The 140707-nt window shown below is 48.8% G+C and overlaps 5 protein-coding genes and 1 long non-coding RNA gene across 13 annotated transcripts; 2 read left to right on the top strand and 4 right to left on the bottom strand.

Moving 5' to 3' along the window:
* Nucleotides 1-10322: 10322 nt before the first annotated feature.
* Nucleotides 10323-79918, top strand: SPRY3 (sprouty RTK signaling antagonist 3). Of its 3 annotated transcripts, none has more exons than XM_065729610.1 (2): nucleotides 10323-10332; nucleotides 76827-79918. In XM_065729610.1, exon 2 carries the CDS (start codon nucleotides 76874-76876, stop codon nucleotides 77792-77794), a length of 921 nt encoding a protein of 306 aa, XP_065585682.1. In that variant the 5' UTR covers nucleotides 10323-10332; nucleotides 76827-76873; the 3' UTR covers nucleotides 77795-79918. The 3 variants fall into 3 exon arrangements, with proteins under 3 accessions (XP_065585682.1, XP_065585679.1, XP_065585680.1); XM_065729607.1 differs by lacking the exon at nucleotides 10323-10332 and adding an exon at nucleotides 73506-73929; XM_065729608.1 differs by lacking the exon at nucleotides 10323-10332 and adding an exon at nucleotides 73506-73649.
* On the bottom strand, nucleotides 13966-26496 carry LOC136044330 (SLAM family member 8-like). 3 transcript variants are annotated; one of them, XM_065729595.1, is made up of 13 exons: nucleotides 26467-26496; nucleotides 25446-25680; nucleotides 21743-21797; nucleotides 20754-20866; nucleotides 19458-19799; nucleotides 17591-17860; nucleotides 17387-17503; nucleotides 16182-16283; nucleotides 15911-16033; nucleotides 15612-15704; nucleotides 15204-15293; nucleotides 14743-14795; nucleotides 13966-14200 (listed from the first exon to the last, which is right to left on the bottom strand). In XM_065729595.1, the coding sequence occupies exons 4-13, from the start codon at nucleotides 20767-20769 to the stop codon at nucleotides 14123-14125; spliced, it is 1284 nt and encodes a 427-aa protein (XP_065585667.1). In that variant the 5' UTR covers nucleotides 20770-20866; nucleotides 21743-21797; nucleotides 25446-25680; nucleotides 26467-26496; the 3' UTR covers nucleotides 13966-14122. The 3 variants fall into 3 exon arrangements, with proteins under 3 accessions (XP_065585667.1, XP_065585670.1, XP_065585669.1); XM_065729598.1 differs by lacking the exon at nucleotides 14743-14795; XM_065729597.1 differs by lacking the exon at nucleotides 25446-25680 and having other exon boundaries at nucleotides 26467-26495.
* Nucleotides 29178-36050, bottom strand: LOC136044329 (natural killer cell receptor 2B4-like). Of its 3 annotated transcripts, XM_065729592.1 has the most exons (10): nucleotides 35511-36050; nucleotides 33527-33865; nucleotides 32384-32653; nucleotides 31824-31940; nucleotides 31216-31317; nucleotides 30633-30755; nucleotides 30380-30472; nucleotides 30078-30170; nucleotides 29869-29926; nucleotides 29178-29317 (listed from the first exon to the last, which is right to left on the bottom strand). In XM_065729592.1, the coding sequence occupies exons 1-10, from the start codon at nucleotides 35554-35556 to the stop codon at nucleotides 29266-29268; spliced, it is 1293 nt and encodes a 430-aa protein (XP_065585664.1). In that variant the 5' UTR covers nucleotides 35557-36050; the 3' UTR covers nucleotides 29178-29265. The 3 variants fall into 3 exon arrangements, with proteins under 3 accessions (XP_065585664.1, XP_065585665.1, XP_065585666.1); XM_065729593.1 differs by lacking the exon at nucleotides 31216-31317; XM_065729594.1 differs by lacking the exons at nucleotides 29178-29317; nucleotides 29869-29926 and having other exon boundaries at nucleotides 30087-30202.
* On the bottom strand, nucleotides 40340-42591 carry LOC136044347 (uncharacterized). Its single transcript, XR_010621803.1, has 3 exons — nucleotides 42142-42591; nucleotides 41433-41470; nucleotides 40340-40836 (listed from the first exon to the last, which is right to left on the bottom strand). It is a non-coding gene; the product is annotated as an uncharacterized LOC136044347 (long non-coding RNA).
* TMLHE (trimethyllysine hydroxylase, epsilon) lies at nucleotides 49215-60386 on the bottom strand. Of its 2 annotated transcripts, XM_065729600.1 has the most exons (8): nucleotides 59779-60386; nucleotides 59172-59344; nucleotides 57836-58012; nucleotides 56803-57082; nucleotides 55733-55852; nucleotides 52707-52943; nucleotides 51490-51628; nucleotides 49215-50603 (listed from the first exon to the last, which is right to left on the bottom strand). In XM_065729600.1, exons 2-8 carry the CDS (start codon nucleotides 59341-59343, stop codon nucleotides 50472-50474), a joined length of 1257 nt encoding a protein of 418 aa, XP_065585672.1. In that variant the 5' UTR covers nucleotide 59344; nucleotides 59779-60386; the 3' UTR covers nucleotides 49215-50471. The 2 variants fall into 2 exon arrangements, with proteins under 2 accessions (XP_065585672.1, XP_065585671.1); XM_065729599.1 differs by lacking the exon at nucleotides 59779-60386 and having other exon boundaries at nucleotides 59172-59358.
* Nucleotides 79919-132242: 52324 nt separating the features above from the next.
* On the top strand, nucleotides 132243-133634 carry LOC136044453 (brain-specific homeobox/POU domain protein 3). The gene is made up of 2 exons (XM_065729780.1): nucleotides 132243-132362; nucleotides 132729-133634. The coding sequence occupies exons 1-2, from the start codon at nucleotides 132243-132245 to the stop codon at nucleotides 133632-133634; spliced, it is 1026 nt and encodes a 341-aa protein (XP_065585852.1).
* Nucleotides 133635-140707: the final 7073 nt, after the last annotated feature.

The raw sequence follows: 140707 nt of genomic DNA on the forward strand, positions 1-140707 counted from the left end.
CTGCTTGGAAGTCTGCTGACCCTGGGGGAGGTTTCTCTGGCCCAGCCTCACTCCAGGCCCTGACTGCCCCACAGCCCATGGATATTGCTCTGGCCCATGCAATACTGGCCCCTTATGCCAGGGAATTTTCTCCTGTCCAGATTTTGTGGGTTCTCTCCACCCAAAGAAACTTAGCTCCAGAGAAAGACAGGCTGGAAAAATTTTTCCTCTTCTAGAGGAGTGAAGACAAATAAAATGAAGGGCGCCAGGTGCATGAATGCAGCAGCAGTTATCTCTGCCTCACGCAATAGTCATGTTTCCCATTAATGAGATAAGTCGGGTCCTTGAGGCCAGGCTGGATGCAGCCCAGCCCAGCCCAGGGCCAGAGAGGACGGCAGTCAGGATGAGGCCATGCCTTTGGGAAGCACAGCCAGGCAGGCCAGGGTGCAGGGTCAGCCCCACAGCTCGTCACCTGTACAGCAGGAGCAGGGTGGGCATGGAGGAGTGAGATCATGTGAGGGGACATGAGCAGGAGGGGTGGGATGATGCACAGACAGCAGAGTGGCCTGCCTTGCAGGATGGCAGGAGCCCCTCACTGCAGGGCTGGGTGCTGGTGACTAATGCTCTGTTGTAAGGACAGAATTTCACCTCTTCCTCCAGAGGGTGCAACAAATGAAGAAGGAGACAGTGAAGGAAGGCCCTTATCGTCAGAGGAGATAGTGGTGCTATAAATGCCCAGTACACAAACCTGCAGCTGCACCTGGGCTGGGGACTGAGACCTGGAGGGACAGTTAGAAAAATATGTTTCAGTTACACCAACCCCTCCTGACCCCTGGATCTGAGGATCTGGGTGTGCTGGTCGACACTTGGCTGAATGTGAGGTAGCAGTGTGCCTAAGCAGCCAAAAAGGCCAATGGCATCCTGGTTTGTACCAGAAATAGTGCAGCCAGAAGGAGCAGGAGGTGATTATCTCAGCACCAAGTCCAGCTGCTACCACTGCCTCCAATGAGCACAGAGATCTCTCCATCTTCTCTGGACATCCCACAGAAAAAGGGGCAGTCCTAGTTGGATCTCACAGCTCAACGTTGGCCTCCAGGCAAGCGGAGGTTAGTTAGCCCTCTGTCATCCCACATCTTGTTCCCACCTAGGTTCTGAAGCAGCAAATAATTCATGCAGACTCTTTGAACAGCATTAGGCCCGGGTGATAAGAGAGGCCATCCCTGTGCAACCTGGGGAAGCACTCATATAGGAGGGGAGGGAGGGGAAGAAAATTCAGGCCAAGTTCCTGATGGGCTGAGGCCCTTGGAAGCAGCCTCTGCATTCCTCTGCCTTCCTTCCTCCCATGGCATGCCTCAGCACAGCATGAACACAACTCTTTCTCTGACATCAATGGCACCCACTCCTCACTTCCAAAGGCTTCATGCCCTCCCCAAGCCATGGGGATCACCCTGCTGGTGCCCAGCTCTTCTGGTTTTAATTGAACACTTTACAGTGCTGGTGAGGGTTATCAAGAAACCAGCTCTTCCTCTGTAAACACCTTAATTTGGAAGAAAAGTCTGCCTGCAACCTCATGGCTTTCCATCCTTCTTCTGGAAGTGGGCTGTTTAAGGGAGCTTTAAAGGATCTTTTGATTGTTAAAGAAAAACGTGGGAGAAATATTGCGGAACAAACTCTATGACACAATGACACTGAGGGGAAATAGACCTTTGGGTGCACCTGGGGAGATTGCTAGAAAGCACCTTCCTGGCTGGGGTTGAACAGCAGTTCAGGAAAGTATCAGGTAAGCTATAAAACTTGTTTACCTTGGAAAATTACATGCTATATCCATTAAGAGGACACAGATATTTGATCTTCAAGGCATTACATTAATATCACAATTACATTTTTCCACAATTTAAGTCTAATCTATACAGAAACACCAAATTAACAACTTCAGCAAACCCAGCACACTCACAACTGCAGTAGCAAGAACATTATCACCAGAGCCTACATCAAGTGAGCCAGCAAATAAAGCGTTATCAGCAAGAAACGTTTGTACAGAAGTCTAAACAGAAGCTATACCAGGGAACTTTACAGAACTTTTGGTGAAAGCACATGTCCTGACAAAATCTCTCCTGCAGAGCTGGGAAATGCCTAGAGAGTTGAGCAGAAGTTGTACTGCACTCTGGGCAGCCCTGCTGCTGAGCTCTGGTTAATTGGCAGTTTGCTGCAACGAGGAGATCAGGGCCTAAAAGTCCCAAACACCTTTACATGAATGAACTGAATTGTGATCATGTAAAGCAGTTTACAGAGTTGTTATAAGCAAGCCTGTTGTCTCCACGCTCACGATACATGAAACACTTGAGAGCTGCAGTCCAGGGATACCAACGCTTTGGCAGCTGTGACCTGGGTTTGTGCTTAGAAGATGCTCACCCTGAGACACAAGTGACCCTTCTTGGCTCTCAGCCGTGCTGTGTGACCTTGGAAGCACACAACCCAGGGAGGCTTCACTGGCCGTGGAGCTGCCTCCTGTCTCTGTTCAGGATTTCAAAGGAAGGGTGTCAAAGTGCCTTTGACAGAACTTACAATAGCCTTAATTTCTGGGCTGTCCAGCTTGCTAAAAAAGGCTAAAAGCAGGACATGGAACCTGCTTCTCAAGAAAACTTCTCTCTAGGTTCCTCAGGTCATCAGAGCAAAGTCCCACAACACCAGCTGCACCTGGCTGACACTCCCAAGATTGCTCTGACAGATTTATTTTCATTACCCAATTTTTTAGATATTTCCTTTTAGGAGGAAAAAAGTCATAGAGACACCCAAGGCATTACAGAGCTAAGGCTCCACAACCTTGATGCTCTCATACCCTTTGAGCTATCCCAGTATGGTTTTACCGGAAAGACCGTGGTGCCCTTCACCTTTGGATTTTCCACTGGCTGCAGCGTAGGCCACGCATCAAATCTGACAGAGCAGGGGAAAAACAGAGCAATTAATCTCTAATCAGCCCTATTTTCCCTGCTTTCAAGGACTTCCTCATTGGCCATCTGATGTTTTGAACTCACCTCATTGTAATGATGTTGCCAGATTGGAAAGCTGCTCTCTCCATCTGCATGCTAGCAGAGGCATCAGGCCTGTATCCCACCCTGGAGAGGAAGCTGCAGATAAGACACAGCAGGAGGCAGAAGCAAATTAACTCCTTGTTTTCAAGGTGAGGAGCACTGTGGGACCTGGGGGTTCCTCAACACAGGTAACATCCCAGGGCATGCTTGCATACAAAGGTCCTGCTGTGAGTTTCAGCATGTTCCCAAAAACTGAACTAGCCCCTCTCCCAGGTGTGCTACAGGGACTGGCATCCCATATATTCTTGCTTATAAGTCTGCAGGTGAAAATAGGTTAGTATTACTGCACAGGTCACCAACTTAGTGTCATAGAATCATTTCAGTTGGAAACCAGAACATGGTATGGGACTCCCAGCTGACTGGTGGGATGAAGCCAGCCGTACCACTCACAGCCAAGGGGAAACAGAGCACTGTCTTTCCTGGCTCCTTGCATCTGCATGGGTCCCACTCAGGGCTGGAAGCAAGGGCAAGCCAGGCTGGGTATCCCCACCAAGTCTTTCAGGGCTGTCTGCAGCCTTACGGCTTCACAGCATGGTACTGGCAGGGAGGACCTGCAGAGCTCTGGGAGCTGGAAGCTCTGCCAAAGGGCGTTATCTTTTAAGATGCTTTACTGATCTCCTCGCCTGCAATAAGTATTTACCTTCACTACACAACTTAATTCCCCCAAATGACTATGGCTTTTGGCACAGGCACTATTCACTGTGCTTTGAAAGATGCCTGAGGGAAGTGCCAAGTTTCAGAACCAGGTACTTTGATAGCAGCTTATCTACTAAGAAAAATAAACAGCTCTACTGTTTGCCAAGTTGTATTCATTTAGGAAACGCTCCATCATGAAGTTATTTTCTGTGTTATTTCTTTACACTGAGCAAAAAAAACCCCAAAAAACAGACAAAAACACATCAGCTCAAGAAATGTCACAGACCCACGTACTGCTGTAGGGAGTACATATTTTGCCTTGCTGGCAATGTGAGACACAGAGAGGCGAGAGTATGACACCTGCTAACAGTTCGCAAGCTGTTAAACATTTCTGCAGGCTCACAGATCCCCGCTGATCAATGCTTGCATCAAAGCTGCCCTTTACTCACCACCTCCTCATTCAGAAAAGCTCATTCCTATTGCTAACACCCAAGTGTCTGCTTTCTGTACGTCATGACTGCACGGCACCCATTCCCTGAGGGGTAGGAATGAAACAGGAGCAGCTTTGAGTTGTGTGGGCTCTCAATGCAGCCAGGTTCCTGGGATCGAGGTGCAGCTGCTCGTGATGTAACAAACATCAGGGATGCTTGAAAATAATCTTATAAAGAAATAAGGTCGAGTAGTATTAGGGAGAAAGTTCAGATCCCAGAGCTAGATATAATGGGATGGAATAAAAAAATGTGCAAAGAGCAGCAGCCACTAAGATTACTAGCTAACACATGTGGAGACCAAGCATAAAGAACGTGTGGACGCTGCCTGCTTCAGCAGCAGCTTTGGAGAAGAAAATAAAGCTCTGTCTGATGCCATACCCAGGGCAGATGCTTAAAGGATGATGGGCTTATGGGATAGAATTTCCTAGCACGGCCAATATCGTAGCTGCTCCCTGAGGCTCTGTCTGTGCAAAACCATATTTCATGCAACTGCAAAATTTATGCAAGTGTCTAACACTGTGAAAGGAAACTTTGATTCATTGAGATATCCTGGTGCAAATTTGATGTCCTGAACAGCTCTATTGAAAATGAAATGCCATGAGAGTACTGTCTTATGGTTTAAGGATCAGCTGACAAGATTTTAAAAGGAACAAGAAAAAAATAAAAAGAGAGAAAAACAAACAAACATAAATGGACATAATAAATGCTACCTTCAAACCATGAGTGGAGGGAGATATGGGAGCTACCTTCAAAGTCCAGTGTTACCACCCACAGTACTAACCTGAAAACATAGTAGGCAGCACAAGCTGAAAACGTCAAGAGAGCTCGCAGAAGCAGATCTGAGATCTGGAAACATGAGCTAGAAACAAACCAGGACTCAGCCAGAAAGATGAGAAATCAAAAACTGTAGAAGCAGGCACAGTGCCTACAGACTGTAGGAAATAAAACACACTTGCATACACATGTCCTTTCTATCTGCACTAGTAACAGTGAAGGTAAGCAGTGCAGGAATGCACGCAAGTCCAGCCACAGGGGAAAAGGACGCAGCAAAGTGCTTACCATGCACGATGAGACACACTCTATCCACATAGCCATGTTGCTCAACCCTGACTTTCGGGCAACATATACAGCACAACCGGTGACACCATCTAAGCCAGCGGTTTCTATCACGTGGTCTGGTGACTTTGCAGGATAAATGAAGTGTTGAAGTCAAGTCAAAAGAGCAGTGCTGTGCTGGCCACCCACACCCTTGTCCTTCCACACCCTGGGAATGTGCTTCAAGAAGAACAGTGAATTCAACTTGTCCTCATTAGTTTTTTCCCATGAGCCATGTTGGAGACAGGGCAGGGAGATACAGCGGCCCTACAGCCACGTGTGGCCTCTGGCTGCTCTCAGAATCCCATGTTTTTCTATATTCCCTGGGTCAAAAGTGTAGTTATGCTGCTGACTATAAAAGAACCTAAGAAAGGACTGGAGAAAGGAGAAGCTCCCACGCAGGATAGCATCTGTGGAAAGATGCTGGGCTTAGCCACACTAGCCCAGAGCCTTGCAACAGATCTGACTGCAAGCCCCAACGTCACCATGCCACCAACTGTTCCCATAGCTACATGGGAAGATAAATTTAGTTCAAGGAACCTTGTATTGCTACATTATTTAACAAACAGATGCACTCAAGAGGAAAACGCAGGCAGGGACCCAGTTTAGCTGCTGCGTGGGCTCCTCGGGCTCTGGACTCAAGGCTGCTTCCCAGGCTGAAAAGTCCCAAATCCTGAATCTCACACCACACTCCTCAAGCAGTGTTACAGTGTGCTCTCCTGGGATACTTCTTACAACCTTCTTCAAGCTTTCCCTGCCAGGCATGCCAGCCCTGTTAGATGAGGGGAAGGTAAGGAGGACCTAACCTCACTGTCCCACCAGAATGATGGCCCAGAGCACAAGTGAAGAAAGAGGAGATTTGTTAATAATACTGTACAAAAGGCACAGTGGCAGGAGAAAGATGGCTGTGACAACTTGTGTTTTCCCCAGTACAAGATTTCATCCCCATGATCTGACTCAAAGTCAATATGCTGGAGCTCCAAGTTGGAGACGATGAATGAGAGAAAGCCAGCTCACATTCATACACAGCTTCTAAAGTTTCTCCCTAATGCTGTGGGTAAGGGGAGAAAGGTAAAGAGAAGAGTCAGAGCTGAAAGTCTGGATTTGATCCCCCCATCCCATACACAGCTGCTGCCCTCACTGCCAGGAGTACCACGTGCACTGAGGTTTCTTGTATCCCATTCTAATCTCCAGTGCAGACCCAACACTTTGCAAAGAATGTGCCACAGTGTAGGACTGACCCAGTGTAGACAAGCACTTTTCTATAGGGCATCTTTGAAGCCTGATCAAGCAATTTGGATTCATTTGCTGCTTCCACCCTTTTACAACAGCAGAGGCCCTCGGTTAAAATCTCACTGTCTACACAGCAGAGAGATGGATACGAGGGATGCAGTATCCTATGGAAGTGGCAGCCCATGGTTACTCTGGTGCTCTCCCTCAATTTTAAGGACATGGGAACTGCCAATTAGCCAGTTCACAGTTCTGACCTCTTCACATCTCCTTCCTCTGAGCTCCTGTAAGAAATCTCTGCCTTCCAGAGCATCTCTAAGTGCATCTTTGTACCTTTGAGTATCTCCATCAGTTCAGCCATTTCCTCTGTGGACTTCACCAGCTTTGCTTTCAGCTCCTGCAGCTTAGTTTGGCAGTGAACTACACAGATTTTTGCTCTAGTAAAAGCCTTCCACCTTCCGAGCTCTGAGCAATGCCAGTTCCTGTTGGCTTTTCAATAACTCTGTTTTCAGGCAACATTTCTCATTTTCAGTTTCCTCCACATGAAATACAAGGAGGACGCATGCACAGGAATGGTATAAACCAGCAAGATACAATGAGTTTCACAGGCCTGAAGGAGCAGTGAAAATTAACACAGATCAAGGAAGAAGCCCACTACAGTCTTCATAGAGATGTCATCCCTCCTCCTCATTCTACTTTGATCCACCCTCTCCAAATCCTTCCTGACTAGTAAGGATGCACAGACACATATTTGTTACCTTGCACTGCAGCAAATTGCACTCTGCAGAAATATTCTTCGTTTTCACATCTCCTGTTCTTCCGTCCCATTACATCTTCCTCAGAGACACTCAAGGTTATGCTGAATGAAGCTCTGAGCATCTAATTGAGCTGTAGGTGTCCCTTGTTCATTGCAGGGGAGTTGGACTAGATGGTCTTTAAGATTCCCTTCCAACTCAAAAGTTTCTATGATTTGATGATTCTATGATCCTGCTCCTGCATGTTGAGGACCTGCACTTCTTTTCTTTTTCTCTCCATCACTGAAGCATGGAGATTTCTCCACCTTTCATCTGTGAAGTCTTGTCTTCCATCTGAGAGTGCAGAGCTGAATGGGTGCTTCACCACTTGCAGCAGCTTTCAAAACAATAACAGCTGCCAAAAAGGGTCTCTTGTCTATGCATGTGTTTACACAAACTCTCATGTCTGTAGCCCATCTTTCTGTTTCTAATTTTGGCCTTTGCTCTTCCAGTGCTTCCCTGCCCTCCAGACCACAACAATCTCCTTCTAATCTCTTGCTGACCTACTAGCATCTCTGCCTCAAGGTAGCATCCCTCCCTGCATGATAAACTGTTAGCAGGGCTGGTGCCCAGTTGCTCTTTCAGAAGAGAAGTGTGCAAGATGCCACATACATTCATATCCTCCTGTTTTATGTGCAGAGATCTTTTTCCTTTTCTCAGTAAGGTACTAAGGGTGAAACCACCACTATGTTCTCATCCCTCTCCAGTACTTCTGCTCTTATGGTCGACTTGGGCCCACTGGGAGAAAAAAGAAGGAAGAAGAAGGTGAGGGCAAGCAGGAGCACCTCCCATTCACCACACAGCTGACCTTTTATCTCAGTAGCTGCAGCTGTAGCAAACTAACAAGCTCTTGTCTGTGAGGATCAGTCTTCCTCCTGGTCAGGTGCTTGATGCCCAGCACAAGGCATTGCCACTGAAAAAAAATCATGACAGCAGTTTTGTATCATGTGATTGCTCACACTCCCTCTCTAAACTTACAACCAGCAGTGGTAGGTGGTTGGGGTGGTTGGACTAAGTGACCTCTTTTCCAATCTTTACAATTCTGTGGTGACAGAGTAAGGAATGGGGACCCAAGGAGGAGCACAGAAAAAAGCAGAAAGGAGGGTAATAGTTGTGTTAGCACAAAGATGGATTGCAAAGATGTTGGTGGAGCTTGTTGGAGGTGCTCTGGAGAGCTTGCTTGGAAAAAGCAGTTCAATATCACAGCAGTGGAGAGATGCGTGGGGCCCAGGTGGGAGCTGAAGAATGGGGAACAGGAACAGCAGGAGGCAGCTTTGAGAGTTACTCTTCTGAGTCAGCTAGTGATGAGCAGAACTATTATCAAGCAGTGTTTCCAAACATGAGCTTCTCCCTCCCCAGGATCCTGCACAGAAGAGCAGATCAACCCGCTCTGCCATACACTAGCCAGGCGCAGAGGATCCCACAGAAAGAGGAAGAAATGCAATGGTCCACTCGACTGCACCACATCCCTTCTCTGACAGCCACCCAGCAGCACAGCTTCAAAGCGTTCGGGTCCTGCCAGCACAACCGGTGTGCAGGGAAAAGAGGCGAGTGCGGGACACATGCGGCGGCCCCTCCGTGTCACGCAGGGCAGAGGTGGGCTGGGGGTGCCACCGTGTGGGGGAAGCCCGCATTGCTCGCTCTGGTCTATTCGCAGACGGACTTCTCTGACTGTGGCCGTGGAAAGGCGGTCAGCTGCCGTCCAAGACTGACTGGATGATTCTGTAGCAGTTTCTGTTTTGTTTTGTTTTGTTTTTTGCAGTTGAATCCAAAGGTAATCTTTACCATTTTGCTCAGAAGGAAAACATGTCAAAGAAAAAATAAGCAAGCTCTAGAGGAGGAGTGGGGGAGATGCACAAGCTCCATGGGAAGGAGTGAAGCACGCATCAAGCATCCCACACTGCATTCCTCAACACAACACCTTTCTTCTTCAGCAGGAAAACAGCACTCAGTCTTGGCCTACTAACAACCCTATGCATGCAGCCAAGAATCAGACAAGAACAAGCGAAACGGATTGAAGGTGAGCTGGTACAGCTGTGCTGAATGGGGCCACTTTGTTACTGCCAAGTAAAAAATCTGCCTTCGTCATAGTTTTAATAAAAACTCTGATACTTATTTATATTACCCTGATATCACAAACAAGATGGCCAGTAATTTTACTTGTGATGAAAAGATGGTTATGAAACCAAAGCAAGGACATTCAATCAGGGCTGGAGAAGTCATAACAACTGGTCAGGTTGAATATCAGGAAAAACTTAGTCTCCAAAAGAGTGGTCCAGCACTGGAAACATGTAGTTGTAGTACTCAGGGATGTGGTTTAGTGGGCAGTACTGGTGGAAGGTGCCTAGTTGGACTAAATGATCTCAGAGGGCTTTTCCAACCTTAATAATTCTATGATTCTCTGATTCTAATAAAGCTAAGGTCCATCGAAGTCACCTTCAGTAGACCACAGGTACATTAATTCATTTCCAGATAAACTTCTCTTTGATAGGGAAATGTGGTGTTAGGATTAAAGAATAAATAAATAACCACATTTTGTCTAAACGCATTTTAATTCACTTATTTCTTAAAGTCAGAGTTCAGTCTTTGCGAAGTACAAAGTCATAATGTGATTTTCAGTACAGTACCACTTTATCTGTACGCAACAGATGTTAGACTCCCAGTCTTAAGGCTCTGTTATTTCATGCATACTGGGTATGAAAGGATTACGCATCCTCGTAAGGAAGTGGAACCATTATGTGTTCCCATCCTGTAGGCACACGGGAGTAGGAGGTATAAAATATATTTAGCGGCAGTCCAAAGCAGGTGATGCAGAGTTCTTTCTGGAAGGTACTTGAAGAGCAGATTTTTCTTTGCGCTTGGCTTTGGGATGGTATTTTTCAGTCCGTGAGCACTGCTCTCAGAGCCACCTGCCAACAGCTACGCCAACGGCGCTCTCCGGACCTCCGCTCCGCCAGGTGGCGCTATGCGGGAAGGTGGCGCTATGCGGGAAGGTGGCGCTACGCCGCCACTTCCGTCCATTTCCGCCTCGCACCGGAAGCGGCGCCGCTCCCCGCCGCTTCCTGTGTGCCGTGCCCGCCGTGGCACCGGGCACTCGGAGGCAGCCGAGCGACCCCGGGACAGGCTTCGGTACCCCACGGCTGTTACTGCCAGCGCGCAAACACCACGGCGGCACAACAGGGGTGAAATGGGCGCTTATATCCGCGAGGACAGTAGCAGAACACCTAAGCAGGGCGCGGCTTTGTCCAAGGTGCTGCCATGCCCATGCACATCCTGACGCCCTGCATCTCCGGCCCTGAGTGACAGCGACGCGACGGACACCGGGCAGCCGCTGCCCGCTGCACTCCCTCCGGCGCTTCGGCACCGCGCGGCTGGAAGATGCCCGTCCTGGACGAGGACTGGAGCGCAAGAACAAAATCTCAATGAAGCTGCGACTTTTTGTTGCTGTTGTTTGGTGTTTGCTTGCATTACTGAAGGCTGTGGTCTTCGTGTCTGGGAGATAGCCCCTAAGGGCTACCGAGCCTGGGCAGGGTAGGGGTGTGCAAGCTAGAAAATGAAGGGGAAAATGAGGTCTGTGCTCAAAAAGCATACCTGTACACACCATGAATTAGAAATTCTTATTCTCTTCAACTTTGAAGCCAAGCACATAATTCGTGAAGAAAAAAATATCTGTGCTTACCTCTGAGTGATTTGGAAGCCCTCCTTCCAGTCCAGCATGCACGCAGTACGTGCGATGCTATCAACTTGGCTGTTTCAGAGGCACATTAAATGGAAATGTTCTGAGTGATCTAGCGAGACAAAGAAAATATTTCACCTCTTAGGGAAGAAAGAGCTTAAGAAGGCAAAAGGCATCCTGTTCACAAACATGCCTACGTGGAGTTTGTCAAACAAAAGCACCCACGTTTCAGTAATGGGTTAGGACCACGGTGTGTAACTGCTCTGATTTCCTATGAAAGTGAACATCCCTGTAGTTTCAAGTTGAAATAAATTGGTGTTGGACTCTCGAGCTGCGACAATCACTTCAACTTCTGCAGCCAATACCAAACTACATGCATTGGGAGTACTGCAGAGTACTTATATTTACCCGAAATTCTGGAAGTTAAACCAGAAATCATGAAAGAAAGTCACAGAACAGGTGATCAGGACTGTTCTCTATCAAGGCACTCCTGGGCAGGTACATTCCTGAGCACTCCAGGCAGCAGTATATCACAGCTCTCACACAGCTATAAGAAAAATAAAACCTTCCTTTGTGCTTCATCCAAGTTTGGAGCAAGCTAAAGCATAACTAAATGATTGCTATTGCTGTTGGAGTAGGGGAACCATTTCTTATGAATACAGACATAGGAAACGTCAACATTGCTTTGCACGGTGGCCACTAAGACGCAAGGTTTGTCTGGGTTTATAAACCTTCCAATGTGGGGCTATCATTCAGATGTATGGCAGGCAGCAGCTCCTTTCTAATAAAAATGGCTCATTACAGAGCAGCAGGCCTTTATCCTGTCAGATGTAAAATAACAAAATTCTGCTCAAAAATTAATCCACTTGTTATCCTGCAAAGTGAGTAACTGCTGCATGGCGCAGGTAGTTTTGCAGGACTTTGCTTGAAGGAAAGATGTTTACAGTGCTCTTCTCCTCGCTGCCACAGGGCTGTGCCATTGCAGTGTCTGAATCCCGGCTCTAAGACCTGCTTTGGCCACCGAGAGGCGTCTGACCACTGGGACAGAGGCTTTCCGTGCTCTGGGGATGGGATTTGCGGCGACCCCGAACATCGGTGAGACGTAGCTTGGATGTTTAAGGTTCCTTCTCAGCCCCTGGACTCCAACAATGTACTGCAGAGCTTTCTGGGGTAGGATCCAACCCCAGAGCTGGGTCCCAAAGAGCATGGGGCTCCCTCTGCACAACAGGGACACAGCCAGGAGCATCCATATGGGATAAGTTTATTGTGGCAGCTGTAGCAAAATGAAGGAAGCTGTGACCTACGCAGGCTTCCCATTTTTTCCCCTCATGAAAGAACACGTTAGTGAGTTGTTGTGCAACCTTTTGCCCACACTGAGCAAAGAGGCGTTGCTTTGAGCTGCATATACATAGCTCACTCCAAAAGTAATGCTTTGTATATATTTGCATGGAAACTCCAACTGATAAAGAGCACAAACACAAATATTTGATAGATCAAATTACCAGTTAGAAAGCATTATTTTTCTACATAGTCACCACCATTAGCTATGTTTTCTCACCAGCAGCAAACAAGAAAACGCACACCACACTTGTCAAAATGTGCACCAGTGAAGGTGTCCCACTGTCACAACGCTGCAGTGCACCACCCACCTCCTCACTGTGCTCACATACACTGTTTGGTTTCCATAAGTGTTCACTGGGTGTTGAACAACAACAGGTACAATTTTTTTCTACATGAAAAGATTCAGCTCCACATCTTTAGTCACATGCCCTTCCATATCAGGCACCATTTGGTCAGACTGCCCCTGCGCTGCCATCTGTCACACAGCAACAAAACGTAACAGAATAGCAGTGGGAAGGTTCAGTTTCTTCTACTATCCCACAAACATCTGCTTCTAACATCCTGGGCCATCATAAACGTGGCATTATTTTCAGAGTAGTCCTCACAGTATATAATATAGCTAGTGTATACAACAAACAATATTTATTTTAACATTTTAAAATTAAGGCATTTTAAAAAAGTGAGCAATAAAACCATAAAACTAGAGAATATATGGCCTTGATTTTGTGAAAGTGATGCATCAGGCAGGTACAGTGGCAGTGGCTGCAATTTTTAGTGAGTTCTCAAGGTGTTAATCAGAGACCTTTGATGAAGTTTTACTCCTCCCTTGCATGGAAGTACACTCTTCTCGACAATATTTTTTCACAAATGCACACATGGCCAAAAAGCACTGACACAAACAAGGCATGGCTACAAAGTGAGGGCTACTTCTCCCTGTAATCACTGAATTGTAGAGGGTGGAAGGGACCTCTAGAGATCACCTAGAGGGCTTACTCTAGAAGAGTAAGAGTGCTTCCTTAAAGTCTGGTCAAAAGACTTGATCAGATTTTTTTAGTTGAATGCCTGGTTGCAACTCAATACATCCCATTTGAAAACTCACTTGTAAGGAATTTACGTCAACTGAAAACAATGTCAAACAAACAAACTCTTGAAACCTATACTCAAATTTCTTTTCCAAAAAGAGAAAGCAAAGCTGCATATTTTTCACCATTCACAGGGCTGGCTTTAGCTAACGCAACAAAACACACACAATTATTTGCCATAACATGAGTCAGCCCTACACTGCACCCTCCCCTTGTCCCGGTGTCAGCCCAGGCAGAGCCCATTTCACACTGACAGTTGGCAGGACAAGGCTGGGTCAGCGGAATGGAAATCAGCTCATGGCATTTGAGGTCAGGGATGCTTTAAAAGCCTTATCAACAGTCCTACCCCTAAGGCACACAGGACAGCGCACAATGGCTGTAGCTATAAGGCACCACACAAGGGGACAGCAAGAAAGCAGCTCAGGAAGTGGAAATTCTCAGAAGCTGTGCTGAAAGCAGAACAGATCAGGAATCTTTTGTCACCAAAAAGCACTGACTGGGTCAGCACTGCTCTTATGCTGACAAACAGTAGCAATACATCATAGCTGGAGAGAGCTTCTCAAAACCGCCCACAGTTAAGTCTGTCATGTGTATCTTTCCTTTTTTTTCTTTTAAAGATTCAGACTGAATTTTTACCCCATGCTCTGCTGGAGAGCAGAAAAAGCTTGCAGATGCCTTACTGCCTTTTTTTTTCCCAGCGTGGCTCCTATGCAACATCATCTCCAGGATGCTGAAGGGACAGCTTGCTCTCCTTGTCTCGGTTCTGATCTCGGTCTTCTTTCACCTGCAAAAACACGGGGCTGAGCCTTTGGTGGGCCATAAGCCCCCATGGCACTCAGATCTCTTTGTGAGGTGGGACAGGGCTGCCCCAAAGCCCTGCGACTCAGCTGCAGGGCAGGGAATGGGTACCAGCTCCCAGAGCCCACTAGTATCTCCAAAACATAGAGGCAGGATCTGAGGCATGGCACTAAACACTGAAGGGTACAACACGAGGGCATGCAGACGTAATGCTGATGCTGTGGGGCCCCATGGTTTCCCTCACTCACAGAGCTGTGTCTTGGAAGAGGTGTGGTATAGAAGCACGTTTGTGCCCAAATTGACACACACATTTTGCATGAGAGCTCCCCACATCATGCTTGTGGGAGCAATTACACAATGGCCAGAGCAGGCTCATGGTGCCCCTCCAGAGTAGTGACAAAGGCCATGTCACCCTGCAGGAAGGCAGGTGAGTGCTTTCTGCTGAGCAATGCATATTCCTCATTAAATACTGAGAACTTCTGAAAGCAATAGCAGGGGAAGAAGACACCGAGACAGGCAGTGAGTTACACGGATACTTGTGGTCTGTGTGCTGTGCATGGCATCCATCTTCTTCTTGTGATCTGGAAATGAAGGAGAGAGATTCAGCTGCTGGGTTCCCAGCACCGTGCTTCATGGGGCATGGGAAGAAAATGGGGCTGCACGGAGCAATGGGTGTGAGAGGCTTTCACTCAGCAGAACATCTCTGTTTTTCAGACCACAAGACCTCTGCTTCAGATGGAGAACAAGAAGGCAGCACAGAGATGAACACCCAACTTGCTTGCAAGCCCCGCAGCTTTAACCTGCCACCTGCTGGCTTTATGCTTTGCCATATTCCCTCTGTTCTGGGCTGTGAAATGCTCTCCATATCCTGGCAAAGTGTGGAGAAAGGATTCCCCTTTCCTTAGGAGCTGCTGCCAGGGTGTGAGAGCAAAACCCAGTATTTTAGTGATCAAGCAGCTATTTAGGATGAGAACCCACTGGATACTTACACCAGAAGGAGAACAGCAGCAGCAAGAGAGCTACGAGTACAGCAAGGATGCAGCTGGCAATCACATCAACAGGCTTTGAGCAGCCACGCTCTGCCAGGGAGACAGTAAGAAGTGTCAATAGTTGCTCTTGCATCCCCCTTAACCATCTCCAGATCTGTAATGTCACACAGATGAAGATGGAGAGGAACACCCTTGGATTTCACACATTTGAGCTCCAGGGGCAAACGTTGGCCTGCTGTTCCCTCCCTGCTCAGCACATAGCTTGCCATGGCTGCACCAAGTGCAGATCCCCTTCCTGAAGCACCAGCCTACAAAGACACCCAGGAAGTCGCTCTACCCAACCCCACAAACACCTCAGCCCTCCCCACCAGGAAGGGCACATACAGTACAAACCCAGATAGCCCTTACTGTGAAGCTGATGGAAGTTGTGGAGCAAGAAGCAGGAGAATGACAAGTTGACTGCCACTGTCATGGCTTTAGTGCACAGGTTGGCATGGTCACCTGGAAAGAGGAGAATTTCTGATGCATGGGAAGGCAATGGGTGAGGAGGAGTTGGTACAGGGAGGAGATGGGCATCAGTAGGGAGCAGGGCATGGCTGTGCCCCACAGCAGGATTCATCTCTCTTGCAGTGATAACCTCAGAGGTTGCTCCAGGGCTCCTATAGGACTTTGAACACCAAGGGTTTGGGTCCCCACCAGCAACTCACAGATCTGAGTTGGGCAGCAGGCGAGTGCTCCTGGTTTGCACTGCGAGATCACCGCCATCAGCACCATGGTCATAACTGCAGCAAGAAAGCAGAGCCCGTGCAGGATGAAGGCAGCAGAAGGACCTATGGGAAAAAGAATTAAACAAGGAGTTGGGATGGAAAGCTTCTCCTGGCTCAGGCAGGGACTACAAAGCAGCAAACCCTAACATTGATTTCTACCGATCAGCTACAAGGACATCAGGCAAGGAGGCACTGGTTCAGTGAATCTTACCTTCTTCCTGCATCCAGATGACAGAGGTAACAAACAGGAGGAGACACGAGATGCTCAGCAGCCCTGTGATGGATGGAGTTAGCCATGCCTGTACTTCTTTTCCTGAGGAAAAAAAGGCAAACAGACTCAATTTGGAGCTCAGGACCTCACCAATGACGTGCAGCCTGTGAAGGGAAATGAATGCAAGCACAGATTTTCTTTGTAAAGAGCCAAATCCCGAAGGTTTTTAACTTCCAATGACAAAACCTGCTGGACTTCAAAGGGTTTTGGTGAGCTTACAAGGACTTTGTTTGATTTCAGGAGAGACAATGAGATTCCAGCAAGGTCTGGGGTTTGATCTGAACAAGACACCAATTTCATCTGGTTTGGTACCTCAATATGCTTCTGCTCAGGTTTTCACCTCTTATAGTAACCTGACAAGCACTGGATTTCTTCTGGAGATCCAGTTCACAAAGAACCTAGATGGCATAAGCTCTCACCACAAGCATCACACGTGTAGAGCTCCTCAGGAAAGACTACTCCAAAAACAGGACCTAATTCATGACTCCATTGTTAATACTGGGAGACAAATTAGCCTAGGGCAATCTTTCCAAGTACTGTAGGGCTTCACCTCTGTTCCTCAGAGGGTCTCCCTTATGCTGAGGATTGTTTTTGTTGGGTAAAAGATACAAGAACACTACAAAGATTGTGGGAAGTCTTTCTTTTGGCTAGGTCTTATGGTTTGCTTTCTGCTAACCAAAATATTGCTTGTAATTGAAGCACCCACATGAGCCTGTAGGCTTGGGTATGGATGCATCACAGGGTCCTGACCCAAACATCAGTGAGCTTGGTCATCAAACCAGTGCCACCCAGTATGGGGTCAGCTTTCAGCACCCTCACACAGGAAGCTCTGTGTCTTGCCCACCTTATTGCAAGCCAGGGATGCTCAAGAAACGGGAAAGACTAGTATGCTTCATACCATGATACGCATTGTATACATACTGTGAGTAGCCCAATTTCTCCCAAAGCCATGTGAGGTTAATGGCTGCTAGGATGCTTTATTTCCCATGCAATATACAGATGCATAAGTGCATGAACTCCACGAACACTGAGCAAGGTTCCTCCAACTATAAAGTGAGTTAGTAGAGTAGTTAATTACTGGAAACCTCCGTCCTCTCCATGTCACAGAGAGAGGGCACAGTTTGGGGATTTGTGTGGGCACTCACCAAGTCTGTGCTTCCCTGGCTGCAGGAGCCAGATAACAAAGCTGACGGCAGCAAAGACAGCGAGCACCAGTGAAGCCACAGTTATCTTCAATGCAGCACGGAAAGGAGGCAAGAGACCTGCAAAATGAGGCATGGGGAGCGAACACTGAGGACAATTCTGAGCCACGTGGCACAGCACTGGCCCCTCTGCTGGCTGATGCTCACCTGCTACTGTCAGGTTGAAGGTTGCCTCTTCCCAGCTTACAGCATTGCTGACATTGCAGGAGTAGGAGCCACAGTCAGACTTCTCTCCCTTTCTTATCCACAAGATGGTGGGGTCATGAAGGAGCTGATGATGATTTCTGGGGAGAAGGGGATGTCCATCTTTCTTCCAGGAGACAGCAGCTGTGGTTCCATTGGGCAGCAGGCAGGTCAGCTTGATGAGAAAACCATCCAGGTCTGAGCTGTTCAGTAGCTTAGGCTGGGGCACAGGCTCTGGAAAAGAGAAAGTGACATGGCAGCACTCCCTTGGAATGCCCCTGTAAGAGGTATTTCTGACAACTGGTAACAATTGGGCTTCCACAGAGGGCTGCCTATTGGGCAGGCAGTCTCAATCCCCTTAGAGAGGGGAGGCCCTCTTGCCATTACTGAGACTGTCAATCAATTAGTAGAAAGTGTTCAAAAGGCTGCTTGTCTCCAAATGATGCATGACAGAAAGCATCAGCCACACCACAAATCATCCATAATAATGCCTGTTGATCCCAAGAGAATGACTCCTTTAATTAGGGGGATTCCAGAGTCATTGAAACCTGTAGGTATACAACTGCAAGGAAAAATACAGTTTATGTCTCAAGAAGAGAGAATCCAGGCAGCGTTAGGAGGACCTGTAACCCCTAACCATTAACAGCTGGAGTACAAAGTGTGGATGGGGGGGGGGGGTTGCCCAATACTTAATTAACCACAGGCAAAAACATGGACCCTGACTGAATGCAGACAGGCAGACAGTTGATCTTAATGGTTTACATGACATTCATCATAAAATGGGTTATGAGCTAGGAAAACACATCAATTATAAATGGGGGTGGTATAATTATTTGGGAATGGATGAAGGGTTTCCTTATTTTTGATCCTCCAAAAAAAGCACCCTGTTTTCCAAAGCTGGAGGCATGCATTGTGCCTGAAAACCCCATGATAGGGCTTGAAGCTGTAAGTGGTGCAGAAATTAAAGTGATACTGGTAAAGGTTGAAACTGTTATGTGGCATGACATCCTTTTGGACCTCTGAACACCACATACTTCCAAGCTAAATAAACCTGTCTTTCCTATCACTCACCTTCCCCATCACTCTAATTTGTAATTAATCATCAGCCTTTTCCCATCACTTTAATTTATAATAAATCAGTCAGACAACATTTGTCCTGGCTTGTGTCTCAATCTCAGCCTGGGTATATCAAAGAATCTCGCCTCTGCTCTGATAATCCCTCCCCAAAGTCAACTGTGGTTGAGATGGAAGAACTGTGAGCCTCATGGGGAGAGCAACACCTTCCTGTTTTGCAGCTCTGCCTTGGATCAGCTTAGAAGGGCAAGAGATACTGCAGGAGCAAGGCAACACCCACAAAATTCAACAGCTGCTGCCATCAAACCACTGTGCCATCCTAAGGATGGGTAGCACTGACTCTTAGAGAGCAGGCATGGCACCCTTGGGTCAGGGAGAGCAGCCTGAAGGAGGTACTAGGTGGGGTTATCAGGGACATGATGACAAGGACCTTCTGGACACTTTCATCCAAGAGAAAAGGGCTGCTCACACATAGCAGTGGTGTGGGGAAAGGATGGGGCATAAGAAAGACCATCAAATTTAGCCAAAAAGCAGCTTGGTCTAGTGGAAGTGGAAGGGCAGGTGTTGCAGCCTCAAAATATCATCTACAACTCTCCAGCCATCCTTTTACTGTCTCCCGTCCATGTCCTTCAAGGCAGTGATGAAAGCAGAAAGTCCTCCAGTCCGGTGAGGAGGATGCATACCTGTGGTTCTATCTGCCACACTGCAGGCAAATCTTTGTCATAGCGAAACGTCCTTTCAACCTATTTCGACTCACCTATCACTTCGAGGATGGTTGTCCTAGCTTTGTCCTCCATCAGGTCAACTGTTGCTTTATAGACACCGCTGTCCGCCTTCCGCAGCTGCTGCAGGAGAAGGGAGCCATTCGTTTGGTAGAAAACCACTCTGCCTTCATAAGCGGAGTAAACGACCGGATCCTGCAAGTTGGCATAGTGCTGCAAGATGAATTTGGGCGTGGTGCCCTCTATGTATTCCCACTCAGTGATGTTCACGTTGCTGATGGCTGGTGCATGCATCAGGACAGAAGAGCCTTCTGCTGCAAGTTTTCTTTCTGTGATTTCCACGCCAAGAGAGGACCTCAGCGAAAGCAGCAGCAGGTCTGGAAACCAGATTGATGCACGGTGGGTTAGTTTAAAATAAAGGACAAAACACAACTTGATTCTATCATAGACCTTTTGATTCCTCAGCCCGTTATGCCACACATCTGATTTACTTTCTCCCTTTTTCTTTGTAAGATAAAAACATGTAATGGCCTATGGAAGTGATATAAGTGTTTCTTAGAAAGCCCAGACAGTTCTTTGCCTTTGGAATGGGAACGACAGGACTCTAGACTCCTTGGGTGTAATGCAACAGAAAGCACAACAGCAAGATCCCAGGCTGCACTGAGCAAGGATTTGATCAAACGCAACAGCCATAAGCACAGAAATAAAGAAGCTGCTTACCTTCGGAAGGTCTCAGGTAGGCAGTAGACCTCCAGCAAAACATCCTTGCCTCCACTGCCAACCCTTAAATGAGGTCTGAGATGGGGTGGATCCTGGCTGCACTCCTTCTGATCACTCAGTACATTGCATGCACCTGAGCTCCCCTGCGTTGGCCCTGCCTTCCCACCAGGTGCTCAATCACTGCTTCAAGCCATGACTTCTGCTACACTGGGTATTACTGCTCAGTGGGACCATGCTCAGCACAGCTTCACCCCCAGAAATCATGCTGTCCCAGCAACAGGACCCTGTGGGTTCCTAGGCAAGGCAATGCTGCAGCACCTGCAAGGATGCTCATTCTCTGACCAAGACAGAGGTGCAAGGAAGCATGGAAATGCTTCAGGACCTGCAAGTATATCATAGAGCCATAGAATGGCCTGGGTTGAAAAGAACCTCAAAGATCGTCTAGTTTCAATCCCCCTGCCAAGAGCAGGGTTGCCAATCACTAGACCAGGCTGCCCAGAGCCACATCCAGCCTTGCCTTGAATACCTCCAGGGATGAGGCATCCACAAGCTCTCTAGACAACCTGTTTCATTGCAATGTATGCACAGCTGACTTCACCTCTCATACTCACAGTGCACGATGGACATGGCCAAGACCTGTGGGTGCCTTCAGGCCTTCACTAGGTTTGAGCTCCTCCTGCTGTGATGTGCTCCTGGTGGGGTTCTCTAGGAATGGTGTCCCCACCTGCAAATGACACCATACAAAGCATCGTCAGCACCTCTCCTGCTAGCACCTGTCATTGAGACCAGCACAGGATATGCAGTGCTTTTGTTTCCTGCATCCCTTCCTATGCACTGCAGATTTTCAGTGCTGTAGCTTCACCTTGTCCCTTCAGTATCCATTTATAGAGCTGCTGGCCACTATGGTCATGTTCTGTGCATTTACTGAAGCATATTTCCTCAGTGTAAACACATTCCCTCATGTCCTTGAGATGACTGAGCTCTCAAGTGGTTGCAAGCACTGCATCTGCCTTATCCACCACTGTAATGACTTGTAAAACCTCAATCCCACCTCCTTCCCAGCCAGTTCTCTCCAAAGCAAATGCTCCTTGCCTGTTTGAGCTCTGTTTCATTTTTCATTATTTTTTTAGCTTTTCCTCTCTGGACTTTCTGTATTTTTAGGATACTTTCTTTCTTTCTAGAAACTCCAGTATGCAAAGTGCTGATCTGTTTGCATGAGAGATCTCAAGCAAAAACTGCCTGTGCTCAGTGTGTTTTGCAATGAGGTGCAACCATGCTCAAAGCTGCCTTGCAGAGCCCAGACACAAACATTGGCATCTGGACAACAGGGTCTGCATTTACTGCTGGGATTTGCAAAGCTCTAGAACAAAGGTGATGGTGGAGGAACTCATATTTTTGGTGAAGGGATTTCACCATCCTGAAATTAAAGACTCAGTTGGGACCCAAAGAAGTCAAGATGGTCTGTATTTGGGACATGTTTAGAGACTTGGCTAGGGGCATGGTCTGGTTTAGAAACAATGTGAGCCTGGTGGGAAAGGAAGCTCTGTTGCAGCGATGAGGCCCTGTGCTGAAAGCTGAGCCCACTTCAGGGACACATTACCTCCTGGCAACATCCAGTTGGCTTCCATGGGCCCCAGTGTACTTCAGAGAAGCATCTGAAGGGAGAAAAAAGTCATTTCAGTTACAGAACTGCCCCTGGAGCGTGTTATGGAGCTACTCTGAGCCCATGCTCAGCCCAGCATCCTAACCCTGAAAGTAGCCAAAACCTGAGGGGAGAAGGATACAGCCAGGGCACATATTGTTCAAGCCTGTGATAGAGACCTCCAGTCCTGGCTGTCCCCACCACCCAAGGTGGGTGATTCCCTGGCTTCTGCTCTGATCAAAGGACTTCAGGAAATGTGCTTTTAGAGGAAATCACCTGAACGTCTGTGCACTGCATTACCTGAGGCAGAGCAGATGCTGCAGGCCACAGAGGTGGCAGAGCTTGTATCTGAATGCATACACTCAGGGCTGCTGGCAGAGCTTCATGGGCTCCAAGAAAGCCCTGTGTGAACTCTGAAGTGGAGAAGAAGTGTGAAATGAGGTCTTCTTTCCCTCTGCAAAATGTCTGTGATCTTGGAGGACAGCATGGGGCAAAAGGCTGTGGGGGTGCTGATGCAAAAATCAGCCACTTTCCTCATGATTTCTCTGGCATTTTCTTGCTGTCTGAGATATGGGCAAGAAACAATTGAAGCTTTTAAAAGGGAAACAAGAAAAATGTTCTTTACTGGTATATGCAGCTATTTTAAGGATGTAGGAGCAAGGGTTGTGGAGGAGGAAGGCACCGTTTAGAGATGAAGAATTTCCATTTTCCAAGCAAATCCCAGCTGGCATACTCTATTTCCCAGTCAGCGCAACTGGGTCCTAGAATTCCTCCCAGATCTCCCCACGCACACAGGAAGGGACTGAGGTTCCCTCAGTAAAGAATAAAGCAAGTTTGCAAGAAAGGCTCCTCTGGAGGAAGGATGGTGGTTTGGAGGGGCTTTCTTCTGTGACTCAGGAGAAAGAACAGAAATCTCCAGCTCAGGAAGGCTGCAAAAATCTGCAGCTCTCAGAAAAGAAGTGGAGTGTTCCAGTCAGTGTCATCCAGGGGCCCAGGCAGTATCGCTTCACTGCCAGGCAAGTTTGCAAGCAGGCAAGCAGTGCGCTTCCTTTGCAAATTGCTGCTGCCCCTTTAAAAAATTAATCCCTCCTCCATCTTCTCAGGTTGTGATATAGAGAAATGCGGCCCCCATAAGGGCCCTTGGGAGAAGGAATTCATGTCTACATCAGACAGTTTGTCATGACCAGGCTGTTGCTCCTGAGGAAGTCTGTATCAGGAACCAAAAACCGCCTCCTCCCACGGATGTTTGCTGTAGCGTGGGATTGGCAGCAAATGCTAAAACTTTCCACAGAGGCAGTTGTTAGAAGTTTTAGCTGAAAGAAGGAGGGGGAGGACAGGCCCACAAAAACAGTTAACAGTTTGTTAAAAGGCAGTGAGGTCTGCTGCTAGGAGCCAGGAGCCAAGATATGGGATGCTGCCAAGAGAGTTCAGTGACTTGTCAAGAGCATGGACCACTGTCTGCTGCTGCTCTTCTGCGTGGGCAAGAATGAGAAGAATATAAAGCCCTGGGAGTGCAAGTGGGAAACACTTGTGCACAAGTTATCTTCTCCATTTTGCCAGCTGGAGCAGTAGTCCACACAGATTTACTGAGGGGAAATCCTGCTTGACCATCATGGTAGCTTCCTGTGATGTCATGACTGGCTGGGTAAGTGAGGGGATATCAGTGATTGTTGTCCACCCTGACTTCAACAAAGCTTTTGACCCTGTCCCCCATAACATCCTCGTAGGTAAGCAGAGGAAGTGTGGGACAGATGGGAGGACAGGAAGGTGGACTGAGAACTGGCTGAAGAGCACAGCTCAGTGTTGTGATCAGCAGCGCAGAGTCTATCTGGAGACCTCTAACTAGTAGCACGCCCCAGGGGTTGGTACTGGGTCTGGTCTTGCTTGACATCTTCATCAACAAACTGTATGAAGGGGTAGAGTATATCCTCACAAAGCCAGGAGGAGTGGCTGACACACTTGAACCCGGACAGCCTGAGAGCTGGGTAGAGAGGAACCTGATGAGGTTCAGTGAGGTCAAGTATAGAGACCTACACCTGGAGAGGAATAACTGAGTAGATCGTACCAGTTATGGGCTGACCTGCTGGAAAGGAGCTCTGCAGAGAAGGACCTGGGTGTCCTGGTGTCTGACAGCATGGCCACGAGCCAGCAGCACGCCACTGTGTCCAAGAAGCCCAATTATATCCTGCTGTGCATGACAGTGAGCGTGGTCACATAGGGTGAATAACCCAAAAAAATAGTATTCACAGGAAATAACAAGGTGGATGGTATATTTTGCTTAGCTTATCTGGATGGTAAACAGACAACTGGTAAATAAAGAGAGGCTCACCTTTTGCAGATGGTTGAGGCTCACCAATAACTCCACAGGAGAGGGATCTCCAACAAGAGAGCCTTCCCCAGCGGTGGTCAGCCCTTAAATGGGGTCTGGGAGAGGTGCAGCCAGACTCCATCCCTTCTGGTCACACAGTGCATTGCCTTCACCTGTGCTCCTGCAGCTGACTCAGTGCTCACCTCAGGTGATCCATCAATGGTTCAGGCCGTGATTCAACAGTTACCATGCAGGCCAGCAGGATGAGGGCAGTGGTCTTCCCACTCTACTCTGCCCAGGTGAGGCTGCATCTGGAGCACTGTGTTCAGTTCTGGGCTCCTCAGTTCAAGAAAGAAAAGGAACTTCTAGAGGGCCACAAAGATGACGAGAGGCCTGGTGCATCTCTTTTATGAGTAAAGGCTGAGAGATCTGGGGCTGTTCAGCATGGAGAAAACTGAGAGGGGATCTTTTTGAAGCTTAGAAATGTCTAAAGGGTAGTGCTGTGGTTTAGCCCAGCAACAGCTCGGCACCACCCATCATTCATCCACCCCACCTCATCCCAGAGGGATGGGGGAGATAATAATAATTAAAAAAAAAAGTAGAAAGTGTGGGTTGAGATAAAAATTATGTATTAAGAAAGAAAAGGAAGAGAAAAAACTGTAATGATATATGTGCATGCAAAACAAGTGATACACAAGGCAATTGAACTCCACTTGCCAGGCAATGCCCATCAGTTCCCCAGCAGCAGCTGCTCAGCCAATTCCTCGCTATGTTTCAGTTTTTCTTCATGATGTCATGTATTATGGAATACTTCTGTGGTCATTTGAGGCCAGCTGTCCTGGTTCCATCCCCTCCCAAATTCCAACAGCCATTTGAGCGAAGGGAGAGCAAGACCCACAGAATCCTCTCTGACCTATTAATGAATTATTCCAAATCTCAAGCTGCACTTATGCAGCAGCAGGGCCATGCCTCGACCACAACGTTAGAGAAGGCCTGCTGACCACAAAAGGTCTCTGACTTATTTACAGCAGCTGTCAGAAGCCTTTCTTGGGGGCATTGGTGGGGGGAAGCACATAGGAGGGAGAAGAGTGGCAGTTCAAGTGTGCATCCAGCACTGGAGCAATGTCCCTAACTACACAGCATCACTGGATCCAAGGGTGGTGATGTCTCTCCATCTTTCTCACTCTTTTCAAGTCGTGCCATATCATCGTGGCTTACCACCAGTAATGAATCTATATATCAATCTAAGTATTGTAGTGGGCTATCAGTAAATATTTAATCCATTCTTTGGTGCCATTTCACCTGAATTTACTCTTAAGGGATCTCAGACCTTGCTATACCCATACCCATTACCTTTGTAGCTCAGAATAGGGTTGTGATGCATGGCACGCTGAAGCACTGTGCACACAGTGCCTCTGAGACTGGCAGATCTTCAGTGCACTCAGAAGCACGTGGTACCAGCGTGTATGATGGGTACAGATACAGATGGAGCTGACTGATATATGTCAGGCAAATATTTCTTCTTGTTTGCAGCCTGCCTGTTTGTATTTAAGGCCTTTGCTGCAGAAACTGTTATCTATGGACTCCCCTGAAAGAACAAATGCAAATCAGCTTCGGAAGGTTAAATACGTTATCAAACAGGAAACCTCACTGTGAGAAATGTTTCGCTCAGCCATTTCCATCTCACTGAACAAAAGAAGTGACAAAAGCAGGGGAAAACATGGAAAATGCTGCTGGCTGGTGGAGTTACACAGCAGGAAAAAACAACATTCATCCTCTGTAAGAGCAGGACAGCTCAGCAAAGCTACTGCAGCCTGCAGCAACTGCTTTTTGAGTTCTTCATTTCATGCTCTAACGGAAGTAACTAAAAAAGGGAAAAAAATGAACCCTCTAAAAAAGTGATTTATGCAGAATTGCAGCCCTAAGCCCAGGGATGAGCACCTCTGTGTGCGAGGGGTTCCTCGCAGCCTCACAGCTAGTGCTGGAGATACGGGTGATGCCAGCAAATGGTGATCGGGTGCTTGGGCGTATTCCCTTTCCTTGCAGGCAGCTGAAGCCACAGGAGCGCTGGGCAAGAGCCAAGTGCATTGTTTTTCTAGCTGTACAATGGCTTTGGAAGGGCTTATTTGGTATTTCTAGGGCTCAAGAATAGGGAAGAGCTGAGCAGGAGGAGCAGAACCTGGTTCCCTGTAGGGGAGAGTGGGAGTGCCATGTGGGAAGCACTACAGGGTCCCCCCATCCCCATGGCTTCAATCCCACGGTTCCATTGCCCTCATTCTGTCCCTGTCCCTTTTGCTCTGCCCCTGTCCCCCTCCCTAGCTCTCCTCCCCTCCCCCACCCCAGCTCGGCCAGCTCAGTCCATGTGGGCACTCACCTCCTCTTGCAGCTTCTCTTGAAAAAAGCTCACATTTTCTGTGCCGTTTTTTCAGTGGGTGGAGCATCCAGAGCCAGTCCCTCTGAGTGATGTAAACCAGTGCGTGTCCAGAAGCACTGGATTCACAACAGAACACTTTCTTTTACCTCGGAAGGCAGCACGCTCCTCGGGTTCCTTGTGTATTGCTTTAAAAAGTGGCTCACTGTGGCCTAATAAGCAACGGAAATATTCTAAATTGGGGAGAAGTGGATGAAAGTGAGTCAAAGATCTCAGTGATGGAGCTGATGGTGAGAAATGGGGAAGCATATATTAATGGATCCTTGAAAAAGCATGAATATGTATGTAAACGTGCTCCATATGTACATCTTAACTGTTTAAACCTGGAACCTGAACTCTGACAGAGTTTGCTTGCCAAGTCACTCAATATGTAACGTGAGGAATAGAGGAATACTACTTTCTAACACCACATTGGAGTTAGAGAGTTTTCTTCCTAGATTTTGGATGACAGCTCCTCCAGAGGATAAGGCATTCTGCCTTGATGGAATTGATTTGGACTTAGCAGTGAAAGTTTTATCACTGTTATGCAGCTATTGCCATGCACAGCTCTGGGTGCGTGGGGATAAACCTCCTATCACACACGGCTTACGCAAAGGATCTCCACTTTACATGTATAACTTCTGTTGTTTATGCACAAGTTTTCCCAGAAGTATGTTAGGTATTCAGTGACCCATTCCAAGCAGGACCTCCTGTTTCTTTGGTACCAACACTCAGCAGAACTTCCAGGGCTTTGCTCACACCCATGCAATCCACACTACTGAACCCCTGCCCTGTAAACCCAGTGCACCAGCATTATCTTCCTGTTAGAGGTCCTGAAAGCTCTGGACCTTCTCCATCCGTCTGTTTGTCAGCATTGCATTGGGCAGGCTGGACTTCTGTCCACCCCATAAGCATGCTGATAAAGTAGATAGGTGGGCCCTGGGTGGTCAGCAGAGGGCTGATAACCAGCAGAACAGCAGGGTTATGGGCAGCAGCACAAAGTCCCAACAGCACTGGGTCGCAGGGGTCAGTGCTGTGGCCAACATTGCCCAGCATCTTCAGCAGTGCCACCTCACTGGGATGAGTGGCACCAAGGGTGATGCTGGCACCCTGGGGTTACTGGGCAGGCTGGAGACACGGGCTGAGGGACCTTGTGGGGCTCAGCATGTGGAAATATAAAGCACTGCCCTGGGGAGGGACAGCCCCACACTGGGGCACTCTGTGCTGGGACAAGCAACTCCTTCCCATAGTCTGATCATTGCATCCCACAGCCTGCTAGATTAAATTTTAAGCTTAATGGTCTTGCAGAGAAACCAAGGACTGCTATCACAACTAAGCAAAGACAAAAAGTCAATAGATAATTTCATGTACCATCAGGTACCAGGGAACAGGAAAGCGGTACAGAGGCGGGCAAATAGACAAATATGGCCTATGCCCCTTGGAGGGGATGCTGCCACCTGTAGCCAGGCAGCGTTCCTCATTGCACTGATTGTTGCAGGGAGAGTGTTTCCCTTACAAAGGGCAGAAAAGTCCCATCACAGGCTCGATTTGTTTGCTTCCCCTTGGGCCAGCCCCAAGGATCCCACCTGCAGAACTGTAAGCGCTCAGCAACTGCTGCTTGGGCTGAACTGAAGGAGAGACTTTACAGAGCTGCAGAAGTGAGTGAATTCTTAACCCTCAACCCTAAAACAGCTGCAATCCAGAAAATGCTCTCTGATACTGTCAAAAAGCTGAATATCATATTGGCATCGTGATGGGATGGGGGCATCTTGCCCAAAAGCCAATTAGTTGCTAGGTCCACACATTGCTTGCTTTGTGCAACGAGGTGCTGCTGAAGGCTGTAACAAGCAGTGTTAAACTGGAAGTGCACAGTGGTTAAATTTGCTGAGCTCTGAAACACAGCTCCTGCTGAAGTCAGTGGAAGAGGAAGCCAATGGGTATGGAAGGTGAAGTGAGAGTTGGATGTGACGTCAGAATTCCAGGCAGGAAAAAACAAAGAAAAGGAGCAGGGAAATGAATTCAACAAGCATCTAGATTGCAAGCCTGGAGCCAAGCCTCCCCCAGGCTGCAGTATGGGGCAGGAAATCTGCACAAGCAACACCCTCATCTTGGCCTACACACCACAACCTAAAACACCTCCCAAACACCCCGTATTTTCCTTCCTGCACAGAACTGCAGCAGCGAACAGGGGAGCTGTTGGCAACAGCCAGCAGCAGGTGCAGTGCTCCTGCAGAGCAATTTGCATTGAAACAAATAGTTTTAAAACACACGAAGGCTGCAGGCATGGATGCTGCTGGATGAGAACAGCAGTCAGGGAGATGCCAGCTCACTTGTAAAGGTCTTCTTGGGGGCACTCAGAGCTGTGGATAAGGGAGAAAAGAGCCTGAACCAAAGCACTGTGAAGTCACCTGCATGTAGAGAGGAGGCAGTAGAGTGTGGCCTCAGGCAGCAGCAGGAAAAAGCTGGGGTGGGCATGGTGGTTACCTACACACTCACAAACATACACAGCCTCATTAATGCCATAAACTAGTGAGGGAGATGCTTGTAGCAAGTATTAGAGGCATTTCTCTAACCCAGAGACTGATTTTAAAGAGGAAAATAAATGGGAAAATGTGTGTTTGAACTCTCTAGTGCTGTGTTTAATAATAAAAAAAAAGACACGTTAATTTCATTGCTGTTTATCTCCAAGGTACCATAGGCTCAGACCTTTGAAACAGAGCCATTAACATGTTGAGTCAGCCACGCAGAAAACATCCCCAGTGTCTAGCAGGTTAAATCAGAATCCTTGCTGATGGGCAGGGACATCTCAAAGGAGCTGGAGGAAAGAAATATCTCACAGTGAGGGTGCCGTGTCACAGAGCAGGCTGCTCCAAGAAACTGCGAGTACTCCATCATTTGATGTGTATAATTTAGGTCGGATGGGGCTTTGAGTAGCTTGATGTGTTAATAGATGTGTTGGACCAAATGACCCTCAAGTTCCCTCCCAGTCCAAACCGTTCTGTGACTCCATGTGCTGACAATCAGAGGAGCCACAAGTGGCGACCCTCCCCCATACCTGAAGCCCCAAACACCAGCAAGACCCCATGCACAGCTGTGATGCTCCTTTCTTCAGCTCAGGATAGTTTTGGCTGAGGCACAAAGAAGATGTCTGAGGCTGTGCATTGGATTTGCCCTGGATGTGGACCTCTCCAGAGCATCCCATCCCAAACCAGGGTGAAATCAGGAACTGTGAGGTGAGAGCTGGTCTGTGCCTTTCTTGGGGTCTAAACCTTGGAACAAGGCATGTGTTGGTTTACATATCCCACTCTTTTCACTCCAAGATGATATGTTTGCATTTAACTTGGGAAAAGGCAAAGAAGGCTGTACCTTTCCTTGTGTGTACAACCAGAGTCACATTCCTGCAGCCATCCCTGTGTTGTATGATCTGTGAAAAAACACATTTACATCCAGACATCATTGAAGAGGTTAGGAGAGGTTAGGAGGACTTCTCATAAGCAGAAAAAAAACAACTTTTGAACAACTCACATTGGAGCTTGATGCCATACGGGGTCAGGGAAATAAGGAGGAGCACTTACAGCAGAGGAAGATGGCGAGGAGTGGCAGGGCCAACACCGCTGCTGTGCTGACCACAAGGGTGGTGACATCCACAAATGCTGTGCAGCCTTCTTCTGTGGTCAGACAAGGAAAAAGGAGAAGACAACTCAGAACGAAAAGACGAGAGAATAGCAGCATGCCATTATGAAAACATGCTTAAGTACACTTAGGAAAACAAACAAATTTTCTGAGGAAAAAAAAAGAAAAAACAATTTGATGGATTTTTTGGATCAGTCCCAACCAAGTGGTTGATCAGAAGAGCTATGGCAGACACGTTTCTCACCATGGCGCTGGTGGATGTTCTTCATGTGGAAGCTGCTTGTCAGCACCACCAAGAGCACCCCTCCTGGAGCAGCATAGCCCAGCGTGCGCTGTGCTGTCCACAGAAAGGACAAGAAAGAAGTGTTAATGCTTGCCCCCAGAAGTGGGCAGGGGCTGCCAGCATGAACTGCCACATGAGCAATGAGAGCTGTGGCAAAACAAAACTCCCTTATCATTTGGTTTATCTCCATTCTTGCCATTCATGATCAGCTCACCTGTTGTGCTTTTGAGCTGGGTGAGTTTTGTAGGCTGGAATGCCACAGTAGAGGCCACTAGGAAGGTGATCACAATCACATACAAAAGGAAAATCTCCGGCAGTATGACAGCAATGGATGGGCCTGGAAGAGAACAGCACAGAGCTGAGCATCACTTCTTCCATTTGCCTGCCACTTTCAGGATTTTATGAATCTCCATTGTGTTCTTTCTCACCCTCCTGGCCTTCCCAGTCACTCCCCACCCCCACAGGGTGCAGCTCCATTCCTCGGTCATTCTAAGTGCCCCTCTGCAGTTACCCACTGGGAAAAGTCTTTGTGGAAAAAAAGGTTTTGTGTATATTAGTGGTATAAGCGAGTGTCTAATCCATATGATCATCCACAGCAAGCTGAGATCACACGTGGAGGAACCACATGTTGTCCCTGGTGGGTTCATTCAGTCTACGGAGCACCCTTCTCTCCAGCCAACACATGGATGTTCATCTGCCATAAGGCCCCCACCCCAGTGATTACTCTTGCATGTTGTACACTTTATGAGGGAAAGGACTGAGATCTGCACTGCAACACTCCCAAAAATGCCCTTTACCTTCTTCTCGCATCCAGAGGAGCCCAGCGGTGCCAGTCAGGATGGAGGAGATGCACACCAGCCCGCAGGTGTAGGCACTGAGCCACCTCCACAGCTCTCCCCCTAGACACCCAGAGCAGAGTGGAGTGATGTTTATTCCCCCCAGGCTGTCCCACACCAGTCCCCAGCCCTCCTTTTGGGATGCAGCAGTGAGGGATCCCTGTCCAGGGTATAGTAGAGTTGACTCACTTTAAAGAAGGGATAGCAACCATTGCACAGTGTATATAAAACAATTAAAAATTGAGTCTTAGAATGAAGATGCTCTGAGATGCCTCATTTTCTACTGAAATGCCTCTCAGTCATTTCAACACTCCAAGAAAAATTATGTAAGGGTATGCCAGGGCATAACCTGAAAACAGAACAAAATCAGATTTCTCCATTAAAATAAACAAAAAACAACAACCAAGGAGAGTTAACTCTTTAGAAGACCCTCCAGATGAGAAGGAAAGATGTTTAGTCATCAGGAAGGGAGCATGAGTTGGTTACTATCTCTTCCCACAGCATTACTCCTCACTCAGCACCACTGGAGGAGGAAATTGGGTGTTCAGCTGTCCCCAGTGCAGACTCACTTATTCTTAGCTTTTCAGACTGGCAGACAGGAAAAATTATGCCCCATCCTGAAACAGCAGCGAAGACCACCGCGACCACTGAAATCCTCAGCACATCCTGCAAGGGAGGGGAGAGACCTGGAGAAAAAAAAACAAACAACAATTTGTGAAGCAGAGTGAGGTCACAACAGGATGAGCATGGAGGGCTCTGGAGCCATGGGGTTCCACCCTCTGACCGTGTCCTACCCTACACTGCCTTGGCCAAGGGTTGACCCAGGCTTAGGGGACCTTCTCTAAGAAGGAAAGGATGTATTCTTCTGCCCATCCCACCCACCAAGATCTGTGGCTTGGCGCCGGCTAGAGGTGGGACGGAAAACTGCAGATTGCTGCCCGATCATCCTACAGCAGCGAGCACTGGCTCACAGCACATGGCATCCTGGATGGCAAGACCTTGGGAATGGAGGAAGAATGGAGTGAATTAACTCAAGGATGCCGAGGACGGTTGGAGCAAAGGAAGATTGTGGGGTTCTGGGGAGCAGCACATGGGAAGCTCATTTTTTTGCCACTGACTTAGTGATCACCTGCAACAGTGATGTTCAGGGAGGTCTCCTGCCAGCTTATCCCATTGCTGGCATTGCAGGAATAGGAGCCACAGTCCGACTTCTTTGCCATCCTCAGATACAAAACACTGATACTTTCAGAGAGGCGGTAACTTCTGTCTGGGGGAAGCCTCTGCCCATCCTTCTTCCAGGTGAACGTGTCTGCCCTGCCCTCCGCCACCTCACACAGTACCTCACCACTGGCCTTGGCCACCAGGCCACTGCTCCAGAGCTGAGGGTGAGACACGGGCTCTGGAAAGGAAACAGAAACACCAGCACTTCTCTCAGACCTAAGCAGGACCTTCCACAGTGGGGATCAGGGTGGTAGTGTTAAGGCATCCTTGAATCTGCGTGGATGAAATCACAGGTGACTTCTGCTGGAAAGTCTTGCACTGCACAAGGTAGCTGGGCTTTCTGGTATCTATTTTGTTTCCCTACTTGAGTCATTGGTTTTTAAATCATATTTGGGTTAACACAGGGCATTTAATATATAAGGGGAAAAAAAAAAGTAAGTAAATTTCACTGCAACAGAGAAGTGCAGTAACATCATGGCAGCAGTGTTATTAGATTGAAAACAACCAGATCAAATTAAGAGAATTGGCAAGAGCAACATTGAGAAGGGACTTGTGTGTTATTTAAAGCATGCTCTTATCTCTGAAACAGCAGTTTGTGCCTGTAAATAGCAAACAGCCTCACACAGCTTGGTGTGTGGGTGAGGATTTTGGTGGCTTCTCCTTAAAGGCCACTGTGGTGGGCTTCACTCCATCAGTGCTATTAGCTTCGCCTTGGAAATGATATGGCATGGGTAACACTGGCCACAGCACCGCCAACCTCTCCATCACTTCTCAGAGAGCAGAAAAGAAGGGCTGGAAGGAACCTTCTGGTATGGGGTCAAGCCTTTTCTCACATCCAGATGCTGAAGAAGCATCACCAGATCTAGTGGTCTCCTAGAGTTCTCTGGGAAGGTCTCTATCCATGGCTGGTTCAAGTTCCCCATGTCTGGCCTGTTAGACTTCACCCAGATCTCTTCCCCCAAACCCCTTCTCCTGACTGATAACCCATACATATTCAAAAATACTGCCTGCATCTATCATCTCACTCCTCTCTCTCATGGCCACCACTTACTGAGGACATCCAGCAAGATCATCAAGCTCGCCCTTTCTTCCTGATTGACAGTCACTCTGTAGATGCCTCTGTCACTTTCCCGGAGGTCCTCCAGGAGAAGAGATCCATTGGATGCATGCAGGTGGACTCGTGCAGCATAAGGCACGTGGACAGTCAGGTTGTGCCTCTCATACTGCAGGATGGTGTGGAAAGTGGTGCCGTTGAGGTGCTCCCATTGCACAGAGTGGATGTGTGTGATGTTAAGTGGCCCCAAAAGCAGCACTGAGGAACCCACCACGGCCACTCTTCTCTCCAGGACTCCTTCCACTTTTGCAGCCTGTTTCAAAGGCACCAGCAGCCCTGGATGGTAGAAGATTGAGAGAAGACAAGCCAGGGAGATGGAGCAACCCTTGGGAGGGACCGTGGTACTTACTGTGCCAAGGTCACGCAGGAGGCATCTGGACAGCTTGGTCATTATTTCTCACAAACTATTGCCATTAGGCAGCGTGACATTCCATCGAGCTTATATTGGATGCTCTGAGAAACCTGGCTGCAGGGCTAAGGCCTTTTCTACTCAAGTTTTATGTGTAAGGGTGGCCTTCCCTACCAGCCTGTGCCCAGAAGGCACTTCCCAATCATCTCATTCCCAGTTCCTGGTCTAGTTTGGAGCTGAAAGCTCTCACCTGAGTGAGATAGAGCTACTGCCCTGAAATGCATGGCAAACTGTGTTTTTTTTTCCATGAGCCTGAGGACTTCAAGGGGTCACAGCTCCCAGACCAAATGGAATAAAAGGTTTTCAGGGAAAGACAGCTACAGTCCTGGCTTGTAAAGCAGAGTCCTTACAAACAAATGAAGATGAGGGTAAATAGTTTAGAGGAAGGAGTCACCTTAGGCAGAGGAAATTAGAGGAATGGCATTTGTTTACCTAGAAACAATGACAGTCACGTAAGAAAAGGTCTTCATTAGACAGGCACAACAATGAATTGCCAGTGGCTCTCCTTGCACTACAAACACACCTGTGCCTCTACTGATGGAAACTCCAGGGTTTCTGTTTGAGGTCCTCCTTCCCTCAGCAGGACAGCCAGGCTGACCCTGAGGAGATGGCCTGAGGTGGGGAGGAGCAGTAGCAGAGACACAGCGGGCAGCGCAGGCTGTGCTTCCTCCTCTCCCTCCACCACATCTCAGTTCCTGCCCTGATGAAAGCTGTTGCTGTGCAGTCACACTGCAAACCTTCCTGAAAATCATCCTGCCTGGGCAAATTTGCTATTTCTCCTAGGAAATTTGCAGGGCAGGATAGAAATCAGCCATAACAAGGCAAACAAAACGAGCCCAGCTGATGGTTTTTCCAATTCTCATGATGGTAACCAATAGAAACAGCCACCAGGTTTTATTCTCATGCCTTCATCACCTGAGAAATGCATGCAAGGAGAATAATTGAGTATAACAGAAAGTCCCCTTGTTCTAGAAGAACACTCTTCACACAGTATCAACAACATGAAATAAGAGAAAAAACTTCATTATGAGCACCTTTTTACAACTGCAGCATCCCAAGCTCATCCTGTACACACTCAGCACTCACTAACTCCATGACACCTGAGCAACTGCATATACCTTAACAGGTTTTTTTTTTCCCCATTTTAGATGCTCAGCCTGAAAAACCTTTGTACATTTGTTCTTCAAACCAGCCAGTGCACATGTAGCAATCTCACCTCAGTGAGATAAATGTTGAGTTGTCACATAGATTGACCTTGGTACAAACTTACCTGCAGAAAACTTTTAGCCTCAGTGCCACGCTCCTGAGCTGCTTCTAGCTCCTCTGCCTTAGGATAGCAGAACAGAAATGCTCTTCCTTAGGGGACGAGCATCTAGCCCCATTTAAAAAAGCCTGACCCGTATAGACCAGTGATCCCCATGCATAATTACACAACTGCTTAAGCCTGTGCTGATGTGCCTCAGGTGAGGATTCAGACTCGAGCCCACTGGGTGGCATTAAACCCCCATTTACCTGCCAGGAGCATCCCCAGCAGCTCCACGGGGCGGTGCAGCAGCATCCGTCGAGGGGAAAAGGCTCAAAATTGCTGTACTAAAAAAAACTACTAACTCCTAATTTCGAGTCAGGTTGTTGCTTGCGAGGCTGGATGGCTGATGCTCTGCTCCGCAGGGCAGCGCCGAGGCTGGGCTGGCTCCAGGCTCACGTCTCCCCGTTGGTTGCTCCTCTCTGCCCCTGCTGCCGCTTCTCCTCCTTCCTGGGAGGTTTCTGCCGGCAGCAGCCACACCCGCCCCAGCGTTGTGATGCCCATCCCGATCCCGTACCCACACGGCATCTCGTCCCAGGGTGCCAGGCCGTGCCCCAGAAGTGGCCCCACAAGAAATGCAGCTCTTGGTGGCCACGACGGCCCAGGGAGAAGAACCCACCCGACTCCAATCCGAGGAGGGGTTCCCATTTCCATTCTGAAAGTTATATAAATTCCGGGTGAGGTCAGGAGATCCATCTCCATCTCTTCCACGCGTCTTCCTCCAGAGAGCATCCCAGTTCCCTGAGGCAGTTTCTCCCCCCCTAACCTGTTTCTAGCAGTGTCAGGGGCTTTGTTTCACTTCCAGTGGTGTTTTCCTCCACCAAGGCAGATGCAGAATGGGATCACCCATGTGGCATAAGCTCTCTGCAAGAGGAATTTCATTTTAAGGAAGTGTGCACTGAAGGAGCACCTGGGGACCATGTTGAATGGTCAGAGAGATGAGAAGTTTGGGGAAGCTGGAGCTTGGGGCCAGAGCTCCGGAGAAAGATTTCTTGCCCTGCTGAGCATGGCCAGCTCCATCTGATTCCTTTGGGCCATCAAAACCAGAGTGAGATGGAAGCTGGGACCAGGCTGCACAGCCTTAGGAAGTGATGGGAGGATGTTATGAAGCCCAAAGTAAGCACCACCAACATGGTGACATCTGGCTGCTCTGTCACCCCTATCCACGCTCCATCTGAGCCAGGGAAACTCATCTGAACCACCTGATGACATCAAGCCTTTTGTGACCCATGTTTGGTGTTTGTATTTGCTGTCTTCTTTCCAATTTCTTGACACTTCCTTTCTCTGCCCCAATCTCTTTCCAAATTAATAAGCCCATACTTACTTCCCCCTTTTGTTCCTCATTTTGCTACACAAAATCATAGAAGCACTGGGTGGTTTGGGCTGGAAGATCCTCTGGTCCAATCTCTTTCCATGGGACATCTCTCACTACATCAGGTTGCACCCAGCTCTGTCCAACCTGCCTTTCACCACCTCCATAACACTTCTCTAGGCAACCTGCTCCAGTGCCTCACCACCCAAATTTAGTATCTGGAGTAGATCCACCCCTAAATTTAGTATTTCTGACACCACTGCATAGGCTGTCAGCTTTCTCTGGCACTTTTGGTTTGGTTATCTCAGCAATTTTGGCCACGTGTGAAACCCATGCATACCTTGCAGATCCATCTCTGAGTTTTTATGATTCTCACATTGATTTGTCACAGCCAGTGATTTCCCTCTTAGTCTTCCTTTTATTTTTTTTCTTTTTTTTTTCTTTTTGCTAAAGCAGAGGCTGTTCCAGTTTGGATCTCTTCATGCTGTTTTTTTGCCAACAGTGCATTTTCATTTTTAATAAAACTTCTCTATTTCCCTGTGCCCAGCAAAGCGCATGCTCTCTATTCCTATCTCCTTGGTTCCTCAGTGCAGGGTCATGTCACCATACATTCATATTCAATCATAGCAAAGCATGATCATAGCACCCAGGGTGCTCAGGACAGCTGCAAAACTAAAAGAAATAAAAAGCAGTGTGAAGATGATGGTCTTTAGCTGCAGCAGAAAAATTCACTTTGTCACTAGGAGCAGCAGCTCCTTCCCCTCCTTGGAGGAGATGCTCCCACCATGTTCCCAGCATCCATACTCACCTCTCCAAAGAGACATGCTTACCAATCAGGATACTCTACCATGTTATACCTTCCACAATCCACAACTCCATGGAAGAACATTTTAAAGTCATGTTCTACCCTTAATCTTAAATGAACAACATGAAAAATGAGGCAAACTCCTTTCATATGTACTTCAGAAGCTTTTCTGGCACTTGTGTTGCACCCTGCACCTTTTAAAGGGCTGGGAGAGATCAAATAGCAAACACAGCAGCACGAACCTGTGAATATTGGCTGCAAGGAAGAGTTGCTGATATACTACTTTGGATCAGGGCACCGTCTTGCAGTTGGAGAGAGATAACAGCAGCTGACCATCAGCAAATGTGTACACAATGTCAAAGCCTGTCCAAAGGCACAACCTCAGGCATCACTTTCCAGCCCCACACTGCTGTAACTCATCTTGTCATGAAAGGACAATCATTGGTATCTACCAGAAAGTGTCTGGATGAAGAAGAAAATTGCATTCCTTGGTTGATCTCAGCATTCCTGTTGCAGGCAGTTTGAAGCACCCTGGCCTTCACCAGGAGGTGCTTGGCTGAAGGGTTTTCCACATAGTGTTAAAAGAGAGGAAAAAACAAACAAACAGTAATGTGACTTCTCCACCAGATCAGTTCTGGTGAAGCCCTGTGACACTTTTTCACTCTGGGTGGATAGGATGGCAGAGCAGCAGAGGCCTGCAGGCACTTTTTCTAGTCCAGCAGCTTGCTCACATAGGGTCTCTTAGAGATGGTCACCAGGACCATGTTCAGTTTGGTTTTGAATGTCTTGGCCTGGTTCTTCAGCCCCATCTGCTTGATAAATTCACTTATCCAACCCACGCTTTGTCAGCTTCTCTATGAGGATGTTTAGGGAGATAGCATCAAAAGCCTCACTAAAGTTGAGGTAAGCATCTGCCCTCATCTACCACCCAACCACTTCAATGCAGAAGGTTTTCAGTTTGGTTAAGTGGCATTTCTCATCCATAAATCCATGCTGACTCTTACCAATCACTTCCTTGCCTGTCACATGTTGGGAAGTGGCTTCCCACACCTACCCAAGGATTCGAGGGGAGGCTGACCATCCTGGAGCTCCTCCAGATCCTCCTTCCTGCCCCTTTCTGAAGGCAGGAGTGATGTTTGCCCTCTACTTACCTTCACGAACCTCTCCCAGTTATCACAGCCTCCCACAGACAACCAAGAGCAACCTTGCCACGACATCAGCCACTCTCAGAGGTCATATGTGCATCCCATCAGCCCCATGTGCCTACATACATTCAATTGGCTTGCGTACTCCCTAACCTGCTCCCCTCCCACCAAGGGAGACTGGTCTTACTGATGAAGACCAAGGTGAAGAAAGCATCAGGTATGTTGACAGTTTCCGTGCCCTTTGGCACCCCTGCCCCACTCAGAGCAGGTCACACTCAGCAGAAGATGATTTTCAGCCACATGGGATGGATTAAAACATGGAAGAAGAAGCTAGGACAAGCAGCAGGGCTGCTGAGAGGAACAGTGCACTAGGTGAGCCTTTAAAATCAAAGGCTGCAAGTATCTGACAGAGGAAGCTGCTCTGAGATGCAGCGAGCAGTGTCTGAGGGGGAGGCCTGCAAGCACCAAGCCATCTGCAGCCACAAAGAAAGCCACACTGACCTTTAAAAGCTACAAAGAGCAGTCAGAGAAGGGGCCAGAGAGGCAGAGCCCTGTGAAAAAGCTGCTCAGAGGAGGAAATGGAAAGGCAGAGGCAGCTGGTGAGGCTGCAGCACAAGACATAAGTGGAGATGGGGACAAAATGTCGCAAGTAGAGCATGAAGCAAGAAGGGGAGCAGAACATCAGGGCAGGGGGAGGGAAGAGGGCAGGAACAAGGCAGGAAGCAAACCTTAGAAAGAAAATGCAGCCAACCATTCCTCCCCTCTCTTTTAGGTTGTGCTCTACTGGTTTCTGCAGTTTGCTGTGTTTTACACATAGCATGGGATGCAAGCAGAGCCATGGGCTTGCTGTGGGGAATCTACGATCGACTGGGACTAGATGATCTTACAGGTCTTCTCCAATCTTTCTAATTCTATGGCTCTATGCCTCCCCCCAATTCCCAGCTGCATGAGGACCTGATTTCCCATCCCCTGGGCTCCTCTTGCAGTCTACCAAAGAAGTGTAGAGTTTCAACCACACCATGCCACAAGTGCAGCTATCCCATCTGTGTATGACCCAGGATGGAGGGCAGGACTTGGCAAGCACAAAACTGCAGAGATCTGGTGTCAATGTCACTCACCAACAGACACTGGCCTCTCTGTAGAGATGCGTGGACCAAATACTTCCCAACTCTCCCAGAATTGGGCACTGTATCACCCAAATCCTGCAGCTCTCTTTACGTGGCACCTGTTAGGTAGAAAGAAGAAGTCCCGTGCCCAAGATTGAGGATGGCAGAAAGAGAATTTTAGCTCCAAACCAAGTGAGCTGCCAAAAAGTGAAGATTTTTTCTATGAGCATGATTAAGTAAAAGCTGCAGTATGGACTGTACAGGAATCTGCTGTAATTGCCCTTTGTTTTGGGATGGGCTCGCTCAGATCATGCTGCTTTCTTCCTCTTCCCATCACCAGCTTCTAACTCACCCCAGCCATGACACAACAGCCACTCCTTCAAGTTGACAATAAACAACAATGCATTTCAATGCTGACAAAGGACAGAAATATCAGGCAATCTAGAGAACCCAAAGAAGAACAAAATTAATCTATTCTCTCATTGCATTTTGCAGATATCCTAAAGTGCTGTTGCCATGGGACCCCAAGATTGAGCAAAGTTTATCGCAAAGGAAAGGTCTGCTTAATTATTACTTGGCATGCTCATAAAAACAAGGACACCAGGTCCAAAGATCTTCATACATGCTATGCTTTTAATGTGACAGGGCAATTGGTAAGTGACCCTGGGACACAAGACTGAAATCCATTCAACATTCCCCACTACCCCTCAAGTTAAAGGTGTGTTTATAAAACTGAGCTTCCCATGGGTGAACTGTTGTTTTGCCTTTGCTTTAGGCATCTTTCTCTTGTGTTCAGTATCTTTGTGCTCTCAGGAAGCGCTCTCAAGACGAAACAAAAAACAGCTCATCCCTCAAATTCAAGAGAAACTATGGTTTGAGGCAAACTAATTCATTTCCAGTTGCTCCATGGGCAGGAGTGGGCTCACCAAGAGTCTGGTCTCAAGGGACAGAGTGACAACAGCATCACCTTGTTTCTGCTGCAGTTCTATCTCCTGCAAGGTTCGGAGCCAAAGCAGAAGGCAGTTGAGGGAATGTTACGGTTGTGTAGAGAGTCTCTGGCATTGCTCTTGGCTTTGTCTCTTCAATGTCTTCTCCAATTCTGGCATAAATTGTTACTGTGTCCCCTACCACGGCGTTTTCCATGTAAATATCCTCTGTGTTTGAGGCCTGGAGAAGCAGAGAGAAAACCAAAGGTGCTGGAATCAGAAGGGATCCAGAGCTGCTGACTGCAGGCAGCAAGGAATATTTTACCCAAGGACCTCTCAGACAAAGCCAGGTCCTTCAGGAGTCACAGCCTGCAGAGCAGCTGGGGCTGTCCTGCTCTCCTGTCTCCTACTGAGGCTTTTTTGCCTCTTCCTCTGGGCTTTATTTCTCACAGGTGGAACCCTGCACAAGATGAGTCCCTAAATGGCCCACGTGGATCCCTGAAGACATTCTGAACATGAATTCACAAGGCTGGCAATCAGACAAGACGGGCTGTCTCCGTATTTCTCTGCACGTAACCATTTTTCCTCAATGCTGCTATTGGTCAAAGCTGTCCTCGGGCTTCTCAAGTCCCTAAAAGCAGCTCCTCTGGGCTCTGGGTGGGAGGCAAAGGGGAACTGTGCATCTGGGGAAAGGGCAAGCACTTTGCAACTTACTCTTACTGCACCAAACCAACTTCCTAATTTTATATTCAGCAAATGAATCCTGCAGCTCAGTGCATCCTACTCAAGCCAGCAGCAAGCATTTACCCAAGGAGCCTTTAGCAAAACTGCTCGTACCTGCTGCTGTGTAGTGGTTCCCATCTTCTTCTGCCACACTGCATTTGAGAAAAAGAGAGTTTTAGTGCCCAACAGACACACTGATGCACTGTGCCCTCCTCTCCCTGAGCCCTGGGGAACCCGAGGTCCACTGCTGGCACTTTCACCAGAGGCTGACGTGGATTTTGTTGTCAAGATGGAGATCTCTGTGGCTATTTTACTCAAGTACAAGTTACTTTTCCCACTTGGAAACAAATACAGTTGCTTCCTGACAAAGGCATCCTGAGGGATGAAGGTGCTGATGGAAGCTGCAGAGACCTTATCTTGTAGGTTCATTTTCAAGTGGACACCACTCAGGATATTCTCCCCAGCTGGAGTTCTAAATTGTCTACAACAGAATAATCATGTCGACACTCAGAGGGTGCATTTCTGAGTCTATCAGTTGTACCTCTTTTATTGACTAGATGTGATGCTGTTTCTCAGTTCTGGGCTCAGCACTAAAACATCTAGGTTCTGCAGAAAAAGACAACCTCCCCGTGCTGTGCTTCTGCTTCATTAAGCTGCATCACAAACTCGGAACCTTTCAGGAATGGCAGAAGGGGCACGTTGAGGGGGAGCTCTTAGGGGAGGAATAATTTTGGTCAGAAGAGCCCTCCACTGCCTTTATCCCCGAGGAACACTCCCAGATGTGCAGCCTTAAAGGGAGAAATGCAGGAGCAGATCCACCTACCCCATCGCCGTATGCAGAGGACCAGGAACAGCAGCAAGAGGCCGACAAGAGAGCAAACTCCAATGATGTAGTAATGGATGTTGTCTTGATGCTTGCTGTCTGGTACGGGGAAGACAACACGTGCTGTGAGTACTTCCTAAGGGAATGCAGGGCTGGCAGATACCACAGCGGAAATTGTTTCCCCTGCTTTCTAAGTAGGGTGGCACCAAAGTAGTGGTAGAAGAATATTTGGTGTATGTTTCACAGCCTCTGTGGCTGCTGGTTTATCTCTAAACATCCTATTAAGCTCAGCAAATAATGGATTTGCTCTGGCACAGGACTAAGACCCAGTGCATCATTTTCTGAGCCCGTCTCTCCCACGTGAAGCCATTTATTTCACGTAAACACAAGACATGCACAAGAAGCATGCACAAGAAGCTCTCGTCCTTCTCATTTAGCAGGCAGAGCAGAATAGGGTGGGCTTACTTCTATAATAGAGCAGCACAACTGTCCGTGCACATGGGCACTTACCTTCGTCAAGATGCTCGGGGGAAACAGGCTCCCTGTGCACGGCCAGGGTGACCCCCCTGCTCTGGTTTTGCTGTGTGAAGGTGACGCCGTACAGCCCGCTGTCACTGAGCTGCAGGTCCCGCAGCAGCAGGGATGCGTTCTCGGGGAAGACCTCGACGCGGTTCCCGTATTTGGCATGAGGGAAAGATATTGCAGAGCATTTCTTGGGAGCTCCCCAAGCATCCAGGGAGCAGTTCTGCACTGAGCAGGTGATGATCACCTGTCGGCTGGTCCCAAACGTCCACCGAATTGACACTGGGAAGCGAAGGGAGCTGTTGACTCTGTAAGAAACCGGCAGGAGCAGGGACTGCCCCACGGTGCCGCTGAGCGCATCCTGCGGGATTTCGATGAGAAGAGCCAGGTTTTGCCCTGCAGAGCAGCAGGAGGCAGCACAGCAGCCGTTCAGCCCCAGTCTCAGCTCCGGGTGCTCGCAGCACCCCGCATCCCACCTCCCCTTGCCGAGCAGCCCCTCGCCGGCCCTGGGCTTCACACCCTGCCCGGCAGCGATCCCAGCCCCGACTCACCGAGCAGCAGCAGCACGACGGAGCTGAGGCCCCAGCAGCGCTGCCTGCAGCACATCTCCTGAGGCTGCCGTGCTCTCCCGGCCCGGGAGGAAGTCAGCAGCTCGGGCTCAGCCCCTCTGCACCCGTTGGGTTCACTGCGGGTGGGGGAGACCCGGCTCCTTCCTGCGAGCGGACAGGGGCGGCCTCGGGCACTGCGTTGTGCCAGGAGGGTCCCAATGGGAGTGAGCAGGGTCTGAGGAACTCTCCCTTCTACACCTTGAGCAGCAAGGAGGCTCCGTGCTTTAAAGGAGATGAAGGAAGCGTATTGCACTGATAAACACAAAACGGTAATCGGTGAGGACTGCTATTCTTTGAAACCATAGATGACAGCGGACTCTAAGGGCAGATGAAAGAAGCTGTCAGTAGAAAGAGAAACGCTTCCACCTCGCAGGCAGAAACAAAGAATCAGGCTGTCAATCCCTAGAAGGAAAAGACCCAAGAGTCTTCTCCAGGGAGGAACAACTCTTCAGTGACAATCAGAAAACTCACACCTTTCCACACCACCATGTAACTCAGCCTTTTGCTCACAAATTTTCAAGGTTCATCATGGTTTTTGGGACTTCCTCCTGTAATTCAGCTCGCATGTGTTCTCCATGGGTCTGGGGGACGCTCAGGGTGACGGGTCCTGCCCCATCTTCACCATTGCAGTGCTTGGGTTGATACTTTCCAACCACAGCTTTTGCACAGCTAAAATTACATTGCAGATTCAGACTGTAGCATGACCCATGCCATACAACTTGATCCACTGCTGGGAAGCTCAAGAGGAAGGAAATGTCCACTGCTTATTGCTGCTGGACAGAGCTAGCCCAGAGAAGCTTAAGCCCAGCACTGGGGTGCAGCCAGAGAAAGGGGTGATGGATGGGTGAGGATAAATCAGGAGGTCTTCACTGGGGAGGCTGGAGGGCTGGTGTCAAAGACAGCAGGTGAAAATGATGGTGACTTACAAGTATGCTTGCAGCTTTCAAACTATGTAACAGTCGCAGCTGCATCTGCGACATCTCATTGTATCAAGATTAAATCTGAAAAGTAAAGGGGGAAGAACCGATGTGCATCCTCTGTCCAGCTGATTTGCTGCAGATTTGGTGATGCAAAGCCTTGTTAGGTCCTTCAGGCTGTGTTCGGGCAGCTCAGCCAGGGGAGCACGTGAGCTTTTCCAGATGAGCTACACTGGAAGTTCTCAAGGGCTCGGACACACATGATCTGAATGAACTCAGAATATATTAATTTCTTCCCTCCCTAAACTTTTGCAGTAAGTTGACTTTGCCCTTTCTCGTGTGCCTCTGAACAAAAAGCATCCGCATTGATTTAATGCTTATTTCATATTAACATGCAGATAGAATCATTTTTGCCAGCTTTCTGCAAGTATTTCAGAACACAACATAATGGAAACGGTGTCAGGAAATGAGAAGATTTTGTTTCTGAGCAGAAACGAATGAATAGATGGGTCAAATCCTGTTCCTGTTCACTGTGCTGCTCCCAAGGGGTGTCTGTCTCTTGATGAACGTGGTGACACTGCTAGCTCCGAGAGCTGAGCTTGGCCAATTTTAGGATTGAGCAAAGCTTCTATTTCCCTCTTGAGCAAAATGATGGTCCATCTGTCCGTGCAAGGGCTTCACCTGCCCCAACAGCAGGAGGGGAGCAGGAAACTTTGCCCACACAGAAGCACATCTGCACAAACACCTCAACATTACAGACAGCAGCTACTTCCTGTGATGAGATGTGGTGGGATAAGATGCAAAGCCCTCTGTGAGCAGCATCACATCTTTCATCAGGCTGACGTTGACCACAGCCCTCTGAGAGCCCACGCTAACCACAGCATGCTCCTGCTTCAGCTTCCTGCCTTCTTGGGCTTGAGGTCAAGAATCGAAGGGTTGACTGCACACACTGTGTCATGCAAGTGCTGGAGACAGAGCAGAAAACCTGCTGTCCTCTCTCCTCATCTTCTGCATTTTTATATCTCATCAGTAAATCTACACACGTGTTCGCAAGCCATCACAATATGAAATTCAGACCAAGCCCTGCTCAATAGAGCCACCTCTCATGGGCTTTCAGGGTTCCCCAAGAGCACAAGGAGGACCTCACCACTCTACAATGCTGTAGTGAGGTGGGGGTTGGCCTATTCTTCCAGGTAACAGCAAAAAGATGAGAGATGATGACCTCAAGTTGCACCAGGTTGGATATTAGGAAGACTTACTTCTCAGAAAGAGCAGTGAGACACTGGAACAGACTGGCAAAGGAGATCACAGTCACTGTCCTTGGAGGTGCTCAAGAAACATGGAAATGTGGCATTGAGTGACACAGGTCAGTGAACACGCCAGGGTTGGACTTGGTGATCTCAGAGGTCTTTTCCAACCTTAATGATGATTCTCTGATTCTGTGACTTCATTCTTCTCAGCTGTTTCTTCAGGTGTTGCAACCTGTACTACTGATTAATATGTATTTTTAATTATGTATTAAGAAACAGGGAAAAAAACAACAACAAAAAATAAACAAGGAAATTCACTCCAGAGATGTGGAACTTGAAAGGAGAGCATCTGCTTCTTCAGAGGTATCTGGCCAAGGACCCTTTTCAATGCCCCAAGAGATAATAAGAAAGGAAGGAAACCACAAAGAACATACAGGAGCACAAATGAGTGGTGGGAACTCATCAATGGGCTACCAAGGATCAGCTAATGTCTTCCAAAGCTACAGTTCTAGGTCACATACCAACAGAAGCCTACAGAGGTCAAATCTCAGGAGCAGGAAGAGCAGTCTGGGCTTTGACACTGATGTGGAGTAGGGGAACCCCAGTCTGGGAGAGTGTGAAGATGGAGATGGCTGCACAGACCCATAGGAGCAGGGAGGAACCACGCTGGGGAGGCAGAACAGGGTCTGTGCAGTTGAAGTTTGGGGATACATTGGTATCATTCTTTGTGCAGAATTATCCCTTCCTTTCCAAATCACTCCACTGAGCTTTTCTATTGTATGCAATTATACTACACTGTGGCACACGATCAACTTGTGCTGTTAAAGGAGGGCTGCCATGCTCTTTAGGCCAAAATGAATTCATTTTGGTTAATGTTAGATCTATGCTTTCAATAGTGAACTAGAAATGGATGTTTCCCATTAGCAGTGCATCCACAAATTAAAAGTAATTTCTCTGTCTAATGAGGTCTTTGAAGTTCAAACAGAAAACGGTAAAGGCAGAAGAGAGACAAGGCAAAATGAACAGGTACAAAGGGCCCATGAGACTACTCACACTCTGCTGCTCTCATCTACTGAATCTGAGACATCCATGCTGCTGTAGATTACTTAAGAGTCTGCAGAACATATGTAAAGCAGGAGGTGAAAGGAAACGTTTCAAGGATAGTTGGTTACTGTGCAGTCTGCACATTATTTCTTACACACTACCAGCAGCAGGCTGCCCTTCCTGCATGTCTCAGAGATCACGTACAGGAATTTCCCCTCTACCATTTGTCAAAACTGTAGTTTTTGATGAATATTAATTTGCTTCCACTTTTTTCCCTGTGACTTCATATTATCCCACTTCCACAGGAAATCCATTCCTGTCTGCCTGACCCCGATAGCTCTGGTTTGAACCAGCTCTGAATTAAGATAACTATTAGCTGTAATATTGTTTTCAGTTTACTTACCTGAAAGAGCCTAGCAAAATAGTTGGTGTTTTAAAATAGCCAAAAAGGACAGAAACGAGGAGACAACAATGGAAACATTTTTCAGCTTATCTGAGTATTTGAGCATGGCAAGTGCAGAAACAAAAGGGATTTTTCAGGGGCAGACCTTGGTTTCGCTGAAGGACTGAAGACTCTTCTGTTCTGAATGATTCCAAGGGGATAAGACCCCAAAGGAGGATGTGAGGGGGGCACTGCAGGGCAAAAGGAGTCACTAGAAAGGACCAGAGGGTAAGCAGAGATAAATGAAGGTGCATGCACAACGTGGAAATGTTCAGATACACAAGTTTAGGGAGAGCTGGCTGCTGGGAAACCAAACTGTGGGTCCTGGGACACATGTGTGTGGGAACCGAGGACCTCAAGATAGATGGTGCCCTCCAATAGCCACCTGATGAGCTCTATTTCCCCCTGGACTGGGCTTAGATCAGCTCCTTCCCCCTCCCCACACCTCCAAAACCAACCCATTTTCTCCACACTCCCTCAGATCCCCTCTGTGTGCCCTCACAACATCTCTGTTCCCTTCGCCATCACCTCTGGTACAGCGTACACCATGTCCTGCTGCTCCTTAAAAAAAACATCTAACAAATGTTTGAACAGCAGTCCCTGGGCTTTTCAAGAGAAATGGATGTAGCACAGCAGAAGAGACAGAATCAGCACCAGCCTTAGAGCCACAGGTGGGTTTGACTTATCACTGAGCTTTCAACACTCATTTTTCATGCTGTTCCATGCACCTTCTGCCACCGTGTGGACAGTGTATAGAATGAATGACAAGGAGCCAATGGCAATGCACTCATTTGCCCTTCTCAGATTTATTCCACTTTTGATGGGTAACGTACTCATCAAGTTCATGATTGCTAGAAATTGTTAACCTGACCACTTCATAGTTCATTCAGTACATCATCACTTCATTTTTTACTTCTGGGAAATGTTTTAAAAACACAAATAGTGGAGCCCTTGCGTAGTGGGAGGGAGAAAAAAGTTCATCATTCGGTGGCTGAGAGAACTGGTAAAGCTTGATTACAAAAATTGATGCGATACCATTACAGCAAACAACCTGTTCCATAACACAGCACAAGAGATGTCCGTTCAGGCAGACTGCAGTAACCAACAAGCCCTGTTTCTACAAAGAAAGCTTTGATGATCACAACATGCTTAGGAACAACTCAGACCACTTAGGAAGTGAAGAGGTGGAGCTCGAGATTAAACAAAGCTCCCTCCTCATTTTGTTATGAAATAGCTAAATTAAATTGAATAATACCTATGAGAAAATGTGTTCCTGCTACATTCATGGAGAACAGTTTCCCCCCAGAACACATTACACAATCACCTCAAGGAGTGTGCTGGCTTGGAGATGGCTCAAAGAGGAGTTTGGTGGCTGAAGACCACCGCCCTGGGCAGCTCCACACTGCTCAGTGGGAGGCAGAGCTACTATCACCACATTCCTCATCAGAAAGGCACCTATATCACTACAGCTGTCAATATATTTTGAATTAGTTCTCCCTCGTGCTTGCCACAGTCCTGCACACTCCAGCTCAGAGAAGTGGCAGATTTTTGGCTTGCAGCTGATAAAAATGGGAAGTAAAGCTCATTTCAGCGACTAAGGGATGAGTCCCACATTAACCCCAAAGTGCTTTTTCTCTGATTCTGGGGACAACAGGATACAAAAGCAGCTCAGAAATTTCTGACGTTCTGGAATACTGATCAGGCTCCTCTGCCCCCCCTCCCAGGGTCAGTTAACACAGAGATGATTTTGTAACCACCTCTCCCCACCATGCTCCAGGCCATAGCTTCACCCAGAAGTGAAACAACCCTGGAGCACGTGAGATGGGTTGTGTGAGAAGCATATGTAACCACAGGGGTTTGCTACTTCAGTGTGATTAATGAAGATCTGCAAAGCTTCAAGCTTAAAGTTATGCTGGCATAACTGGCATCTATGGAGAACCCTTAAACTAAATATTTGGTAAAGAAATAACAGAAGTAATGTATGTTGCAGGGTGCTTGAGGAACCCACTGGCTCAGCCTAAAGGAAACCTCAAGTACCTGCCTGTTTTCTGAGGCTGTTCGCAAGTCTTGAGAGACATACCTGACAAAAGCCAGCTCACTTCAAGCCTGCTGCCATTGCTCACCATTTCACTACCTTACATATCCTCTGACAGACAGCTTCCCATCAGCCTTCACTCTGAAACCCCTTCAACACCTGATGACTGCAGTGGTGGCTCACTGCAGATGAAAGCATGAGTTAGCTCAGTCCACAGGAACAGCAGCTTTTAGGAGTGCTTCCTAATACAAGGGTGTATACACTCAATATTTAGATTAAAAGAAGGCAGCAGGTTTGGCATCTGCACTCGTTTATACCTTAGGCATAACAGCATTTTTCTCATACAGGAAAACCAGAAGTGAATAGGACCAGATTTTAGGGTCCTGTCAGAGCAGAGTGAATACCTCCCAAAAATATGGAAGAATTAAAAATGAAATCTAAAAACCCCTTTTTTGTTCTAAAGTTTCACTTTTTTTTAGCAATAATACATTTCCACTGCAGTTGTTCAGAGTGCCACTCCACAAATTAACCTTCCTGCTACCAGGAGTTGGAAGGTACCTCTGCGTTCATGAATTTCATATGCAGGAAAATCTAAGTGGAAAAAAAAAGTCAGCTTCATCCAGCAGTCAGTGTGAAGATGCCCTAACAGAAATTCCTTCTTCAGGAACAGCAGGAGAGTAGGCAGAGTGGGAAATGTGTCAAACACTGTAGCTGATGAGCTTCACCCTCGACAGAAGTATGACATAACAGACAAAGAGATCAGCATTAGATTACTGAAGGAAATATGAGAAACACACTCCTCATCCAAAGCCATCTCCCCTTTCCAACCTGCAGTTCATCTCACTACTTGCTCCTTTCTGTCTACCCTAAACCTTTAGAGAGATACCCTAACTATATGAGCTTGGCTTTCAAAGCCAACTCTCAGGCAGCATGGCTTGTATTAGAACCTGTGAGAAAAGGGTACACAGCTTGTTGTAAAAGAGGAAAGAAGACACAGACGTGTGCCAGCAGCCCTCAGTTTAAGTAGGGGCACTTTCATCAAACAGCCATTTCCTTTTTCTCTAGAAGGCACCTGGCCTGGGGTGAAACACGATCCCAGCTATATCCATACTGCTCTGTTATGCCAACAAAATGAGTAAGGTAGCTGACCAAAAAAAATAAAATAAAGGCTGAACAACGGGGAGAAACAGATTTCAGATCCTGAAGGCACTTGATTGGAGGAACACTTCTCATAGTGTGGTTAGCCCCACTTCACCGAAGCTGAGATAAAGTTGCTGGATGAAAAGACCAGGCTGAGTGCACAGACAACGAGAGCTGACCAAGCTCAGAAAAAGGCAGAATACAGTCCCATAAAGCTCCCATGACCTTTGGTTCCACCTGCTCCCTCTCCCACGCAGGCAGAGAGAACTGCTCACAGAGGGCGGAGGTGTCTGAGGTATGTGCAGGATGGTTGTGGTGATGTACCAGCACGGCGTGGAGCTCAGCCTGCCTCCCCACAGTACCTGGCCCAGGCTAAGCTTGCAGTCCCAGCAGGCGTGCGGTGTTGAGCACATCATCTCTTGTCAGGTAGCAGCCACACAGCTGGCGGTACCCCGTGAATGCTTCCCGACCGTGCAGGACACGCCAGTTATCTACAAACAGGGCCTGGGTGGGAAGAGGAAAGGACAACAGAACACGGGTGAGCACCACTCTGAGCCAGGACCCTGTGACAGGACAGGTCCTGGAGCTGGATATCCTTGCCTCAGCCTTTAAGGTCATTTCCCCAGACATCCTTGAGAACAGAGAGGTGCTGGTGCTCTTTGATCTGAATAATTCTTCATTTTCATTTCTGGGGCCCTGGGCTCAAGCTGAATTTAGACCCTGTAGGAATAACAACTTTTTCAAGCAGGCACAGCTGGAGAAGAAGCCATACCCTGTAACACCTCTACAACTGCAGCTCCAGCTTTTCTAAAACTGCACCCAGCATCAGCCTTTCTAACTTGGGGCAGAGTTTGTTGGTTTTTTTTTTCCATTTAACACCAAGGTATGCAAAGGCATTTCTGGGACAGTGAAGAGATCCCCAGGTTTCCTATGATTCACCAGCAATACTAGGATTCAAATATAACCTCAAAACATTAGTAAATTTAGCCTCCCACATGCATTCTTTATATTTCTATTAAAAGATTTTTTGGTTCTGGAAGAAGTCAGAGGCTGAACACTAATTGCTCCCAGCCTTCATGCCTCTGAAGGTCCTTATTCAGTGACTGGAAAGATCTTCCTCTTCTCCTCTAGTCTGGGCTAACTTTCTTCTGAGGCTGTGTTTAAATTAATTACTTCTACCTTGTCTGGAAGCTAATATTCTTCCACAACAGTAAGAATACACATATAGTGGATGCCAGTACTAGAATACAAAGCACCTGAAACAGCTGTAAAGAGCCCCAGTACAAGGAACGAAGCATTAACTCCAGTGGCAACAGACCTGCACATCCATAGGAGCACCCTGCTCCCCTCCCCGTACCAAACACATGAGCCTCCAACTCCAAAGTCCTACCTTGCCTGGTTTCAGTTTGACCCACAGTTCATTTTCTGGTCTCCTGAGCTCAGTGGTGAGTGTGCGGTGAGCCGTGTACCAGCGATTCACAACATCATAAGGCACAGTGTTGATGACTGCACGGTCATAGTTGTTGTATCTAGAAGTAAAGAGAAAAGATCACTTATGTGGTCCCGTGAGCACAGTGCAGTCACATGTTTCCAGAGGGAAGCTCAGGAGCCATAAGATCAGCCAGGATACAGAAGGCACCAGTGAGGAGTACAGAGGCTATGCAGCACAAGCAGTACTTTGGGGAGATTACAGAACATTTGCAGCAAGGAGGAGTTCACTGTTACGTGTTACACTGTTTCTGCTGCTTTTCAACTCTACTTTCTCAGCTGTGGAGAAAAAGGTGGGAATAAAAGAGAAGCCCATCAGCAATGAGATATTTAAAAACTTATTTCCTCACAAGAAACGAAGCCCACACACCCTAGAAGTTTGCTGTCTGGTCAGCCAGTAGCTCCAAACTACTAAGGAAGGGCCAGGCTTTAACAGAGGCAGGCTGCTCACAGGGACGAGGGGATATCAGTGCCAGCAACTCACATTAGACAGACACAGCAACAGACAAGACTAAGGGTTTTTCAGAATAAAACTGCAAACTAGATATGCAAAGCCAAGCTGGAATTTCAAAAGAGCAGCCCAAACTCCCTTTGGAAGGGGATCACTCTGTGCTCTCCTTGCTCCTTGTAAGCAAATCTAGTCCTTAAGGGCTTTTTGAGAAGAGCTGAATCCTACTGTCTCTCAAAAGAAGCAACATGAGCCTTGAGATTTCAAGTGAGGAATGATTAGGATTACTCCAGGGAAGTCTAAAGGAGGGATGAGCACTTGCTCATACTCCCATCTAATGGTGCTGCTGCTACTACACAGTGCACACAAAGGCAAGATTATTGAAGCCCAAGTCCTTGAACTAGGACTCAGTGGGGCAAAGGCCACAGAGCTGAAGGTACAAAAATAAATAAGTCAAAACTCAGCAGCGATGCCCATCTTTGTAACAGTGGTTCTTACACTTCCCTGAAAATACCACTGCAAAGCCCAAAAGGAAACGCACAGTGTTTTAGTGGTTCCCCCCTCCCCAAAACATGCAATGGTTTTCCACTGAAGCTGTCTCCTGGAAAGCCTCCACAGTCTGCCCAACCCCATCTCCTCCCCATAAGCACGAGGCGTCCTTCTGATGTTACCTGATCAGGTAAAGCTCATTGTTCCAGGGGTAGACGTTGAGGACCGGCCCAACTCCGATCATGTGGTTGTGACAATCTCCCACATTCTCGATGTACTCATGCTTCAGTGGCACCTTACTGAGCAGCTCAAACTGATCGGGGGCTTGCCGGAGAACCTGCTCCGCCGCATAGAAACCATCCACCAGCAGTGTCCGCCCGCCTGTCCCCTCGTGCTTGAGGCAGTGAAACACTTGGATGCTGCATGGGTGAGAGCACAAGGGGAAAGACCTCAGCAGCCTGTGCTGTGAAGAAAATGCACTCCTTGTGGACACTGATAAAGCAGACTGACACAACACCTCTCTCTACTGGCGCTACAGATAAGACTCTCACAACAATTGTGGGAAAAACCTGATAGGGAATGGAGTTGGCCCAGTAAGAAGCAGCCCTACCTGCTCTATCGTCAGCACTCATCTGTTTTGCTTTCTGAGAAGAGCACTGCTGTCTACACTGCCTCCTAAATCAAAAGACATGAGGGTGAGAAACTGCAAGTGGTGTAGGATCAGGAATGCAACACCCAAGGTCCATTCAGGCAGCAGGATGCAGAGATTCAAAAGCATAAAACCAGCTTCCCTAGAATAACTCAGAACGAGAGGGCAGCTGAAGACACGCTGGTGGTACTACACTCTTATATGAATGAACACGCATCTTGGTCTCCCGCAGCTAGTCAAGACAAGCCTTGTGACAATATGTTAAAAACCCCTTGGGAAGCCTGGAGCAGAGTCCTTGAACGAGAAGCTTCCATAAAAGGATACCCCCTTCCTAGCAGGAAGCCATCCAGTTCAGCTGAACAGCTTTTGCTCTTATACTCCCTGAAGTTTCTTTATTCCCATTCATCCAAGCATGTTAGACCCTGCGCTGTCAAGAACAGACAGCTAGGAACTGCCTTGAGTCACATACTGTCAGTTTTCACAGTGTATCAACTTCACTTATCAGAAAAGTAACCTTTTGGGGCAGCTGTTATCTCCTGATCTTCCTTTGAGGCCTCTTAACCTCACCCCACACCAAGTGTTCAGCAGAAGCTTCTAACTACAGCCTCACTGTACCTTTTCACCTGGACTCTAAACAGGAGGATCAGAATAATTAGAGCAAGGCAGTTCACAAGTGCAGGAGCACAGGTTGCCCAACATCTCGTGGCCCTGCACTTTCAAGGCAACAGCCTCTTCCTGCAGCTCAGGGCACTAAGTTTCGTGTGAGGGCAAGCTGCAAGCTCTTTGCTGCCTGCTAAGTCAGATAACGCTGCACACTTCCCCATGTCTTGGGGATTTTCTCTCCTCTACACTTTATCATAATTTAACTTGAGACTTGTCAGATCTGTTTGATGTCACGCAGTGTAGTAGGAAAAGCAGACATACCAATAAACATGTCTTTCTTGAAAAAACACCTCACTTCTTTTAGAAGCAGGTCAAAAGTTTAAAATGTTTAAAATGTTTCAGAATAAGCCTCCAACAGTCTGAGAAAGGATTTCTGGCAGAGAGATGTGCTCAGAAAAGCCAGAAATTCATGTTTTACCTGCACAGCTACAGTTTGCAAGCATTAATAGCCCACTAGCATAGGCCACACTGCCATGGCTTGATACATTTCACTTTGCTGCAGACTAGAATGTACCTATCCAAGAGAAAAGTACAGAATTGTAAGCTGAAGCTCTGATTATTAACTTTGATTTGATTTTCTGAAAGATTTTGTGAGTTCCTAGTACAAATCAAGCAAGCAGGTAACTGCACAGGCCATGAAAGCACATGAGCTACAGTTAGCTGCTCACTGGAAACTAAGGAAGCCAACCTGAAGCACATGGAAGGATTTAAGTTTAGCTACACAGAGCACACTACAAACTGCTTACCTTGCTCCTGACACCTCGCTGCTTCAGAACAAAAGCTGACACCCAAAAAGTCTGCTAGGTTGGGCACAGGCAAGCAGGGTACCTCCTGAATAGCACTACTTTTCCTGCCCTAAGGGGGCTGCTCTGAAATTCACATGCTGCCAGAACATCTCACACGATTTGGTCCTCCTCTGTTTTTCCAGCTCTACCTAACAGAACTTTCCCATTACGATGCTCAGGAATTCAACAGCCTCATTAGGAAGAGTAAATCCTACTTGAAGGCAGGAAGCAGGACAACATAACATCTCCTGGCCCCTGCAGTCCTACTTCCAGACAAAATCACCATACTTCCAACAGTTCAATACCAGGGCCTTTCCATGACTACCCTCTAGACTGAGATGAAACCAGATTAAAAATAAAAAGAATTAAGGACAAAATGAAGCCTTTGTTCTTCAGTGTGACCCATGATCAGGGCTGCTGCCTTTCTTTCTCCAGCTGGGTATAGAACTTGCAGCCCAGAGCCTACACTGGAAAAGCAGTTTGAACACTTGCATTTGGGAAATGTTACAGCCACAAACGTTTTTTTCCAAAATATTTTGAAGCTCAATCAGGTGTAGACTTCGAAGGGCTGGATAGGCCTTTCCTACAGGGCTGCATCACTGCCAGAATGCAAATCCCTACCAGTCTGAAGCTAAGCATCTGCAAAGGACAGATATGAGGACAGCACACAGCTCTGGTGCCGCTCATGCAGCTGGTGAGGGCAGAAGCAGATAGTGTAGGCTGTGCCAAGACAAGCTGCTCCCTCCTTCCCCAGAGGTTACCACTGGAAGAGCTCTGCCAGTGAAACATAGTGCTGATGTGGACAAAGAGGGCTTGCCCCAGGTCAGCACGATTAAGGTGAAGCAAATTTCTGCAGCAATTTTGTACAACACACTACAAAGACTATCAGAACTCTCTCACTGTCTGCACTCTGGAAGACCTGGGAGCTTATAGCACAGGAAATCTACACACTACCTTACTTCAAAGGAATCAAGCAAGATCCAGAATTACTGTATGACTAGCACCACTACGTCACATCAACAGTACTGGAAACAACAAAGTCTAAACTGCACCACTGAGAATCACTCCTGCCTTCTGAGCTGAGTGTCTGAGAACCAGCATCAGCACATACCCGCAGGGCTCCTGGAAGTAGGTTGTGTCAGTGTGCCGATCCAGAGCCAGTTTTGTGTAGGCAGTGTCACCCCGGGAGAAATCAGAGGTAAAGTACCACATTCTGCCATAGATGGTCTCCCTGCAAAAGAGGTGGGCAGTTATCACCAAGTGCTTCAGGGTGTTGTAAAATAGACCTCTCCTGCACTTTGAGGTCACTCTCGTCCATCTTTCACACAGAACAAGTCTTCCTTCTCCTCCATAAATACAGATCTTCCTTTTACTGTCAAGTCCTGGGCAAATCATGGAAAGAGAAGTTACCAGAGCACACCTATAGCCTTTGTTTGCACCCACTGTGGGTACAACTCCCTTTCTTGTTCTTAGCAGTTGGAGTTTTCACCAGCCTCCCTGCACTATGCCTTCTCTAAACTCTGCCATGCAACGACCTGGGAGAGACAAACAATACTTAAGGGTTACAGGATGAGGGTAAGGATCTGGAGGAAAACGTGGGCTGGATATTCCTCAGAGTCCTTAATTTCTATTTGGAGTGGCTATTCATCAACAGAAGTAGGAATCTCTCCTCTTCTAATAGCTCAAGGCAAGTTAAGCTGTTTCTGCAGCTTGGACAATACTTGAAACTCAAACCCAGGGTTGCCGTGCTGTTGGTGTGTTTTAAACAAACACAGAAGAAACATTTCCCAGTGTTTTTCTTTAGCAAGAGCTACAATTTGGTTTTGATCTCCCTTGGCTCCCAGGGCCAGGGCTGCCCTCTTAACCTTTCAAGTCACAACAGGAAATATCTCTCCTTGCAAAGCTCAAGTCTTCCCAGACAGGCTACTTCCTTCAGTCACTCTTCTCTGTGCATGGTCCCACTATCACAAAAGTCACTGTATGCTCCTGAGGCAGCTCTAACCTAGGAACTCTATGTGGTCTCACCAGAGACTGCAGAAGACCCAGACCCTTTGTGTACAAAATAGACAACAGCACACAATACAAGGGCAGCATCTTCCCATACACAAAGGAAATAACAGCCTACCATTTATGGTCCTACTACAAAGCTGTCTGCAGTCTTCCTGGGGAACCACTAGTTACCTGATTAAACTGATCCTTTCTGCTAAGATCTGTGTGTCCTCTTTGGTGGGAGTGACATTCTCAACAAAAGCAATCCCATATAGAAGGAAGTTTTGCAGGAACTCCTTCAGCCCCTCATCCGTCTCCAGGAAACTACGGCAGTCAACGGAGGGGACCTGGGCTTGGTGGTAGATTTCTGCATTCCAGAGGATCCGTGGGTGCATGACCTGCTGCTTCTGCCCCTCGTAGCTGTTCTTCACCAGCCACTGCAGCCCGTACCGTGTAACGTGCCCATCCGGCCCTGCGACACATGGGGAGGGTCAGTCATTGCAGTGCACAGCCTGAAACCACAGCCAGTGCAACCATCAACCTAGGACAGTCCTCACCCTTTTAATTTTGACTAAAAACATAATATTTAGGCTGGTATCAAGAGGAAAAAAAGTATCTGGTGTAAGCCATAAATGCTAGAAGTATCAAGGACAACTCCAAATTCGGAGCCAAGTGTTTCTACTTCAGTAGTTCTGTCCTCCAGTGACAGGACTCCCTGGAAAAGTAAAGCACTGATGACTAGACCATAAATGAAGGTACCACAGATGAAAGCAAACTCCAGCAAAAGGAAAAAAGCAGCAGGGAAGCACAGGAGGAAGGACACAAGATATGAATTCCGATAAGGAACACCAGGTTCAAACAGATCAAAGAAAATTCCATCAGTTCTTGGTATGCTCACTATCTGCACTGCTGCCACATTCATGCAAACCAATAAACTACACAGATGCTGGAGATGCACACATCTCTAATCAAGAGGAGAGGGAGAATGCTAGGGGGGAAAGAAAACAGACACAAACAGGACTGCGTTGTGTTTACAGAAACAGCCCTACTCAGAACAGCAGTGTTTAGGATCTGCTTACAGCTAAGCCTCCTCCCAAAGCAGCTCCTGATTCAGAGAGAAGGTTTTCTGGGAGGGGACAGCCTTGAGAGTGGGATCTATCAACCAGCTCCATTCCAACTGGGGCTGGGTTTTGACCAGACAAGGTACAGGTGCTTTGGTACTCACACGTGAGGAAAAGCGTGGTCTCATCCACTCGGACAGCCTTGGGCTTGATCCCTAGGTCCACGCTAGCCGTGTCCAAGCTGCGCTGGTTCGTCTTGGCGTTGTAGCAGGAAGCTGAGCGGCAGTGGTCCCGCAGCCACACGAAATCGAAGCGCATCAGGGTGTCTGCATACCTGAGCTCTGCCAAGAGTCATGGGCATAGAAGATGCGTTGGTGTGAAAAGAGAGGAAAAAAGAAAACACAAAGAACCTACAAGTTATGACCAACTTATAGGACATGCAGAGCTTGTTCGACTTAGCACCTCTGTGTAAATCAGCTTGGCACATGATGACCAGCAAAAGGTCTCAAGTGAAGAGCACTGATTTTGCCACTGTCTCCTGTCTTACTACATCCACAATCAGTCTCACACATCACAATCTCTAACTCCCACTTAGCACTGAAATCCTCATCACCCTGTTCCCTCCAGAGAAAGCTTAGGAATACCCAAAGCCCTTTAGAGGGAAAACAGCTGGCACAGGCAATAGAAGAGCCCTTTCTACTCAGCTTGAAATCCAAGTATCCATCTGGTAAACAATATTCTTTTTCAGAGGACCACTATGTTGGATAAAATATTAAGCCTGTTTCAAAAGGGCATTGCTTACAAGAGACTCTAGAGTAGCAACACCTTCTAACGAGCCTCAGTATACATCACAAGGCAGAGGCTAGACAGCTGCAGATGACAAACACTACAGTGAAATGTGCCTCAGTTACTAAGACATGTACAAAAAAAAGAAACAGAAGACAAATTGACCTTAGACTGCATTTTTAACTGGTTTACTTCACACAAAGGCACGTACTCCTTGCTTTTTCCTTCAGCATTCTCACAGGGAGGAACAACTTACATCAACAAGGCTTGCTTGTATCATCCAGTCACGCCAACAGGTTGACTACAAGCCTGCTCTAACTTACTCTGTTTCACAGGTCGGTGTTTTTAGGGAAACCTGCAAGTGAGGACAAGGCAGGGAGCTGGGACATACACCAAACCAGCCATCCCACCTGCAAGTCACAGCAAACAGTTGGAGAAAGGGCAAGGTTCAGATGCAACAACAGCTCAGGAATCACTTGATTTTTGAGTTAGCACTGCCTCACTTATTACAAAAGACTCACTGCCGGCAGACAAACCTGCTCCATCCTGCTTTTGGGAGTTTCCAAAGAGAAAATAAAACACCGATTGCAGCACACATCTCTCTAAAAAACAAGGGCTGTTTCAGAAGAGAACCACCACTGGGAAACAAACTCAGGAAATTCTTGCTCCTCTTCTCCCAGAGACCCAAAAGCAGGCTCAAAAGCACACACCTACCTAGATGATCACTGTGTAACTGCCAGGCACAGCTGAGGGACTCTGGGGCCGTGTGATGCCAGCGAGCCACAGCAGTGGTGAGGGTCCTCCTGACGCAGGGCAGCCCCAGCAAGTGATGTCCAGTGCGTTGGCAAGGCACACTGAGCAGGCACGCCAGCCTCTGGCACCACATCCTGAACAGCCAAGAGAGGAGGGAGAACAAAGAGAGTTAGCTGCACTGTTGTTCTTGGAAAAAAAAAGTAGAGCATGCAGCAATCTCCACAACATTGAGTGCTGTACCCTTGCTTAGGTCAGCTGCAGTGAATACTTATAGACATCACTGCTACCAAAGAAAATGAAAGCCCCTAAAAACTGAGTGTGGAAGCAGAAGAGAATTCAGTATTAGGGAAGATGATGAATTTCTATAAGAAATAAGAGAATCCAATCAGAGAACATCAGTTGTAAACAGGAGAAGAAAAAAGGGCATCTTGCTTATTTTGTGACCAACATAAACTGCAGAAAATCATTCTGGGGAGAAGCAGATGAGATCCTGGGATTTATCACAGGCAAAGCACTTCAAGAAGAGACAGCTGAGTGTTCAAAGCTCTTTACAAAACACTGGCAAAACCTTATCTGCAGCAAGTCTTGTCCTCCCTCTGGTCTTCCCCAAGCTGAATTCCCCCTTGCTGGACTGAGCTGTAATCATCAGGGAAGAGGAGAAAAGTGACCTTGGTTAGGAAAGCAAGAAATAGAGGAATCTACGAATTAGGTCAGTTCCAGAAAAAGTATGCAAAACAATGAAGACGATGACATTTTACTGCCAAAGGACACAGCAAGCATGGAAAAGTAACCAGGCATGGTTAACAATTGACCAGAGATGAGAAGGTGAATTCCAGAGGTTGTTTCGTGACAACACTTCAGTACAATGAACAAAAGCAAAATCCCGAAGCTTTAAGCCAAAGCCATACTAAGCACTCTGCCAGGTGTTCATCAAGTTCTGGAGGTCAGGCCCAAATCCAGCAGAACTTTAACAATGCTTTGATCTGAAGCACAGAGAAATGCAGTATCACTGAGCAAGACACAGGCACAGAAAGAATTTCTTATCCTATGTCTCTGATTTGCCTTCATTTTCTTATCTGCAGAGTACAGATGTTGGTGCTTCAGCTGTCCAATCTGCTTCTCCACTTCATAGGTGACTTGGTGCAGAGATGTCCAAAGTTAATAAGAACAGTAAAATCAGCAGAGGGGGATGTTCCCAGAAAATTTGCTGAGTATGAAAAAGTAGACTGTCAATTCCAGGGGAAAAAAACAAAAAAGTAGAATCTGTTTACAAAAATAATACAGTTTGAGATTCAGATGCAAGTCACTGAGTTGTGCAAGGTGCTCGGCCTCAGTCTGTGTACCACACACTGACAGTTTTCAAGCTGCAGAAGGACGGTTCTGATTTCTGTGGTTAATAAAATGCAGCATGCCCTCCTCAGCAGGCTGCATGGAATCCAGTTGTCTTGCAAATCAGCTGGATTCAGGTTAGAAGCTGCTGTTTAGCTCTGCACACCAGGCAGAGGAGGAGTGCTGGCAGCTCATTGCTTTCTGCCTGACACCTGCAGACAGCAAGACCTCTGCTAACTGACTTTGCACCCTGCAAAGCTCCTGGATCTCTTTCCATATGCTGACTGAGCTGCAGCATCCTAAGTCTCTAGCACCTTCACTGCAGACAAACTATGCACCAGAATGTCAGGTTTTGCAGAAATAATTTGGCATCTAGTTATGCTAATGCTGAGTTTTGGGAGAATGCTTTACAAACACTCACCACTTTGTAAACAGAATGTAGGAAAACAAATTAGTTATTAAGTTCACATATCACATTTGGCTAAGGGAAGGAAATCTGTAAGAGGACCTACAGAGAACCAGGAATAAACAGTAACAGTTGTTGTGTTTATTAAGTTTAAAGAAATGAGTTAACTCATCAAACCAAGTGTTACCACTCAGGTTGCTTTAAGACTATGCTTTGTGAAAGAAACAAAATCTTAAGACTCACTCTGTTTTGGCTTTTGGATCTCAAGAATATCCACTGACACAGAGAATAAAAAAAAAAAAGGAAGCCTGTTTGCACATGCCTGATATCTCCTCACACAGGACACAAAACTGGTAGGAAAAGCTCATCTATAAATCCATTTAGAAAGCAGCCTCTGCCTGGGGCAGCTCCAGCTGTAGTTATCTCTTTCTGCACATGTTCTTTTTTATCTCTGTCTTCTTCCAGTATCAAAACTTACCAGAGAATAAACACAGGTAATGGTAAGTGACCCAGATACTTAATCTAATCACTGAGACCTCTTGCTTCTCTGTTGTTCTTCCTGGAAGCAGACACCACAAACAGCTGAGAGAAGCCATAAATTAAACCTTTCCAAAAGGCATTAAAACTAAGAGAAGTCGAACACGCACACAAAAAAAAACACCTGTATAATTAGACAGAATTTATATTTCGCCTTTGAGCTTGTTTAACAAAAGCTAACAACACTCACATGGCTGGAATTAGTTATGTGAACAGCTCTCTCCCCTAGTCCTCCTATTTGCCTTCCCACTGCACTTCTGATCTGTATGTTGCCAATATTAGACACACCTTACCTAGGTACCAGTGAAATGCAGCAGCTGCAGGTTCCAAGACCAAATTCCCCTTGAAATTCACTAAGAACAGGCAGGAGGAAGAAGACCCTAGACTACCATTCACATGAAGACAAGTGGATTTTGAGAAAGGAGAAATCTTCAACTTCCAACTCTGCCCTTCTGTCAAAGGGAGGCAAGATCCTGCACAGACATTATACACAAAAGTCTTGTTTGGCTCAACCTATCCAAGAGTCCACCAGCTGCTGAACGAGACACAGGAGCACACACAGAAGGCATGGCAGAGGTGACACACTGAGCAGGAGGAGCAGAAAACTCAAATAACTTGTGATCAGAGGAACGCCATAGGGCTCTGGGGAGCAACAAGAGAAACACAGCGGGAGCAGCAGGAAGGAAGAGTGGGCCTCGTTTGCCTAGGAGACATCCCTCTGAGCATCTCATCACTTCCCCGACCTACAGAGGTTTCATCACTGCCAATGCAATAAACATTTGAAGCAACTAGCTGTGCTTTTTAAAGCCCTTAGATAAAAACAAAAACAAACCTACAGTCTCATGTAGAGCTGGAAAAGAAACAGTAATCAAATATTTTCATCTAAAAATACGGATCAGCAGAAGGAGGAAGCACACGAACCCGCAGCCCTCGCTCAGCTCAGAGCAAAAACACTTCCAGGAGAAGCACCGCGGTACGGACCTGTTCCCGATGACACGCGACAGCGTGCCCGGCTCGTTCTTACAGCTTATGTGGCATCTGAAAAAAGAAAAAAAAAGTCTATTTTTTCCCCATGAAGCGTTTCAAAACACTCCACCTCTCGCGCTCACCCTGCTCACCGCGGCCAGAGCCTGAGCTTTCGGAGCTAAGAGAAACACGCAGATTTCAGCAGTGCAAAAGACGCACCCAAACCCCCCCACGACCGCAGCGTCCCGAGGCCGAAGAAGACCACCGACCCCAGCTCAGCCTCCCCCCCCCGCCCCACAGCAAAGCCTCCAACGGTACCGGGACCGCCGTAGGACCGCAGAGGGTGGAAACCCGTGAGCAGTGCATCGCTCCCCGCGTTACCTGGGGCCGTGCCTGCGGGGACCAGAGCTCCCCACACTGCCCCCGCTGCTGCACGCGGAGATTTATAGGTGGGAGGCCGAGGCGCAGAGCGCCGCGCACCATAGAGAGTAAAAAACCTCCGGGCACAGAGAGGAGACGGCTGTGATAGAGAGGCTCCCGCCATAGAGCGGGCCCGAGGTGCGAGAGCGCCCCCGGCGGGGGCGGAGGGAATCATAGAGCAGCCCGCCGAGAGATCATAGAGAAGAGAGTTGCGGGATAGAGAGGCGCTGCGGGGCGCTGGTTGCGCATGCGCCCTGCAGGTCGGCGCTGTCGCGGGGTGGGAATGAGGGTCGGGGTCGCGGCAGGAGGTGCGGAGGTCCAATTCTGGCGGGCAAAACCTCTAGATTTTACCACTGAGAAGCAATGGCTCGCGTGTGCGGCGCTTAGGAGGATGTGAGGCGGGCGGTGGAGCTGGTCCGGCCGCTGGAGGGCCGCATTGTCCCGCGGATGGCAGCTCCGGGCCCTCCTGTCCTGCGGGCAGGCCACGGATGCTCAGTGCTTTGGCTGCTTGAGGTGGGCGCAGCCCTCGGGGAGCGGCTTCGCAGCGCGGACCCGGGTGGTGGCACATAACGGCACGGTGGTGGCACTGAGCTTGTTTCCGTCCAGGCAGTGCCATCAGCGGCGGTGACAGAGCCCCCAGCACCGCCACCCAACCTCATCATAACACGGGGATGCCGCCTGAGCAGCACTGACCCTGGCACTGTGCCTGCACTCACCATGGCTTTCTAAAATTCAGGCATCCTGAGCCCTCTGTCCCCGTGCCGTCGTTGAGTGGCAGCATGTCACCACAGCTCTGTTTTCCGAGATTTTTTTTTTTCCCCCTTCTTTCTTCAGGAAAGCGATGGGGGAGGTGCCTGGAACAGGCAGAGGAGCTGGCTGGGCTCTGCTGCTTCCCAGCAGCTCAGCGCAGCTCCCAGAGGGGATAAACGAGTTAGTCACTTGCTGAGCTCACAGCAGAGGCATCTCAGCCTCCATGAGAATTTGTCACTGGCCCTTCCTGGGCTGCTGGGTACGCAGAGACGGGGGAGAGACTGGGAACTTGAGGGGTACCCTTCCTGAACTGACTGATGGGGTTGGGCAGCAACACTGCAAGGTCATACGGTTGTTCTTCACCTCAAGGATGGTGTGGAGCTCACCGTTGCTCACAGTCACACCTGATTCCCACTGCATAGAAGTTTGTATGCTGAAAAAAAGAGGCACCAGGGAGCTTTCTAGGGATTTCCCTGTGAGATTCTGGAGCTGGGAATTTTCCCTGATTTCCACCCCTCCATGCAGCAATGCCTCTTGCTCACATGTGCCTCCCAGGGTCACAAGTGGTTTTTAAAAAAAGCAACAGCCCACACAATGCTCTTCCCTTCTTCAGGCGGGTGCTGCTGACGAGATACCGCATCCTGTCCTGAGGGTACAGAATTAGCCCTCCACATGGGAAAGGCCCTGCCAATCCCAGCCACCAGCTCCAATGCCTCAGGGCTACGAGGTCAGAAGCACATCACTGCTACGCATCCTACAGATGTATCCTCCAGTCCCTTCCAATGGGTTATGCGAGATGTTCCTTCTGTGCTCTCTTGGAGGCCACGTTGCTGGTGCTGATGTCAAATGGTGTTTTCCTTGACGTGCAGGGCACATGCAGGTTTCTCTTTACTCATGGCTTTGCACTGGCAAAATCCGGGGGACACTTGCGCAGGTCAGGACAAGGAATTAACATTTTTACAGGAAACGTGGCAGTTTCCACACAAGCTGCAAGAACAAAGAAGGGCTGAGCAAATTGGGGATATTCCTGGAAGTGGCTTTTGGAATAGAAATATTGAAAAGTGACAGCATGGGTTTAGGCACTGTTTCATTCTGATGCACAACCACCCAAACTGAATGTCCACTCCACCTAAACCCATTACCCTCTGTAATGTAATGAAAGTCACAGCAGTGACAGCAGAGCAGCAAAGCCCTAGGCTGCAGCAAGTGAGGATATGCTCAAATCTAGCAGCTGTAGACACAGATACAAAGGAAAGAATCTACTTACACTCCGAAGGCCTCAGGTACACAGGAATCTCCAGCAAAATTCCCTTGCTTCCACTACCAACCCTTAAATAAGGTCTGGGAAGGCAGCTCCTGGCCCCCACCCCTTCTTGTCACTCAGATGTATTGCATGCACCTGAGCTCCCCTGGGTTGGCTCTGCCTTTCCTCCAGGTGCTCAATCACTGCTTCAAGCTGTGACTTAGCATTTATGTTACACCACTCAGGAGTACAGTTCAACCCAACCCAAGATGTGTGACACGATCACACCCAATACAAGCTAAATGGTCCAACCAATCACAACTCAATCAAATGTGCCTCAGTGATGCAACCTAAGCCAGCCTGAGTGATGAAGTCCAGCCCAGCTCAACCCAACTTAACAAAGTCATCATAGATGCACAGCAGGATCCAGGAGGACCTTTTAGAAAGGTCAAAGGAAGAAGGGTCCAAGAGCTCCCTCTTTGCTACAAGGCATTTGTAACATAATAGTAACAAGAGCAAAACAACTTTATCAACCAGGACTGCACCCCTATAACCCTAGCTGTGAAAGGCTGAAAGGTGGCTGTGTGTGGAAGACATGAGAGTCCAGATGGATTTTCTAATAATTTAAGATAACTTAAGCCTCTTTCACCTCCTAATTGTCCCCTTCCATGGATGAAGTCACCTCCAAATGTCTGCAGCTCTCAGTGATACTGGACAGTGAGTTTCATGGTGACTGAGAGACCAGCCAAAGGAGAAGAACCCAAATCCCCTTGGGGGCTGCAGTCAGGGCAGGGAGCTGATCTGCCCACTCCTCAGGAATGCATCATGTACCCATGGAAACGCAAATAACTATTTATTTGACTTGTTTCAATCTTTTAAAAGTTAATTTAATCCCCTGACTTTTTTTTTTTTTTTTTTTTTGGTTATTCGAAGGAAGGAAGGAAGCCCAAACTCGGATGTTTATTTGTTCTGTCCTGGCCAATGTTCCCTTGGTTGTGCTCCAGTGGCCGATAAACTGGCAGGGAAGCCGAGCGTGGAGCACGGCAGAGCCTGGGAAAGGCCGGGACCCTGCTTCCCCTGCCCTTACGTCATGGTTTCTCTCTGATTAGTTTGGCCTGGGGCTGCCAGCTGCCTTCGCTCCCTTGTCCCTATGCTGCCTGTGCTTGTCATCATGTCCCCATACCTGATGTAGGTGGGATGCATGGAAAGGCAGCACAGGGCTGGACCAGGAGGATGCTGCTGGGGTGCCTTGAGCTGATAGGGGTAGAGATCAAGAAGAAAGTGATGGAATACCACAAGTGACAAGCTCCACCTGGTTTATGGGACTTTTATCAGGGAAAGAGTGCAGGTATCAGCAAGGAGAGCATCTCCCTGAAGTCTCAGCCTTGTCTTCTGAGCCCCATGGTGTGGCTGGGACCTGTGCTTCATCCAAGTTTGATACCCAAGGGATCAAGGATCAGGAGCCTTGTGAGCACCATGAGTGTGCAGGGGCTAAAGACCCCTTCCCACTCTCTTTCCAACAAAGATTTCCACCTAAAGCAATTTTTCCTAGCAAATTAACACAAGTTGGCTGGGCTGTATTCTTCTAACAGTCTTTCACCTTCTTCGGTCCTAACCACTGGTGGGTCCTGCTCAACTGCAAGCATCCAGTGATGCTTTGGGGTTGTCCTCCTTAGGAGAGGATGGTGGGAAATAAGAGTGTCCCCTCCTCCCCGTCTTCTGCTGCCATCATTATGCAGGAGAGAAGGGGGTCTTGAACCTTAACCCCTCCGTGATCTCAAGCAACCACCTCAGATCCCACATCCTTTTGCAGATGTGGGCACCAGGGTCCTAACAAGGATACTCAGGGTCCCAGATCACCTCCAGACACCACCCTGGCACACTGCCTGCTCAGAGGATAATATATAGCATCAACACTGCTAATTGGAGCTTTCTTTACACTTCCTCCTCTGTCTTTTCTTCCACCCTTAGTTCTGCAGGGTCAGTAAGTAAGTTCACATTAAAGAAGTCTTTGCCAGTTCCCATGTGTCTGCAACAGCCTGGGGACTGCAAGGAGGGGGAGTGAATCCTCCAGCCCCCAGGGATGGGAGATAAATCCCCATGGCCCTCCCCTGCCCAAATGTTCTTCTGCTCCTTCTCCCTTTGCATTCTTCTGTTTCTCCTCCCCAGTTCTCTCCCGGGCTGTGGTCCTCAGCAGACAGCTGCTAGCAGTTTTCCTGGGTCAGCAAAAGCCAGAGCTGGGCAGCACATGCAGGGGCAAACCTGCAAGCTGTGCACTAGGGGGAAGGACCCTTAAAGGATTCTGCAGCCCAACCCCATGCCATGGACAGGGGCATCTGTCACCAGCTGCATTCAGCCCAACTTTGATCACCTCCAACTTCTCTGGGTAACGTTTTAAGCTTTCACCATCGTCAATGTAGAAAAACTTCTTCCTTATTCCAACATAAGTCTCCCCTGTTTCACTTTAAAGCTCTTGCCACTTGTCCTGTCTCACAGGCTGGGTCATTGTCCTATTTCCAGCCTGCTCTGAGAGGGTCCTCACTGGAGATACTTAGGATCATGAAATCTCAGGGGATGGCAGACAACACTGGCCATACCCTGGACATCTACATGTCCCACAGCACAGAAGCAGGAAGGATCTTTCCCAGGTGGCTAGGTGGCTGCAGACCAAGAATAAGCCATCACACCTACCGGAAAGGGAAACTGAGTCAGGAACCATGGATGAGCCCAGTTTCCTGATTTCCATGAATTTGTCGTGCTTTTCCATGGGGAGATGGTAGAGATAGGGCTTTACACTGCCAGAAGAGCCTCATTTGGAGCATGGGGCATTGCATTTGCCCTACCTGCTGCAGAGCAGCAGCATCCCTGGGCTCAGCCCTTCTTGGAAGCCCTGGAAGAATGCAAGGACAGCTCAGCCCTGTGCAAGGAGCTTCATTCTCCTCCCTTCCTTGCCCAGGACACTTCAGAGCTTTGAGCCCAAACTTTCCACAACCTCCATCAAAAAGATTTTAAGACATGGAGCAGCATTTAAGGTCTCATATAGGCTTCGGCCTTGCAACCCCATGAGTTTCAGCAAGTAATTAAGACTGTGGCTTCTAGGCTGATGAGCTGCTGATTCATGGGTCTGACCAGCACCCTTTGCTGGCAGCAGCCTGAATCTGTTTGAGGACAGTAAGGGACAGCCTGTTTCCTGATGTGATGGAGATGAGACCAAATCACCCACATAGATCCATCTGACTCAACCTTCCTAGTTCTGTCTGCACTCTGGGGGCTTGCTTTCAGGCTTGTGGCAACCTCTGCTCCACTGTGTGCAATGGCTGGACATGCCCAGGGGCTTCTGGGGGGACCTCATAAAAGCAGGACCTCACTGCATGGCCCAAAAGTGCTTAGGAAGGAGTGGCCGAGCCTCCAGATAACCACTGTTATTTAATTTATTTTTTCTAAATTAAAAAAAAACAAAACACACACACACACAAAAAAGGAAGGAAGTTAATAAATAATGTAAAGTGGAGAATGCATTAATGAAAGAGAGAGTGAGGGAGAGAGAGGAAAAGAGAGAAAGGGACAGGGCAGAGTGAGAGCACAGGAGGGAGGAGAGATATTCCTGCCTATATCGATTGGATATGATTACATTAGACCTATCAAATATTCATACTACATTCCACAAGAGGTCATTGTGTGTGTTTTTCCAATTTAGCTGTGCTGTGGTGCAGGGAGCAGGCTCTGGGTGGGAAAAGGGCTGCGCCAACATCTCCAGCCCTGCCATCCTGGGGCTGTGTCCACCAAGGTGGCACTGGAATGGCCTCAATTGGGACAGGGGACTTGGGGTGGGGTGTTTGGGGTGGAGGTGATGGGATGCTCTGGGGGATGCTGTCAAACCCACTTGTGGTGTTCCTTTGCCCTGGAGTTGCTGTTGGGGCACTTCAGCCTCTAGGAAAGACAATTCACTCACCTGTGCCTCAATATCCCTGTGAGTGATGCCTGGCTTGGCATATCTTCTGGCTGCAGAGCTCTTCCCCCATCCCCCAGTGTAAACCCAGACACATGCTTTTCATGCATGAGACAAGGTGGCATGAGCCACCCCAAGACCACCCCATTCCCAGACCCCATCCTACTCCAAGCAGCAATGCTGGAGGTGGCAGAGAAGAGGAACACCTCTTCTCTGGACTGAAGCTGTGCCAAGGGCTGGATTTCAACACAACCCCAGCCTGGTGCTTACCTCTGTGTGCGTTCTCAGGAGATGCCCGCCACCTTCCCACAGCATCCCTGTGTCACCATCCCCACGTCCCTCATCCCCAGTTTCTCCACCAAGGCAGATGCCCCCCACCCTGGCAGCCCTGGACCAGGGCTGCGTTTCTCTCCTTACATTAATAAAAAAATTTTACAGCACGGTGGCAGGAAATGCATTTTCAGTTCATCTGCTGCAGCTATTAGATTACCAGGAAATGGCTGGCTGGCTGGCGGCCAGTGGCTCCAAAGGGCCGGCGTGCACCCAGCATGAGGCAGAAGGCAAGAGCACCGTCCCTGTCCTGATAACACTGTCCCTGCTGTCCCCGTGGCATGCCAGCTCATCCCTCCTCCAATTCTGCCCCCACATCCCATGCCTGTGCCTTGCGGTGCAAAGGATGCAGAGATGGATCCATTCTCCAGTTTGGAGGAACTGGGAACACTTGGAGAATCCTTTAACAAACCGTTGCTCTTGTCTTAAAGGCAGCAGAGCCCAGAGAATCTTGACTGTGCTGGGAACAGAGAAAGAAGGAATATTTGGGACTGGGAGGTACACCAAGAAGGGAAGAGCTTGGTTATTCCAGACTGGGGTGTTTTGGATTACCAGAATAAGCTGGAGGCAAGAGGAGCATCAGAAGGAGTTAAATTCATGCTTTTGTTAAAAAAGCAGGGTCATTGCGGGCTATAAATGGCTATAAATACCTGTGGGGTGATGGTGCTAATGAAGGAAGGGAATTGCTGGCAGCCCATGGAGAAATGAGGACCAGCAGTGGTGGTTGGACACGGTTTTTAGGCTAGGCTCCTCCTAGACATGCCCTGGGCGCTCTGTGAGTGAGCAAAGCAAGGTCCCGCTGCTTTGCAGTTGGTTTGGTGACCCCGGTGCTCTTGCACCTTCCTGGGACCTCCACTTTTGGGATGATCCAGCAAGAACCTTGGATGGGTTCTCAATAGGTGGGAGATGGGAGAGGGCACTCAGGAGGAGGGGACTGAAGGATGGAGACGAGGCAAAGAAATGGGAGTGGAGCATGCAAGGGAGCAAAGTGTGGGGAGAAAGCAAGGTCTGAGCCTCACTGAGGTTTATTACAGTTTAACAGAACAGAAACCCTGGTTTGTGTGGAGGGGACCGGCTATTTTTAGCTGTGGGTAAGATGTCAGCTCTGAAAATAGCCCGCTACCAGATCCTAATGAAATCCCTCTCCCTTTGGCTCTCACCCTGAGTGAGTTTGGAGGGGGAGGATCGCTGTCACACCCGCAGCTGAGGAGCTCCTGACATTCACAATGACTTGCCTTTTTGCTTTTTTTTTTTCCTGCCTTTTCTCTCTCCCCCCCCCCCCCCCCCCCCCCCCCTTCTTTGCCGGCTCTGCCTTACGCTGAGCAGAGGAGTCACCAGCCAAAAAAGTGAATGTGGGGGTGGTGCTGCTTAGCTACGGCCAAATCCCAGGCAACATGTGACCAGATAGGCAATTTAATACCAAGCCTTTCTCCCCTGTACACTCGCGTTCAAGTTAAAGTGACATTGAAATGGGAGCTCCAAGGGATGAAGGCAAAGAAATAGGGGGGAGCTTCCCTCCTGCTTCACTCCTAGGGATGAGTTGTGCCTGTTGGGTTGGGACTGGAGTGAGAAATGCGGTACCCAGGTGAGGGACTCTGGGACAAGGTGTGAGCCCCATGGAGCAGCAGTCGCTGCTCAGCAGAGGCAGCCGGGCATAGGGAGAGGTGTCTATGCTCACCAGAATGAAGGTGTGGGGAAGGGCTTGGTTTTTTCCCCCCTGCTTGCTAAGCAAAGGAACTGCACGATGCAGAAGGGAGATGATGATTCTTCCCTCCCTGCGCAGCTGTCTGTTCATTCTGTGAGCAGTGGGGCAGATGTACCTGGTTCCTCCTCACCGAGGCTTGTTTTGGGATCCCCACATCTCTCACCCTGGGAGAATCACAGCCTTTTAATTCCTCCCCAGCACTTGCTGCTGCTTCAGAAGAGCTGCTGGCGCTGTCTGCCTTCAAGTGGCTTTCACATAATACAGACTGTCAGGCTAGATGAACATCACGGTCCCTTCTGGCCCTAAAATCTGTGAATCTAGAAATTAGAGGGCACCAGCACCTTTTTGTTTCTGCCTGATTTAATCACGGGAATCGTGTGTTCTCTCCGCCCCCCTCATTCTTTCTCCCCCTGTGTCTTTAACTGAAGATGAATCTTTTCTGCTGATGCCCAGGTCTGGCTGAGAGCACCAGACGGGATCAGACACCTTCAGCCTTGCTCTGGGATTTTCTCCTCCCTGGGCTGATCACAGCAGTGAGCTGAGCACTGGGGGACCGTGGTGCTTGGAGGCTCTCCTGTCTGCTTTAAACAGCGGTTGAATGTTTCAGACTCCAGATTTAGCCCCTATGGCTTTGTTAAAATCTGTATGATTTTGTGCATAGCTCTAAAAACCTTTTTGTGCTGTTATTGAGGAAGGGAAGATGGATAGCTCCGCACTGTCAGCTGTCCCAGAAGAAGCTCCAAAATAAGAGCAGAGAACAGGGCCTGGGGAGCTGCTGAGGATGGGACCCCAGGGGTGTTGGAGGGGTTAAGAGGTGACAGATTCCAGCTGGGAGTAGTCACCCAAAGGGCCATAGGGAACAGCAGGCACGGGTAGTGTGGGGACACGGGGCACAGTGAGATGCTAAATCATCTGCTCTCACAGGAAGAGGATATCATAGAGCAGGGGAGACTCACAGCATCCTCTGTGCTATGACTGTGCACAGACAGGGGGCCACATCCCTATCCCAGTCGTGACCCCCCCTCCCCAAACCTGCTGGAGGATCTGTCCCAGACCCTTCCTTCGGGAGCATCCCTCAACTTTTCCCCTCTGCAAATCCATCCCAGACCTATCTCTTTGGAGATGCTGTGGTCAATAACTCCCCAGGAGGCTGCTATTCTCCCTTTGCTTCCCACCCTCCCACTTGTCTCGGCATCTCGGCATTCATGCCTTTCGGCCCTCCCTCGGCAGCAGGCAAGGAATAAAGCGGCGCCGAGCACGGCGCGGGCTGCAGGGATGCTGCGAGACGGTGGAAGGGAAAGCCCAAATTGCTGCACGCCTTAAGGTGGGAGCGAGAGATCGGGGCTGGGAGAACGGGAGGACGCGCACACGTGCTTGTCTGGAGGCGGGCGCTGGGGTTTGGGCACCTCGGTGCTTTCTGAGCCTTTAAAACCCGATCTGGGAGCGATGTGATGAAGAGGAGGGGCTGGTCAGATCGGGATGTGGCGTTTTTGGTTGTGGGATGCTGCTGCTGAGGGTCCGTTCCCCACTCCTGGAGCAGCACCTCTGCAAGCATCCCCTGTGGATGGAGGGATACTTAGAAGTGAAATACCTAAAAACCAGTGTGGACAGGAGCAGCTATGTATCACCAGAGAGCAGGGTGCCTCGTCACTGTGCTGGGCTTTTGCTGGCATGAGCTGAGTGGGAGCCACTGAGCTCAGTGGGGTCATTCTGATTAAAGCCAATCTGTGGGGCAACAAGTGGCAGAGCTGTTCGGCACCCTTATCTTCCTTCCCCAGCCACACAGCCAGCCTCACTGGGCCTTCTCTGAGTGGTGACCTGCCCTGGGGTGCAGGTTCCCGTGCTGCTTGGGCCTGCACAGGTTGTTGTGTGCTTGGTTCTTTCACCCTAATTCCTCAGAGATGGGTCCTCAGCCCCCTTGAGATACTCTACGGTGGTTCGCTCAGCCAGAAAGCATTGCTCAGAAGGATTTGTGAAGGGCTGAGGGGTAAATAGCAAGGCTAGGAGCTCAAGCTGGCTCCATAGCTATGTGCAGTGTCACCAAGGAGAAGCCTCCCTCCTGGAGACCACTAACCCAGGTCCTGTTTCTTTCTAGATGAGCCCCGAGGGCATTGCAAGGGTCCTCCGTGTGCCCAAGCCTCACAGAAGGCAGCATGAGGAGGGAGCACAGGGCATAGGGGGCACAGAAGGTCCGTGTCTTGCTTGGACTTTGAGTCGGGGGGGGGGGTTGTTCCTGGGAGAACAGTGGCTGTGGGGCTGATTTTGGGGAGTGTACCATAGGAAAGCCCCTTTCCATCCTCTCTGAGCTTTGATTACTGATTCAGAATTAGCAGCGTAAGAGGTGGATGACATCCAGGCTCCTATTGATGCCTCCCAGATGCCCAGAAGAGGTGACTGGGACTGGGGAGCAGGTGACAGTGCCCATAGCACGGTGATTTACACATCAAGGTGACAGCACAGGTCGACGCCATCCCCTGTTTTGTGCTGCCAAACCCAAGGCGCTTCCAGCACACCGTGCTCGTGGTGGTGACAAAATGAACCGAACCCACGAGTGCCGATGGGATGGGGCTGTATGGGGCTGTCCCCTGTGTCCCCCGGGGCCGAGGAACGGGGACGGCGGGGCTGTCCCGGTGGGCGCGGATGGGGGAAGCAGAGCCGGAGGAGAGACGGAAATGTTTAAATAGCGCCTGCTGCATCCCGCAGCGCTCGGCTCTGTTGCAGTCATTATCTAGGGAGCGGATGCACAGGGCTCTATGGGGACCGCTAATGGGCCGATTCAATTTCAGCTGGATGACGCCACTTAGGTAAGCATTAAGAGCTCCAGCTCCGGGAAAGCGAGCGGCAGAGAGAGAGAGGGAGAGGGAGAGATGCTAACGGGCAGCACTAAATCCCTCCCTCCCTCCCATCCTCCACGCTGCCCCCATTCACAAGGACCTGCCTGCATTCACAAACCCGAGCCGGGCAGCCCTGCAGGGCTCTGCCTCGCTGCCCCCGGCTGTGGGGCCGGGGGGGGCGGCCGGTGCCCCATGCCCGTGCCGCCCGCCGGCCCCTAGGGCTGGGCACGGCGGATGGAGCGGCGGCGGGGTGAGTGGGGTACGGGACACGGGTGGGTGCGGGATGTGCGTGGGGTGCGGATCACGCGTGGAGTGTGGGACACGCGTGGCTGCTGGTGGCGATACTGGATCGTGGGGAGCACTCACATGGATCCACGCGCGGGGTGCTGGACACGAGTGGGGTGTGCGCGGGGGGGTGGGAGGAGGGCTGCAGGTAGGGACTTGGCCACACATGGGCACCAGTGGGGAAAGAAGGGGTCCTGCGTGGGGGAAGCCCTCTCTATTCCCACCGGAGTGCTCTGCAGAGCTCATCCCCAGCTCGCAGCCACCTCCAGTGCCTGTAAATCATTTGCTTTTACGATCCTTCCTCTGGACCATTATCACACGAACTTTATATGTTTGGGGCTGCTGCCGGTCATAAAGCTCGCCCGGTTTCCGGGGCTGGCATGCCCGCTTGGCAGGCAGGGTGTGAGGAGGAGGAGGAGGCTGGGGGCACGCTGCCCCGCTCCCCCCAACAGGCAGGTAGGTAGGGAGGGGGTGGCAGCACTGTGGGAACAGGGCAGGGACCTTCTGCAGCCCCCACTGTGCCTGGGGCAAGGAGCGATGGGAGCAAGTGGGGTTCTGGAGGGCAACAGCCGCATCCCCACTCTCAGTGGGTGTTCAGTCCCCCTTTCCACCATGCCACTGCACCAGGAGACCCCCAACTCCTCCATCTCCCTGTGGATACCCCAGCTCATGTTTGCTCAGGTCACAGAAAGAGACATTTTGTCTAACCCCTACCCCTGGATTGTAGGTCCAGGAGCACCTAAACCCAGGTTTGGTGCCATGGGTCCTCCAAGGAAATGCCGTGCCCCAGGTGCTGCATCCAAGACCAGGACCCAGATCCTAAGGGCCTGGGTTGCAGCATGATGTGTTCCTATTGCCAGGTCCTCTCTGCCTCCTGTCCCCCCCATGTTGCAGCATCCTCCACACTGCTCCTGCTGCCTAAGCCTGGCTCTGCTTCTTGAGTGCAGGACTAGGTGGGTGTAGTTGCCCTTTGGCAGCTCTCACTCTCCCAGTTCCACCAACTCCATTCCCACAGACCCTCCCCTGTCCTGGGTCTCTCTCTCTGGGTCACATCTCACTTTCAGCCCACCCATATGAACCTGCCCAGAGCTCCCAGTCTGCCTGGTTTGAGTCCTAATGCACAATCAGTGCCAAACCCAGCACCCAGATGAAGGGGATGGACACCCAGATGTGAAGAGCTCCAGCTGCACTGGGTGTCAATCAGCCTAATGCCCCTTGAGATGGGATCCAGGTCCTGAGAGATGCAGGAATGCACTGAAGCTGCTATGCTCTCTGTTGCATGGTTCCATCTGCAGACTGAGACTCATCACATCTCTTCAGGGGTCCATAGGGCTGCCGCTCCTCAGCTTGTGCTTCTGTGAGAGCTTGGCTTGCATGGCCCATTCCCATCCTGGAATTATGCTCACGCAAACTGTGCTGGGTTAGCCGTGCCCTCCTGGCTCACCTTGTATTCCCACTGAAGAAACCCATTCCCAATTGGCCGTGGCCATCCAACAGTGGGAACACTGATTCACCACTCTCATTGCTCTGCATGGGGTGAGCATTTCACTCAGGATCACTTAGAAGTGGGCTCCTTGCAAAGGAAAAAGAAAACAATGCAAAAAAACCCCACCATAATTCTAAGCAGATTGGTTGCATTTTTTTCCTGGGAAGGGGGATGGGAGAGGGCACTTCTTGCTTTAACCGTCAAAGTAAGTTGCCTTTGCTTTTCCTGCTCTTCAAGGTCAGCCTAGCTAATGAAAATCAATCTTCCCTCTGCCTCTCTCTGCTGCATGAGCAGATTTACCTGTGGCCCCTCACCTACTTGCTGGCCTTTTCTGGCCACGGGAGCTCCTATGGAACAGCCTTCCTGTGGGCACTGTGACAATGCCTGTGTCACCCGTGGATCAGATGTTTGATCTGCCAGGGAACAGCTTTGTTCCAGGGAAGTTGGCTGTGCACACGCAGCACATATCCAACTGAAATCTGGACTGGAAGTTCTTGGGGGAAAAGCTCCTGGATGAGTACTGGCATGCAATGAAGCGCATCCACGTGGCTGCTCCATTTTTGCATGGCAGCTTTGGTGCAGAAGCAAGACAAGCTGCTTACATCAGCTTTGCCTTTGGGGTTAAGTGGAAGTCTGCCCTTTTGTGATGAAGATGTGAGTGGGAAATCTGCACACTGCACTGAGAAATGCCAGGGCCTGGGGAGTCCCAGTCCCTAGCCAAGCACATGTTGTATTAGTGGTGATTTGTTGCTGTTGTTACTTGTAATTAAATGTTTTTGGTTCCCTCCCTCCCTGTGCCCCTGGCTCATGACAGTTTCTTGAGCTGGAGATGCTGTTCCCAGCTCTAACATTGGACAAGTCTCAACCCTGAGTTTCCCCTCTTCTAGGAAGGACAGACAGTGCTCATTGGTGCTGGCAGGAGTTGGGGAACCTTCCTTGGAAGGACACAGAGCATTGGGAGATGCTGCATCCACCTGAGCCAAGGGACAGGTCTCACTGTCCCAGTGTTTGAAAATGTCCAGCCAACATCCTCCTGGGCTCAGCAGCGCCTGGAGTTGTTTGTTAGGAATAAGATGTTAGGAAGAAATTTTTTTTACTCAGGGTGGTGAGGCCCTGGCACTGCTGCCCAGAGAGTTGTGGGTGCTCCATCCATGGAGGTGCTCAGAGCCAGGTGGGATGGGGCCCTGGGTAGCATGGAGCACAGTGGAGGGCAGCCAGCCCACAGCAGGGGTTGGAACCGGATGGGATTCAATGTCCCTTCCAACCCAAGCATTCTGCGATTGTATGAAATTCCTTAGGACCTCCACGGGCTGTAGGGATGAAGTGTTATGAAGCATAAAATGAATGTTCCTCTCTCTTCTTATGGCATCCCTTAGGACTTTTAGATGTACCCTGATGCTGCAGGCTCTCTCCAGTCCTGGCGATGCAGCTCTCTTCCAGCGTGGCTGAACTCAGCTGTGACGAGACGATGGACCCCCCGGCTGAGGACTTCCAGCAGGTCCTATCCATCGACCAAATCCGCTCCATCCGTGCCAGCAACAACTACGTGGAGAGACCAGCCACCTGCTTCCAGCAAGCCCGCTCCAACCCGTCCCTCTCGCAGCCACCGCACAAGCAGGAGTGGTCTCAGGACCGCCTGGCATCCTCCACGCTGCAGGACCTGCACCGCAGCCACAGCCAGCAGCCCCACATGCCACCCTTGCAGCAAGCCATGAGCCACTCCAGCACGGCCAGCTCCATGTCCCAGAGCTCCACGGCCTCTGAGCAGCGCCTGCTCAGCGCCCTGACGCCGTCGCACTCGGGCCACTCGCTGATCCGGACGCAGCCCAGGGCCGGCGAGCTGAAAGCGGAGGAATCTCCCTTAAAAGGGACAGTGGAGAAGGGCAGCCTGCACGGCGGGCACCTCTTCATCTGCGAGGAGTGCGGGCGCTGCAAGTGTGCCCGCTGCACGGCTGCCCGTGGCCTGCCCTCCTGCTGGCTGTGCAACCAGCGCTGCCTGTGCTCCCCAGAGAGCCTCCTCGACTATGGGACTTGTCTCTGCTGCGTCAAGGGCATCTTCTACCACTGCTCCAGTGATGACGAGGACACCTGTGCCGATGATCCGTGCTCCTGCGGTCCTGGTTCCTGCTGTGCCCGTTGGGCTGCCATGAGCTTCCTCTCCCTCCTCATGCCCTGCCTCTGCTGCTACTTTCCCACCTTGGGGTGCCTCAAACTTTGTCAGCGGGGTTATGACGGCCTGAAACGTCCCGGCTGCCGCTGCCAGACCCACACCAACACGGTGTGCAGAAAGATCTCCTCCTCCAGCGGCACGCCTTTCCCCAAGGCGCTGGATAAGCCGGTATGACCCTCCTGGGGAGGACAAGCAGACGATTCCTCCTACTCCTCTCCCCTTCGTCCCTATGCTCCTCCAGCTGCCCCTGCTCTGCAGCACTCCCCTGCCCCCTGCCTTCTTCCTAGGAATGAGACTCAGGGTCCCTGGGCCATGGCTCTTCCCATGGGAGGAGGAGCTGGGGCCATGCATCCCAAGCTAGAGTCCTCCAGGAGCCCAGCCCTTTTCTCCCCTTCCAGCACTTTTCAGGAGTGGTCTCCATTTTCTCCCACTGCCTACATCCTGCATCCTTCAGGTGCTGCAGGGTCCCACTGAGCAGCAGCGGCCTCCCTGCCTGCTTGGAAGCCATCAGGAGATGCCAGCCAGATGGCACCTCATTTTTCCTGCCTCCGAGAGGAATGGAAATTGTGGAAAGCTTTCAAACCTTTCAGCTGCTGCCCAGCTGCAGTGAGGGGAAGGTTCCTCTGGGATGCGATGGAGAGCAGGATGCTGGTTTGGAACAGCCATTCATTTCTCCATGCCTGGAAGTGAAGGGTCTTCCTCCAAAGTGCAAACCACAGTGGGATGGGAGAGAAGACAGTACTGTCACCCATCTCCATCCCATCACTGAGCAGATGCAGCTCCCCGTCTATACTTCCAGGCTTGTCCTTGAAGTAGGGTGAAGTAGCCATGGGGACAGAGCTTTGTCCCACCACCCTGTTTCCTAGATCTGCCTTCTGCCTGTCTGGTACCTTCCACCAGCACTGAAATCACTTTAAAAAAGTCCCCAAACCCAACTATTGACAGCCAGCTCTTCTCTCTCTGCTGCTTAGCACCGACCTGAGGTGGGCTTTGGCTTGGGGAAAATGGAGAGTTGAAGGGGGTGTCCACAGAGGGAACCCCAACCTTCCTTCCCTGCAGAAGTTGCCTTTGAGCCCTCACCTTGCTTTCCTTGGCCATCAGTGTGCCACAGCACTGTGACTTCTGAAGATATTCTGCAACAGTGGAGATGGGGCTGAACTGAGCCCTTGGGCTGCGCCATCTGCAGACCACGATTTGGGGTCAGTGCTTCACGGTTTACGTGCTGTGATAAAAGCCAAACACGTTGCTGCAGCTGTGGGTAGATCCTTCCAGACCTGGGCTCAGCCCCATCTCTGCTTGCCACTGGTGGGTCAGGGGAGTTTGGAGCTGGCATGACGTCCCGAGGCTGTCCCTCCTCTGAAACGTGTGTGTGCAAAGGGAAGCAGACAGTCCCCCTGGAGAAATATATGCAAAGTCTCCCTTGGCTTCCTCCAAGACTCTGCTGTCCAGGGCTTGCCCATTGCATTCACTCAGCCACCTCTTTCTGTAGAGTTCTGTGGATCTATTTTTGTATATATAAATATAACGTTAGGATGGCTAGGACTATTACTAATAATATCCATGATACTGCTGTGAATGGTGCCAGATGCAAGGTTTGGCTTCCTGGTACACTTCCACATTCTGGAAGATGATTTCCCGATCTGTTTATCACTAATCCTAGACCTTGAGTTCCTAGGTAGTCGGGAGAGGGGGAAAGGGAGGCTTAGAGGTTGCAGAGAGGGAGTAGGATTTAGTGCAGGCTGTGGGGTGAGCCAGGAGGTAGCATTTCTTGATGGGATTCATCTTCCCATACATTTGCTATCTAAAAATCACAGCTGATCCAAGCTCCCTCTGTTGCAGGAAAAAAAAAAAAAAAAAAGAAAGAAAAAAAAAGCAGTTCCAGGGAGTGATTCATCCTCCTCAGAAACATTAATTAAAATGTGTGCTGCTGGTACTTGACTCCTTTGATTCTAAGGGAGCTACATGTTGAAGGTGTGAAGGGGAGCTGAATCTCATCCCTGGTGGGGAGTCTGTGCCTGGGGTGACTGAAATCCTCACCCTGGTTTCATCCATTGCCCAAGGGGCATTAATGGAAAATGCTTCTAAAGACTCAGAGCCCACTTACCACGAGTGGTAGGGAATTCAGGATGATGCTGTTGCTTACAACCAGGATCTTGTACTGATAAGGAGGGAGAAGATGACGCCTGTGCAGTTTTGCCATTGGGTTTTAAGGCGATGACCTTCTCAGACAATAGCCTGTATGTGTCTGTACCAGCACAAGATCAGCCCATCTCCGTGATATCAATTACATAATACATCACAAACGTATTTATCCATATGCCAGCAGTTACTTGGCATATGGATATTTCCGAGTGATGTTTGGGGGACAGACTTCCACCAAGAAGCATCCTTCCTTTTCAGTTCACTTTTCTATTGGTGTTCATTAAACTTATTCCTCCTAAAAAGTGTAAAACTTCTTTAGGAGAAAAAGTCCCTTTTTTTTTTTTCATTGAGGATTTGAGGAACTGGCTTTCTTCAGCAAGAATGTGAAATAGTTCATTGAAACTTTCAGAAGAAAACTAATGAACAGAATTTTCCAACTTGCTCTACTTTGATTTTTTTCCTCCTCTTTTTTAAGTGGAGCTGTCTTGTAAATTTAGTTACCACCTCTGTATCTCTGCAATTCATTGCTTCCTCTCCTGATGGTGGAATGACTCAACATGTGAAGCTTCATCATTTTCACGGCCTCCCAAGTCATGCAAGTATGGGGTGATCTCCTCCAGGTGCTGGAGCTGTGGGATGAGAAAATGGCTGTCCAGATACCATCTCCTCAGAGCCAGTTTGGCATGGCATCATGCAGTGAGGTGGAACCCAGCACTACTATTGCAGCACATTTACCTTCAGCAGTTGGTAGGAGTCCAGGTTGCCCTCTACATATGGACTTTTTCTGGGTCAGCATGTAAGTCCCACTCCCAACAGGGAATCATGCCATAACGAGAGTGCAGAGCTGAGGAGTCCGGCCAGGTCTCTTGGATGTCCCATCTCCTAGAAATGCCAAACTCATGAGATATATCTGATGGAATATGGGGCATGTAGAAAGGAGTTGAAGAGGACCCAGTTGGGCACGGAGGGCTGCCAGACCAAGCAGAGCCTAAGTTGGACTGTGTGGAAGGTAAATCAAAGCCACACTGAGGTCTTATAGTTGCATGGACTGGAGATGTTCAGAGCTGGTTTTTGCCAAAAGCTCTCCAGGGATGTCAGCTCCAGTTCGCCGAGCCCATCTGGTGACAGGAAGGCTGTGGGTAACCTCTGATCATGTCTGTTTTTCCTGAGCTTTTCCTAATGTCTTCAGACCAGTTCCATCCTGCTCCCTTCTGGCTGCCGGATAGTTTGGTTTCTCTGCAGAGAGGGCTCCAATTTTGGTTGGAGTTCTGAGCCCCTTTCCTGCCCCACCCTGTAATGAGTCAGATAACATCTGCTCCAGATGTTTGTGTGTGGCTGTTTGTCCTGACAGTTTGGGTCTCTCTGTCCCAACGCATCTTTCTTGATTTTCTGTTTGGAGAGTTGCATGACAAGTCCTGTTTTCCCTGCACTTCTTGGACCTCACGAGGATGGAACTGCTTTGCAAGACAGTGTTTCTCCATGTTGTGCATCTGTGCTGGTCATGGGCTTCTTTCCCAGGAAACATATGGGGCTTTAGGGCAAATTTAAGGAGAGATGCCCAGATGCCAAGGAGCAGGAGACAGGGCAGGAGCTGCTGAGCAGGACCTGAGCTCCCCCTGCTCTGCTCTTCCCATCTCCTCCAAAGACTCCTGATGGTGTCTGCTCTATGCCATGGCTTCTCTCAGCCCTGTTCCCCTCCTTTAATACTTGATGACTGGTCCCAACACTGTTGAGGAGGAGTCACTGGGGACCAAGCTGGAGCTCCCATTCCATCCCAGTTCCCCCAGTCTTCCCAGTGGAAGTAGGTGGTGATTGGGGTGTAGCTCAGGTTGGCATCCATCCTCGGGAAACCTCTTTGTCTCACACCAAAGGAGCTGAGGACATCAGAAAACAGTTTGGCAGGGTTGGGTTTCTGGAGGAAGGTCTCTGAGATTGCATTCTCGGACTCTCATAAAATTCTGTTGAGTCAGCTCTTCCCTATCCTCATGTATGATCCCAAAGACTGGAAAAGGTGGGGAAGTATCATTGGCCAAAAGATGCCAAAGCACAAAATCACAGCTAATCAACAGCTGCTGTAGTGCAATAAAGAGGGACAAACTGGGCTTACTCGAGTGGGATGCACCAGGGAGGAGCATGCTGTGCCCCAAGCTTGCTGTTTCCAGCACCTCTCCGTTAATTTGCTCTCTCTCTCTCATTCTGGACCATGGGTGTTTTGAGGCTGGAGAACACTGAGAGCTCTTTGGATACTGGAAAGTCTATCTTTCTGCGATAATAGAAGAAGTAAATAAAAGAAGAGTTGTTCCCCTATCCCACCGGAAACCCCATCATTGGTCTTCAGTGGAAATGAAGTGAGGCTGGTCTCCTAGGAGCCCACAGAGCCCACTCCTTCAGGATACTTGCAGCAGCTGGAGGTTGCAGGTTCAGATCTGAAGCAGAGCTGTGACCTCTTACAGGCTCACATGCTTCGGGATATTTCTCAGACAGCACCAGGACCTCTTGCAAACACCCAAAGGGCTTCAACAGGAGCAGAACCAAACCCTCCTCTGTGAGTTGCTGGTGTGGCTGGTCCCCTCCTTCCCTGACGAAATCCCTGTCCACCTTCTCTTTTCCTTCTCCCCATCTCCTGGCAGTTCCCTCAGGCCTTTGTGATGCTCAGTGGACAGGCAGCCTCCTGTCTCCCCGGTATCCTCAGCACAAAGCTCTCCCAAGAAGACAAGTCCCCTTGGCCTTCAAAGGAGAGCCTCACACCAAGAACCGAAGCCTCTAATTCTCCATTTAACTGGTACAAAGGCATTCTGTACAGTGTATAAAGAGATCCCTCCCTGGCTGCCTTTATTTGGGTTCCTTTCTATAAGGTATAATACATGTTTATAACCTGATGGATGTTTCTTTCTTTTTTTTTTTTTTTGACAATACTCTTGTAAATTTAAAAGGAAAATAAAAACAAAGCAAACAAACAAAAAAAAACACAAAAAAACCCTCTAAAAAAACAAAGTATTTATTTCAAAAGTTTATTTTAAAGATAAGAAAAAAATAACCTATTTATTTTAATGCACCTACTTCTGTTCGGTTTTCTTCTCTTGCAAAGCTAATAACTGATAACTGAACCACTGCTGAGATGAAAGAAGTAATTCTATGGGTGGCTTCACAAGCCCACTTAGAGCAACTATTCAATAAAAATATATATTAATTTTGAAAGTGTCTGCTTGTCTTTGTGACAGCCAGGGCATGACTCAGGTTTGTGCTTTGGCAGGGTTCTGAACAGGTGCTGGCTGGCATCACACTCTGCTGGCATGGAATAGGTGTTGGTGGGGATCCTTTTTGGCTCTGACACTTCTCCCCTCTTCTGGTGCTTAAAGAAAACCTCAAAAATCTCAGTGTTTGACTCCCTGCTGTGGCTGTTCCAGGTTCTTCAAGCATGGTGGGTTCCTGGGCAGCAAAAGAAGGGACTGAGATGAGACATCCCTGAGATCTGTTGAGGTTTGGTCCCCAAAATACATTTCTGAAGCCCCTTCTGGAGTGCATTCTCTATGCCTCTCAGCATAAAGCCTTTTCTTGGGCTGTTTCATTGGCTCTGGAGCCTGTCTCTGGTACCAGAGCATGCTTTCCAACACATATGCCAAGGCCGCACCACAGCATTCAGGATCTGCCTCGGGGTTTCGGAGGACAGATGTGAGTCTAGTCCCTGCTGTGATTCATTCTTCCCCTGCTTCTAAAACAAAAGATGACTTTGGCCCATTTATCATTGCCAGAGTCCCTCTTAGGCACAGCCAAGCAGTCCGGTTCCTTGATGCAAAGCCTGTTTTAACTATGTTAGAGCCTTTTTGGTTTGTGTAGTACCACCTTCCCATGCCTACCCTGCCCCTATCAGTCCATGTCACTGATCTTGTGAGGTATCTACAAGGCAAGACAAAGCAAGGAAAAGAACAGTAATGCCACATTAACAGAGAATCACAGGCAAGTGGCCCACAGGCCATCTGAAAGATGGTCACAACTCAGGCACTTTCCTTCTCTTGTTTATATTAGCCCCAGAAATCACAAATAGTCCTGCTGGTTGGGCTTTTTCTCCCTAGAATAGGTTGACTCTTTAAACTGCATGATCTTTGCTATCTGCATCCTTGTGAAGACCAAGTGCTCCACAGGCTCAAGTTTATCCCAGACCTATGGTGTTGGCACTGGGTCACAGTCACGTACTGGAGCCACCAGGGTGACTGCACCACTTTTGCTGGTTTAGCTGAGAATAATAAAACACCTCCCCTTGGCTAACACATCCCACTGACATTCAGACCTGAAATGCCCTATGCCATTTTGTCACAGCAGAAGAAACCCAGCTCCACAAAAAACCCTCCCTTGGAGGTATAGCATAAGGTTTCCAGCCTTTTGGCATTGAAATCTTCCCTTCAGAGGGAGCAAAGCCAGGCTGAGCTCAAATGTCTCCTGCATATTCAGGCGTGAGCCAATGCTCTGCTGGAGCTGGGAGCCCACCATTAGCCAGAAGCCCTTCCCAGCCTGAAGAGCAAGGGTAGGCGTCTGCAGCTGAGAGCTTGGCTGTCTAGACAGCAGCAAGAAACGGGCCCTCTTAAGGACTCATTCATCTCTTCCTAAGATGGCTAAATAGGTCAGATGACTCATGCCCTGAAAGCGCCTATTTCTCTTTGCTGACTACAAAGGGGAAGGAGCTTGCAGCAGCTCTGCGCTGAAGACGGCTGAAGGTAAAGGATGTGAAGGCAAACCTGCAGCTCCAACACGCTGCCCATGACTTCATCAGTGACGGGGATGGAGTGATGAAGGAATATTTAAATGTCAGCTGTTCATTAACCCACGCTGAAGGTGATGAGTGTGCAGGAATCTGAGCGTACAGAGCTGCATAGGATGAGACAGAAGGTCAGAAGTGGTTTCTGCCAGAGGCTGTAGGGGCCACAAAGTGGCAATTTAGGCTTCTCCATGATCACCAACACTTTCTAGGTATTCCATAGTCATCCTTTAGGTAGGGCTGAGGACAGCTTATTTCCCTTCAGATCCCTGCTCCAAAGAACCCATTGCTGGTGGATCTAAGCAGATACAAGATCGTAGTGGGATGGTGTCCCCAGCTCTGCTTTGCTCAGTGACATTTGAGATATGGGGCCTGGAGGGATTACAGGTTTAGGCTTTACCTGGGGCAGTGAGGCAGGTAGCCAGGAACCTTTGAAATTGCCCACGCAGGAAATAACGCCGCAAAACCTTCTCCCACGCTGTGGCTGTAATACAGAGGATCTCACTCTCTGTAAGAGAGTCTCCATGACCCCATCGATGGCTGCGTGCTTGCGAAAAATGACCATTTTTCTTATCATCACCCCAAAACATCCACAATATATGGCACTGTTCTGATATTACAGACTCGTGCTTTGGCTCTGCAAAGCATCACGAGGTTGGTTTAAAAAAAAAAAAAAAAATCAAGATGCAGCTCACAGCAGATTCTTGTTTTTTCACTGCTGCTTTTGGAGGCTGACTGAGTCATGCTCACAAGCCTCTTTTGCCAGACACCAGGGCTAGCAGCTGAAATAATTAAATGAGAACAGAGGTTCTCAGATGAGCCCCAGGGCTGGTGTTCAGCTTGTGGCCCAGATGTGGCAGCATGGGGAGCAGAATAGGACTGGACACACCAGGCACAAATCAGAGAGCCCAGGGGACTGCAGTGTGTGGGAAGGATCCAAATTTCAGGTTCACAGCAGGACCCACAAAGGTTGTCTCCAACCCTGTCTCATCAGCCACCTCTTCTTTCAAGTTCTCCACTGGTACTTGAAGAGGTGATGCTTTATCATGGCTGGGGCACACTCCTGTCCTCTTCCTCCATGTTTCTGGCACTCGGGAGGTTGAAGATATTTTTTTCCAGGAACATTCAAATCAACACTGTTTTCCCAAAATGGAACTCAAGCTCTCAATTCTCCTGGGCAGCGCCTTAGGAGATTTATTTCCTCTACCCACTTCCCCTGTGTCTTGCTGTTATTCCTAAGGACATTTGCATGAAACAGTAGGATCCCTGTCTTTTGATGTGCAATTATCATCTGCAGAAATGACTAATCAATTAAGGACAGTCACTACCAGTCTTTCTATTTCTTTCTTTCTCACTGGAACTGGAGTGAATGTGCCCTTTTTCATAGAGAAATTGCTGGGTTTTTTTTTTCCAGCCATCACTGCTGAAAACTCCCCAACAGATCTGAAAATTACATCATGCCCTCTTTGGTCCCTGCTGTTGTCACCACCAGAGCTGAGCTGGCCACACAGCTGACAGTGAGCAGGTAGATGAGCTGCTTGTGTCACCCTGGGAACATGCCAGGTATGGCTCAGCTCATGCTTGGATAGGTGAAAGCACAAAAGCTTTGTGCAGTGAGCAAGCACAGATCAACTTCACAGTGGTACACCATGAGAGATTCAGGTGGAGAAGATCCCAGAGCTAAACAGCAGGTCAGGACATCCCTTGGGCAGGAGGGAATTTTGTTTTGGAGGGCTTTATGCTGAGCTGGAAGGTAGGAGAAATCTGCAGCTAGAGAAGAAAAGCTGTTGCTGTTTTTTCCCTTCCACACACATCTGATGGCACTGATGTCTTCTTCTGTCTCTTTTTACTACCATCTGCCCCAGCAGCTGTCCCTGCTCTGCTCCATGGGGATGGACAGAAGAGCTAAAAGGAGAGTTCATAGAGGAAGCCTGATGAGCCTTGGGACTACTAGCACAAATCACCTCCTTCTGGAGCCAGTGTGGGGTGTTGGCGTGTACTGACCCAGATAAAAGGGTGAACATGAAGTTGACCTGAAGTGGGTTCTTAGAGGCAATTCCATGAGTGCGTATACACAATACAGAGAATGAAATGACAGCCCAAGATGTCCTGGGATCTATCCTCCATCCTGACAGCACTAAGAATCATAGCATCATTAAGGTTGGGAAAGACCTCTAAGATCCAGCTGTCGATCTACCGATCTACCACCAATACTGCCTACTAGACCATGCCCTCAGTGCTACATTGACCCTTTTCTTGAACACCTCCAGGGACAGTGACTCCACAACCTCCCTGAGCAGCCTGTGCCAGTGCCTCACCACTCAGAAGTTTTTCCCAATATCCAACCAGAACCTCTCTCAGCTCCATCATTGCTATCAGGGAGAAGAGGCCAACCCCCACCTCACCACAACCTCCTTTCTGGAAGCTGTATACAGGAATGAGGTTGGAAGTCTTTGTTGCCTGAGCGCACTAGCACTTATTGCTGCAATGTGCATAGGGATGGCTCCCCACACTTCTCACCTGCTTTCCTCCAGGAATTCCATGTGATCCTGAGAAGGGGTCTGAAGCAGTGTGGTAGCTGGAAGATGAGAACAAGATGAGACTGAAAGAGAAGCAGAGCTGTTTTGTAACAGTGTCCCCCAGGGAGAGATCACACCACGCTGGATATGCGCCCCTGGAGAGGTGCAGCAGGCACAGAGGTGACCAAATGAATTGACACCAGGCAATTCTCACCAGAGCTAATGAGACAAAGTAATTGAAAATAAATGAAGGAACATGACACCTGGCTGGCAGATCAGTTATCTATAGCGTACCTTTCCTGAAATAACTGCTTCCTGAACATCATACTCTGAGGCAAAACTAAGGAGATGCAAACATAAAATAGGCCACTCCAGCAGGGACCTGAAGGCCCCTTTATTTTAATCGAAGCTATCAGAAGGGTTAATTGGATGGTGTGCAGCAGTGCCCTCTGTCTGGGGTATTGGCTCCCCTTGCTACCCCTGGGTATGGTGTACTCAATCAAAAGGATGAAATGCCCCATTGCTCTTGTCCTTGGGTGAACTCTTCAAGAGTAGTGCAATGCAAAATGGGGAATTCTCCACTCTCCAGCCTCAGGGAAAATCCCTGAATATATATTGAGGAGAGTCAGGATATTTTCATCCTTTGGATAATTAGGGTGAGAAAGGGAATTCTCAACTCAGCTCAGAAATGGCCCCCCTCAGAAGCTCATAGAAACCTCTGACCCTAAACTGGTTGTCTGAGGGGGTCAGCTAGAGTACTGTTGCACAGGACAGTGTTTGTCCCATAGAGCTTAGTGCGTCCATCCCTTCGCTGAGGTGAAAGTAGAGGAGAAAGGAAGAGCTGTACAGGGTGGCTTTACACTGTTGTGCTGACCCAAGGAATTAACCTAGCTGCCAAACCCGTTCCAACCAAGCCACCCTGTGGTTCCCATCTCCATAGGAATAGGACCCACAGAGGCAGATGCAGAAGGTCCTGCACCAAAAGAACATTTCTGTCTCTTCATCTTGTGTCACCTGGGCTGCTTCCAGGTGAGTGGCACTCTGTCAACCTTAGCTTTGGGTTTTTCCTCTCTGAGGAAATGAAGCTGGATTAAACCTCCCTTTGAAAGCTGTTCCAAAGCTCTGCTGTCCCATAGAGACACCACAAGCTTTTCCCTTTTCATCTCTACTTCTTGTTCTAAAAAGGAAAGGAGCAAGGGCAGAAAGCAGGCATTTTTGTGCAGAGCCAAAAAGAGATGACCAAGAAGCAGGTCTGTACCTTTAAAAGGGGTGGCTTTCAGAGGTGGTGGCCCAAGAAGGAATGGTTCACACTCATTGGAATAGGCTGAAGATTCCCCCAGCACTGCCCCACAGCTGAAATATAGGGTGCAGGGATAGGGCACCCCAGCTGAGTGTCCCCAACAGCTTTCTACAGACTCCTCCTTTGAACAGAGGCCATACAAGAGGAGATAAATTGGGTACCTCTTTTAGAGCATTTCCAGGGCTCTTCTGTGCAGACCAAGTAATTTTTAAACAGATCCCTCTGTTTAAGGGAGGGCCAAGACTTTGTACCCCGAAGCAACCTGGCTCCATGAAAAGGATGGACACAAACAATCCCTTTCCTCCACCAAGACATGCTGCTGTCTTCCTATTCTAAATCCTCAGGCATCTTGATTTTCAGCTGCTCTCTTGCTCACTTTCATTAAATGAAGCTGAGGAGTCAACAGGCAGCCAGGAGCTCTGGTGTCCAAGTTTCATGAAAAGAAAGTAAGAAAGAAAGTGAGAAAGAAAGGCTCTCCCTCCCCCTCCAACAAATGCAGCTGAAATCTCGTAATGAGAACATGGCCAACACTCTGCTCTGCCCTTTGCCCTTTACGGGGCAGGTTGCAAGGTCACAGGGACGCGGTCCCCCGGTATTGATCAAGGCTCTTTGGGGCTGGCATATGGCACCAGGTTTCAAAGGCCGAGCAGCTAAAAAAGAATTAAGTGGGGGCAAAGAGTGGAACGTACCAGATTGAACTCCTGACACGCAGGGGTCAGAGATCACTGGAGATAAAGCGGGTGCTGGAATGGCCTGTGCAATGTCAAAAATAAATAACTGAGCATTAAAAATCAAATACCTTCCCCTATCCAACACACAGGCCAAAATCCCACCATATTTCAGAGGGAAAAAACAAGTGGTCTGCATGAGTGTGAGGTGCCAGAGAATAAAGAAGGGGGAAAATGCCTTTTTTTTCTTGACCAAGGAATGAGCACAATCACACCTTACCTGAAAGGTGTGCCTCTGGGATTTTACAGCCTGGTATTTTTGAGGCAAGTGTGTCTTTATTTTGAATGTCCTTCAGCACAGAAAGACAAACTTCAAAAAGGAAGAGAACACAGGAAAGTAAGCATACAGCACCTCTGCCTGATTAAGAGCATCTGTTCTGGATGGTGACCCTACCCACAGTGGGGACACTGCAGCTCAATAATCTTTTAAGGCCACTTCCAGCCTAAGCTGTTCTATGATTCTGGGATTCTTTACTAGTAAGGTGACAGGGCAAGAAGCAGGCAGCAGCTTCACTCTATGCTCCAGAAAAGAAGGAGATGGGAGGGGTGCAAAAAGCCAAAGAAGACTGGAATTCCAAGCTTATCCCAAAGCTTCCTTTCTCTACTGTGGGCTACTGTGGCCAGAGGGGAAAGGCAATGGATAGAACATATGGCAAAGGACAGGCAAGAAGGTGCTGAGGCTAGAACCAGGCAAAACCAGGTTCTGCCCCTATTTATCAGGAAGTTCTTCTCATATTAGGGGACATCAGGCATGAATACTGGTGAAAAAAGCAGTCTGCATGTTGGGTAAGAAAACAACAAGAAGAAAGCTAACAGAGCTCATGGGATATTTTTCTGGGTTACATCCTATCAAAGGCTTTTAAAGTATGCTATAGGGAAAGGCAATGGCAGACAACCAGTTCTAAATCACAAAAAAAAAAAAATAAAATGATGGTCACAGTCCAGCTAAATGAAGAAAGAGTTACTCACCCAGCCCAAGGATCAGGGCATGCCAACACCCCCAGAGTTCCCCAGGAATCTCCAGGTAGAGACCCTTCCCTTAGGGCAGCCAGCCCTTATATGAGGCTTAGGGTCACACAGATGAATTGCTTTCACCTGTGCTCCCAGGGCTGGCAGTCTCTTCACCAGGTGCTCAATCATTGGCTCAGGCCGTGACTTAGCAATTCCCATACACATGCCAAGGGCCTTGTGGATGCTTCAATTCCAAACTACAGCATGTTGATGATCTTAACCTGTTTTTCAAGCTCCTTCTTCATGTCCCAGTGCAACGCTGGCCCTACAGAAGTTCATCAACTGAAGGAAGAGGCATGAAAAGGAGCAAGCCTCTCAGCTAATGGACTTACCTAGAATGTTTTGTTTCAGCATTGTGATGCAGCATAGGAAGGCACGTGGTAGTTCTGTATCTTTGTCCCTCCTCCCTGTCTAGGTCACATAAGACATTAATGAATCACGTGGTCCCTTTACCTACACCACTTCATCTTTGACTGAAGCCCCCCCAGATCTCCAGTGCTCCATGATGTCAATCTGTGGCTGAACAAGTCAGCGAGCCTGTTTTCCCCTCTGATTTTTGTTGCCTCCTCCTTTTCTTTTGTTCTCCTTTTATACCCTGCCAAGGGGCTCTATCTCCTTCTGCAGCCCTGCCTGTGGGGACACACTTTGCTTGGCTCATTAATGCATTCTTCTGGTTGGTTCCTGATAAAGCCAGCTGCTTGGTGCTGTATGCAGGATGGCTGGATGTGTTTCCACACACAGGTGATGCATCCAAAGCCTTGTCATCATGCTGTTCCAGCAATACTGGGCAACAAGAATGGGGAACAGTATCTCCACATTTGCTCCCCATAATTACCAGTTGTGTACTGAGCAATAAGGATCACCTGTAACACCAGTCAGCATCCAAAAATTTTTACTTTCCTGATGGCAGGGTTAAAATCCATCAAAATTCGAGTGGGCTGAAAGGTAGCACAGCAGCCAAGGAGACCATTGAATGATTGCAGAAGTGGGAAGGTGCCTGACGTGAAGCCCAGGGACACAGCTAGGAAGTTATGCTCTGCTGGCCTCCCAGGTGTAGCAGGCTGGACAGGCAGAATGGGATTTTGTGCCCTCATGTATTTTCTTTACATCTGTGTGGGTGGAATACTCTAAAAGCCATATTATCCCTTCCGCTCCACACTTCCCCCTGGATTCATACTTCTCATGAATGTTAGAAAATGTGCTCTAGAGCTGCCATATGATGAGCAATCAGTGCTTAAAAATGCTGCCTTTCCTCCCCCCCTCCCATCTTTCTTGGTGAGTTCAGTACCAGATGGCAGACTCTCAGCCCTGAGAATGAATTGACAGCATAACATGACTAGCAGCAGCAAAATCTTCCTCCCCTCTCTTCCACCGTTGAGACTCCAATAGTGCAGAGTGAATAATTTAGCAGCCATCTCTCATTCAGCAAACACTGCCGGTGAGCTGTGTGAAGATGATTTTTATTAACTGGACGGCTGGATGCAATTTTCCAGCAAAGCCTGTGTGCAAACAAATTGTAGCTGACTGCTGGGTAAGTGCCAGTGCTTATGACTGTCTCCTGGTACGGAGAGATTAGATGCCCACATCCTGTTACACCATCTCCTCTGCTTGTGAATTATTTCCCAAGCCCACGAGTAACTTTGCTGGTGAACAATCATGGTTTCAGATCGGAGGGAGTATTTTCAGCAAGACGCATGTTCGTGATGTTGTTTTGTTCCCTGGGAACATGAACAAAATCACGCCGCCCAGCCTGCTCTGTAAAAGCCATTGCGGATGCTGCTGATGGGGCTCATGGGATCTGATCAAGAAAAACATTTCTGAGCCCTTTTGTTTTTGATCCATTTGTCCATTTCCGCCTCATTCCAGCAGCAGGGTGACTGTGTCAGGAGGCGTGAGTGGCGGTGGGTCTCATCGGCCCCACTGTTGTCATCTGCCATGAGAAGTTGTAGTCATACTGGGGCCATACTGGAGCTGCAATAGAAGTAAAGCTGGGCACATGCCACCAGCCAGCAAGAGGCCAAACAGGTTACAAGAAGATTTTGGGATTTTACCTGGGAGCATGAGAGATCCTCCTGACCACTGTCCTTGCTACAGACAGATGTGACAGTGGGTTTGAGCTCCCCCCGAGCCTTGCTGTTGTGCAGTGCCAGACTAGATGCTTGCTGGGAGGAATAAGGGCTGTGAATCCTGCAGTGGGCAGGTAAGAAAAACTCTGAATTTGTTGGACAGGTGCCTGGAACATTAGGCTGTTATTGGAAACATGAGGCTTTTATGGTAAGTAATAGTAGTGCTATTGGGCGTTTTCCTTAAATAGTCTGCCATGCTCCATATGCTGACAGCTAATGCAGAGGGGAAAGGTGTGTGCAAGCTGTTTCATAGGGATGCAGGAGCCCTGGTGTCTCAAGCCCTGAATTGCCCACTGTTACTCTGCTCTGTTCTCCTACTGACATGGGACACGTCTCCCGTAGAGGAAAACAAAGCAACACACCAGCAATACCAGCAGGACTCCCAGTTCAACTCCAACTTTCCATGGACACCATGGAAAGACAGAGCTCCAGTCTGAGGTCCTCTTCTGTTTCTCCCTATGTAAGAAGTGACCTTTTTGGATCTTGCAGCATGGGACCCCTTGGCCACAGGTCCTCAGCCAGGAAAAGCCATTTCTGATTCAAGAAGCATCCAAGACAGTACAAGCAGAGCTCTGAGATATGCAGAAATGTTCTGCAAGTACAATATTCATCCTCTCCTGAACACCAAAGGAAGAACAAGAGCATCCCCAGAGCTAGAACCAGCAAGAAGAGCTACAGCAACTAGGCCATCTTTGCTTGAAATAGCCCACGGGGCAGGATTAGCATTATTCCTCCTGAGGAGAATCCCAAAGGTAGAGAGATCTCCCTGGTAAACTCTGTTGTTCTTGTGGATTTTTTTTTCAATATTCAGCATGTTGTTATGTTTTCACTGCCCTCCCTTTGAGATGCTGTCTCACATACAGGGCAATAGGCAGCATCTCATCACTTCAGCTGCCCTGAAGTTACTCCCAAGCAATGAGCCATTTCCATGTGCACATCATGCAGTTGTCCATGGGAGTTGGACTGCCAGCATCTGGCACAGCTATCAATAGCCCCGTGCTTGTAGGAGGCAGGAAAACACCTTTGAACTCCCTGAAAATCAGATGGAACTAGAGAGCCACACAGGGACAAACCACAAATATTGGGCTAAAAATATATATTTTTTTCCCATTTCCATCTCCCACCTTCCTCCCCATCCTCCTCCTCCTCCTGTCGCCCTGGAAACCAGAGGCCGTGACGCCTTGCCCCGGCTGACAGCCCTGTGACAAAGGCAGCTTTCACGGTGCAGGCGGGATGGGGCCATCCCCTTAGCCCCTTCCTCCTCACACAATGCTGGGGGTGGCCCGCTATGCTGGGGGACACTTGGTGGCAGCCAGCCTCTGTGGGTCCTGCCGTCCTCCTCCTCCTTCACAGGTCAAGGGACAGGGTTCAGCGGCTCCTCCAGGCCATAGGGCGGAGGTAAGTGAAGAAGAGGGCAAGAGCTCATTCTTGTCTCTGTTGCAGAGTGGAGAGCAGGTCAGCAGTCCTCAAAACCCCTCATACACCCTGGTGGGTCCCCAAGTGTCACTCAGCCTGAAGGAAGTTGTCCATCAAAGCCAGGGAGGCTGTGGGAATACCTGCAGGGCAGGAGGTAGGGACTGCATCAGCAAAGAAAACTTCTGACCCCACTGCTTTTCTCCCAGCTGGGACCACCAGCCACAAGGAACGTGCTGGTGCGAGTTTGGAGGCAATTTCTTAGAATCAGAGAATCACAGAAGCATTAAGGCTGGAAAAGACCTCTCTGACCACCAAATCCAACTGCCAACCCATCCCCACCATGCCCACTAACCACATCCCTTAGCTACACATCTCCATGCTTCATGAACACCTCTGGGACAGGGACTCCACCATCTCTCCAGTGCCTCACCACTCTTCCTGAGAGGTTGTTTTTCCCAATATCTAACTTGCAGCAGGATAAATGTTGGAGGCTGGAAAACTTTTTTTTAGGGAAAAGTCTGATCTGCAGGCAAAGTTTGACCTGCCAGGTGAGTGGTACGGCAGCAGCCATGGATGGAGATGTGCTCCTGAGCACTGGGGACCATCGCTCTGCTGAGGTGTGATGGAGGTAGCTCAGAAGGACTTGGAAGAAACCCCAGCATCCTCTTGCAGAGCATCTCCTTGCCTAAAACAAAAGTAAATCTGCCACAAAGTCCCATGCTACATTAAATCTCCCTGCAGAAATGTCAGATATGCAGCAGAGTGATATCTGCTGCAGGAAATAAATATCAACCAGTCTGTCCCTAATCATGCACATGCAGAAAAGGGACATGGACCCCTGTGCTGCCCACATTTTTGCAAGGAAAGAGGTGGAGGATCTGCCGTGGACCTGTTTGCTGTTGCTCAAGGCTGGTAGCATCATCTAGGCTGGGGTCTCATGAGGTGCTCTGGGGGCTCCTCTCCTTCCACCTCTCCATGCTCTGTCCTCTCCTCTGCCTTCTCCTTGGAGTGGTTTATGGGAAGCTGGTGATAGAGGAAGGAGCCGTCACGGCTGCAGGCAGGGAGTGCTGCTTGCACCCACCCTGCAGCTTCTTCCTGCCTTGCTGAGCTCCACTTTCCTGTGGCCAAGCCCAAGCTCTTCTTGTCTCTGCCTTGCTGCGCCTAAAAATAACACTCCTATGCAGGTCTGGATAGAGTTCAGCCCTATGAAAATGAAACGCAGGGGAGGCAGGCAGAACCCCATGACAGGATGGTGCCCAGAGATGATGACCCCAACAATGTGCAGGTCATGGAATTGCATAGGACCATGGGCATGCCCCACACTGCTGTTCCAGCTCTCCTTTCCTGTATTACTCCCTTCTTCCTCAGGAACTACACATTGCTCCAAAAATGGGGTATCTGGTGGTGTTAATGAGCTGTTCTGGCAGAGATTTCAACAAATGCTTCATGCTCCATGCTGTGGAGCAAGAGGAATTTCTCCCATTGCTTCTTCCCCTCAAAGGAACACCCTTGGCTGGGGCAGAGGTGGACCTGAAGCTAGTAGTTATCCCTAGGAGTGAAATTTGGGTGCTGTTGAATGATGGGGTGACGAGATGCCACGCTGGATGGGACCCTGGGCAACCTGCTCTGGTGGTTGGCAACCCTACCTGGGGTAGAGGGGTTGGAACTAGTTGATCTTCCAAACCAAGCTGCTCTATGATTGATTCTGTGATTCTATGATTTTTTGATCTGAGAGCCCAAAAGCATTCAAGCCCCTTATTCTCACCAGGCTTTGCTGCAGGGTTTTTTGCCAGTTGAGCTTTGGCTTACCACAGAAAATGTTTGAGGACTCCTTGCAAAGGCATCACCGTTTCCCTCACTGCAGAGTCACCTTTCTGCCAGCCTCAAAAAAGGAGGTCTCGATGGCTTGCACAGCATCATAGCTGTCCCTTTCTGCACAGACTGAGCCAGTCAACGTGCCCACCTTCATGAAGGACAGTGGTCATACGAGATGTCACAAGTTCTGCACGTCCCACGTCCTGCTGCTCTGCCTCCTGCTCTCCCTATAGCCAAGGCATCCTGTTTGTCAGCTTGTGCTCCTTCGCTCTGCCTTTCCCCTCCTGGCTGAGGGCAGGAGGCAGTCAGTGTCCTGGGAAAAGCAAAACTTGAAAGTAAAGCTGAGCTTTTCATTGTCAGGAGGATTTTTTTTTTTCTTTTTGATGCGTTTCCTCTGGGTCGTTTCCTTTTCATTCAAACGGGAGTTAAAAATATGCTTCCGCTGACATCACTCACTGTCCCTTTTCGGAAGAGCTCTGCGCTAGTCTCCCAAACACCCCAGGGCTTTGCATTCCTCCACGGCCATGAGAAACATGACTGGAATGAGCAGCTGGGGCAGCTGGAGGGGATGGGAAGGACCAGTCAGGGGAATGAGACTCTGGGTCTTTCTGTGTGCGTGGTTAATGGGGTCTGGTGGCACTGCTGGACATAGTGGACATTTGGCCTCATTGGCTACCCAGCAAGTGAGGGCAGTTTGGGAATATCCAGCTCTCATCCCATCTCAGGCTGGGGGTCTCATGGAGAAGGGCATGAGAGGCAGCATGCTGCCCCAAAGAATGTTTGTTTCCCTATGGATGATGTTAGCAATGTTTGGGTACTGCTGGGGAAACCTGTTGGAGTTCTGGACCCAAATTATCCCATACAGGTGCTATGGGATCCTGAGAAGCTTTGTCCCCTTAGGCCCCATTGCATCCCCTCAAGCCATCAGTACAGATTTCAGCCAAATCTGGTCCAAGTGGGGTGGTGACATCTCCATCCATCTAGCCTATGGTGGTGGGACCTTGTGGGAGGGCTGCAGCTGGGTGCAGGTCAATGGCTCAGAGATACACGGAGGGTTGAGCAGAGGGGTTGCTTGAAAAATCAAAACCTTCACTGCAGACCCAGCTGCAACTCCATGGGAGAGAAGATGGAACCTTTCCCTTTCTGGTTCCCACTGGGAATAGCAGGGAGGCTCAAGAATTTCTTCCTCGCACACGCTGAGAAGTCCCAGTGATTCCAGAGGAAGGCTTCTGGCCAGGAGTCCAGATGTTTATACAGCTGTGGCTTTGTGCTGGGTGGCCCTGAACTTCCACAAAGTATTTGGCACAGGTCAAAAGGTCCACGCAGCCATGCCTTCCCTGCTAGCCTGGGTGGGAAGCAAGGGAAGTTGTTGGCCTGGCCTCTAATGGACTAAGTTGCTGAGAAAGGTTTTTTCTTGCAGTTTTCCCAGATGGATGAACACTTTTGGGAAGTGAGAGACCGCTGACTCTTAACAGCCCTGAAATCTCTGAGCAGTGGGGGCAGCTCTTCCCCATCCCCACTGCTTCTGGAAATGTAGGAGGTGCAGCAACATCCTAGAGCTCCAGGCTGTGGGCTCTGCATCCTGCATGGGATACCAGGTACCCTCTGAAGCTTGAGTGGGTAGAAGATCTGTACCCATTCTGTGCAGTCATGCTCATCCCCCGTAGCTTTCCTAGGACCTAAAATCCGGGGTCAGGGATATTGCCGGGTTTTGTTCTGAGGTCCAAGCTGCCCCAAATCCCCGGAGCCTGGGGCAGAGATCAGCAAGACGCTTTCCAGTCAGGCACCTACAAATAGGGCAATTGCTCCCTCTTGTGACCCAGTGTACAAATGCAGCAGAATTTCGGAAAGGGTGGCATTGGCGTCACACAGTCTGCATCACCATGTCCTCCAGAGCTCAGGCAGTGATCCAGCAGCAAACCGTACTTTTGATGGGTCAGTTGTAGCTGGGTCCAGTAAAAAAAACAACGCAGAATTTGTTTAGGACAAGAGCCCTCCCAGCCTGCGGGCCATCCTCCTGCTTTGCAGTTTCAACAGGAGCTTCCCTCACTTGCAGTTTTTCACACTGCCCTTTTGCAGTTATGCCTGGGGAGTTTGGGACCCCCTTATTCATGATGCCCCATTATATAGCTGAAGGCAGAAACTGGATTTCCTCCTTTGGATTTCTTTTTTCCAGGGCAAGGAATGACAATTGCCCAGAATCTCCATCTCTTTCATCCTCCTGACCATCTTCTTGGCCCTTTAAGTGCTGGTAGCTTCTGGAGGAGAGAGGGATAGGTGAGCAATTGGGATAACTAGCAAAATGACAAAATGACACATGGTCAGAGCCCATGAGGGATGTTAGGAAAAAGTTCTTTACATAGAGGGCAGTGAGGCCCTGATACGGGCTGCCCAGAGAGCTACAGCTCTTGGATGCAAATGTGGGAACTATTGTCTTCTTTGGACAAATTTCTACTGAGTCCTGGACAAGGAAACGGTGGTTTGAGATGTTTTTCTGTGTCCCATAAGGATGTAAGAACCACAGTATTGCAGCTGAAAATGCAGCCAGTGCCAATCCTCCCGCCAGACTCCAAAATGCCCTCCCCATCTCTAGGTGGGCTATCTGCTCACCCTCTCCCCAGAGGATATCTAGCTTTGCAATACAGCTACCTCTGCTCCAGATGCCCATGCCTACCTCTGCAGGATGGCTTTCTTCTGTGCATGAACAGAAAACAATTCTGCAAGGATGAACTGAGCTTGGAGGAGGTATCAGATATTTGGGGAATGGCCCAGCAGGTGCAGCTGCATCTCCATCTCCCTTTAGGACTTCACCACCTCCTTCCTCCTGCTGTGGCATGAAAGAGGCCGTTATTGGACACTGGCTGCATCCATCCGTCTCCAGGTTGGTCTTGGGAATGGACTTGACCGACAATGAGCCTCCTTGGCTTTGCTTTAGGGCTACCCATTAATGGGAAAGCAGAATATAAAAGGCTGAGAGATGCCCAGGAGCTCTGTGGGAAGAACCAGCAGCAGTGTGTTGCGTTATAGATCCTGCAGTTCCCCCTTCGAACATAAAAACAAAAATTAAAACCATTTACGAGAAAAGTCACTTGTTGGTAATTTATAGCCCTTGGCTCTGGAGCAGAGCAGTTCAGGGCTGTGGCATGGAGAGAGGTTGCTCTCTCTGTTTTCCTGTATTATTTTAATTTGGGAAAGGTGTTACTATTTAGATCGTTCCCCAAACTCCTACCACTTACTCTATTCAGAGGAAACTCTCCTCCCAGAATGGTTTGCAGTGTTAATTTAAAAGTCATTTGGATCTGTGTGGTTTGCAGCTTGCTGAGACATAATGTATCTTGTAGTCTGACCAGTCTGGAGTTTGGGACATTGGGTCTCAGCCCTGTCCCCAAGTGCCATGGTTGTGACACATTTCTTTTGATGGAGCTGCTCTATTCTTCTGGACACCTGCAGTCTCAATTCCTCTTCCTTCTCCCATAGCCCATTTTTGGGCTGGGGAGCACTGGCATATATGTATAGAGTTAATCTCCAGAAATGTTGACCTCTTTGGAAACTACTGTGCCTTCTAGGGGAGCAAACCTCAAAGTTCAAAAGCAGACATTTGAACTTCGGATGTTCTTTTTCTTTCTTTTTTTTCTTCTCTTTCCTTTCCTGTCCTTTCTTTCCTTTTCCTTTCCTTCCTTCTTTTTTTTTTTCCCTTTCCTTTCCTTCCAGAAAACAATGTTTTCTCCTAGGAAAGGAAAAAAGGAAAACAGTATGTTTTCTCCTAAGATGTATTGCTTCCTGCTGAACTGAGTACAGGAGCTGTCACCCTCGACAGTGATGGGCGTCCCATGGGAGAGCCACAGAGAGGCAGCAAAGCAGCAAACCAGAGGTGTCACAGTGTGGGGGAACGTAGCATGCCTCATGCATCACAGTCTGGGATGTCACCACTTTCATTGAGATAAATGGGGAGGCAGCCCCAGGAGAACCTTGGAGTCACTTCCACTTAGCAGCCTGCAGGAACCGGCCTAAGACAGGTGAGCAGGAGACAAACTGCTCCATGGTGATTGCAACCCTTATGGAAGGGTCCCATCCTGTTAACCTGGCCATGCAGGCACAGCACGTGCTTGGGGACAGTGCTGTGTGTGTCACTGAGTGAAGAGGTATCCTGGATAGCACATCACACACGACATACAGAACAGCAGGGCATAAGTGGTTTGCTATGGGCTCAGCAGACAGGGAGGTCCTCTTGGTGAACTCTTTGAATACTTCATGGACCTCCAAGTTACGGGAAGTATCTAAAGTTGTTATGCATAGAGTGAAAAATCAAGGCAAAGCAGGGAAAGAGGATGGGACGGGTGATAGGATAAGGTGCACGTATGGATGATATGTGAGATTGTTTCTTTGATTTGCTATCAAGTGAAACACATGTGCAGAGAGGGAGAGGAAACATCAAGGCATAAAGAAAACACAATGAAGAAGGATGGGGCTTTTAACTGAAAATGAAGTGCCCAGGAAAGTGTCTTGACAAAGGGATGTGTCAGGCCACGCAAGATTTCCCAGGGAAGTGCTGGAGATCCCATGGGGGTCAGTCAAAACAGATTAGAAAAAGCACTCTGGTTGTGGCAAGCCATCCAACTCAGAGCAGGGGCAAAGGAACATAGATCCTTCCAGCTCAGTCGCTGCTGTTTGCCTCCAGCTGGGATGGGCTTCCATTCATGCAGTTTTATCACTATTTTTGGTGGCAAAAGATCAGGGTCTTTCATCTTCAGACCCAGCTCAAAGACTCTACACTTCACAGAGAAATTCCTGAACTTGAGAGCTGCCTATTCCCCAGGGTGGTGATTTCTTGAACATGAAGGAGATGAAGTCCAACCTGGTGGAGGAGGGTGAGGAGATGTTATTCCCCAGTCCTCTAGGGCATGGATCTGTCCAGATCCCACCAAAGGCTGGACCAGAGCTGCATTTAAGGCCTGCATTTCTATGTGTCCCCTTTGATTCAACTAATTGGCCAGCAAGCTGCAGGGAGACCAAAGTGCCATGTTAAAAGAGTGAGATGAAATAGGAGTGCAGAATAAATCATGAGCCAATTTCCAGCATTTTCTTGGCTGAAATGGAATGGTTAATCATTTTGATGGCAAAATTAACATAATTACTCTACCCACCAGCCCAAGCCAGGGTGAGCAGTGAAAAAAAAAGGCTGCTGTTTCACAGGGATCACTTCCATAGATGTTTATGGAAGTGACTGAAGGAGTCGTGGGATTTGGGTCTGGGAAGAGAGTGCTATGGCCATGAGGAGCCACAATTGCTGTGCTGATGCTGAGCACCCCATCTGCTCAGTACAGTTGTTTCCTAGAAGGAGCCAGGTTTCACATGAAACATTTCCCCCCTTTCACGTACAAGATTCGTGAAGGGATGACTGAAGCCAGAAGAAATTTGAAATAATGAAACAGAAGAAAGTTGAGAGCATTGTGACACTTGGGTTAGAGCAACAAGACCTCACCCTTTTTCTTATGAAACTCACAAATTCTTACGAAATCTAACCCAGGAGACTTTCACACAGGGCCAGATCTTACAGGCTAGTTGGCACCTATACCTTGCATTCGGTAATTTGGAGTTTTATTGTGCTGCACATTAATACTATTTTTGTTTTCTTCTGTTTTCTGACACCATACTCCTATTTGCTTATACTTTTCTGAAGAAAAAAAAAAAACATCCTGGAGCCCATACATACTATATAGCAGTTAGCATGACTTTTGGAAAATGAGGTGTTTGTAGGACATTGATTTGTCTCGAGTCAGGAAAGTTCCCATTGTGCGATAGTTTGGCTTTCAATAGGATACATCTAGAGACCCATAGCTAAAAATGGACACAGTCCCTCTTACCCAAGTGTCTTGAGGTGGATGTTTCTAATGAAATCGTGATCCAAGATCTTGCAACTCCCAGAATCTCCTATTTCAGCATGTCTCCCACAAGTAGCCAATCTGAGTAAGAGCCTTATAGAGCTGTACATTCCTTTAGCCCAGGCAGTGGAAGAACAAATCAGGGACTCCTGGTTTCATCTCCCTTTTCCAAGCAGAGATGTTATATGGCAAAAGAAGGAGATGATAGGGCCTTTGAATGGGATGCAGGCACTACAAAGCAGTAACAGGTAATAAAGAAGGAAAATTAGCTCACGCCTTCCAACAACCAGTGACAGAACAAGAAGGGTGTGGTCTCTATCCAGAGAGATGCTGCTCACCCTTAAATGAGGGCTTGCACCTGAGCTCCCTGGGTTAGCTGTGCCTTTTCGCCTGGTGCTCAACCACGGTTTCAGGCTGTGACCTGGCAATCCCACTGCAGATATCAAGACACTATTTATGATAGTTTCAGGCAGCTTTCTGCCGCTTTAGTTGCTACTATACGCCTTGCCTATTGACTCTAGAGCCTTGGTGCTAAACCATAGTCTTAGAGTGAAAGATGTCCTCACTTCTTAGAAGTATTTGAGAACTTCATGACTCTTGAGGCTCTAAGAAGAGGACTGTGCTGCCCTATGAGGTCCAGTGTTTCTCTGATCTTCCAATAATATTTGAAATAAATTCTTATTTTGTTTTGGGGAAAAAATTCTGATATGTAAAGCAGAAACCTTTTAATGACAGTCTGAGTTAATGTAGTAACAGAGCTTGCAGCTACTAGAGTTTCCTATGAGGTTATTGATTGTAGTACAACACATGTATATTGTGTTAACATCATTTGTAAGGAGGACAATCCTTGTTTACTTGTGTTGTTAACACTGGAAGACTCCAGGGCCTTCCCACACACATTCATTTGCATGTTTCTTCCAATGAAAAGTAATAAAATATTAATATTGCTAAAGGAATGGGGGATAGAAAGAGGCCTTGGACTGCTTCTCTGATTGAATGAGTGGGTGAGCCACATGCTCTTCACAGAAGAGCAAGGGAGGAATGAGGACAGAGAGCACACCCAAATTTTGGTCACCTGGTCCTTGCAATTGGGACTGCAATGAAGATAAACACACAGCATCCCTCAGCACCTCACCTCCCTGTTCCTCACTCAGGTGGCCCTGTTTCACACCCATAGTACCATACTCATCAGCAGCAAGGCCAGGAGGGCTTGTGGGCAGGTGAGCAGCCAGTGCCAGCGCACAAATCCAGTGGCCGTGCAGGATGGACCATCAGCTTTTATTTCCTTGGTGAGGAATAGAAACACCCTGGACACAATGAGCTGAAGCCAAGGGCTAATCAGGATGTATAGCCAGCCACAGAGGGCATGAATATTTAACGAGCCCTGTTAAAGGATTTTTAGAAGCGCTCTCCCCATGGACAAGACGATGACTTCTTTGTTTATAATTTTTTCCCCATTCCTGTTGCTACTAATCACTAACTCTCTGCTCCTTAATGGCACCTTTGAGAAGCTCTGGGAATGACTTACTTATTTGCTCCAGCCTGGAAAAAAAACCAGGTGGTCACAGCCTACACTGCCACCCAGGCTGAAGCAAGTAGCAGAGGGGAAGAGACTGGGATGAGCATGGTAGAGAGCTGACAAGAGAACACAGGCCATGAGTAGATGTTTTAAGTTTATATATGATGCCTGCAAGGAAGAACTAACAACACTGAGTACTGGAATTGGCCTATCAGCTTCCTCTCTTCCTACCTCCCTCCAGCACCCACCTCCTGTGGGTGGGTTCTATCTCTAAAAGGCTCTATCTATCTCCAGGACCTACCACCTCTCCCCCCCCCCCCCCCCTTCTCCATGGACACAAGGGCTGGGCTCTCAGCATCTCTTCCCAAGGCCATTCTCCCTTTTCAGAGCTTCACCAGCAAGAGAAGGGGACAGCCACATCCATAGGGACCTCATGGGAGGAGCGAGCGACTCATCATGTTAATGTTAATGCTAATGTTAATGGAACACCAGAGCATCCCGTTTCGCTCAGGCAGCCTCTTGTTGACATGACCTACTTTGCTAGAGCTGCACTCATGCACTTAGTGCTGTGTGTGTGTGTGTGAGTGTGTCAGCTGATGTCCTTGACCACATCCTTCTTCTGTGCCAAGCTCCCTCTGAGACAGAAAACCATGACCTGTCCATTGCTGTGGTACAATGCTCCAAGGAGGATTTGAGTTACATTTTGATGCTCTGAGTTTCACTGTGACAATGAGCATGGCACTGCAGGGAAGGCATCATCCTCAAGCCTCAGTGGAAGGTGCCTTTCCTGCCCAAATACAGATATGATTCTAACCTCAGTAGGATGTCCCAAGGAGTATCCTTTAATCCTGATTCTGAAACTTCAGGGAAAAGCATGAATTTAAAGATTTCAGGTGAAGATTCCCTTTGGGCCAAAACAGCTGGGAAGCATACAGGCAGCACTGGTTATTCTTGATTAATTTAGGTGGGTACCTTATGGTGTCTAGACTGACCTGCAGGCAACACGAGGGAGTAGGCAGGCTCTCTAGCCTTTGGGATTTAGTTACTTTGAAACATCAGAGTGTTTCTCCTGCTCTCAGGCTATTAGCCTTGGGATTTGTATTCTTTTCTACTAGATCTGAGGACAAGGGTCCTGGGTCAGATCCTGCACAGGGTGGAGGAGAATCGTTGTACCTCATTTTTGATGCGGAAACATAGATGACAGCCCTGATGTCTCGGGTGACCCTAGATGGATACCTGCTTGTAATGTTAGCTTGTTAGTCCTCTTCTGAAGTGTCTGAAGGTATCTTTTGTCCCACACAATCTGGGACATTACTAGTTGGGTGTGAAAAATGATTTCAGGAGAAAACTTTTTTTCCCAAAAATTCAGAATTCTTTATAATAAAAAAACCCACAAAACTCTCATTTCAGAGGGAAATATTACATCATTCATTCCACTGAGAATAAAAGGAGCTGAAACTTGCTAATGCAGGTTCCCATGCTTCTACCTCTGATTCAGTGCCCCCACGTCACTCAAAATCTCTTTTTCTGCGAGCCCACAGACACCAAATTGCTGAGGAAGGCTGCAGTTTGACCTCCCTCTGGTCTCCTGCTAAGCTGGCCAGCTCATAGCAGACTCACCCAGTCCTCATCTTATATAATGTAATTCAATTAGGGAAAAGCATAGCAGATCTCAGCCCCCGTTCCCCTCTGAGACTGCTTCATGTCAGGGCTGCAAAGGCTGCTGAGTGGCATAGAACTCCCCTTCCTCCCTGCATTAATTTGCTCTTGGTTCAGTTGCTGGCTTGTCCTTCAAGCCAACCCATAGTGCTTTTTAATTGACTGGAGGGAGCCAGCTGAGCTGACAAAGTGCTCGCTGGGGCCAAAATCTTTTCCTCTGTAGCCCTTCCAGCCACCAATAGGTAGAGCAGCAGGAAACCAAGATAGGACTTTGGGCTGGCTCCTCTCTATAAATGCTTCCATACACCTGCAGTTGGAAACTGTTTTTCCAACCCCCATCTCCAGCCATCTAACCAAGAGATGGTTTTTCAGCTGTGGTTTCTGGCTAAAAAAGTGAGTATTAACTGACTTATCGCAAGTTCTCCATGGTCTTTTTTGAGACACTTCCCTTGTCACAGTGAAGGATGTAGCTACCCCATGTGGAAGACTGCTGTATGAGTCCCTCTGCTCCTAGTGCAAGAGATGTCACGAGGCAGACAGCTGCTATTTGCAGAAATCCCGCTCCTTTCTGGTATGCTGCACTTTGAGAGGAGACCATAACTAGCCCAAGAGAATAAGATACCATTATCTGATCAAGGTCTTCACAGTTTTCCTGAAGCTACACCAACCTTCCTTGTTTGTTTTAGGTTCCAAGCTTGACTGTGACCAACAGAAGCTGCTCCCAGAAATCAAGAGATGTTGATATGTGGGCCTGCCATGCACCCAACCACAAAGACCTCCAAGAACTAAGAAGCTCATCCATAACCCTTGAGCTTACAGGACCCTTCCCTGAGCTCCCATCCCTTTTCTTGAGGAGATGAGGCTCAGAAGTGATGCAAGAGCTTCTTAGTGTACTATGCTGTAGGGAAAGTCAATGGCAGATAACCAGTTCAAAATTACCAGAAAAAGGGTGATGGTCACAATCCAGCTAAAGATAGAAGGAGTTGCTTACTCACCCCAAGGATCATTGCCTGCCAACACTCCAAAAGAAGGATCTCCAGGTAGAAAACCTTCCCTTGTGCAGCCAGCCCTTAAATGAGGCTTAGGGAGGGGTGGAACCTGGTTCCACACCCCCCTCCTTCTGATTCCACAGATGAATTGCTTTCACCTGTGCTCCCAGGACTGGCTGTGTCCCTTCACCCGGTGCTCAATCATCAGTTCAGGCTGTGACTCAGCAATTCCTGTACACCGGGTCTAGACCAAGGTCATTGTGGCTGATGCCATAACCTGACCTGGAACTATCATGCATTGATATTCCATTCTCTGTGCAGCCTGTCTCATCCGCTGTGATTTTTGTGTGTGTGGTATATGATCGATATCTCAACACATCTTAGGGTGAGAAGTTCTGTCTCAACCAGGTGTGATCCTGGTGGCACCCAAGCAGAACCTTTCCCCATTCTTTTTCTCCACTCCCAAACTAGCAAGGACACCAAATCATAGAATCATCAAGGTCAGAATGACCACTAAGTTCATCTAGTTCAATCTTCAGTGTGTGCCTGTGACCATTCTGGACAGTGTCCCTCTGTGCTACATTGACCTTTTCTTGAACAACTCCAGGGACAACAACTTCATCATCTCCCTGGGCAGCCTATGCCAATATCTCACCACTATTTTGGAGAAGAAGTTTTTCCTAATATCCAACCTGAACCTCCCATGGCACAACTTACAGCCATTTCTTGAAGAAAGCAAAGGCAGGAAGCACTCAAACCCAGACCAGAATTTTTGTGTGTTTTGCCCTGAAGTTTGCATTCCCAACCCAAGGCCACTGAAGAAATGGCTGCTCCTGAGCCCTTACTCCTAAGATCCTGCCCCTGAGTGATTGGATGAGCATCTGTGCATGCGTGCCATGCACAGAAACTTCTGCAGCAATGCTAATGGCATGGAGAAAAGCCATTAAAGGAGGAAGAGTTGAGGTTACAGTATTGTGCTGAAAAGTTTATTGCTGCCTGTAGAGACATCAGGTCTGTACTTCCAGGATTACTCAGTGCTTAATGCCGAGTGCCTGCACATTAGTTTTGCCGGGAAGCCCATTTGGGGTTCTTCCAAAACGGAAAAATTAAAGGGCTTCCCTAATAAAAGTACTCTCCTAAAAACAAAAACAAAAAAAAAAAAAACAACCATCGAAACCCACACCAGGCACCCAAATTGAAGCAGCCAATGTGGGGGAAAGACAGTGCTCTGGAGCCAGAGAACAGTCCTGTTGTCTGAGTCTGACACTTGGGGAAATTTGTATCTGCTCCCTTCCTCTGCTAGGTCCTCCCAGGACTCAGCTACGCAGGGAGAAGACACAGGTTTACACCAGAATTTGAGTTCACAGCAGGCGAACACAAGAAATTGCACAGGAACACAGGAAATTCTTCTCCCTGTTTTTCCAACATAAGGAAACTTACCTCCTAAGAGGTGTGGTGACTTGTTCACAGCCTTGATCTCCACCTGTTCTCTGTATTTGGAAGCCAAGCCTTTTGAGTCCCAGTCTTACCTCCAGACTGTTGGGTCACTCCTTCCCAGCAGCTGGTGTATGTCTGGGAACACAATTAGTGCCTGAAATAGATGCAGACTGGATGGTGTGGGAGCAACGATTTGGGAAAGTGGCAGTATTTCAGCCCTAAGCTAGGTGGTGTGGCTCCTTCTTGCTCCTCTTCTGGCACCTAACTCCTATCTGAAATCAATGAGAGTAAGGTGCCAAGATGCAAGTTAGACTCTGTGTCTCTTTGCAACTGGTAGATATTATAGTTTCTCATAGGCACTGACTGGAAACCAAGCTGAGCATGGACCAGAAGTTTTGTGCTGTCCTCAGTAGGTCTTTAATCTGCCCATGCTAACAGAGGAACCTTCAGGCTCTGTCGTGCATAGCTCAGGGATGGTTTGTCAATGCCAAAAAGTGGCTTTGCATACATGTCATTGCCTACCGTTGCCAACCTGCTTGCCCCAAAGAGATGTCAGGACACTGTTCAAGTCTCTGTAGTTGAGGAAAAGCAGTCTGTAATGAAGGGTAATTTTTGAGAGTGCTTTGGCCACCCATGTGCAGCACTGCAACCTGAGGCTGCAATGGGATGCTTTGGAACCATTGCACACACTGAGTTTCCCTTGCAGAAGATGTGTATGATGGTGCTTTCACTGCACCTCTCCTTTCCTAACCCTGAAGGCTCCTCCAAGTGTGTCTTCTCCAAGGCTTGCTGGTTTTCAGAAGGACTGAGAGAGGATCTGTTTGTTTGTCCCTTACAACTGCTTGTTCCAGACCTCTCCATCCACTCCTGCTAATGGACACTCACATGGATGCTCAGCTGAAGTCTGAATCCAGTCTGAATTCAGACTGAGCTTGAGTCTGAATCTCTCCATGAGCTATTTCCAGAATCAGTAGGCAAATCAGTAGAAGATGGGTGTCTTAGACTGCAGTTTGGGGAAGGGGAAGAAAAACATTTTATCCTCATGGTGCTGCGAATTTCCTTGCAGAGATCAGCAAGGTTCAACCTGCAGATGAGCTCAACTCCAAGGTAGGCAGATGATTCTCTTCTGCCCAGAACCTTCCTCCCTCCCTCTTCTCACTCACTGGCCCTGGAATAAAGCAGGGACAGGGTTGCTGGCAGCTCACAGCCCTTCAGGAATTGTTGTGTTGTGTGTTATAAAATCCATGGGGGAAGATAATGTCTTTCACAGCTCATGTGTCAGCTCTGCCTTCCTCATGAGCCTTCAAGGCAGCTCTCTGATTAGACTGATGCAAATGAGCTTTTAGCACTGGTAGCACAGAGCCTGAGATCTGGGAGAGCAGGATGAGACATTTAGTGCAAGAACTAGGCGGCTTACAGCCAATATGCTGCCCTGTGAGAATGGGCAAGGGCTTGAGCTTCTCTCTTCTGTTCTTTCTCCATTGTTTGTACTCAGAAAGCTCCTTTGTCTTTAGGGAAGAAAATCTATCACTCCTCTCTTAGGTCATAGAATCATTATGGTTGGAAAAGACCTCTAAGATCACCTAGTCCAACTGTGCACCTACAGTCACCATGCCCACTAGCCATGTCTCTCAGTACTGCATCTTACACCATTCTTGAACACCTCCAGAGAAAGTGACTCCACCAGTTCCCAGTGTGGGGAGACCAGCTTTTCAAAAAAGGCCCTTTCCACCTGCCAAGTGAGGCTCCCGTGGTATAGAAGACATCCAGAGGGGGATAGAAGAGGAACATGCAGTCTTGAACCATCATTTCTCTCACCAGAACTGCACTTTAAAACCAGGCATTTCCTTTTGCGAGTCAAACACCTGTTTCTGCTAAAAACCCATCCGCCACTAGTCTCTCCTACTTGAGAAGCTAGTATTTTATTTAGGGCTGATCCATTTTTCTTTTAATTCAGATCAATGCAGGTTAATTGAGAGCAGCTTATTTTTACTTCTGCTGGTCTCTGCCTGCCAGGATCAATACCAGTCATTTCCACTTAAACCATTGTACCTTTACTGGAAGTACCAGCGTGCCCGAGCTCTCCACGCAGCGCCTTACGGACCAGCCCCGTAGATGTGGTTCCTCGTGTGATAATTGAAACCTGTCTCTCGTCAGACTGGCTGCAGCGGCATCCTCGTAATGCTGGGAGGAAATGGAGCCATGCTCAGCCCCAACCAGGGGATATATATTACAGCATGAAACATCTGCACACTAAAAATACTCAGAGAGGGGCAACCGTTCATTGATCCTCCCCGGCGTTAATGGGGCCGCTGCCATCCCTCTGGCCGTCCTTTGCCGCTAGATGGGGCGATGCAGCAGCTGCTGCAGCCCCAGAGCTGCGCGGTTCGAGAGGTAACTTCCCATTCCCTGTCCCAAAAACACCAAAGTGCCTTTGCTCAGCCCAGGAGAATGAGAAGCCTTGCCCTCTTTGATTGTTTGACCTACATCTTTATTTATTTATATATGCGCTTGTTTGTGCATTGCAAAAATCCCTGTGGGAAGCACTGGCGCACAGATGGAGTGGCACAGATGCTCTGTTGCTCATTCTGCACCTAGTTCAGATGGGAGCTCTGCGACCTGTGCCCAAACCACTGTCACCTCTCCCCCAGCTACTGCACGTGGATGCAGTCAGTGAATGCCCACAAGCCCATTTTAGCTCCTCCCCAAATGTTATGGGTATGGGGAACACTGCCAACAGATACTGACAGGAGGGTACCAATAGCCCAACCAGTCCTGGTGGGCAAGCTGATGGACTCAGTGACATACAAGGTATTTAGGACAAGCTGCACAACTTCTGTTTGCCTCACACCCTACAGGGAGTCCAGTGGCCCAAGCAGTGCAGCCTGTCTGTTTTCCTGTGTGTGCCCTCTTTCTTCTTGCCTTGCCCAGCCATTGTCCCTGTACTACGCAGCTCACTTCTGGCTGCATTTACAGTGGCTGAACCCTGCTCTGAAGGAGTCTGTGGAAGCTTTTTAAGAACTATTTTTGGCATTTCATTAGCTGATACATTAATGGAGAGAAAAATCAGATGGATGTAGGGGAGGCAGAAGATCCTCTGTGATGCAGAAGGACTCCTTCCACCATCAAAGGGATCATAGAACCCTTAATGTTGGAAAAGACCTCTAAGATTACCAACTCCAATTGTCAACCCTTCCCTCCCATGCCCACTAACCGTGTCCCTCCGTGCCACATCTCCACATTCCCTGAACACTTCCAGTGGTTGTGACTCCACCACTTCCCTGAGCAGATGGGAAAATCACTGTCTCCTTCTCCTTCCCTCACAGATTGCTGGTTCAACTGGTGCCTTCCATGCCTCCCAGCCACGGTGGATGATGTTTAGGGAAGGCAAGGATTGTCCATTTCCTGATGGGCAAACCTAGCAGGCTTGCAGGACAGAGCAGTCAGTAAGACCTGGGCATAAATGTCACAGGATAATGGCTTTGATCCATATCCCTCAAGGAGAACTGATTTAAAGGGTCATTAAAAACTGTTGGTGTTCATAAAGGTGGGACACTGGGGCTCCAGCTTATGCCTTTATTCCCTCTGGCTGTATCCATCAAGGTGATGGGTTTGAAGAAGCTGTATTTCAGCAAAATGTGTCTTTAATTGATTTGTGGATCTGCATGGGTGTAAATATTATACCATCCAGGGAGCAGCTGATCAAGAGAAGAGAAAAAAGGTTGGTGAGAGGGGAAGGGGTGGGAGAAAGTCTGCTGTGAAGCAGTGAGAGAGCCTTGGGGAACGAATTCTGTCTGGAGTCATCAAACCCCAATTTGCCACTGCCCCTCCACGGGGTTTCCTGGTAATGGGGTCCATCCCAGGGCAGAAGTTAACACCAATTAGAGGATTTGAAATCTGGGTTTTCGATCCCACGCCTGCCCACAGCAACCGTGTCAGCTCCCGTTATGGAGATGGGCAGGAGAGCAGCTGGGAGCAGCGTGTGGACAATGAGAACTGCCCTGGGAGCCTTCCTGTTTCAGCCCAGTTCCCCCTCCTCCTCCTCCTCTTTCCCAGTGATGGACAATCAGCTGTGGGCTTGCTCTATAAAGACCCTCTATAAAGACCCTCTATAAAGATCACAACCCTTTCCATGTACTTGCATACCACATCCCATGTAGCTCCATCTACCTTCATCCCACTTCCCATCTGCCTCAAGCACACATTTTATGTTCTCAAACTGGAAATCCATAAGCAGTGTTCATGTTCTCATCACTTTTAGCCACCTCTCCATGCTGGTGCCCCCTTTCCAGTGACTGATGGGTCTGTTGGCATCACCGGCAGTGGAGGCAGTCAAAGATGAGACCTTTGAAGTGGTACTGATGAAAAGGGTGATGCAGCCCTGCAGAGCCCATGGGCAAGAACCAGAAAATAGGTACAGGTAGCCGAGGGCAGTGTGGAGGAATGGGATGTGAGTGTGGGAAAAACTTTCACCTTTTGGGTCACTGGGGTTTCTCTGGAGCAGTGGCACTGAGTTACAGAAGAGAATCAAAGGCACCACGTTACCCCACGTGAGAGCTCTGTGACATCTGAGATTCCTCTGGCAAAATCTCTCCCTGATGTCACCAGCCCCATCAGGAGGGTCCCAAGGGTGGCCCCCTGTCTGTGTTTTCTTTCTCATCTTCCATGCTTTCTCTGCTCCCCTCTTCTTCTTTTATGGAATATTGCAAAATGTTTTATTAAAGCACAACCAGTTGTGCTTCCAAAAATGTATTCTTTCTTTTATTTTTTCTCCCCAAGCCTCTGTTACACAAAGTTTTGACTTGATCTGCATTTCATGAACAGGTTTCAGTTCTGTTCACCCCAAACAGTGAACAGGGTGGACAGAACTGAAACCCATTCATGAAATCCAGATCAAGTTGAAAGAGAAGATTTCATGGTAAGAAAGTGGGGTAGTCATTAGAAATCGTTTTCGAGTATTGATTTGGAGGGGGATCTTTTCACAGAGTAGCATGCTTCTTAAACAGTTTTAAACAGGGAAATGACAAGTTGAAAACAAATTGAAGCAAACATAGCTGCAGAACGAAGTACAGTGCTGTGTTCAGAAACAGGATAACGCAATTTTCAATTTTTTTTTTTCCCCAAGGGAAACAAATAAATGAATAAATCAGGGTTCCCGTGTATCCGAACTGCTGGGTTCTTTTGTTTTTTGGTTTGGTTTGGTTTTTTTTTTTCCCAATCACCGGGATAGCGTTAGGAGTTGTTTGGGGAATGTACAGGAACCGGCTGCTCCGTCCCCATCCCAGCATCCCACCAAATAACCCAAGCTCCAGCTCCGCTCTCACCCCTCTCCATCCCCACCTCCTGCCTGTGCCCCCTGGCCGCCAGCAGCCCTGCCTGACAGCTGACGCCGGCTCCGGTGACCCCACGGGTCCCCGCACCGCTGCTCGCCCTGCGTCTGGCGCTGGACCAGCGCACGTGCGATGGATGGGAGCAGCCACCGCCCGCAGCAAGGCAGCCCCACCAAGCTCCTTTCAAGCCCGGGCTGAGCACGCAAGCTGCCGGCTGTCGGGTGTGGGGCGGGGAGAATAGCTCTACACGGTAATTACGGCGAGTTGGAAATTGCCGGCAATATGGTGAGCATGGCAGGTAGCGGCGCAGCCCCCAAGCCGGGCGGCAGATGGAAATCCGTGCGGGTGAAGCGAGCAGGACTCTCGGGTTAAAGTGCTGGGAGGGAGGGTTCGGGGATGGGCCAGAGCTGAGCGAGAGAAATCTCCCACGGGAGATGACCCTGCTCTTCCCCTCTCAGCCACCCACACTGATTTTTATTCCGCTCTCACCGAACCGCCCTCTCTGCGGGTCTGGAGGTGAGCATCCCCTGCACATGAGCAGCATGCAGTGCCAGCCACGTCTGTTTGTCCTTGCAGTGCTGAAATTACCCTCACTGCTGTCATATCTGAGAGCACCATCGTCTTGCATGGCCCCTCGCAGGGCCTGATGCATTTTGCAAAGGGGTTATGCCCAAAGCCCACCTGGTGTAATACCATAGCCATGCAGTGATGACATGGACCACAGGGGACGCCACACCAGAAGGTGTCTGCACAGTGTATGAGAGCGTCGGAAAAATGGAAACTTTTTTTGCCTTCTGAGATTTGCAGCTTGGCAGAGTTCTGTGTGGGTTATATAGGGCAGCTCCCAAGAGCAGTTCCCATTGCTCAGCCAGTTACAGTGGCACAGGAGAGGGATGGTCAGCCCCATGCCATGAGGACTTCATAGGCAGCAGGTGTAAGTAGGTCTGGGGCATCCTTCCTCATCTCCTGGATGCTCAGTTGAGTTCTTCCACCATCCGGCAGTCTGAAGGCTCAGCTCTCTGAGGATTTAGTGGTCCCAAACACTTAGGGATGGGAAAAGGGTGCAGCAACAGCAGTGCCTGGGAGCAGGCTTTCTCTGAGCCTCCAGAGAAAGCCTGCCCTCTGAAGGATGGGAGAAAACTGCAGAGTGTGGGGAGCAGGATTCACAATAGCATGGGGAGTGCCACATCCCACTCAATTTCTTGGATAAAACATGTAAAGATGCAGGAGGAATGGTTGCTCCAGACTCAATTGTGGTTCCTCTGTGAAGGTCTGCATGCCCAAATCCTCTGACGGATGCTGAGGACGTGCCATGTGGTGGGGAGGGAGCCCACCAGCTTCCAGCTGGAGTGTGCTGGGACCACGGCTGGGGGGATGGCAACAGGCAGGGCACGAGTGCATCACAGCTGCGAACATCAACCTGTCCCCAAGAAACCAGGCTCTCATTTCCTCCTCAGTAGATGTTTATTGGCCAGGCACCAGACCGTGCTCGAGGGATGGCCTCGCAGGCATATCGGGTGGCCACGCTTCGCATTATCGGGCGGCTTCCCTGCTCCATTTCTGTTCATGTGTCCCTGCCACCGGGATCGGGTTACCGGGCCTTCACAAAGCACCAGCCATCTATTATTCAGCCGCTGTGTGCTACCGTATATGTCGGCGTACAGAGCCGAGCTGACCCGCGAGCTGGGTGTCAGTGCCTGCACGGGGGGTGGTGCTGTAAATCACCCTCCGTGAGTTCTCAGGACGCAAGCAGACGGCTGGCGGAAACCACTCGGAGGTGCCTGGCTCCAGTAATGCTTTATATAGCACGAGCAAAACCCACGCCATGAATTCCCGTCAGAGGGATGAGTGGTGAGACCAGCATCTTCCCAAGAAACGCAGGGAACCTCTCTCAGTGTCAGGCAATGAGGAATGGGTGTGACCTGCCTGACCACCAGACGGATGGGGGGCAAAAAGCCATTCAGTGGGATGAACCTCAGTGCCATGAGTTTCTGGTCAGATTTCTGCCTTCTGATGGCCTGAAGGTGCTAAGTGATTGGAAAGCAGAGGGGATATGCCTGCAACGTACCTGGGGGCTGAAATTCCCATGGGTTGTACTTCTTTTTGGGAAAGGTTTTGGTGCCACTGAGTTTGGAGGTGGGAAGGGATAAATCTGTTCAGATGAGAACTCAGTTTGGAAGTAAGCAGGCAAACAAAAAAGGGCAGAGTTAATGGTGATGAACTTCTGACACATTATTAGAATCCAACACTTTGATTTTCTGTTTCTTAAACAACTTTTCTTTTAATACAGAATTTTGCTTTAAATTTTTTCTTCTTTTTCAGTTAATCCAAATAAAAACATCTGCACTGAAATGCCAGCGTCACCAAAAATGGAATATCCCCACACTTCCCAACTCCCTCTCTTCCAGTACTGTCTTTTGCAGGGAAGCCTGGTCTTAGCATTCTCCATCAATCAGAAATACAAACTCCTTCATGACACTATGTTCTTCACAAACATCTGTAAAATGTACTGTCCTAAATATCTACAATATATGAAAGCATCAGATGCCCATGGAGGAGAGGGGCTCCAGTAGTATCACCAATGGAAAAATATCTCATTGCTTCCCAAAAAAACCTCCTGGGCCACTTGGGCTTACCCGGATGTGATGTTTGGCTGTGCAGGGTGGGACATTGTGGCTGGAAGGCCATGGGTGTAGGGGGGTAGATTTAGAGAAGCTCTTGCAAAGGAGTGAAGATTCAAACCACCTGTAGGGAGGGCATGGCCACGTATATCCTGCTCCCACCCACCTTATGAGCTTGGAGAGATCAATATCATCAAGCACAAGTGGTCCCACATAGAACCAGGAGCTGTACTCAATGATTATGAGTCCCTTCCAACTTGAGATATCCTATGATTCTTTTATTCTGAGCCTTTATCCACTTTCATGCTGCTTTCATGGAACATTACTCATTTTTAACCAACAAAACCAAACCTCCTGCTCTTCTCTCCTTGCCTGGCAGGACTCATAGGGTCACCCTCTGCCTACTCTCTGTGGCTGGATTTCCACAAGGACACATTCCTGCAGGAATTAGATGTCCACTCCACACCGTGCTGCTTGCCTTCAGTGCTCAAGCCTTGCCTGCCCACTATTTTATTTCTCAATGGACAAGCTTAACAGAGATGTCTTGGGTTTTTAAAAATAGTTAATATTTAAATATTAATTGAGCCATTAATTACATCTGAGCCCCAGAACAAAACAGCTGTGAATAATTAATGAGAGGGCCTATAGTAAATGCCTCTAATAATTCACAAAGCAACTGAACCAGGTATTTTCAGAGCATTCAATAAGAGGAGAAGCAGGGGAAAGGGGAGGTAAGCGGGGCAGGAGTGATGAGGAAAGGGGCTAAGAGTAAAAGCAAAGCACCACAGGCTGACTGGTATTGCTCCTCCAAGGATTTCTCAGCATTTGCAGCAGGGATGTTCAGGTTGGATATTAAGAATTCCTTCCCAGAAAGAGTTGTGAGATACAGGAACAGGCTGCCCAGGGATGTGGTGGAGTCACATTCCTGGAGGTACTTAAGGAAAGGGTAGATGTGGTGCTTTGATACCTGGTTTAGTGGACAGTATTGGTGGTAGGTGAACAGTTGGATTAGATGATCTTAGAGATGTCTTTTCCAACCTTAATGGTTCTGTGATCTTCAGGACATCCAGCTGCTGAAAAGGGTAGATTACCTCTCTGATTTCTAGTGGGAAAACTGAATCATAGGGAGACATTGCTGTCCCCAGACTAGACTTCAGAAGACCACCAGTGCTCCAGGCATGCTCCCCCACAGCTGTGTCTCAGGGGTTATGGCCCATGGCTTCACACCTGGCTACACAAGGCCCCATCCCTCTCTCCTGGAGCTTGGCATTAATGATCTCTTCACACTTCAGCTTGCTTGTGCAGGGCAGCATGACTCCATGGAGCAGCCTCTCATTGTAGCTGGCAGGGTCTTCAAGGCAGGGATGTTTCACCTGTTGCAGCCATCCACAAGCTCCACATCTCAGAGATGAATGCAACATCTCCCTCCAAGGCTGCTGCTGAGGATTCGTCACAGCTCCCCATGGTTGATTGACAACCATTAAATGAGCATAGGTTACTGTTCTTCTTGATGGCCCAATAGATACATGACAGGCACCCCACTGTTACCAAAGAAGCTTCCCTTTGCAAGAGAAGAAAATGATACAACACACCATGTGCTTGAAAACTGTGACCCTCCCGACCATATTAACAACCGTGTAATCAGCAAGCATCAGGGCCTTTCTAATGAAGCCCTGCCATTCTCCCCAAGCCACATAACAGGTTGGCTAAATGTGGCTTTGTTCCTTTTAACAGATGAAAAATTCAGTCCCCTTTCTTAGCTTATTGACCTCCTGCAAATACAGGAGGGAAAGAAGCCACTGCCTTTCTGGTAGCATGATATTCACAACTTAGAGCTATAGAGAGAATAGCAAAATGGATTGGAATAATTATAGCCATTCCTACTTCTCTACCCATGTGGATGCAGAGTTTATAAATTAACCAAAAACACTTGCAAACCTGCATAACCAGCTACCTATGTTTCTAATGCTTTCAATTTATCCTAATAGACATTTAATGAATACTTTATAAAGCCTCAGATAGGGTATTTTAAAATCAATGGTGCTATTTTATTGCTGTTTGTATTATCTTTATTTGGACGATGTCTTAGCACTCTGATGCCCATTGATTTCAGGCCTTGATCAATGAAAGAAGGTTTTGGTTTAAATACATGGAGATGCAAAAGAAACACTGGGTTTGGGGGTGAATGGCTCTCTCACAGGTGAGGGATTGCTGAGATCACGCTCATGGCTCAGAATTAGGGCAGTATGAGGTAATCCACTGCCCTTGCATAGCTCTCCTCTTCCCTCCTCATCCTCTGGGGTAACAGCAATAAGTTGTCCAATCCATGCAGAGCTGCTTTGAGGACAAGCAGCAGGTTTGTGCCCCTTCTGCTTGGGCTAATTCAGTCCCAGGCTGCTTGTGTGTTTTATTCACATTCACATCATGGATACTCTCCTAAATACCTCTGAAAGCCTCATGCCAGTGCCAGCTCAGCTGCACTTACACCTTGTGGCAACAGTGCCCAGATCTGATGGATAGATATGAAGCTTGACAGCTTCTCCCATCAGCATCGGCTCATTCAGCTCCACAGCCATTGATTTCTCTTTTCTGTCTCTGGTTCCCTCCAGACTGGCTGAGTATAGATGAAACCTGTAATGAAATGGATGAGCTCCATGGGAACACGAGTGCTTTTTGGCTGAGTTCTGGGGAAGAGTTGTCTGAACCAAGAGACATTGCAGGGATTTCTCCCTGGATTTGAAAGCACAAGCAAATTGCATGGAACTTTTCCCCTGATATCTCATTCAGGGAAATTTCATTCAGTTTGTCAAACTGTGAGAATGCAGCACGAACTGGAATAAATCATGCCATCAACAGTTACAAACTGGCATTTTCTCCTTTCTCAGCAGCAGAAACTTGAACTACAGACCAGCAATCAGGTCTCACACAAATCTTTGTTGTAACCTCATGGTTTGGAGAACTGGGAATGCTGGTACGGGCTGAAAGCAGCTTTCAGCCTTCTGCAACCATACAAACAAATTGAGGAAAGCTTGGATATTTGACCATGTCTGGCTCTGACCAGAATGAACTGGAGAGCTGACTCCCTTTACTACAAGGCAAGCCCCCCAATATGGTACTGAATGACCTTTAAGGCCCCATCCAGCCCACTACATTCTGTGATTTTGTAAATTCCCTCAGGACGAGAAAGCAGATAAACCAGTATAGGTAGGGGCAACACCACCATATTCTTGCTCAGCCAATGAGAGCTGCTGAGTCCAAGTCTCCCTTTATGCTGCAGGAGATCACGGTGATGCACTTTCCCCAGACAGCCACCTTCTTTTGTATCAATCACTTAAGAAATCACAAGAATGAGGAGTGAAGCTAGCATCATAGCCAATAGTCCAATACCCACTGCTATAATGCAGGACTGTGACTCAGCTGCACCCTTCATGCTAATGCACTGAAGAAGACTTTAATTAGGGCTTCAGGATGTAGTTCACAGCAGGTTCAGCCCATTGCGTGTCATCTGAGCAAGGCCAGAGCTCACTCCAGACTTCATAAGTCCTCCCTGACTTGTGGGCAGCAGCTTCCCCACCTGACTCAGCCCACTGCTGAGATCCTCATCACCTTGTGCGCCTCCGGGTCTGCCCACCAAATGAATACCACCCCATCCCTGAAGCTTCTGCGCCTCCTCAAGGTTATCTTTCTTCTGAGTTACTGTTTCCCTTTGGAAATTCACAGATTACAAGGAATAGACATCTATCCCTTGAAGCAAAATCTTGCCGTGCCTGGTTAATATTCTCTGCAGTCCTTGTGCATCCTTTCCCCTTCCAGCCCCCTGGACCACAGTCATACAAGCATTTTGGAATTCGAAGATCAGTCTCTCTCTCCTATGCCCTCCATCTCCAGAGGGCCTGCAGGGCACAGACAAGGGTAATCTGCTGCCTGCTGAACTCCCCAGAGGTAGGGAGTAAGAAAAGGGACAAGAATGCAGCCTATCAGAAAGGACAATAAAGATTTATGCATAGAGGTCAAATATATCATCTTCCCATACTATTTCTCCCCACCTCCTCCTCTCTCTCAAAAAAAAAAGAGTCCCTCTATAGGACTTAAATACTTACACAACATCTCAAGGGATAAGAGCCTTGTATGGTCAACAGAGTAGATAAACATAGAATCATAAGGGTTGGAAGGAACCTCAAGAGATCGAGTCCACCCCCCCTGCCAAAGCAGTTCCCTACACCAGGTTGCACAGGTAGGCATCCAGGTGGGTCTTGAATATCTCCAGAGGAGACTCCACAACCCCCCTGGGCAGCCTGTGCCAGTGCCTCACCCTCACCATAAAGAAGTTCTTGCATACATTCATGCAGAACCTCCTGTGCTGCAGTTTCTGTCCATTCCTCCTTGCACTGTCTCCACACACTGCTGAAAAGAGTCTGGCCTTGCAACTTTGTCCCCCACACCTCAGATATTTATAAACCGGGATCAGGTCCCCTCTCAGTCTTCTTTTCCTCAAGGCTGTACAGACTCAGTTCACTCAGCCTTTCTTCATAGGAGAGATCCTCCAGGCCCTTCAGCATCTTTGTAGCCCTCTGCTGGACTCTTTCCAAGAGATCCTTGTCTTTTTTATACTGGGGAGCCCAGAACTGGACACAGTACTCCAGATGAGGCCTCACCAGGGCAGAGTAGAGGGGGAGGATCACCTCCATTGGCCTAATGGCCACACTCTTCTTAATGCAGCCCACAGTGCCATTGGCCCTCTTGACCACAAGGACACACTGCTGGCTCATGGTCATCCTGTCATCCACCAAACAGTGCCAAATAATATCATATGGTACAATTGCAGAGAGTATAATTTGAAAGATTACTGCAATGGAAAGTTGCAAACAAAATAAAGGGAAACACTCACCTGCATCCTAGGCTTGCAGCAGGAAACTCCAAAGGAGCAACCTCCAGAAAGAGATCCTTTCCTACTGGTGGTCAGCCCTTAAATGGTGTCTAGGAGAGGTGCAGCTAGACTCCACCCCTTTTGATCACACAGTTGCATTGCCTTCACCTGTGCCCCCATGGCTGACTCAGTGCTCGCCTCAGGTGATCAATCAGTGGTGCAGGCCATGATTCAGCAGTTCCCATACAAGCCCCCAGGGATTTTGAAACACCTAAGTGCTATTGCCACTTGAGTGGAAGTTTCTCTTGTGTGTTCTGGTCTAAGAGCCTACTGCTGTGGAGAAGGCAGTCATAGGCACGTGGCTGAAGTGTCCATAGACACCTGGTGGGAGACTCCTGGTTAGAGGCTGAGGTTCCTGCTAGTGATGCTGGCATCTTAAGGAATACAGCCCATGGTGTCCGGGGGTATGGAAAAATTGTCATTCCTATTCCAGGTGGTCTCAGCAATGTCAACAATGGTTTGGTCAACAGCTGCTGGCTGTAGTCAAGGTGGCAAGGGCAGAGTGTGGATGTTAAGAGCTTGAGAAGAGATGCAGTGGGATGATATTTGCAGTCAAAGCTGCAGGGAATGGTTGTCCAATTGTCAGGACACAGCCTAGTTGCCTTCATTTAATTCCATTTTGATTGACACAATCTCTTCCTGCACTGAGTTTTCATCCTATGAATGTTAAGGAACTGTTGGTGCTGGAGAAACTGAGGGATCGTCATAGAATCATAGTACTATTAAAACTGGAAAGACCCCTAAGATCATCTAGTCCAACCATCAACCCATGCCTGTGACTGCTGTAGACCGTGTCACTCAGTGCTACATCACCCTTTCTTGAACACCTCCAGGGACAATGACCCCACCTCCTCCCTGGGCAGTCTGTTCCAGTGCCTCAACACTGTTTCTGAGAATACACTTTTCCTAATATTTAACTAGCTTGTGCTCAAACTGATCTGAATCCAAGGCTGTCTACCAAAGTTTAGACTCTGTGCTCCAGAGTCACAGTAGAGACAGTTCTTGTGCTTCCAGGAGCAAAGCACTGCAGCAAAATCAGAACAAGTACAAGCAAAACCCACTGGATGAGTCTTTGTTGGCCCCAAATGCTGCCTTGAATGCTGACGCACTGATTGCCTGATTTCTCGATAGCATGTGTTGATGTTCTACATCTGACAACGACTGTTTGAAATGAATTCTGCTGTTTCTGTTCATTAAAATATTTCCAGTTGTTGGAAAAAAATTGAAAAGGAATGTGGAGAATTTCTAAATCATCTGATAAGATTCGTATCAAATCCTGATGATTGATGTTAAAGATGTGTGTGTCTGAAGAGGAGATTTTCTTTTCATGAGAAGAGGCCAAGTGATACTGAGCACCAAAGCAATTAGTATTACTCATGCAAATGTACTCCCTCAGATCTGGTAACGAGGTATAGTGAAAGTGCCATACGTACCAGAACTGATCAGGAAACTCAAATAATTTCTACTTTGACCAGGTAATCCCAATTATATATTTCTCCATTAATTAAATTCTACATCTCAGGACATTTCAGAAGGAAGTTAAAGGGGGTGATAAAATATGAAGTGAGGGCTGGAGGTGAAAAATTTTAGTTTTTAGCCCTTGGTTTTCCCATAAATAAATCTTTAAAGAATCAGAGTGCCTCCCATTAATCAAAAAGGTGCTTCTATGAAAAGCAGTTGTGTAAAAACTTAATTCCCCTCTCACAAAATTCCTTCAAGGGCTTAGTTTGGTAAGTCAGATTTCTGACTGGGAGACGTTTTGGAGAGAAATGGGGACATCCCCTTACAATTGTGGATGGAGCCCTGATGTCAGGTACCAAGACTTGAGTTCTGGCTGGGAGCATTCTGAACAGGATCCAGTGCACAAGAGGTGCACAGGGACTGCACCCTGGGGTGCCTCCTGGTCTGTGAGGGGGAATTAAACCCAACAGCATATTCCTGTATGCTATGTACGTTCTTGTACGCTGGGGATGATTTCATATACTGGGAATGCTCTCAAATTCTGGGGATGCTTTTGTATGTATGCCGAGGATGCTCTTGTGAAGGGGAAGCTCTTATACAGGGGATGCTCTTCCTTATATAAATGTGCACCCCGTGGGGCCAGCCCTGGGGATGCACCGTGGGTGTCCTACATGGACCATAGTAATGATGCTCTTATATATATACCCATCGGCTCTTCTCCATTTTCTGAATCGTGCCCATCCATGAGCTGCGGCTGGAGGAGGCTGCGGCCGGATCCCCCCTCCCCTTCCCCCCATGACCCCTCCTCCTTCTCCCAGGAGCCCTGCCAGCCCCGGCTCCTCCAGGGGTAATTGAAGCAGCACGTAGAGCATATGGCCAGGCAGGGATCCCTGCTGGTGCACCAGCTGTGAGCTGGGTGCCGGGAGAAAGCAGGCGGCAGGGGCTCCGTCTCCCTGTCTGGCTGCCTCCCTTTTCCCCAGCAGTTGTTCAAATGACGCAGTTTGGAGGTCTTGTTTGCTGTCTGGGTGTTCAGGAGGGCAGCAGTCCTGGTCTCACACTAAGCATCCCTGCATTACTCCTTCCTCTGCCCCCTTTGCCAGTGTTGCTCCCTCGCCCCCCATCCCTCTGTTCTCCTGAGGATGGTCATGCTCTTGAAGCTCAGGCCATGTGGGTAAAGCGATCGCCCTCCATAAAGAGTTTTCACACCTTATAGAAGAAGCCATGCGAGATGGCCAAAGTCCTCTAGTAGCCTAGCATTGCTTCTCAAGCCAGCTTGATTGTCCTGGCTGGGTCAGTTTTCAGCCCCTTCGTTTCAGAAAAACTTGACAGTTGTCATGTCCTCTGTCCTCCTTCCCACTCCACTGAGTGTATTTTGTCTTTAAAGTTTGTCCCCTGCATTAAGGGAGGAGAGGAGACAGCAGCAAGTCTGGGATGTGAGCACAGCTGCTGCTGATCCTCCAGGTAAAATAATGCCAGGTGAAGAGGAATTCTTGCCTACAAGTATGGTCTTCATGTCTGTGGTTAGGAGGGCAGCATGGTTATAATGTGATAACTACAGTGTTGGCAAAGGTGAAGAACTCTGCCCTTACCAAGACATCCAGAAAACAACCCTACAAGTTGAAGCATTTGGGATGGGACATCTCTGGTCTGCTGGATCAGGTCTCCATGGCCTGATAAAGTCTGAGGAGGTGACAAAGGCTTTGCTTCCTCCAGCACCAGCCAAGCCCACTTTCTAAGATTATGGCAGAGTTTCTCCCTTGGGGAGTAAGGACAATGTCCCAGCCCAGAGCTGGGCTCCCAGATAGTTCCCCATAGAGGGGTGGGGGCAGGGGAGACTTTATTGAAAGGAAAGGGGCTTCATTTGGACCAATTATTCTCAAACTGAAGCAGAGGAAGCCGTCATTTCAGTGTTTCCTTTCCCCCCTCTTTTCCATTTGTTGTGTGTATTTTTTTAATGCTCTGGCAATGGCTGAATATCACACAAGTGCCCTGTCAAGAGATATATTCAATAAACACTTGACACCCAAGCTCAGGAATACATGGCCCGTGGCAAACATGAATTATTCAAACGGAAATCAAGATAATTTTGCTTCTAACTCAGAAAACCAAGACTCTTTCTTTCCTTCCTTATTTTTCTTCTCTTCCTCTTCTCATTTTATTCCTGTTCTTTCCTTCTTCCTTTTTTTTCTTATCATTTCTTTATTCTTCGTTTTTTCCCCCCTCTCTTTGGCCAGAAGTCCAAAATGCATTAACATCCAGGGAAGTCCCTTTGCTAAATAAACCTGGGTGAGGCCCAGAACGAATCTCCTTTGGTTAAGGAGATAGTCTGCAGGCTTTTCTCCTGTGGCTGCTGTATTATTTTGGCTCTGTCTCAAGAGCAGTTGGACCCTGTGAAAGGGTGACATAGAAGTGCCATAGCAGATAGATGTTGGAGTGTTCAGCCAAAAACTCCCTTCCAGCAAAAAGTTACTTGTTTAGAAGAAACAGAAGGTTACAGTTGGCCTTTGGGATGTCTTTCTTGCATGACTGAACCCTTTGCCTCTTCAGGTATGCCTCCTGCCAGCTGTGGAAGCTGGTAATGATGGAGTAAGCTTATGGATGAGGGAGTCTGCTGGGGTTTCAGCATCCCAGAAATGGGAATGATGCATCAGGCTCTATTCCTACTTCTATTCATGGTTGCCTTTCCCCTTCCTCTCCCTCCCTCTCAGAAATGTGGTCTCCAGCTGATCAGCACCAGATGGTACCAAAAGGCATTGGCTCTGGCAGTTCTACCCTATCTTTGGAGTGGATGAGACCAAAGCACCATTGTTCACTGAGAAGAGCCAGAGATGACTCCTTAAAAAGTCTTAAGGAATGGAATTCCCTGACTAAGGTTGTGGGCAGCACATGGCCTGTTTCTTCCCTCCATCAGGAAAATATCTTCTAGCCAGCCTTTCATGGACTCCTCTTCCTTAGATTGATTGAACTTTGGCCTCTTGGTTGATTAATGACTTTGTGCAGGCAGGTGCTGAGGTTCTCCATGGAGTCATGACACAAGAAAGCACTTGAAAAGTCTGTCACCACAGTAAAACACACTGGCTTTTGATATTGTGCTTTGCCTAGCAAAGAAATACAACACACTTGAGCCCTCCGGGCTCACAAGGGACTGCTGAAATGGCATTCTGGGCTATTACATGCTTTGGGGTAGAAGATATGGGATGTGCAAACATGTCACAATGCTGTCTCCATCAGTATCTACAGTGCTTTAGGAGCAAGATGGGAGAGAGGAGAAGCTATCCTGCCAAATGTCCATGGGTATCAGCCACTCCATCCTCACAGCTCCCAAGGGCAAGTGGAGCACTGAAGATGCTTTCTACATCTCCCATGATTGCTTTATTCTGGTCAAAGCTGCCAACTCTTCCTCCCCTTCTTCCCCTCGCTGACACCATTCCTTTTGGGTGGGAGTAAGCTCTAGCCAGTTCCGACCTTCCTTCCTATCCCCAATTTTTTCTGACAGTGCCTGAGTTTCCCTCTGGTAGTGAATGGTCGTGGTTACTTGTGAGGTTAGGACTGGCTGTCAGCCAATCACAGCCCAGCAGCAGGGATCTAATAGCCCCGGCGCCAGCCATTTGAGAGGAAGGAGAATATAGGTCATCAGTGACATCATCTCTCGGAAAGGTAGGGGGGTGTTGAGAATAGAGGGGGAAGCAATTGTTTAAATTTGGAGAGGAGCTAACTGGAAATTTGGGCCATCAGGAGAATAATGGGCCGAGAGGAAGAGATGGGGATATTAATAGAGCTGGTTTCTGTAAGAGCTGGAGCAAACAGCGAGGGATGGAGAACCACAGAGAGCCTTGGTGTCGGCAGGCTGGGAGCCTCCAGGGGCCTGGGAGCATCAGTCTGGATCCCTGCTTGGCCACACTCTGCAAAACCTCCATCTGCATCCCAGGAACCTGCCAGGTCTCTCCTCCTGCTCCTCATCTGATGGTCTTCCATTTCTATTTTACCCCGTCCAGATCAGCCATCTCTACTGCCCAATGACCACTACTCCAAGAACCCTCTGAGAAGCCCTGTTACTCTAGAAGCCTCCAAGAAGCCCCAGAGTGTTCACAAGGGTGAATTTTGTGTGGGTCTCACTTTCTCCCCTCTGCCTGGGATGCTGGCTCTAACCGAGTCTGCTTCTTTCATCTGTATCCCCCTGCAGTGTGTGCATGCTAAATCAGGCAAATGCAGTATCCCCAGGCAAGCTTTGGTTGCATTTGTACATTAAGATCCTTGACAGCCTCTCCCCGCTTACCAAAAGGGTCTCCAGAGAGAGTAGGGTATCTCCATCCCTGGAGATGTTCAAACTTCATCATGCAATGCCATGAGCAGCCCGCATCAATCAGAGTGCTGGGCATTTCCATCTCTTTCAATTCTGGGCCACCATACCCCTCCAAACAGTGGAGGTCCTGGAGACTCTCCCACTATGGGACATGTCTTGCTTGTTGTGAAAGGGATGTCATTTCCAGAAGGCAATGCAGCTCTGCCTTATCTCATTTTTTTTTTATTTTTTTTTTTTGCGCTGGACATTTGAATGAAGCACATCTCACCATGCATCTGGATACAGCAGTGAGTGAAGGAGTGCTGGAGAGCAACTCTTGTGGGTGTCAAAACTGTTAGACTAGAAGGTATGGTTTTACCCAAACCAGCTGTTGCCCTGCCCTGGCAGGCTGGGGTTGTTCTTTGGGCTTAGCACAAATCTGTGAAAGTCCCAGAAGGAAATCTGCACAGGACAAGGGTGTCTGTCAGTGGGAACACAAGCTATTCCACTTTTATCTACTGCTGGACAAACACCAGTCATGGTAGTCATTGATCTATAGGTAACTCAGCTAAGGGGTTTAGCCTTCCCTGCTGCTGTTCTGCCATGGCACTGTGACAGAAAAGCCTGAGAGATGAAGGGCAGAGCCACGAACTGAAGGAGATGCAGGAATTGAATATGTATGGAGAGGGGAGAGTGAAAGGAAGGGGTTTTCCCCTTGTTAAATATTTACCACCCCAGGCTGGTGATATGATATTTCCTGCCCTCTAGGAATTCCCAGGGACTAGTAAGATTGACCAGAGAATTATGGGGTCTTCATGAGGAGTCTTCCAGCTCCCTGCATGCTCCCCAGGAGTAACTTGAGGCACTTCAGTCTCTTACAGGCAGCTCAGAGTCTGTAAGAAACCCCACAACTAGATGATCTATAAGGTCGTTTCCAACACAAGCAATTCTCTGTGATATAAAGGTGCTGACCTCAGTCCTAATCTGCAGTAGAACTAAGCTCTCCAGGCTCGTATTTGCTCCAAGCTACCTTATTCTTTAGCCTGAGTGGTGGCTGAAGAAGGCTGCCTGTTGGGTACAGAAAAATGTCCCTTGAGCTGGGATTATACCACTGAGGGTATCTGAGAGTCCTATTCTTAAAGGCTGTGCTCTGAGGTTTGTCACCTGCTCCCAGTTCAACCAGTGCTGAAATTCAGATGTTCCTGTTATTGCCCAGAGTCTCAAGGTACCTTGCTGATGAGTTCCAGGTCCATCCCTTGGTGGTACAGAGCAAGTTGCTTGCAGGGTATTGTTCTTCCTGCATAAAACAAGGACAATAGTGTTCCTCAAAAGCTACCACATGAAGTGAAATTGTTCCCTCCTCCAGCATTTCATCAAGCAGCTGAATTCATCTCCTGCAGTGGTGGAGAAGTTCCCTTACAACCAAACAAGTCTTGACCATGTCTTCCATAGTCTTTCAACCTAACCAAACTGCTGAACCAGGGCAAATCCACAAAGCCAGCAACAGGCTTTGCAGGCAGTTGAGCATGTCTCAGGGTCATATTATTCAAACACTTTGCTTTCTTCCTCTTTTCATGGGTTAGGGAATAGCTATCTTCTTGAGAAGAGAGCTGCGGACGGCAAAGGCAGAGTGGAAACATCCAGGAGCTGGGCAGTGCTCTTATAATTAGTTTTTAGGATGGGGTGCCCTTCCACACACAGGGACCACAGTTGGGTGCAGTCATGATGGGGAGGAGGGACCCAGTATGTTTTTCCCATGGGGACACACTGCAGATGTGTATGGGGCAGGATTGCAAGGTTATGAGATTTTGTGCCTCCTCAGTCACTTGTAGATTATACTGAGCACATCCACCTTGAACATTAACAATATAAAGGCCATAGGAGGCTGATTTAGGGCTGGGCTGCACAGTTTGGGGCCCCTAAAATATATTTTGCAGTCCACTTTTCTGTTGGTGCCCACAGACCATTCTTCTGTTCTTCCCACATCTGGGTTGGCTGAAGGGCTTCTTATGCAGGAAAAAAAAAATTGATGGTACTGGGGAAGAGCCCTATTTTCCAGTGGAAAGCACATATTGCCACACTACCCAAACATACCCCCAAAAATGGGCTAAGACATGCCCTTTGCAGTCCACATGGGCTTAAAATAAGCACTCTTAGCACCAGTTACACAATAGAAAGGGCTCAGGTACTCTGCCTGCAGATACATTCAATACACTGAAAGGGTTGGAGGAGCGTATCAGACAAAGTTCCTTACTTTGCTCAGGCAGCCTATCAAATATTTAACGGGCTGCCATAGGCAATTACATTAGAGGAGATAGTTAAACACCCCCTACCCTAGGGCACCCCCCTGCAATGTAAATCAAACAAATTGGACTCTTTTCACAATTGACACACACGATTTTACTTACTGTAAATAATTTAGCATTAAAAAGTCAAGCTACACTTTGCCCCATCTGGATTTTCTTTTCTCTTGCTCTCTCTCCCTGCTCCACCGAGTTGAGCAGTGTGGACTCTGTGCTCCTAATGCAATAGATGGAGTAGAGGAATTTTGCTGCCTGGGTGAGCTGTTAAAGGATTCCCATTTCCTAATGGAAGAAACCACACTCAGGAAACTTGTGAAGTTGCCCATTTAATACAGTCGGAGATGTTCCCTGCCAGCTAACAGCAAGGGATGGGAAAAATCCCTCTCTCCGGAAGGAGTTTGGTCTATTGCTGGTTGGCATCTCCCAGGGTCGTAGCAATCTCCCTGTAAAACTTGGCTGAATGTTGCACTTTTTAATTAAAAGCTATCTTTCACAATAAGGCTCAGTGGGGTTTTAATAAGGATTTTTACAAACTGGCGTGCAGCATTGGCCTGCATGGATAGACTTTCCTCTTACACCTCAAGTGCTAGATCTGTGCAGTAAAACACACACTGGTATTCAGGCTAAGAAAGTCATTTTGTAATCACTGGGAACTCTTTCCATAGCCATCTCCCAGTCTCCTGGAAAACTGCTTTGACAGCATGATATCTTGAGCTGTGACTTAATGATTTTTGTAATTCTCTAAATTTTGGGTGAGAAAGCATACAGAATTTGGCTCTGATGTGTCTTCTGCATTGCCATTGTTCTCCAGAGCTGAATGGGATATCACTTTATCTTGTCCCAGGCCTATTCTTCATTACACACCAAGTTTAAATCAGTGTGAATGCCTTGTGAAATGTTCTACTTGATGCTGCTGGCCTCTCTCAGAAGCGAGGCAGCTTAAAGAGTTTAGTGCATCTGTTAAAAAGCGCTTGGGGCTTGATTTTTCTGCTCCTGCACTCAAGCAAGCCATTTAAACCATCACCCGTGCAGGTACAGCCTCTTACACATTTTCCGACAAATCCAATTTCCATCAGAAAATGTCAATTCCGATGAGATCGAAGCATTTAATCCCTGAACATCTTAATTCTGATGGATGGATCCTCCCCGGGGACCCCCACAGATGGTGGGGATGAAACGTGCTCTCAGCAGCCTGGTGTGGAGAGGATGTTGGAGGCATGGTCCTCTGCAAGAGCTGCGATGGTGATGGGAACAATACATATATTTATTCAGGGCTGGATTGAAGCGTAAGCCTAAAGTCTCCAGTGCACTAGAAATTCATAGAATCACAGAACGTTTGGGTTGGAAGAGATCTTAATCCCACGCAGAGATCTTAATCCAACCCGCTGCCATGGGCTGGCTGCCCCCACCAGCTCAGGCTGCCCAGGGCCCCATCCCACCTGGCCCTGAGCACCTCCAGGGAAGGGGCATTCACAGCTCTCTGGGCAGCAGTGCCAGGGTCTCACCAATTCACCATTTTTGGCTTAACTCCTGCTTAAGCTCTTGAAAGAACCATGAGGAAAAGGCAGTGGGTACACCCCATTGGCTTCCTACCAACACACCACCATTGCCAAAGTGACTGAGCTTGCACAGACTGTGCTGATGAGGAGGACATGGCAGTGTTCACCTAGGGGTAGATGTAGGCCCTCAGATCCATCATTCTGCACAATGTCCTCAATGTGCCTTTTCCACTGGACACTCTCCTGGAGGCCTGGAAAGCTGTGCCCCCTCTGCTCTGTGTTCCTATTAATCGCTGCCAGTGGGTATAATTGGTAGCTAGAGCACACAGACCCCATTAAAGCCCATGAGGGTGCCAAACACTCTCATTCAGGCACAAATGAAGAAGCAATCAAACCCCACTTAGGTAATAAAAACAGCTGGAGTCTGCAGGCAACCGCCCGAGGCACCAACCACATGGCAGGCAGGACAATCCTCTGAAAAGTCTGCATTGAGGTGTCCTTTGATTGAAAATGTGGGGATTAGGAGGAGCACTGCAAGGGTTCATTGGCTATAGGCAGACAGCCAGAAAGAGAAATTATGAGATGTCTTCTAAAAACATCAGGGAGAAGGAGTTTCTTAGGCATAGACCTTGCTGGAGACAATTGGTTCCCTATGGGAATGATGAGGAGCAAGAGCATCTGTAAGTGTCATGGTACCACAGTGTCCCCAGCTCCTTTTGCTAACTTTGTGTGCTGTGGCAGATAACCGTGACATCTGACCCTCACAAGGAGCAGCAGTGACCTGAAGGGCTTCCTGGCTCATCATGTTTGTGTAAGAATTTGTCTCAGGATGTATTTCTAAAGCCAACCTATGGGGCTGTTGTTAAAATATTCATTATCATTAGTACTGTAGAAGCATTCCTACTTGCTTTGCTGTTTCTGCACATCCTAGTTGTAAGGTATATATTTCCCAAAGAATTGGTAAGTCCTAGATAAATCCAGAGGCTTTGGGGCTGTTTATGAAGAGCACCTGTTCTCTTCTCTGCCTGGTTTAGCACAGGGGTACACCACAAACCCATTCAGGAGATGGAAGGAGGACAGGTTTATCCACAGATGAGAGCTGGAGGGGGTTTCCTACTGTCCTCATAGTGCTTCACTGTGTCCCTAGCTGTGTATGTGTCCTGTCTATGCTACAGCATCAGTGACACTGTGTGCAGCGTGAAGGGGGGATGCCACTGTGGGTCAATCTTGCTCAGAAAGTTCATAGACAATGTGGAGCAAGTCCAGGGCAAGGTGCTCAGAGCTGTGTCCTCTGGACAAGGTGACCGTCAAAACATGTCGGCTTGCGTGCTTGGGAAAGCATATAGTCCCCAACCTTTGGGACATATTCTGGCAGAGCCTGTGGTCAATCCCTTGCAGCATCATTCAACTTGGCATGATGCTGGTTTCCTTGGGGAGAGTTACATCCAGGAGCTGCTGAAATGCAGGAAGTGAGGAGGAGGCCAATGGAGCGACCACCAGAAAGAGCTCAGTGAAAGGAGGATAAAAACCCCTCAGGAAAGCTTCTGGATGTCAAAAGAGAGATGGATGTCAAAAGAGAGTGAACGAGCCCAGGAGCTGCCAGCTGGAAATGCCTGGGCTCACCACAAGGCACCCAGGAGGGCAAATTCACCTCTGCAATAATTCCACCTAGGCAGAGAGCTCCCAGCAAACGGCTCTGGCAGCCGCATCCTACCCATCACCTGATGCTGCAATCTCTGCGCAAGCAGCAGAGGGGAGACCATGACTCAGAGCTGTGCTGGTGAAAAGCAGGAGGGGAAAAAAGCTTCTGAGCTCCTGGATTGGCAGAGCATCAGCATGTTGGCAGAGCATCACTGGCACTCGGAGGATGAGAAGGAAGTACGCTGGACTAGGGCGTGTGGGAACTGCCTGTTGTCCCTCTGCCATCCCACAGACCAGCAGGGATGAGGTTTTCTGGTGGCACCAGAGGTGTAGGACCCAGGATTCTTCCCCATGAAGCCTCCCCTCTGCCCCTGTGTGCAAGCAATGCACTCTACAGCTCTGCTTTAGGGATCTGCTTGCTGTATGAGCGTCATACAGTGGCAGCGCCTGCATCTGGGATGAGGCATACATCTTCTATTCCTGTATCTGACCTTTCTCCATGCAGATCCAGACCTAAAGCACTGTACTTTTGGGGCTCTTCAGCCTCTCAGGTGCCAGGGCTGAGTTTTCTGGCTAAGATTAACGCGTGCTACTCCTTTGACAGGGGATTTGCTCTGAGCATGACCAAGCACCTTCCTACCAACCCCGCAGCCTCCATCCCCATCTCCAGCAGGTCCGGGGGTTTCCCTGCTCTGGGGCAGCTGTTCTGCTGCCCATCACATGTCTGCAGGGCTGGGAGCAGCCTTGGGGCTGCGGACACACAGCCTCCAAACACTGCACGTGAACAATGACAGGATCCGGGTGCTGGGGCACTCAGAGGGAAGGAGATGCTACGGGGAGATGCTGCCTGCAGGTGCGGATGGATGGAGAAGTGCTGAAGGGGCTGGAGAGGGGGATGCACAGATGGAGGCAGGTAAGGAAAAAAAATATTAATAATAAAAAAAAAAAAAAAGGAGAAGAAAGAAAAAAAGAAAGAAAGAAAATATAAAGTTGGTGAAAGTTTTCCTTATTTCCCTGTTTGGTGATTTTATCCCCGGGTGCTTTTTTGCCTTTGGGAGAGCAGAGGGGGCCCAGTCGGGGGGTGAGCGGGGTGGCCACGGGGCGGGAGGAGGGAGGGGCCTGGCGAAGCCTATCCAATGAGCGTCCGGGGGGGCGGGGGGGCCGGGCTATAATGCCCTCGATGCCGGGCGGCAGAGGCAGACAATACCGCGCCCCCGGAGCCGGGCAGCCCGGAGCGCCCCTGCCCCGCTCCCAGCCCAACCATGATGTCCATGAACAGCAAGCAGGCTTTCAGCATGCACCCCATCCTGCACGAGCCCAAGTACCCCCACCTGCACACCAGCTCTGAAGCCATCCGCAGAGCCTGCCTGCCCGCCCCCCAGGTAAGCCGGTCACCCCCCACGTTGGGGTCCAATGTCTTTCTTGGGTTTGGGTTGGGTTGGGGTTCCCAGGTGGTGCAATGGGGCTGGTGGGATCAGGCATCCTTGGAGTGGCTCTGTCCCGCTGCCCAACTCGGAGATTCCTTGGGATTCCCACTGGCTCCATCCTCTCTGCTTTCTTCTGGGAGACAGGAGTCATCGGTGCCCAGGGTCCTGTTTCTATTTTTTGGGTGGGAAAGCTAAGCTTGGTCAGCTCACCTGGCCCAGGGACAGAGCGAGATGTCTGTAACGCCACTTGCCTTTAACCCTCTCCCATTCTTCTGGTTTGTTTTCTGTCCTCCCTTTTTCACCCCCTAACCCCACATGCAGATCCAGGGTAACATTTTTGCGGGCTTTGATGAGACCTTGCTGCGGGGCGCCGAGGCTCTGGCCGCTGTGGATATAGTATCGCAGAAAACCCACCCGTTCAAGCCGGATGCCACCTACCACACCATGAGCAGCGTGTCCTGCACTCCTACCTCGTCCTCCGTGCACCTGCACCACCCATCCGTGCTGACCACCCACCATCCCCATCACCATCACCACCAGCCCGCGCAGGGCCTGGAGGGAGAGCTCCTGGACCACCTCAACTCTGCCCTCCCCCTGGGAGGGGTGCCGGGTCCCGACGTGGGCTCCACGCCATCCCACCCTCATTCCCACATGTCGGCCATTAACCACATGGCCCACCACTCCCAACCTATGAACATGTCCCACCCCCACGGCCTGGCGTCCCATGCCGTCATCTCGGGCCCCGAGACAGAGACGGACCCGCGGGAGCTGGAGTCCTTCGCCGAGCGCTTCAAGCAGCGGAGGATCAAGCTGGGGGTGACCCAGGCAGATGTTGGGTCCGCGTTGGCCAACCTGAAGATCCCAGGGGTGGGCTGCCTTAGCCAAAGCACAATCTGTAGGTTTGAGTCCCTCACCTTGTCCCACAACAACATGGTGGCCCTCAAACCTATCCTAGAAGCCTGGCTGGAGGAGGCCGAGCGGGCCCAGAGGGAGAAAATGACCAAACCGGAGATCTACACGGGGGGTGACAAGAAACGCAAGCGCACTTCCATCGCTGCCCCTGAGAAGCGCTCGCTGGAGGCTTACTTCGCCGTGCAGCCGCGGCCCTCCTCGGAGAAAATTGCCGCCATCGCCGAGAAGTTAGACTTGAAGAAGAACGTGGTGCGGGTCTGGTTTTGCAATCAGAGACAGAAGCAGAAAAGGATGAAATTTTCTGCCACTTACTGAAGAAGGGGCTGGGAAGGCAGCGGGGGCAGTGCCTGGCCCCCCAGCCAATGCGGTCCCCTCCCCAGCCAATATTTCCCCCCCTCCTCCCCTTCCACCCCCAGAGATGGGCAGGGTTTGGGTTGATTTTTTTTGTTTTTGTTTTTTGTTTTCGTTACAAAAATTCAAAAGGAAAAAAAAAAAAGCCAACCTTAAAAGGGAAACCCTCCTGAAGCGACGCGGACAGCTCGGTGCCCGCTCCTCGCCCCCCACGGGCAACGTGGCCCCGCTGTCATGACTGCTACAGACTGCTTTTGTAGACAAAACTGGAGGAAAAAAAGAAAAGTGGAGAAAATGGAAAAGCTGAAATGAAACGTCGGGGAGGGGAGGGGGGGAGAGATTTGGGGGTGCTTAGAGCCAGGGCAGCGGCGGTGGGAGCCCGATGGGGCTTTGTTGCAGCCCCTTCCTGGCTCGTGTGGGCAAAGTGGATCGGGGCACTGCTCCCTCCTCAGTGTCCCGTCTTCTTCTTTTTAAAAACTGAAAGGAAAAAGTAACTTAAAAAAAAAATAGAAAAGAAAGGGAACGAGCTGAAGCCGCCCCAAACGGCTGTAAATACGAAGGCGCCGGCCCGTGCCCACCGCGCTCGCTGCCCGGTCCCCGTGCGCACACACACACACACACACACACGCACCTGCATGGTTTTGTTTGCTGTCCCCTCACATTTTTGCAATAATGTTTCTGTTTCTACCTCATCAGCTAAATTAAAGAAAAAAAAAAAGTTTAAAAAAAATGAGAAAAAAAAACGGAAGAAAAAATAATTTTTTTTTGGCACTGCCCTGGAAATCACCATTTATTCGGGGGGGGGGGGGAGGGGAAGGAGAAAAGAGGAAAAAAAAAAAGGAAACGTATTTGGCTTCGGTTTTTGCCCGTATGATTTCACTGTAACGCTTTGACAATCAAACCAGTGGGGCTCCCGGGAGCGGCCCGGGGCAGTGGTGCGCGGCGTCCCCGATAGTACCGAACTCTGCACTTTCTAAGGCAAGAATACCCCCCTTTCTTTTTTTTTTTTTCCTTTGCATATTTAATAGAGAAATTTGCCTCCGAATCCTTCGTTGTATTTTTTTTACGGCTTTTTTTTTTTTAATTCTGATTATTTTAATTCAAACGAGATTTCGTTTCGCTGTGTGTGTGCTGAATGAAATTTGGTGTCTGTGTACGCTGCAGCATTTCAAATAAACCATGCACGTTTTACCTCACCCCCCCTCCTGCCTCCTGCACTTACTGCGCCCGGGGGCGACGCCGGCTCCGTCGCGGGACCCCACCGCGGAGCTCCGTCCTTCCTCCTCCGGGCAGGGGAGCAACGAAATACGGCGAAAAGCATCGAAAATAGGGTTAAATCGCATTCTCAGCCCTGGGGTGATTTTTTCCCACGCAAGCCACGCTCGCAGCGAAGCCCCCACGCGTGGGTTTGGGGCCGGAGTGGAGCACGCACACCGGCAGCCGTGCCGTGAGACGGAGGAGCAATTCCGCTCGCATCGAAACCGCTCCGAAAAGCGCACCGTATCTGCACCGCCGCCGGGCTGGGGGGACGGCAAAGCTGTCACCGGGTGGGGGACACACGCACGCACCGGGAGGGTGACGGGTCCTCGTTGCTTTTGTTTTGTAACTTTTTTATTTTCCAGGAGAAACAAAAGCGAACGCATCACGCGCATCGCGGGGCGGTGCTGCACCCCCAGCAGCCGGGCTCTGTCTTGGGGGGGGGTGGGGGAGAAGTGGCAGCGTGGATCCTGAAAAAAAAAGATGGGAAAAGCATCCGAAGGAGCCGTTAAGGGAACTCTGGGTGAGGAGGTGCTCCCCGGAGTGAGCACCGTGCTCTGCAGCCCCGCCGACCCGCACGGGTTTTACAGACCCCATCCCCTCCTTTGTTCTTTACCTCCATTCCGGATTTTTTTCTTTCTTTCATTTTTTCTTTCTTTCTTTTTTTTTTTTTCCTCTTCTTTCCATGAAGCGAAAAGCGCATTTTCATAAATAGACCTTGGCCAAGTGCTGGCGATGAAATTTTAATGAAGGCTGGATGCTGAGTGCTGCCCGGGGGGGCCTTGGAGAATCAGCTCCGTGCAGCATTAGCAGCGCCCCATTCGCATCCCTCCCTCTGCTCCCTCCCAGCCATAACACACTCCGATCTGCTCCCGTCTTGCAGCCTCCCTGATGACCCTCTACCCCAAACCTGGGACCCTCAGGTCCAAAACCAGAACCTCCAGCCCCAAAAGAGCACTGTGGGGCTGAAATTGCTGCCCCAAACTCACAGGTGCTGCTCTGCCCCTGCTTCAAACTTCGCAAGCAATGCAATTTTCCTCACCTGTGATCCTGAACTGGGTATTTCCCAGTTGTGAATGCACACGGGGTGAGAGGAGCATGTCCCTTCTGGAGTCCTGTGAGTGGGTTTATTCTGGGGTGGCACATAGGTGTCTCAACATAGTAAGAGCAGAGCAGACTCCAAACCCTTGTAATGCAGTATTTCCTCAGTGCACTCAGCGCAGGGAGAGTTTAGGGGAAAGTCCAGAGCAGCAAAATGAGGCAGAGCTGTGCAAGAAGGAACAGGAATGTACACACAGGTGGCATGGCACATGCACACTCCCTATTTCTGGAGTGGAAAGAAAGCCCCTGAACTGCGACCCTAAAGCCAAAATAGCATTGAATGAAAGGAATATTGATTGGGCTGGACATGTCTCTCTCTCTCTCTCTCATTTACTTTTTTCTTCATGTGGGGCTTAACATATGAGCTAGCTCATCAAAGCTGTGGCTTTGGCAGCTAGTCCATCTCTAAGAGTACTTTTTCACCCATTGCTGCTGCTGGCACAGAGGTCAGTGGAATGGTGAAGGCCACCCTGGAGACCTGGTCCCTAGTTTAACATCTATTTGATGGGCTGGATGGGGATGGGGTGAGGGAGCTGGAACAGAGCTTACCCATGGGACTCATAAACATCATACACAGCTCACACAGTTCTGGGGGATAGGACTGGGGCATTGGTACAGATGGGGCTTCAAAGAGATGCACAGGTGAGTGCGCATTGCCCACTGAGAGGAGCTAAGGAGTCCATGCAGCAGTCCATCTCTGTGTGACTATGAATGGTTCTTCACAGGCAGCACACTCACCTCATAGACGGTAGAGATGATGGATGACTGAGTCACATGGAGACATCTCCAAATGGGGACATGGCTGCAAAGGCTTCATGAGGAAAGATTCCCACTGGTTCATGGCTGCTGAAGCTCTCAGACATCGGCTGCTGGAGCTCTGCCCAGTGAGCCCGGGGAGCTGGATCATTTTGCCATGCTTTCATGCTGTTGAGCTCCATGCCACATTCACTGTTGCATTTTTCTGCCATAGAAGTCAAATTCCACAGAAAATCTAGGCACCAAACTTCCCTGAGCAAACAGGCAATAACTGAAAGTTATATATGCACTGCTGAACTGAGCCTGCTAACTCCAGACAAATGCAGATGTGGTTGAAGACATCTGGAGGAAGCAGTGTCCCTCCTTTCCATCTTATGAGAGCAATTTGGTGTGTGGTTGCACCAAATCACACTGCCAAGGTGCTGGCTATCCCTCTGGGAGGCAACTAGGGCAAGGCAGGTTGCTGAATCCCATCTCTCCATCCCTAAGCCATGTGGTTGGACCCCCAAGCACGCCTGCAAAGGATGTGGGGGATCTGCAAGGTGACCACCAATACCATCAAACCCCCCCTTGTTCAGATATTGCCAGCACGTCACAGCTTTGCACTCAGCTTTGGGTCTGGAGGAGAGAAAATGCTCCATGTTCTTTAAAAGATTCCTGCCTTTGAAAGCCATACAGGTAAAGGATGCCCCTGCTGACGGACTCTCTTCTATTATTCTATGTGTTTTAGTGCAGAGCAGAGCAGATGTATTTTTAAAGAGGCCAGTGCTTGAAGTAGGCTCTGTTCCACTACAGGGGAAAAAGGAGTAAAGCAGTAATTACAGGCTTCATTGGGGCCTGAGCAGGCAGGAGGACAGCCAGGCTGGAGCTCAGGAAGATTAGCAATTAGCTGCCTTTGGAAAGATTTGAGGAATTGGGGCAGGGCAATGCAGGTATGAGGGACAAACCCCATCCCCAGTCCAGATGTTTCCCCAGGACATTCAAACCTCAGATCTTGGCCACTTGAATTCCTGTTCACTGCAGAAATTGGGCCACTTTCCACCTTTCTGCTCAGAAAATGATTGCTCTGGGGAGCAACAAGCAGCAGGGTGAATCAGCCTTGAGGCATCACCTGGGTTACACTTCCAATAAGCAAATCCTGAATTTCCTCCTCTTGCTACCTAAATCATGAGCTGGGTCTCTGTGGGTGCTCAGTCTCCCTACAGCCACAAGCTGCTCTAACATTTAACTCCAGCAAGAGCAGGGCCATAACATGTACAAAAACACAGCAACACTGCTCTGTGCTTGACAGACTCATTCTTTTGAAAATAAATTTGCAGGTTTTCTTTTTAATTTTTTTAATGTTAAATAAAGACTTCCAGACATTGAATATGATGCTTTTTACCCATGCAAACACCATCATCTTGATCTCACATCACATAGAAGAATAGAGCTCTGCTTACCAACAGCTCTACTGAAGCCCTGCAGGATCAGTCCCAGGTTTGGGGTCCCTTATTTTCAGCCATAAGCTCTCAGGAAGGGCTGTGGGATCCAATTTTGTATCCCTTTGTGGGTCAGAGAGCAGTGAGCTCACGCAGGACTTCAGAAACACTGGGATCCTGGAGATGGAGAGATCAGAGCTGAAATTGGTATTTCACCCACAGCACCTCACCCAAGTTTCCAGCAGCTCGAGGTAAATGAGTGCTTTCTGAGAAATATGAAAATGTCAACTAAGAACCATGTTTTATTTATACCAGGCAAGGCAGGATTTAGTTTTACAGAAGTAAAAGCAAAGCATACGTATTTGTACAAAACGTCGCTTAACCATTCTGTGACTGCTCGAGTTTGCTTTGCAGAGCATATTCTCAGTGATGCAGCAACACCTGTCCCAACCCTCTCAGCAGAACCTCTCATCACCAACCCCAGGAATGCACATCCCCTCCTCTCTGCAAATATCTGTTGGTTAAATGGAGATGCAAACCCACATTAAACAGAACTCCAGAAGGAGGAAAGGTCTGGTGACCTTTCCAAACAGAGGGGTGGGGATTCTGTAGACCCAGAGAGATCTTAGTGCTGGAATGCACACTGAAAAGGAGAAACTCTAGAAATCATAAATAATGTCACTGTGTTCTCCTCACCTGCATACTCCCACCATCAGACAGTACTGAAGTTATGCCCTCTACTCACCTCTCAACTCAGGACAGCATAGACCCCTCTTTGTGCAAGTCTCTGCTAAGAAAGTGTCCTGTAGGTACTGTCAAAGGGTTGATGCCCTGGCATTGTCTAAAACTGGTCCTTCAGCAGGATTAGGAGGGGCTCTTCACACTTCCCATATCTGCAGGTTGGGACAGACTGGGAATAAGGCTGGCTTCCACAAGCTGAGCACCCCAGCCAACCTCCTGGGTTCTGGTCCTGAAGAGCTCCACACCACAGCAGCCTGCTCTGATGGTGGTGGATGCTTGCCAGATGGCACGAGCTGGAGCAGACCCCAAGATCAAGTCAGCGGCAGATTAGCCTCACCTTCTGCAGCCCCTTGGGAAAACCCTCAGGGAAAGGGCTAACTGCTTCCTCTGAGCCTCAGGGTTCATCTATCCTATCCCATGGGTCAGCTCAGGCAGACAAAACGGGGCTGAACCAGCAGCAGGAAGAGTCCCCGGCTCCAGCCTCTCCCACCAGAGACTGAAGGCTCCCAGCTGAGAGATATGCAGGCAGCACAGCCTCCTCTGCGTGGCCTAATGGCTCCTGATGGCTCTTCCCGGAGATGTTTCAATAGTCTTTGCCTGAGTTTCTCCCTTGCAAGCTGCTCTGCTGGGTGCCTGGCATGCACAGGCTTAGCACCGTGCTGCTCTCCTGCAGCCAGCATAAGGGAGTGCTGACAACCTCTGGGTTCTTGCATGGATTTTTCCTTACCTTAGCTGTACTGTTTGGTTCAGATCTAAGCGGGCTCTTCAAGCATGCTGCTTCTATGTCTCTATTAAAAGACACAGCTTAAGGAGGGAGGTGGAAAGTGGATCAGATCTAGCTACTCTTAGCAGCCAAAACCATGGGAATCTTCTGCCCTGCAACTGTTTGCAGCCTGCAGCAGCTGTGTGGTCCTGCCAGCAGGACTCAGGGTCAGTTCTCTGCCCATCATTAATTTATCTCCAAGTGCAGCCACTCAGCTTGCCATTTCTATGCTGCAGGTGTGAAGGCAAGGACAAGGCCCTGAGGGGTGCAAAGCAGCACCAGGTGGTGCAGGGGGCATGCTGATGGAATGCTGAGCTGTGTTTCCCATAGCTCATGCAGGGACCCAGCTCTGCTGTGAGACAGCATGAAAGCTGCTCTGGTAATCTGTGACATGTGAGATGTGTTTTTTGGGCTTTTCCAGTGTTGTTTTTGTTGTTGATGGTTTATTGGTTGGCTGGATTGTTTTTGGTTTGTTTTTTGGATTGTTTTTTTTTTGTTTTTTTTTTTTTTTATTATTATTATTTGTTTTGTACAGGAAGTTTTCCCCTTGGAAACTTTATTCTCATCTCTCTTGGAATGAAGACCATCATTCCTGGTGACACTGACACTGATGGATACCAGTTCTGCAGTACCCCTAAGGCAGGAGCTTGAATAGAGCAGGTTCCTTGTGCCAGGCTTGGCATGTCTTAGACCACTGGGCATGGACCTCCCTTCTTGACATCCTACAGAAATTGACAGAGGTGATTGTAAAGTATCAGGAAAAACAGCTTACCTTTCATCTGAGAGCTGGTGTCCCATCAAAACATGATACTGCACCAGCTCAAGGGGGGCACAGCTACGACCTTATCACCGTAACGTACCCAATCCCAAATCCTGCCCATAATCCTCCCCTGCAATCAGATTAGAAACCATCTTGTACCTCTGCTCCTTGTCTGGAGCGGTGCCATTAAACATCTGCTGTTGCTGAGCACCAGGAGCAGCTGCATTAACCCTCCCCT

Source organism: Cyrtonyx montezumae, unplaced genomic scaffold, assembly GCF_038088225.1.
Source record: "Cyrtonyx montezumae isolate F1298 unplaced genomic scaffold, pur_monq_1.0 scaffold_11, whole genome shotgun sequence".
Lineage (NCBI taxonomy): Eukaryota > Metazoa > Chordata > Aves > Galliformes > Odontophoridae > Cyrtonyx > Cyrtonyx montezumae.

What these genes read in the sequence shown, in the direction of transcription:
- LOC136044453 (XM_065729780.1), top strand. Translation starts at nt 132,243, where the DNA reads ATGATGTCCATGAACAGCAAGCAGGCTTTCAGCATGCACCCCATCCTG. An exon ending in CCTGCCTGCCCGCCCCCCAG is followed by an intron (nt 132,363 to 132,728) that starts GTAAGCCGGTCA and finishes CCCCACATGCAG; the next exon opens with ATCCAGGGTAACATTTTTGC.
- LOC136044330 (XM_065729595.1), bottom strand. An exon ending in CTTCAACCTGACAGTAGCAG is followed by an intron (nt 17,504 to 17,590) that starts GTGAGCATCAGC and finishes CTCATTTTGCAG; the next exon opens with GTCTCTTGCCTCCTTTCCGT. An exon ending in CACAGACCACAAGTATCCGT is followed by an intron (nt 14,201 to 14,742) that starts GTAACTCACTGC and finishes GTGTTTTTGCAG; the next exon opens with GTGAAAGAAGACCGAGATCA.
- SPRY3 (XM_065729610.1), top strand. Translation starts at nt 76,874, where the DNA reads ATGCAGCTCTCTTCCAGCGTGGCTGAACTCAGCTGTGACGAGACGATG.
- LOC136044329 (XM_065729592.1), bottom strand. Translation starts at nt 35,556, where the DNA reads ATGCTGCTGCACCGCCCCGTGGAGCTGCTGGGGATGCTCCTGGCAG. An exon ending in CCAGCTCAAAAGCACAACAG is followed by an intron (nt 30,473 to 30,632) that starts GTGAGCTGATCA and finishes TTCTGTGGACAG; the next exon opens with CACAGCGCACGCTGGGCTAT. An exon ending in GGTTGTACACACAAGGAAAG is followed by an intron (nt 29,318 to 29,868) that starts GTACAGCCTTCT and finishes TCTTTCCTCCAG; the next exon opens with CTCCTTTGAGATGTCCCTGC.
- TMLHE (XM_065729600.1), bottom strand. Translation starts at nt 59,343, where the DNA reads ATGTGGTGCCAGAGGCTGGCGTGCCTGCTCAGTGTGCCTTGCCAACGC. An exon ending in GTTACACAGTGATCATCTAG is followed by an intron (nt 58,013 to 59,171) that starts GTAGGTGTGTGC and finishes GACTCTTGGCAG; the next exon opens with AGCTCAGGTATGCAGACACC. An exon ending in GACCACGCTTTTCCTCACGT is followed by an intron (nt 57,083 to 57,835) that starts GTGAGTACCAAA and finishes CATGTGTCGCAG; the next exon opens with GGCCGGATGGGCACGTTACA.